At 42.1% G+C, this 144,179-nt stretch overlaps 2 protein-coding genes, 1 long non-coding RNA gene and 1 pseudogene across 3 annotated transcripts; 1 reads left to right on the top strand and 3 right to left on the bottom strand.

Moving 5' to 3' along the window:
* Window positions 1-15,970: 15,970 nt before the first annotated feature.
* FSTL1 (follistatin like 1) lies at window positions 15,971-68,541 on the bottom strand. Its single transcript, XM_090277096.1, has 11 exons — window positions 68,426-68,541; window positions 68,208-68,264; window positions 32,819-32,923; window positions 30,679-30,808; window positions 29,774-29,806; window positions 28,350-28,480; window positions 26,995-27,113; window positions 25,597-25,709; window positions 25,185-25,295; window positions 22,853-22,929; window positions 15,971-16,710 (listed from the first exon to the last, which is right to left on the bottom strand). The coding sequence occupies exons 1-11, from the start codon at window positions 68,426-68,428 to the stop codon at window positions 16,666-16,668; spliced, it is 924 nt and encodes a 307-aa protein (XP_090133222.1). The 5' UTR covers window positions 68,429-68,541; the 3' UTR covers window positions 15,971-16,665.
* A 79-nt stretch (window positions 68,542-68,620) lies between these two features.
* LOC150021611 (uncharacterized) lies at window positions 68,621-85,915 on the top strand. Its single transcript, XR_016509009.1, has 3 exons — window positions 68,621-68,723; window positions 84,595-85,590; window positions 85,878-85,915. It is a non-coding gene; the product is annotated as an uncharacterized LOC150021611 (long non-coding RNA).
* A 26,253-nt stretch (window positions 85,916-112,168) lies between these two features.
* Window positions 112,169-113,102, bottom strand: LOC150021612 (phosphoglycerate mutase 1-like). The gene has a single exon (XM_090265747.1). The coding sequence runs from the start codon at window positions 113,050-113,052 to the stop codon at window positions 112,288-112,290; it is 765 nt and encodes a 254-aa protein (XP_090121873.1). The 5' UTR covers window positions 113,053-113,102; the 3' UTR covers window positions 112,169-112,287.
* A 15,438-nt stretch (window positions 113,103-128,540) lies between these two features.
* LOC150021613 (high mobility group protein B2 pseudogene) lies at window positions 128,541-139,016 on the bottom strand (annotated as a pseudogene).
* Window positions 139,017-144,179: the final 5,163 nt, after the last annotated feature.

A 144,179-nucleotide genomic window follows, 5' to 3' on the forward strand; every position in this document is an offset into this window, starting at 1 on the left:
AGGTATGGCATGTTTTAAAAAATCTTGCAGCACACGGGTGTGCCACTGCACTGGTTGAAAATCGCAGATAACAGCAGCTTGAAGGCAACAGATCTCAGGCTCCAGAGATCTACTCAGGAGTTAATTCAAGGCCTGGTCCACCAGATTGCTTTTACTGGCTCTTTTCTTTTGATGCTGGGTTGCAGTGTGTGTGTGTGTCGTGGAGAGCAATAGGTCAAAGATGGTAATTCACTTATAGTCAGGAACAACATAAACAAATAAATTAAAGGAATAGGTGTGTATGTAGGTGAGAAAGAGAAAGGTATGTTCTAATAACAATATCTTACCTTTTTAGCATTATTGACAACCTAATACTATATGCTAGGTACTACAGTAAGTGCTTTAGACAGAGTGTCTTTCTACAGTTTTCAGAGTGTTTTCCCACAATATTAGCTTTTTGCTGAGTTTTTGCCTCAGCTTCTTAGGCCTTGGGAAACTAAAGACACATCTATAAATAATACAGTTTGAAACAAACAAAAGATTCAGATTCAGGTAGGACCATCTGTAGATACATCAGGCAGAAGTTGGCTTTTATATTACCAATTACATCATTAGTACTTTGTGTTTAATGATTTGTTGGCTAGAACCTTTGAATCTCTGAGTCTGAGACCCTTTCCTGTGATGCCAGAAAGAGTACAGCTATAGCAAGATCTCCTGGGTATAATTTGAGACGCTAGAATTAAGGACCTTTCATGAATAAGCTACATATTCTTATGAGAGAGATTGGGAAGGGGGGCAGTTTATTAAGTTATACACCCACCTGGTCCACTCCTCTGTCCCTCTAGAAAATGACTAAGCCATGTCATATAAAAAGAGTCCCAAGATCCTAAGGTATTTCATAACAACACAGGGCAGGTGTTGTTATCCTAATTATACGTAAGGAAACTATAACTTAAAAGAGATTTGCCCAATGTGAAATGACTTAGACATTGGGGAGATTTAGAACTAGAACTTGGATTTATACTTCTTCAGACTAAGATTTGCTTCTCTCATAACTATAATCCACTGCTTCTTGGTTATAACCACATTAGACAAATAGCAACAATTTGAGCAAGACTAGAACTGAAAAGGCTCTCCTTTATCTTGAGCCTTCAAAGTCAGACTGGACTATACCATTGCATTCTTTTTCTTTTTAAGCATGCAAACATACAAAGATATATTACATGGGATAATGATATCACGAATTGGAACAAAACATCCAGCAATAGGGTCAGATTTAAATGCATTCTATTTCCTTCATAATTTCTCTTCCATGTTTTCCAAGATATATTTTTTTCAATCACAGTTCACATTCAACACTATTCTGCACCAACTTCAGACGCACAAAGTGGCCGGGAAATTACGCAGTCTATAGAGTGGTCCTGAGACATCCCGAGCACCCGCCCGACCCCATAAATAGTTACCATGGCATTACTGGCCATGTTTTCCATGCTGCAATTCACATCTCTGTGACTATCCTGTAATTACCAATTTGCACTGCTTAATTCCTTCACCTTTTTCACCCAGCGCCCCCAAATCCTCCTTCTCCTTTGACAACTGTCAGTCTGTTCTGTTTCTATTTTGTTTGTTTATTTTGTTCTATAGATTCCACTTATATGTGAAATCATATACCATGCATTCTTGGGTCTCCACCTTGCTCACTGTAGATCTCAGGACTTCTCACCTCCATAATAACATGATCTCTTTATATGGGTTTTGTTCATTCTGTTTCTCTGGAGAACCCTAATATATCAGTTAACATTTACTAAGTGTTTTCAATTAGCTAGATCGATGTTTCTTTCTCCAATAAATAAATAAATAAGTAAAAAAAATTAGTAAATAAAATTTAGACATATTCTAAAAGCTTTTCCTGAATTAATTCATTTAATATTTATACTAACACTGAGATAGAAACTTAGGAAAGAGCATTCTGAGCCTAGCATGATACAGGGAAAGACAAAACACACACATTGCAAATCTCACTTTCCACGCCCATCTTTGGGCTCATTCTTAACCTTCCAATGATTTTGTAAACACTGAATTTCTTTTTCTTTTTTTTTTTTTTAACTTATTTTATATATTTTTCTTTTTTATTTTATTTTATTTTTTAAGTATATTTTATTGATTATATTGTTACAATAGTTTCAATTTTTTCCCCTTTGCTCCCCTCTACCCAGCACCACCCCTCCCCTAACAATCCCCCGCCCAAGTCCATGCCCATGGGTCATACGTACAAGTTCTCCTACCTCACCCTTTCATATATTCTTCTTCTTCTTTTTAAATAATTAATTAACTAATTAATTATTTTAACAATAAAAAATAACAATCCCTCCCTCTCAGACTTAAGACCTTTTATAATCTTATAAAGGACAATGGGCGAAGGTCTCGAGCTCTTCTAACTGCTTCAAGCTGGATATGGTCATTGTCCTATCTACCCTTGGGTCCAGAAATACCTAATAGGAGTGGGGTTGTGGAGGAGAGGGTGGCCTTCCCACATGGGGAAGGATCGTGCAGACTCCAGGTCGGTTGCCTGTCCCCGGACAACGCCATGCTTGACTTAACAGGCTGGCATCCTTGTTGTATTCTGGAGGCAACAGATTTGGCAACAGGGTTAAAAGACATCATTCAATCTATAACCACTAGATGACAAAAGACAAGTATTAATTTTTCAATGTCCCACATTAGGGAAAAGAAGGGCTTCTTTGGAGGAAGGTGTGCCAGGTACATCTCACCTGTCCAAAACCCTTTTGCCCATTATACTTAGTTTGGGCTGAGGGAAATATTTTAGGTTTCCCCCATCTCAGACCTCTGGGCTCTTTCTTTCCAAGCCATTAGTACAGAAAAGAGAAACCAATTTTAAAGTGAAACCCACAGACCACCCCATTCTTCACCAACCCAGCCACTTAGTTCAGCCAAACCATTGAGTCTCAGGAGGCAGAGATGCAGACAGGATTAAGTGAGGCCTATATGTACAGACAATCACTCAGGTAATGAGATCATAGGCTTATGCCCTTTGGAAACAGAAAACACATGTTAACTTATGTAACATAACCCACAAACAAGTCTCTAAATCTGTAGGACTGTCATATTGGAAGGACGTCCAGTTGCAAGGCATTTGACATTCTTGCCTGTAAATTAAACATCTTTGATAATACCACATAGTTTAATTTTCAAATAAAAAAAAACTTTAAATGAAGATAAACTTTAAAGATGGTTAGCTGCACTACTTTATAGTCTACCACTGAGCATTGTGATTTTCCTTGAATCACGATTTTTCTCCCTAAGATTACCCTCCTTGTCATTAAAAGGGCTGCATTAACTCCATTTTTAATTTACCCTGTTCATTTGCATAAATACAACAAGAGCAGCAAATGATCACTTATGATCTTTAGTTCTGCTTTGCTGGAACTTACGCAAGGAACATTTAGGGTGACCTTCAGTCTGCCCTTCAGGGCACAGAAGCAGAACCACATACCTGGCATTCAGCCTTGCCTGTAAACACCTGTCTTTTCCAAGTCCTTCTGGTTTTCCATTGTGCCTTAAGGTCCCTTCTAGCCATCTTTCAGGAAAACAACCTTCATTACTTCCCTGGAAAGATTGCCATGGACCACACAACCAACCAAGGTACCAGGCCTTTAATCTCGTGGGCTTTTATTACCTTTGAAAGTCAATCCCAGTTCCTCAGGGCTTTTTGGTAACAACCAGAACCCAAGCATGTCTCCTTTAGGCATGACATTCCAGTCAAAGTCTTAGTAAAAAAAAAATCTCCATTAACAACCGGTCTTATTAGTTTTATGCAAAGAAACTTATGTCATTACTTACTTGTTTAGAATGCCAAACTCTGGAGGGATCAGATAGGGAGAAAAATATACAGTGTGAAGGAAAATCCTTGTCCTTCTAATATTCACTAAACTTGCATTTCCATTCTATTTTCATTTTTTCCCCCACTAAAAATCTTTTTTTGTTTTTTTTTTCCATTACAGTTGTCCCACTTTTTCCCCCTCTTGCTTCCCTGCATTCTGCCCCTCTTCTCCCACATTCAGTCCCCACCCAATTGTCCATTTCCGTGGGTCATTCATACATGTTCGTTGACTAGACCCTTCCCCTTCTTACCTCCTTCTCTCCCTCCCATCTCCCCCTTGGTTACTGTTAGTTTATTCCTTGTTTACATACCTCTGGTTCAATTTTGCTCATTTGTTTGTGTTGTACATTAGTTTCCCATAATAGGTGATAGCATAAGGTATTTTTCTTTCGTTGCCTGGCTTATTTCGCTAAGCATAATTCTCTCTAGCTCCATCCATGTTGTTGCAAATGGTAGAAGTTCCTTCTTTCTTTCAGTACTTATTCATTGTCATTTTCCCCCTCTGTACTCGTGTTCCTCTCTGTCTCTCTCTGTTTCTTCATCTTCTTAAAGCAGACCCTTTAGCATCTCTTGCAATGCTGGTTTGGTGGGGATGTATTCTTTTAGCCTTCTTTTGTCTTGGAAACTCCTTATTTCACCTTCCATTTTGAATGAGTCTTGCTGGGTAGAGTATTCTTGGTTGTAGGCCTTTGTTTTTCATTGCTTGGAATATTTTTTGCCATTCCCTTCTGGCTTGTAGTGTTTCTGCTGAGAAATCTGATGATAGCCTTATTGGAGCTCCCTTGTATGTTATTAGTTGTTTCTCTCTTGCTGCTTTTAGGATTCTCTCTTTGGATGTTGCCATTTTAATTATGTGTCTTGAAGTGGGCCTGTTGGGTTCATCTTCATTGGGACCCTTTGTGCTTCCTGAACTTGCGTGACTCTTTCTCCCCTCATGTTAGGGAAGTTTTCTGTCATTAGTTTTTCAAACAGGTTTTCTAACCCTTGCTCTTCTTCTTCTTCTGGAATTCCTATGATACGGATATTATTACGTTTCATGTTGTCCTGCAGCTGTCTTAGAGCCTCTTCAGTCTTGTTCAGTCTTTTTTCATTTTGTTGCACTGTCTGGGAGTTTTCGTCTACATTGTCTTTCAGCTCGCTGGTCCGATCTTCTGCTTTCTCTAGCCTGCTTTTAATTCCTTCTACTGTGTTCTTCAATTCAGAGATTATATTCTTCATTTCCTCCTGGCTCTTATTGATAGCTTCTATGTCCTTTTTCATGCTGGTGCAATTCTCAGTAAGTTCCTTGTAGTTTTTCTGGAGTTCCTTATAGTTTCCGCTGAGCTCATTGAGCTTCTCCATAATCCATATTTTGAATTCCACATCTGATAGTTTGCTCCCCTCTATTTCATTTAGCACTCTTTCCAGGGATTCTACCTTTCCTTTCGATGGGAGGTTGCTCTCTGCCTCCCCATTTTTGTGACTCCTATTGTTTGTTGGTGCTTCTTAGAATGATCTGCACTTCCTGGATCTGCCCCTGGTGGCGTCAGATCATGTACCAGTCTGGCCCTAGTCAGCCTGTTGGAGACTTCCAGGGATCTACTGCCTTTGTCTGACTTCTTTAGTTGTTAATCTATTCAATCTGTGATTAGCCATCAGGCTTAAGGACCATGGGTGTGGCAACTTAATTCCTGTAGGCAGGGTAGGCAGGGCTTTTGCTTATCCTCAGGCTGATGCCACTCGGGGGGGAATGGTCTGCCTACAGTACTCGGGATGAGTCAGCACTGGGACCTGGTCAGCTGCTCCCCCAGTTCTCCCCTCAAAGCCACCACACCAAACTCTCCCCAAGCATCTCTAGTCCTCTCTGCCTTCCCTCTGCTTGAGCCCAGGGTAAGTGGGGGCCAAAATATTTTCGTATGTGATCCGCTTAAGAGCTCTTTTTCTCCAGCTATTTCTCTGGCTAGCAAGAAACCCTGTGGCTTTTTGCTTTTCATAGCTGGATACTATTTTACTTTCCACTCTGTTGCTGCAGGCTGGGAAGCTCAGCTGGGGGTTTAGACTCTGCCCTTCTCAGGGGGAACCCCCGGCTGCTGAGCTGTTTCTCAGTCCCTTCAGCTGCCACCTGTGTGAGCCCAGCCAGCCCTTCCACGTCTCCGCACTCCCTACGGGTCACGTTGTGATGTAGTGGCTTTTTCTGTCTCTCCGTGGTTATAAGACCTCTCTAACTAGTGTTCAGTTTGTTATTCCAGATGATTTCTCCAAAATTAAGTTGTAAATCCAGACTAGTTCTAGGAGGAGGTTAGTGTAGCTTCCACTTAATCTTCCGCCATCTTGTTTCTCCTGTGTATGATCTTTTTAATGTGTTGTTGGATCCAGTTTGCCAATATTTTGTTGAGAATTTTAGCATCTATGTTCATCAGTGGTATTGGCCTGTAGTTTTCTTTCCTTGTGTCTTGACCTGGTTTTAGAAGTAGGGAAGTACTGGCCTCATAGAAAGAGTTTGGGAGTCTTCCCTCTCTTGGATTTTTTTGAAAGGTTTGAGAAGGATTGGAGTTCTTTGATATAATTTCAATTTTCTTGAATTTGTTGAGGCTTGTTTTGTGTCCTGTCATGTGGTCTACCTTTGAAAATGTTCTATGTGCACTTGAAAAGAATGTATATTTTGCTTCTTTGGGGTGAAAAGTTCTATATATATCAACTAAATCCATTTGATCTAGAGTATTGCTCAATGCCTCAATATCCTTGTTGTTTTTTTGCTTTGAAGATCTGTCCATTGTTGACAACAGGGTGTTAAAGTCCCCTACTATCTGTGTGTTGCTGTCAATATTCCTTTTGTAGTCTTCCAAGATTTTCCTTATATATTTGGGTGCTCCTATGTTGTGTTCATATATGTTTACCAGGGTTATATCTTCTTGATTGATTGTTCACTTAAGTATTACGAAATATCCTTTTTTCTCTCTTTTCATGGGCTCTGCTGTGAAATCTATTTTGTCTGATATAAGTATTGCTACCCCAGTTTCTTTTTTTCATGTCCATTTGGTTGAAATACTTTTTCCCATCCCTTCACTTTCAATCAGTGTAGATGTTTTGTTTTGAGGTGGGTCTCTTATAGACAACATGTATGTTGGTCATGTTTTCATATCTGTTCTGCTACCTTATGTCTTTTGATTGGAGCACTTAATCCATTTACATTTAAGGTTATTATTGATAGGTACTTATTCACTGTGACTTTTTCCCTTTGTACCTATGTTCCCCGCCCCCCTCTCTCTTTCTTCTTCTTCTTCAAGCATTTCCTTTAGCATCTCTTGCAATGCTGGTTTGGTGGAGATGTATTCTTTTAGTCTTCCTTTGTCTAAGAACTCCTTATTTAACCTTCCATTTTGAATGAGAGCTTCGCTGGGTAGAGTAGTCTTGGTTGTAGGCCCTTGTTGTTCATTGCTTGAAATATTTTTTGGCATTCCCTTCTGGCTTGTAGTGTTTCAGTTGATTAATCAGCTGATAGTCTTATTGAAGCTCCCTTTGATGCTATTTGCTGTTTTTCTCTTGCTGCCTTTAGGATTCTCTCTTTGTCTTTGAATGCTGCCATTTTAATTATGATGTGCCTTGAAGTGAGCCTCCTTGAGTTCATCTTAGTTGGGACCCTCTGGGCTTCCTTATATTTGTGAGAATTTTTTCTCTCCTCATGTTCGGGAAGTTTTCTGTCATTATTTTCTCAATCAGATTTTCCATCCCTTGCTCCTCTTCTTCTCCTTCTGGTATCCCTATGATACAGATATTATTACATTTCATGCTGTCCTGCAGCTCTCTTAAGTCCTTTTCATTCTTTTTCAGGCCTTTTTCATTTTGTTGTATTGTCTGGGGACTTTTTTCTACATTGTCATCTAACTCACTGATGTGATCCTGTGCTTCATTTAGCCTGCTTTTGACTTCTTCTGCTGTGTTCTTCAGTTTAGAAATTGTATCCTTCATTTCTTCTTGGCTGTTATTGATAGTTTCTGGATCATGTTTCATGCTGGTGTAGATCTCAGTTAGTTCCTTGTAGCTTCCCTGGAGTTCTTTGTAGTTCCTCTGGAGTTCATTGTAGTTTTCTCTGAGTTTGTTTAGTTCATTGAGCTTCCTTATTACCATTGTTTTGAATTCCATGTCTGATAGTTTGCTTGCTTCTATTTTATCTATTCCTCCTTTTGGGAATTCCTCCTTTCCTTTCGATGGGGTGTTGTTTCTTCGTCTCCCCATTTTTTTCTCTTTCTGGAATCTCCCTGTTGAGTTCAGTTTGTGTCCCAGTCTGGATCTAAGCAGCTTAATCTCAACTATCAGTGCTCTTCTGCCAGGGTCTCTCTCTTTCGCTTTTTACTCTAGTCACTCTGTAATCCACAGTCAGGCAAGGCCGAGTACTCTCTTCAGGCAGGGCTACTGCTTCCTCTCCACCTGTTGTCACCGGGAGGGGAGTGATCCATCTAAAAGATTTCTCCCGCAGTACTCAAGGTTTCCAGTCCACCTCACATCCTTGCTGGACCATGGGACAAGTGTGTGTGTGAGCTCCCCTTAAGAATCTCGCTTGGCATCCAGCCATTCCTGCTGGGTCAGTGAAAATAAATGAACAAACGAACCAACAAACAAACCAATGTTGCTTTATGCTTCTTAGAGCCAGACCCCTCCTGGCTTACTCTCAGCTCTGCCAGCAGGCCCAGCCTGAGTTCCAGCCCCAAAACCTCTTGGGGAAATCTTCCAGGTGCTGTAAAATCTCTCTGCACACAGAGCCACCATCCGCGGGTGCCAACCCACTGGCATCTCTTCCGGGATTGGCCTACTTTGTGTATATTTTATTGACATGATACTTCAGTGACAGACAACTTGTTGGAGAGCTCAGGGCAGAGTCAGTTTTCTCTAAGCCAGATTTTTTGGTTTTTGGAAATGATGTTATCTAGTTACTGTGCTGATGCAAAGAAGAACCATAATAATGATTACAGAATTATTATATCTGTAAAAAGCCTTCTCTGGGCATTACTGGGAAAAGGCTATGGGTGTTCTGAAAATATCAAAAATGGTTAGATTAACTCTTGAGCTTTTCTGATTTGCCCAGTTGATTTCAGGGTCTTTATTATTCCTAAATCCCACCTTCCAAATATCTCCTATTAATGTGCTTTTTATACAGATTCTCCTTTGTTCCTTTTGGAAGTGGGGGCAGGGCGATGACTCTCCTGGTGGCTGGGTATTATAGAAATCAAGCTTAGGTTATGGGAGAGAGGAAAAAAGGCATGTAAGAGAAAAAAAGGTAGACAACTGCTAAGGAGCCAGAGATTTTAAATTGGCTCAAAACTAAAGTTTTTTGAATCACTGGAGTTAGGTGATAAAATACTTTCCATGGAGGTAAGACATATGTCTGTTTCTGAAACTTCCACATAGGACATCACAGGAAGAAGGCATGCCAGGAAATTTGTACAATTGTGCAGATTTGGCATGTGCATTCCTAAGGTAAGTTTTCAGCAGGCCAAACCTTTGAGGTGTGTGCTGGACTTTGCTGAGGGCTGCAAACTGGCTGTTGTGACTCCTGATGTATCATGTCTGGGAAGACCAAGTCAGACTGGGGATTGCATTTCAGGCAACAGCAGGGGCCTGACCTCACCTGCACTCACATATCTACTTAAAAGAAACTGAAGTGTGACCTGCATTCAGTTATTATAACTAAGTGGAAGAACTTATGACTTACTTTTTTGTGGTCAGCAATTACATAATAGAGAGCACTAACTGGGAATTAATGGTTAACATTGATATGATCTTTATTATTTTATTTTATTTTTCAATTATAGTTGACATTCAATATTATTTTATATTAGTTTCAGGTGTATGGCATAGTGGTTAGACAATTATATAATTTATAAAATAATCCCCCCTGGGAATTCTAGTACCCACTTGGCACCATACATAGTTATTACAATATTATTGATTATATTTTTATGCTATACTTGACACCCCCATGACTATTTTGTAACTACCAATTTGTACTTCCTAATCCTTTCACCTTTTCACACAGCCCCTCAACACTCCTCTCATCTGGCAACCCTCAGTTTGTTCTATCTATGAATCTGTTTCTGTTTTGTTCACTTACTTTGTTCTTTAAATTCCACATCTAGGTAAAATTATATGGTATTTGTTCTCTCTGTAACTTATTTCACTTACCATAATACCCTCTAGGTCCATCCATGTTCTTGCAAATGGTAAGATTTTATTTTTTTAATGACTGAGTAGTGTTCCATTGTGTAAATGCACCACATCTCCTTTATTCACTCATCCAGTGATGGACACTTGGGTTGCTTCCATTATCTTAGCTATTGTGAATAATGCTGCAATGAACATAGGAGTGGATGCGGTGATCTTTAAAATAAAGGGAAACATTGTGACAAAGTAGAATGAGTTTGAGAGAGACCCTGGTATGAATCCTGACTCTGCTCCTTGATAATTTTGTGGTTTTAGATAAGTTCCTTAAACTTTATGAACTCTATATTCCTTATATGTAAAATACCTTTTCACAGGGTCATAGAACTATTATAAACCAATAAACAAAAGGCCAGCAATGGAGAGAAAAATGAGCAAAGGGAATAAGAGAAAAGGATAAGGACCAGTAAATAATTCATGGAAAGATGCTTAACCTCACAAAAGGAATTTTAAAAAAAGCAACGAGTAATCATTTTTTCTCTATCAGAGGCCTATAAGTTTTAAGACACCATGCTTGCAAAAATGTAGTAGGGAAATAGACAAAGTTTATTTAATTTTGGTGTGAATGTAACTAGGTGCAACCTCTTTGAAGAACAATGAGTAACTAAGCAAATTTATAAATGTACACATTCTCTGAGAGGATCACTTTTTTCACTGTATTTTCTTTGTTACAGTTTATATATAAATATTTTTTTTGCCATGTACATATATTACTTTTTCAATAAGAAATAACTGTTAAGTAACTTTTAAAAATTAACTCCTGTTGACAGGAAGACTCTCTCATTCCAGCAGCAAAATGATGCTTTCTATGTTTTGTTATGAAATAGCCCTCAGCAGCAGTAGCCCAGGGTTTACTCTCTTCATGTCCCACACCCATCCAGACTTACTCCTGGGCTCTGAGGGGATCTTAGATCCATCTACTCATTCGTATTCTTTCCCTCTCCATCCTTCCCCTTATTTCAGAAATAATTAGAGAGGGACAGATGGAAACTTGACACAGGTGTTCCAAAACTAAAGCTACTTAATGTTATCTGTACTAATTTGCACGATTCTTAATATTACATTTTGATTATAGAAAACTTACCTTCTGAATCATGCTCATTTTCAGACTATTTTAATTTATTTTACTTCCTGAACACGTATATACTGTAATAACAGGAAAAGTGCTCCAAGACCGAGGCTTGGGAGAGGCCATCCTATATTTAAAACTGGCTATGGACAAGGTACCCTTCAAATTGGGTTTGAGCTTCCTTTCTGAGAATGAAAATTTGAATAATCAAACTGTGATTGAGACTGGTAATCTGTAACAATAACACAACCAGAGATAGCCTTTCAGTATTTGATTAGGAATGGAGTAATACCCCCAATCCAATCAAGGTGACCTGGCTATAATATTAGAGAAGCAAGACTTTTATACATATGACTAAAATTTAAAATGCATAAACCTCATTAACCATAACGAGCTTTTTTGGAAGATAGTATTATTGGGGGTGGGGAGTAAAGGATGCCTAAAGTAATCACTGGGACAGGGGAGTGGAAAACAAGTGTTGGTCATATGTTTCCAAGATGAAGCAGAACAGATGGTCTTAACCAGCCAACATTCAGTCCATGTGAAAATGCCTGTCTATGGTTAATATGTGTATATGAGGTAAAAGTCATTAAGGTTATCCAGACCCTGGTGTACTCCCTGTGCCACCTGCTCAGGTTTATTTGGCTTTTCACACAGGGTTACCTGCAGCCAGCCTTACCTGATGCCATTCGAGTCTCATAAGACCCATGGGGCCTTAGGAGTCATTTAGTTTAACCTATTCTCAACACATCCAGACTTCTTATCACTTCCCACAACAGACCCACCATCCATCATTCTTTTTAAAAATTATATATTATTGTTTTATGCTATTATAGTTGTCCCAGTTTTCTCCCCTTTTGGCCCCCCACCCACACTTCCTCAGGCAATCCCCACACTGTTGTCCATGTCCATGGGTCATGCATATATGTTCTTTGGCTACTCTATTCCCTATACTCTACTTTATTTTTCCATGACTATTCTGTAACTACCAATTTGTACTTCTTAATTCCTTCACATTTTCACCAATGCCCCCAAACCCCTCCCACTGGGCAACTGTCAAAACATTCTTTATGTCTATGACTCTTTCTGTTTTGTTTTTTATTTTGTTTTTTAGATCCAATTGTTGATAAATATGTATTTATTGCCATTTTATTGTTCATATTTTTTATCTTCTCCTTAATGAAGCCCTTTTCTCATTTCATATAATACTGGTTTGGTGGTGATGACGTCCTTTAGCTTCTTCTTGTCTGGGAAGCTCTTTATCTGTCCTTTGAATCTAAATAATAGCTTTGCTGGGTAGAGCAATCTTGGTTGCAAGTCGTTTTCATCACTTTGAATATTTCTTGCTAATCCCTTCTACCCTGCAAAGTTTCGAGAAATCAGCAGACAATCTTATGGGGGCTCCCTTGTAGGTAACTAACTGCTTTTCTCTTGCTGTTTTTAAGATTTTCTCTTGTCATTAATCTTTGTCATTTTAGTTATGATATGTTTTGGTGTGGGCCTCTTTGGGTTCATCTTGTTTGAGACTCTTGGACTTGTATGTCTATTTCCCTCATCAAGTTAAGGAAGTTTTCTGTCATTTTTTTCAAATAAGCTTCCAATTTCTTGCTCTCTTCTCCTTCCAGCAGTCCCATGATGGAAATGTTGGTATGCTTGAAGTTGTCCCAGAAGCTCCCTACACAATCCCCTTTTGTTTATTCTTTTTCCTTCTTGCTGTTCTGATCGGTTGTTTTTTGCTTTCTTATATTCCAAATTGCTGATTTGATTCTCAGCTTCATTCATTCTACTCTTGATTCCCTATATGTTTTTCTTTATTTCAATTAGTGTATTCTTTGTTTCTGATGGGACTTTTTAAATGCTGTTGAGATCCTCAGTTCCTTGAGTATCCTTATAACTAGTGTTTTGAACTCTGCACATAATAGATTCTTGTCTCGTTTGTTTAGTTCTTTTTCTGGAGTTTTGTTCTGTGAACCAAGGACAGCTACCACTAGTGCCAGGCCTGGGGCCACACAGCAAGAGGTATGGGGTATGCTGAGGCCAGATGCTGCTTGTTCGAGAGATTTTAAGAAAGTTTGAGTCATGAACCAAGACAGGGCATTTGTATGGCCACTGGAAACAGCTTGGGTGGGCCCCAAAGTTGGGTGGGGCAAACAGTGTGAGCCAGGTTGATGGAGGCTCAGATATTGTGCCCACCTGCCAGCTCTGGCTCTGTGGGAAGAGGGCTCAGAAAAGGAACAATAGCCTCTGCTAGTACTTCTGTCTGGGAGAAAGCTGCTCCACAGCTCTTTCCCTGATGGACAATTCACTTCCTCCCTATATGTCTCTGATGCCTTTCATTTTGCTATTTCCATGCTAGAGCTCAGAGAGCATGAGTCCAAATAAGTCTGTGTGCTGGCCCTTTAGAGGAACTGCCTCTTAAAGGTGGTTTCTGTCTTCCAGTCTCAATCCCCACAGGTTTTTACAACCAGAAGTTATGGAGACTTATCTTCCTGGCACTGAAACCCTGGGCTGGGGGGGACTGGAACCCCTCACTTCCAAGATATCCATCCTAATTTTTATCTGCCACTTGTGAGTGTGGGGCCAGCCCATTTCATGTCTCTGGCCCTACCAGTCTCAATGTGGTTTCTTTTTTAATTCCATAGTTGTAGGACTTCCATTCAGCTCAATTTCAGATGGTTCTGAATGATGGTTGTTTTGTAGTTTAGTTGTAATTTTGATGTGGTTGTGTGAGGAGGCAAGCTGTGTTTACTTATGCCACCATCCTGACCGAAAGTCCATCATTCTTTTAAATAAACGTTCTATTCCTGAGTAAATTTCTTCTCCCAGCTGCAGTTCCAAGGTTGTATTAGGAGAAACTCTACAGGCCTTTTTTAAGGCGTCTGAATCCCAAATCCACTTTTATAAGTTTACTGAGTGAGTGAGTGTGTGTGTGTGACTGATACAACTGTTACTTTAACTTTTTTATTTATCTATAGTATTCAAAAAAAAAACCAGGAGTTACAAAAACAAGTTAAATGCAGTATGGTAGCCTACTAAATACAAATACATTTCACAAACACACAGGCAACAGAAACTCATTCAAATTGCTTCTTAAAATTTGATTATTTAAAAATGTAGGTGTAAAAGAAAGACATTCAGACTGGTTCACATGGACTTATTAATAGGTGGGGGAGCCCTGCTTTCCAAAAACAGTGGAGTCCAGAGTCATGGCAAAGTGAGGTTTCCATGGGCACTGGATCTTAGCAGATGCTGTAATTAATGTTTATAAAACTGTATACATACAGAGAAAACCCAAGGAAGCTTGCAGACTAAGCCCTGTGCTTTTAGAGAGCTGGAGGAACTGAACCCATCTTAATCCTGTTTATTTGGTCCATGAAAGGCTCCACAAATTAGGCGATTTAGCAGCTTTCCATGAATGTGATTCTATGGTGCAGACAAGAGCTTCCCTATTTATAGGAGGAACACAGGTTTGCTCTGGGAATTTATTGTAGGGGAGGGTAAGTCTTGGATGGTGACCACTGTCCTAAATAACTGGTGAGGAGACACTAAGGTTTCTTGCTTTAAACAGACTGGTGCTCCTGCTCTCCCACCCAGTGTCCAAGGGCTAGCAAACTTGATCAAGGCATGCTGCTGGGGGTTCCCCAAGGCACTTGCATGGGGAGGTGCATTTCAAACTGCACAAGTGGGGTTCGAAGGGAGCTTTTAAGTGGGATGATAGATAAAAGCTCAGAATCCTAAATAAAGTGGAATGTTCTCCTTTCAATGAACACGGAAACTTGTTTAGAAGAAATTCCATTTTCATTACAACTTTCTCAGAATTGCCTGCGAAGTAGTCTACATATTTTCCTTCTGATGATCTATAATCTGCTTTCTGAAAATGAGATCTTAAGTCAAGTTTTTAAAATCTTTGTTATTCCAAATGTATCTTAAATATGGTATTGAGTGAAGTTAATAACTACACAGGCCAAAAGACCCAGGAAGGACTGACTTCTTGCCAATCACAATTTTAAGATTAAATTTCCACTTTTCCCCCCTCTTGAAATGTAAAAACCTCCTTTTTGTCCCATCTCTAACTGGAAAGCCATTTCCATTTCCAAGAAGGTTAAAGAGAAAATGCAAAAGTGAAGACAAGTGGAGTGGTTCTCTTTCCCACTCTTTTCCAGGGTAGGGTTTACCCGAGAGGACTCCGCATCACAGCACAACCTGAGGTCAAATTTGGTCATCTTGTTTTTGGCTGTCTGACTGTTCTTGTTCTAACAACAAGTATTCATTTAACCTAAGGAGAAAAGGAAAACTACAGGACCCTCTCTCCTATGGACCAATGATCAAAACCAGACTTTATGAAATTGCAAGGTTAATGCATTCCTGCCTGTTCACTGAGGAAGCTGAGGCCCAGAAATAGGGAGAGATAGGGCCAAAGTCACTCTCCAACTTAGTGGTGCATCAATGGCCATATTGATAGGCTGGGATATCTAAGCCACGCTTAGTGGCATTTGTCTCCATCCTTTGAAAATACTGATTTGAATGAACTTAGAATAACTGAAAACAGATTAGCTTTTGGATTCTGAAAGCTTTGTATGGAGATGCTTCTCTTCCCCTGGCTTCTGTCTGAGGCACCCACTGCTCCTGCGGCAGACTACTGACCCACTGGAAGCCAGGAGGGTGAACTCTGGGCTACAGCTAGTATGTGGCAGGGTTACTGTGGTCCCTGCACCTGGAAGAACCCCAAGTTCCCCCACCTCTGAAATGGTAGGACTCTGAAAAATAATTACAAAAGCTTAATTTCTAGTCAAGAAAATAAAATATTAAAAACAACAACAATAATATAATGATAATAATTGAAAAACAAAATCAACTTGCCAAAAAAAGTTTTACAGAAAAATAGCACCTTTGGTAAAAAGTATTCTTAAAATTTGGTTAGGTATCTAAGGGGCTGAAAGTACATAACTACCTGCATCATTTGGGTGCACCCTCTCAGAAACTCCACCAAGTCTGAGGGACACTGAGTAACTAGCAGGACAGCTTTTTACCTAGAGGCCCTGGCTGGGGCCATGAGGAGAAGCAAAAATGCTGGTCTCTGTTATGCTTGATTGGCAACAGAAAGGGCTGGCAGCAGAATGGCCCTTCACTGAGTTTCCCAAAGCCCTCCCCTAGGGACAGTCTGCTAAGTCCTCTCTGGCGCTGCTCACCCTCCTCCCTGCAGCGTGTTAGACTCAGAAGTGGTTCAGATCTGGGTCTGCTCCTCTCCCAACTCTGATGCAGTTTCCTTACTTGCCTCTAGCCCCTGAGCCCCATATACAGTTTCTCTCAAATCACTCCTAGAAATGAAGGCTATGGCCTTTCCCCTCCTCGCCAGCCACCCATTTCCTTTATTGCAAAACAAATAGACAAAATAAAACTTGTTGCTATACAAGCAAATACTGGTGCTTTGGCGATTGTAGCAGACTCTCGTGTATAATGGATTCAGCGCTGAAGTGGAGAAGGTGCCGGGCTCTGGACACTGTTCCCAGATGCCTCCTCACTAGATCTCTTTGGTGCTCACTCTCTTGGTCTTTTCAGCTGTTTCCTTTGAGAAGCAAGAGAAAATAACTGTTATGAAATATTTTAAAAAATCATTGGCACTTATCTAGTCCTCAAGACTTTATCTAGCATTGAAAGCTACATGCTTATGCTGAATTTTAGTTCTGTTTACTTGTTTGTCTCCTCTGTGGATGGCAAACAACTTGAGTGTAAAGATCATGTCTTAATCAGGACATGGTCGTTTATGGGCTGTCACTGATTAAGAGCCGACCCCATTGGAGTTCCTATGAAGCAGCCAGGTCAGACATTATTAGCCCCATTTTCAGGATGAAGAGAAGGATCCAAAACAGAAGTGCTGCAAGATGTCCTGAGTCCAAGTGCAGAGAAGTGTTAAGAACAACAGGCTTGGGAGGCACAACACCTGAGCTTCACTCGTGGCTGTGCTGCTTTCTGGGGGATCCTGGGCATATTATGAAACTTTCTGTGCCTCAGTGTCTTCAACTACAAAGTGAGGGTAATAAAGTACCATCTCTTACAACAGTTATACATTTCTCCAAAGAAGACATTCTTCCTACAGCCAATGAGCACATGAGGAGATACTCAACATCAATCATTAGGGAAATACAAATCAAAAACTACAATGAGGTGCCAGTACAATAGAATGGATAAAATAAAAAATAATGGACCACACTGCCAAGTTTGTGGAGAAAGTGAAACACTGTTGGCGAGGATAAAAAATGATACAGCTGTGCTGGAAAACAGCCTAGCATTTCTTCAAAAAGATTAAACAGAGTTACCATATAACCCAGCAATTCCACTCCTAAGTATATACCCAAGAGAACCGAAAACACAAAAGCTTGTACAGGAATGTTCACAACAGCATTATTCATCATAGGCCCAAAGTAGAAACCTAAATATCCATCAACTAATGAAGAGATATACAATATGTGGTATATCCATACCATGGAATGTTATTTAGACATAAAAAAGAATAAAGTATGTATGTTAACTGTAATTGAAAATTTTTTTAAATAAAGAAAAAAATGAAGCACTGATTCATGCTACAACAAGGATAAACCTTGAACACATTATGCTAAATAAAAAAAGGCAGACAAAAAATATATTGAATAATTCCACTTACATATGTCTAGAACAGGCAAATCGATAGTTAAAAAGTAGATTAGTGGGTGCCAGGGAAGAGCGAATATAGAGTGACTTCTAAAAGATATGAGTTTTCTTTTGGAGATGATGAAAATGTTCTGGTGGCTGACAATCTTGTGACTATATCAAAAACCACTGGACTGTATATTTTATTATTTTTCAATCTTCTTAAAAATTGTATTTTATTGATTATGCTGTTATAGTTGTCCCAATATTTCCCCCACTCTCCCCACAACCAGCACCCCCCCCCCACTCTCTCAGATAATACCCTCACCATTGCTCATGTCCATGGGTCATGACTGTAGTTCTTTGGCTACTCCATTTCCTATACTGTAGTTTACATCCCCATGGCTATTCTATAATTACCTGTTTGTACTTCTTAATCCCCTCACCTCATCACCCATTTCCCTACATCCCCCTCCTATCTGACAACCATCAAAATGCTCTCCATATAAAAGATTATGTCTCTGTTCTTGTTCTGTTTTTTAGATTCAATTGGTGACAGGTAAGTATTTATTGCCACTTTATTGTTCATAGCTTTGATCTTCTTTTCTTGAATAAAGTCCCTTTAACATTTCATAGACTAATGGGTTGGTGATGATGAACTCCTTTAGTTTTTTTTCTTTTCTGGGAAGCTCTTTATCTGCCCTTGCATTCTAAAAAATATCTTTGCTGAGTACAGCATTCTTGGTTGTAGGTCCCTACTTTTCATGACTAAATATTTCTCGCCAGTCCCTTCTAGCCTGCAAAGTTTCTATTGAGAAATCAGCTGACAGTCTTACGAAAACTCTGCTATAGGTAACTAACTGCTTTTCTCTTTCTGCTTTTAAGATTGTCTCTTTATCTTTAACCTTTGGCACTTTAATTATGATGTGTCTTGGAGTAGGCCTCTTTGCATCTTATTTAGAACTCTCTCTGCTTCCTAGATTTGCATGTCTGTTTCCTTCACCAAATTAGGGAAGTTTTCTTTCTTTCTTTTTTTTTAAAATAGATTTCCAATTTCTTGCTTTTTATTTTCTCCTGACATTTTGTAGTTCTTTTATAAGAACTACTATATGGTATTGTCCCTGGCTGGTTTGGCTCAGTGGATTGAGCGTCGGCCTGCGAGCTAAGTGTCGCTGGTTCGATCTTCCAGTCAGGGCACATCAGAGAAGGAAAACTCTGATTCCAAAAAACCTCCGCTGCCTTGCGGCATACCTCTTCAGGGGAAAGGCTAAGGGAGTAAACCCCGACAGAAAATCCGGAGCCGGAGTCCCTAAGGCAGTTTGACGTTGTAGTCAACACCAGCAACTCCTGCGGCGCACCTGAAGCCAAGCTGTATTGACTCCGTCTTTCCCTTGGACCCTTCAGCTGCGAAGAGAGGGGGGGGTCTGCTGCATGGGCAACAGCAGACCCTCCATATCACCCTGCCCAGGCTCTGTAGCTTCAGCTCCACTGGAGAGGACACTCCAGCGTCATCGCAAGATGTCGATTCAACACGGGAGGAGACAGATACCGTGTCACTCCCGAGTCGGACTGCACAACCATTCTCGGCGGTGCAGATGGACTCTTAAGAAGCTACACCATCGTCTCTCGAGACGGATGGCTGCCGACGACGAATTTTCTCCTTCGGGCACCCCTATTATGCAAATGTTGGACCACTTGAAATTGTCCCAGAGACTGCTTATACTATCTTCATTTTTAAAAATTTATTTATTTTCTTGTTATTTTAATTAGTAGTTTTTTGCTCCCTCGTGTTTCAAATTGCTGATTTGATTCTTGGCTTTATTCACTCTACTGTTCTTCTTCTGTGATTTGTTCTTTATTTCAATTAATGGATCTTTTATTTCTGACTGGATCGTTTTTATGCTGCTGAGGTCCTCACCAAGTTCCTTAAGCATCCTTATAACCAGTGTTTTGAACTCTGCATCTGATAGATTATCTCCATTTCGTTTAGCTCTTTTTCTTAAGTTTTTATCTGTTCTTTCATTTGGGCCATGTTTCTTTGTCTCCTCATTTTGGCAGCCCCTCCTCCCCCTGTGTTTGTTTCTATGTATTAGGTAGAGCTGCTGTGACTCCTTGTCTTGGTAGCATGACCCAAATGTAGTAGGTGTCCCATAGGATCCAGTGGCAGAGCCTCCCCTATCACCCAAGCTGGGTACTTGAAGTATGCCCTTCATGTGAGCTGAGTATATCCTCCTTTTGTAGTTGAGCCTTGATGCTGTTGGCAGGTCAATGGGAGGGATTTACCTAGGTCAGTCAATTGCAGGGATTGGCTCTGATCACTGAACACCAACCTCTGCCCTCCATGGAGAATCAGTTGTGCAGGGGTAGAGTAGTGTTGCTCCAACATGTCTGTAGCTGTCCACTGGGTACAGAGGCCCTGGGTTTTCTTTTCAGCCCATACCTGTGTTTTGCCCAGGGCCACCCTGCCTGAGCTGTAGAAGCAATCTGAGATGGCTGCTACTTGTGCTGGGCTTGGAGATTCTCAGGTGAAGCCAAGTTGTGAATCTTGGCTGGCTGCTTCTAGTGCCATGCCACTGAGCAAGAGGTAATGTGGCTGAGGGCTCACTGAGGCAAGCTGTTGCTTGTTTGAAAGGATTTAGGAAGTTGTGAAGCTTGAGCCAAGACCAGCCGTTCATATGGAAAAGCTATATCTGTAAGTTGAGTGGGATGAAGCCTCAGGGGATCTCCAGGGGCAGGGGCAACAAACAGTGTTAGCCAGGTTGATGGAGTCTCAGATATGGAAACAGCATGTTGGCTCTGTGGCTCTGCCCACCTTTCTGTCTGGGAGAAAGTAGTCCCCCAGCTCTGGCCTTGATGTCAGACACTTCAGTTTCTCCCTATACACCATTGGTGTCTTTCAGGCTGCTACCCCGGTGCTCGAGCTCAGAGTGTGTCAGTCTGAATAAGTCTGTGTGTGGGTTTCTTAAGAGAAACTGCTTGGGACTCCAGCAGTTTCTTCCACCGACTCAAACCCTGTTGGTTTTTGCAGCCAGAAGTTATGGGGACTTATCTTCCTGGCACTGGGTGCCTGGTGTGGGGCTGGGACTCCTCCCTCCCAAAATATCTCTCCCAAATTTTTATCCATCACACATGATGCGGGACCAGCCCATTCCACATCTCCGCCCCTCCTACCAATTTAGATGGATGTGGTTTCTTTAGTTCTGTAGTTGTCGGACTTTCATTCAACTCAATTTCTGCCAGCTCTGAGTGATGATGGTTCTATAATTTAGTTGTAATTTTGATGTGGTCATGAGAGAAGGCAAGTCATGTTTACCTATGCTATCATCTTGTCGAAAGTTTCCTGTTATTCTGAACTGTATATTTTGATGATGTGAATTTTATATGTGAATTATATCTCAATAAAAAAATTATATATGAAATAAAAACAATGACAGTGCCTGTCATCTAGCAGACACTGTTGGTGCCCCATCCGTCACCTCTTATCTTTAGTGTTTCATTCACTGAACTAGCTTCTTACTGCCAGCACCTGCCTCTCTTTCTCTGGTAGCTAGAGCCTGCCCTGCTCACCCATGTTGGAAGGCCAGAAATGCCAGGTAATTTATGTTTGTTGGCGGTAGCCCTCGCCAGGGGCTGACAGAATTCATGTAGGAATACCTTCAGGCGTGGTAACTGTGCTCAGAGTTCCACACAAGGACTACACTCCACTTGCCTGTACTGTTAACTCTCTTGGATACACACTCTATTCCTTCCTTCCCTTCCTGAGCTTACCTCCCAACTCCCCTTCTGGTATTTCCTGAAATTGCCTCCCAAATAAACTATTTGTACTTGAGTCCTTGCTTAGTATCTGCTCCTGAGGGAACTCACATAAACAGAGACACTTAAAAATGAAAGACAGGAGATTCTGCTTTGGTTAAAAAAAACTGACATGAGATTTTTATACTATTAGTGACAATAATGACAAAATGCAAAGAAAATAAATAAATATCAACAATTACTATTAATAATTCTTTATTTTCAAGTCAAATATTTCATCTCGATAGTTTAGCATTTCTTATAACTGTTATATTCCCTAAATACTTCTATGTCAGGGCACTGGCCAGTGTGGGTCAGACAGCTGGACTGTCGTCCTGTAAACTGAAAGGTCACAGATTTGATTCCCGATCAGGGGATGTATGAGAGGCAACCGATTGATGTTTCTATTTCACATAGATATTTCTCTCCCTCTCTTGCCCTCCCTCCTCTTTCTAAAATCAATAATAATTAAAAAAAAAAAACCACACAAAATAAAACAAACAAAAAAAACAACTTTTATGTCAGAGAGAAGGCTTGTGTTATTAGACCCAGACTACAGACTGGAGATCTATTGTGCACTATCCTTTGTTAAGACTATATGGTAAACTAGTGGAAAGACAGGCCTGGAAGTCCAGCATACCCATGTTTTCTCTCTCGTACTGTAGCAAAATATGTCAGTGGATCACTATTCTGCTAAGAACCTTTTCCCCTAAGAAGGCCTTCAACTTGACATAGAACCTTAAGAGAATTCTTATTATCTTCTCAAGTCTCCAGGAAGCAGAACCTTCAAGTTTTCTGTGTTTGTCAATACAGGTTGTTCCCTAGCCAGCTTAGCATTTAATGTAAACCCTTTCTTTTCTAGTCCAAATACATTAATTTCATGATCTTTGAGAGCCAACTATACACCAAGCCCTGTGCTTAATACAGGGATGCAATGATGAGCAAGCCATAGAGCTTTGCCGTCAGGAGTTCATGGTCTTTGAGTCTAGGCACTTGTTGTGACAGAAAACAGTAAACTGCTTTAGTCCATGCTCATTTGCAACCCATTTGCAAATCACCAAGTGACTGATTCTTACTTATAAAGCAATTCTGCTAGGACATGCAGGACCCTGCAAGGACCCCATCAGAGAACTGCATCATGGTTTGATATTATAGGTGTATCATTCAGGACCTATCGTACTAAACAGAACACATCTTTTTGGTCTCTAGGGACATTAGGCAATGTCTGAGTGGTGGAAGGGTCTGGTGGCGGCAAAGATACCTCAATCAGAAGGGAGGCTGCAACTCACCTGGTGCTTTTGGAGCTCCTGGACATATCTGGTCATCTCCTCCTCTGTCTGGGTCTGGGTCCCCTTCTGATTCTTCCCTGCAAGAAGAACCAAGGTTCAGAGCAGAGGTAGCTGAGGGAAGCCAGTTAGGGATCCCGTTGATATCTGCTTTCTAGGTTCTTAATTTCACCTCCCACTTAATTTGTGGAAGAAGAGGTGAATTACTCACATTTCTCTGCTACCTCCAAAGTAACACACTGAAAACAAAACAATCTACCCCCACTATTTTCTGGCCTCTGTTCCTAGTGTCTTCAACTGTTCTGCACATCCACTCTAGGAACTATGGAGAAAATCTGGATCCTGACTCAGGAGTTCTTCTGGGTCAGTGATTCCCTACCTGTCACAGGCCCCAATGGTTCAAAATACAATTGCTTAGACTGCACCTTCAGACTCTGATGTCATTGTTGTGAGGTGGAGCCTGAGCACAGGGTTCTATAAAGCGCTCAAGGTAGTTCAGATGTGCAGCCAGGGTTGATAACACCACACAGTGTTTACCAAAGTTGCATACACACACACACACACACACATACACACACACAAATCACAGAATACATCTTAAAAACACAGGTTTCCAAACTGCTCTTTTGCAGATTCTGATTCAGTAGGTTTGGGATGGAGACCAGGAATCTGGATTTTAACTAAGAATAGCACTTGTTAGGAAATACCATTCCATTATGGCTTCCTGACTTAAGCATCAAGCTGCCGCCCACAATGATTTCCCTTCGTTCTGGCTCCAGCTGGCTGCACATCTTGGTGCCCCCTGTTTTCTATGCCATTGGGATTTAGGATCTAACTTCCAAGTACTGACCTGAAAATGCCTTGGAATGCCGCTTCTACAATGTCCTCTCAGACCCATGGCCCACACACCAAAACATGCTAAGGCCCCTGGGGCACCACCACGGACAATGCTCTTTATACCTATGTAGGGCTCTGACCCTGGGCCTCCCAGAGAGGATAAACAGTCCAGTGTGACTGTGGAAATGAGCATTGTCCCCTGGGGGCAATCATTTGGATTGTGTCTGATGCATGTGATGGGACTCATTATCTAGATCATAAACCAGCTGTTCACCAACTGCCTGCATCTTAGAAATGGACAGCTACCTTTACTAAGCCAGACCAGGAGCGATTAGGCGTGGACAGCTATAACGGGGAGTTTTGGGAAAATGAGTACAGGATGCTTCCTGGTTGAAGCACGCTGGGTACTGTTTTAAGATGTTCTCTTTTGTCTTCAGTAGCTACTGTGTGCTTGGCCTGGCTACCTTGGCTTTGATTTGGCCTGCAGCAACTTCTAGGCATTTCTAGTCTCTAAACAGCCTCTTTCTGCTCTTTCATTTGCCTCTGGAGTTAGACTGGCCTCCTGCCCTTTCACACTGAGAAGAGACTTGGTCCTGGGAGTGGGACACAAGGGATCCCCCAGGTAGTACTGAGTTCCATTTGTATAATTGGTGTTGTCTGGGCTTTTTATCTAGAAAAACCTCTTCTTGGGTCTTGGACCTCCAGTTATTGGATTACCTGACCTTGAACATGGTTCTAGGACCAGCCTGCTTTTTCTTATCTCAGTTGGCTTTTTAAGATATATTTTAGGTTCACTCCACCAGGTGTAAATTTGGGGCTTGATTCCTTCCAACTGACCTTTCTTTCCAGAACGAATGTGACCTGGCTTCACCCTTCTCTGTCTTGCCTCCCTTCTGAATTGTGCTTGTTTTTTTCCTAGGGCTTGGTTTTAATCTTTGACATCATTGTAGCCCAGAGCCCTGAGGGGACCCTAGTGGTTCCAACATACACTTTGGCTTCTATACTGGCCTCCCAAATGCTCTCCAACATCTCTTTATCCCCAACGCACGCTGCCCATGTCTCAAATACCCCGACTTTCTGTTTTTTAAAGGAACAGCTAATTCTGTCAGTCCAAAGAAGGTCTACAAACATTTTTCCTTTTTTTGCTGAGACTGGGTGATGAAGAGAAGTTTTTCATCTTCTAAACACCTGAGTCTTTTACATATAGGATTTTCTAAGCTGTCATAAGGATTAAGTGAGTTAACATGTAAAGTGCTTAGAAGAGTGCCTGTCATATTGTTCTCACTAAGTGTGCGCTTTCATTATTATTGTTACTATCCCAATCTCATATCAACATTTGATCTTGCCCTGAGTCTTGAACTTCTTGCTGCCCAGGTTCCTTGCTCTCACCTACCACCTTACTCTTCTCCATCGTCCCCACCCTGACTTGTCTCATGGTGATTTCAAGAAAGATGCTCTCTCCCTGTTGCTCCTTCTTTCTGCCTGAGGCACAGCTCACCTTCACAGGTCATGGCCGTGCAGACCCAGTTTCCACAGGCACAGACGCAGCGGTTACAGTCCACCTCAGTCTCAGCTCCGTCCGCATACATTTCATCCTCCAGGGCACACTCTGTTGGGACCAGCATAAGGGCAACAGTTTAGGGGAAGGTGGAACAAAGCATCTTGACTACAGTCTGCGTACCTTACCCTTTTCCCAGACAAGACCTGGCTGTCCCTCACAGGCACCACATTTGAGCAAATGCTACCAACAACCACAGGTTTTAGGACCTGAACATCACCATGGAGATGATGGAGCCAACCTAGAGCCGGGGACGGGAATTTTCTTAGCAAGCTCTGGAGGGCTCCATCAGTTCTGGCCCTCTTAAAATGCTGCCACTCGCTAAAGCTCCCTGCTCTTTGGTTAAGCATACTCTTCTCTGGAGGGTTGAAGGACGGGTTGAGGCACTTGAGGAACTCTTGGAAGCTGAGTTTCCAGTCAGCGTTTTCATCAGACAGTTCAATGAGAGCATCGACACAGAGTCCTCTGAAACAAAACACAGGGGAAATGTGTCAGCCAGCCCTCAGCTTCACTCCTGAAGAAAGGAAATCAGCAGCAGGACCACATACACCTGGGGCCCCCAGAGGAGGCCAAGAAAGTGTCTGTTAATTGAGAAACTTTCTCTCTATACTGACCTCCCACAACCATCAACCATCCTGACTCCTGTAAGCATCCACCCTCCAGTTTGTTATACTGAATATCAGATCGCTCAAATGTTCCTCCTGAGGCAACAAAAGTTTCCTCAATGGCTTTGTTCAATTCTGATTGACAAATGTTTCACTACCTGCACACCTTCCAGCAGTAATTGCCTTTACCTATGGCATAAGTGTCAAGCCAACCAAACTAGGAAAATCAATACAGAAGAGAGGGAAATAGATGATATGAAAGGAATGTGTGATTTGAAAGAATGTAGAGTTCAAGTAAGCATCACCATTCTAGAAAGAGATCTTTCAGAAAAGTTTCATAGAATCCCAGCTCTGTCCCTCTTGTGTGGCCAGGATTTGAGCCCTGGTTCAATCACATACTACCCAAATGGCCTTGAGCTAGTTATTCAACCTTTCTGTGCTTGTTTTCTCATCTGTAAAGTATTGTCTAATTTTAGGTTATCAAAATATGAAGAATTTTCAGATATTATATGTAGGCCATAGACTATTATTAAGAAGAATTTCTCCAGAGTCTGGGCTTCATGCTTTGCACTTCTTTTGAATGAAGTGGTGCTTAAACTATTTTTAGTTTTTACCAGTGTACCAGAACCACACCAAAAGTTTCTTAGGGATTCATTTTTATTAATATTTACTCTGGAATAATACCAGAAATGGAAAGGGATATACAATTTATAACAATTAGGGTTCTTTATGTGAAATAGCACCAATTATCTTAAAAATCAGAACTAAAGCTATTTTAAACCTATGGTTAAATAATACATTAAAGTAATTCTTTCAGAAAATTAACCATTAAAACGTTACCCACATCACCCAGAAACAATTTTGCTCTGTTGCGATTTTGGTCATTTAAAAAAAAATTACATTCTTCTATTCCTTGCAAGTTCTAGCCAAAAACAATAACCATTTGATCAAATACCAGTGGTGCTCAATTTATTAGTTCACAATGTTCGTAATGTTCACAGAACAGACCAGGACAGAATTTCCATTTTGCTTTTTACTTCGTATTAACACTGGTGGCTCCTTTGCAGGTAGGAAGAGTTTCAAATTCCCTCTCATGTCCAGCCTTCCCCTCATGGGCCCTTCCCTGCCCCTCTCACCCCACTCACCTTAGCAGCTTGTTGTTCTCCTGGTCTGCATAGGTGGTGATGTTGATGGCGGTTTCATTCTGCTCCACAAATTTCAGGAATTCACTGGAGTCCAAGCGAGAGTCTCCATTATCAAAGTTCTAGAAACGGGATGAAGAGATCTTTCATGCACATTTTTTGTAGAACCTAGTTCCAGAATTCCCCCACTCAGCTTAACCCACCTCTGGTTCATCTTGTTCTTGACACGTTCCAACCAACCCTGCCTTGGCTTGGCCTTAGAGAGCTTTAGCACCAAAGGCGCAAACCCTTGGGCACCAGAGCCCCAAGATGAGAGAGTGCAAATGTCTGGGCAGAGGCCACTGAGGGCCTTTCAAACCCAGACCCTGCTCACAGGGCAGCCTGAGCATAGCCTCTGGTGCCTAAGAAGCCTAGGGGCATGAGAGACTCTGCAGACAGTTTTGATGGCACCCCTGGGGTCAGACCAGCCACTATACCACATTCTCAAACCCTGACGAACATCTAATAACAAAGCCAAGAGCCAGAACTTCTGCCACCAAGTCCAAGATGTGTATTTCTGACACTCTGCTTGGGAACAAGGACACAGGTGGCCCTCAGAGTTCACAGGAAGGATCATTTCTTACTGCTTGATTTTCAGCTTCCCTGGCCTGCTCAGTGCTGAACTTTCCCACTGGTACCCCTCACTAACCACACCACAGAGGAGTCAAAGGCAAAGGGCCAGCACCGAGAACCTGCAGGGAGAGGTGGCGCGAAGCCTCCAGGAGCCTGCCACTCAGAGTCCAGTGTGTGTGTGTGACATGGCCAAGGAAGGCTCTTTCTACCTAGGTCTTCCCTCCTCATTCTGCTGCGCTTTCACCTAAGGAAGAATGACGGAATCACCAGTTGAGGTGAGTCTGATTTTGGTCTTATCCACATTCCGATTAGGTTTGCTTTTCAACTAATTTTGCTACAAGGAATGCCAGCTGGGCTAGAGGGTGATTCAATGGTTCAGGAACAGTTTCTGTGAAATATCAGACCACTTATCAACAGGCAGCTGTTTGCCTGGTGGGAGGGAGTCTCCTTCTGAGGACTGCACACACACGTCTCAGATAATTGTCAAAAAGTAGATAGCGGAGGACATAAAAAGAGCTCCCCTGACAAGGAAAAGCTAAAGGAGTTCATCACCACCAACGTGTGTGTTGGATCCCAAAGACTACTGCTGGACTCCCACTGATCAAGCTGATCAGAAGGCAACTGTCACTGCTCCATGAAAGGATCCACAATGAGGAAACACTCAAGGACACTTGCAGGTTTATATTTCCTCGTGGTCTGGCCATGAAAGAGGGTTGACCAGTCTTTGGCCCCCAACTTCAGATTACCTTAAAGTACTTGTCCAGGATTTCACTGTAGTTGCTACCTTTGGAGAACCAGCCATCTGGAATGATCTCTGCTTCCAGCCACTGGATGATACGACGCCGGAGCTCATCGCGGTTGGACTGATAGCAAACAACTGCAGGAAAGGAGGGGAGGCCAGTTCAGTGGTGAGGACCTCAGTGTCACCCAGGACCCACTATGTGGAAGCGCTCTGCCTGGGGATCTGAGGGTGTCATCTCGTTGAATTCCCATAGCACTCAGGGAAACAGGATGATCACGCACATGTCAACCCAGGGCATGTACTGGAAAGTATCTGACCCAGGATTCAAGCTCATGTTTCTAAAAATATATAAAGATCAATAATATTGAAACAGAGAGACTGTGTTGCTTAGGTAAGGAAAAAGGGAAGAGCAGCAAAATAAAGGACATTTTCATTAACTTCAGGAAGCTGAGGGGGGAAAAATCAATCAACAGAACAGTTCTCTTGGCTCAGAGATAAACTGAAATAATAAATGAATAAAAGAGAACATTGCCATTCTTTATGCCACTGGATTTCTGATTCTCTCTGAATAGCTTTTCCTTCTCTCACCAACTGGGTCTATCAAAACTTTCTTCCACCTGAGATTTCACACTGCTGTGTTATTCTTCATTATGCACAACAGAGAACGAGGCCAAGCAAGGGCCATGTTGAAGTCAGACTCTGGAAAGCTGTGTAAGTCACATGGAAACAACAGGTGGGGCTGAGAGATGGTGGATGGGAGAGCAGAGAAGAGAAAGACTTGGCGAAAGGGAATTCCTATAAGACAATATATGTTAGGATGTGAAAAGGCACTGAGCCAGTGAATGAAAATCTGGACACCGGTTCCCATGCTGCCACTTTTTACCTGTGTGATTCAGGGAAATTCACTTGGCCTCTCTGAGATTCAGTTTCCTCATCTACCTCACAAAGTTACTATGAAGATTTAAGTAAAAATAGATGCTAAAGGAATCTGTAACTATAAATCATGATGAAATTTTACTTTTTATTCATAGAAAACCACAGAAGAAATCTCACTGGCATTTCAAATGATGTCCTTTCAAAAAGTTGTGCCTTCTGATTCTGCTTGTCCCGTGACATCAGCATGTCTTATAGAACATTGAAGGAAGGATTCAGTGGCTTTCTTGTCCTTGCAGTTCAATCAAAAAAGTCACTCAGCAAAAATGCAAAACACAGTCAACATTCTGACCCAAGCATATGCTTCAAATGGCCAACACAAAAAATGAAGTTTTGCAGCTTTCTGAGTGAAGTTGGAGAGCGACCAGCTGTGGGTCACTGAGGCTAACACGTAGAAGATCTTGTGATCTCCAGCAGGGACTGTGGGACATGAAATTTCCATCATGAAAAGAATTCCCTCCCTAAGATGCACACTGTAGGAAAACAGGCACTCACCAGGGCTGGCAGATGGACTTACAGATTTCTTCTCTGAAAGACAGAAGGAGAAGATACATAATACAAAGTAAAAAAAAAAAAAGAAAAGAAAATTGCGGCATATTACTAGGATTAAAACTGTCCCACGTTAAGGAGCCACCTGTAACCTTTTCCTCATTTTGCCTTAAGTCCTTGTCTCCTATTCTTCTTCCAAGACCCAAGTTTAAAGGGCTTTTCTCTCCTGCTTTGAGATTTTCATGCTACTGCAGTCTCTCCTGGTCTCACACCTCATCCTATTAGGTTGAGGGGAGAGGGAGATTCCTGAGACTTTGAGAAATCCTGTGGAATCACTATGGGCATGGAAATAGAGTGGAGACCAGCATGTGGGAAATGGCTTCTTATTTCTCCAGGGGAGTTCAAGGCTGAGAAAGGCTAGGCAGGGCAGTGGCTAGGCAGGGGGCTAAAGTCTAATGAGCAACAAGCATAGGACCCCTGCCCTTTTATCCTAATGGCAATGGTTGGAGTATAAAATACAGGAAATATACTACCAGGGCTGGGAAGTACCCAGACTTTAAAAGTATGAGAAAAGTGAAATGTACCTGATTTTTAAAAGCTATGGAATTCATTTAAACACTTCCTTACTATTACTGATTGCTGATATGGTCCCCCATCCACTATCTAGCTGCTGACAGAGCTGGAAGCCCCCGGAGGATCTGATGCAGGAAACACGGGGCAGAGGCCTGGGGCATCCAGGATGAACCAAGCAGGCGCACAAGTGCCAAGAGGATACGCCTCCAAGAACCTGGGTGGTCTCCACAGTTTTGGGTGCTGCGGTCGGGTGGAAAGGCCTCCCGGAACCCATGCCACACTCTGTCCCTGGCTCCCTGAGGCTGCAGTTGGGAAGTGGCAGTGAGAGCACTCCCTACCTTTGCAGTGTCCATCATAGTCAACCTGGATTTTGGATCCAGTGAGGCAGGCATCTCGATGCAGCTCACAGTGGTTGAGGTAGGTCTTGCCGTTGCTGCCACACACAGGCCTCTTGTGAGGTTTGCATTGCTGAAACAGACCGGCAAAGGATGTTCGTGCAGTCAAGGGTGCTGACACACATGGGCATGCACACACATGCACACAGAGCCATCTTGTGAGGATGCCCCACCAGCAGAGTTAGTTAGCTTCTATCCAACCAGGACAGAAGGAGCCTCAGCTCTGGCACCTGTGACCCTACCCCACTCAGTGTGGAAGACATCTTATCACCTTGCAGCCCCAGATGGCCCTGTGGGCTGATTCAGGTTCAGGGTCATCTTTTCTATTCAGTGACGATACAGACCCTCTCCACCCACCCCCATCAAATTAGCAGAAAGACCATTTTTGTTAGAAGTCAGGAATTCGGATTTTCATCACTTTGTCACTTGGGAGAAAGTCACTCAGTGTCTTTGGATGATCTAAGATCCCTTAACATTCCAACATTCTATGACACAAAACAGCCAGAGCTGAGAGCTGGAAATGTGGAGACTGACAAGCAGGTGAATGCCCCAATTCTTCAACTCTTCTGGGGCTGAACCATAAGAATCTTTGCTTTCTCGCTTTTTTTAGTATTTTGGGGCCATTTTGTTTTCCTCCTAATCTTACAATGCCTGTTGTGAGGCTGAGGGTCGGGGGTGGGGGGGCAGTGTGTGTGTGTCTGGGTCCATGTGAGGGACTACAGAAAGTCATTATGTACTGGGAAATGGACTAAAGTTCACTTGGCAACTCGTATCTACTTTGGCTATTTAAAGTGCCATGGACACACGCAGGCTCAGTTTCTTGACTTATGTGGTTTTTGAAAGGAGAGAGGTGGCAGCAAGTTCAGCTCAGACCTAATAAAGGCACTGAAGCAAGCAAGAGCAGATGCAGGGAAAGAAACCCAGGACACTGGAGCTGGGAGGCAGCTTAACCTTCCCAATTTATAGACAGGAATACCAAAGCCAGAAAGACAAACTGTACTTAACCCATACTTATTACCGAGTTCTACTATGTGTTGCCCTGGCTGGTTTAGCTCAGTGGATTGAGCGTCGGCCTGCGAGCTAAGTGTCGCTGGTTCGATCTTCCAGTCAGGGTACATCAGAGAAGGAAAACTCTGACTCCAAAAAACCTCCGCTGCCTTGCGGCATACCTCTTCAGGGGAAAGGCTAAGGGAGTAAACCCCGACAGAAAATCCGGAGCCGGAGTCCCTAAGGCGGTTTGACGTTGTAGTCAACACCGGCAACTCCTGCGGCGCACCTGAACCCAAGCTGTATCGACTCCGTCTTTCCCTTGGACCCTTCAGCTGCGAAGAGAGGGGGGGTCTGCTGCATGGGCAACAGCAGACCCTCCATATTACCCTGCCCAGGCTCTGTAGCTTCAGCGTCATCGCAAGATGTCGATTCAACACGGGAGGAGACAGATACCATGTCACTCCCGAGTCGGACTGCACAGCCATTCTCAGCGGTGCAGATAGACTCTGAAGAAGCTACACCATCGTCTCTCGAGACGGACGGCTGCCGACGACGACGACGACTATGTGTTGGGCACTGGGCAAAGCCAAATATGGTCTTTCTATGATATATGAATGAGTACAAAAGCAAGCTGCATATATACACGTCTATATATATTATGATACAATTTTTTGTATAAAATAGATGGAAATCCTATATATTTATAGTAGCAAAGGAAAAAAATGTGGAACAAATACATACCACACTGTTAACACTGGTTAACTCAGACTAATGGGATTTGAAAGTTATGTGGAAGATTATTAACATTGTTTGTACAAATATCTACACTTATTTGACTTACATGAAGCAATTATTAATTTTGTAATTTAAAAATCTTACAAAACTAAACTTTTCTTAAAAAAAGAAAAAACATCCCTGCATTCACATCTGATTTTTAATTCCTGGGATGAAAATTCTACTCTTTTCAGACAGACAAGGTGTGGTTTTATAGAGATGATGACATTGTTGGCACTGCTGTGCCAACTGTCAGCTTCAGCAAGGCAGCCACACTGGCCTTTGCCACTGCCCTCTGGCTGCTGCCCTCAGGACTTACCTCGATGCAGAGGCAAGTGGGCTCTCCCTTCTCTGTGACTGCACATTCTCGGCCGGCTCCACAAAACACATTGGCACAGATCTTGGATTTGCTCCTTAGTTCCTCCTAAAATACAAAATAATAAAGAAAACCATGTCACTGAAACAAGCCCATCATGGGACAGGCCAATGGTGGTGATTATCTTTCAGGTCCAGGGCTCATGGTGTTGAAGTGTCCTGGACAGACAGAAACTTCCCCAGCAGCCCGCACCAGCCTTTCCAGCACTGCTCCAGCCCAGGCAACCTCCAGATCCCTAGGATTGTTTTTTAAAGAGCAAGAGCTCCTTTCTTGCATGCTCCCTTTCTTCTAAGAATGTTTACGGGTAATGTAACATTACCCATTTTATGCCAACATTATGCTAAGGAATGGAGCTGCAAAGGCACACTCCTTTCCTCAAGGAGCTCCATAACTCTCTGAGGAAATGCAGATAGAGATCTTTAGAAAGCAGTATGGAAGTGCTAGGGAGCTGAAGAGAAGGAGGACGAGAGTCAAATGAGAAACTCTTGATATAGGAGGCCTTAACTGATCCCCAAAGGATGAGAAGAACAGACCAGGGAGGAGTGGAAACATTTAAGAGAAACAGGGATAACTGAAGGACCAAAATCTCATGAGTAGTGTTCAAGGCAATATCATCTCAAAAGGCAAAAGAAAGATGGCTAAGCCATGGAAGCGTGGTCTCATTTAGCCCCTGTCCACGTCTGCCTCTGGCTTCAAGATCAAGAGGGCCAAACCATCTGACAAGCAGTAGAGCTATCCTCAAACCACTTACAGTCAGGCATTCCTGTTCAGGCAATGCAGCAGAATTGGGAAGGCAGGGAATGGCTTTAATCTATGCCTCTGAAAATGTAGGTGTTTGTAGTCATTCATCTATCAGTGATACATTTGTCCTCTCACACTAATTGGTGGCTAAAAGCAGCCCCATGTCATTTGCCACCCAGGCCAGCAGAAGTGGTAGCTGAATGAAGGAGAATGTGATTCCTTCAGCCACTCCTGCTGACTGGCTGTGCAGGAAGTCACCACAGGCCTCTGGGCCCTGGACCCTCACCCACTGGGGTGGCAATGGCTGTGACAAAACCAATAAAGATGGCAGGAATTGTGATAGGGTCATGGGATTGGCCATAGTAAATGTGGAGATGAAACCTAAGATTCTGCCCATCTGGTCATGTCTACTATGTCATGTGGGGAACTCACACTCGTAAATTCACTTATAACAGTAAATTCTTATAGCTGGTAAAGGTTTTATGTATACAAGAATACATCAAAGCGAAAAACAGTAGATATTGAGAGCTGTGGGGCTGTGTCCAATACAGCTGATCTGCTGCCACCCGGAGGCTGTTTTGCAAACTCCAGGTTATTATTTTTCTTCTGAGCTGGCTTGAATGTCATACAAGGCCCCCATTGGTCTAGAAACTCTTGCCATGCTCACATTTCATTGGTTCATGTGCTATCGCTACATCCATTCTTTTTTGGATGTTGCTAAGGGAAATTCAGTAAAGCTGGCAGGCAGGGAAGAAAAGAGGAAGTAATTCCCAGAAGGCAGGGAGGACTAGAGAGCTGTTGTTTCCTAAAGCAGGAATGGAAATTAAAAGTGGGCATATTCTCCATGCAGAGCAGCCCTCTTGGAAGCTGTGCCGGGAGATAGAAAACAGATCTAAAGAGGAAGAAGAAAAGGCTATCACTGATTAATGTAAAAAAAATAAATTCTCAGATAAGATTGTCTTCGCCTTTCGCTTTCGGGGAAAAAACCCACTAACAGAGGGATACAGACCAATATATAACCCTCTGTGAGTATGTCACACAAGTTACAGGCACACACATGAAAGCATAAAATGCATGATTGGACATATGCCCACACTTAAAGACACACCACACACAGCTCCACAACCTTTAGCACTTATTAGATGCATGTCGTAACTAGTAACTTAAATTCTTTGAGTCTCAGTTTCCTCCTCTATAAAATAGGAATAAATACCAACCTTGCCCTGTGAAGATGAAATGAAATAATGTATTTGGAAGTGCATCATAAACTGTAAAACAAACTGCCAATGAAAAGTGTTATTAATGTTCGTGCTTAGAGTTTCCTGCAGGATAGCCTGTGGCATTTATGGAGCCTCTTTTTTATCTTATGTTGTTGATTTTAGTGAGTATTAAAAATAAAAGCTTTTAGTTGTAGGTTGAATTCAACCCGTCTTTTTTCAGAAATAGTTCTCAAAAATCCATGTAAAGGAACAGATACTCTTTATTTAAAATATAAAGATTAATGCTTGAAGAGTACAATTAAAATTTTTGAAGTGTTTTCATATGTGTGATTTCATCTTACTGTATGGGTCGCCCCAAAAGAACATGAATGTTATTAACCCCATTTTATAGACAAGAAAACTAAAGATGAGAAAGGTCAAGTAACTTTTCCAAGGTCTCAAAGCTCAAAATGAGGGGAGTTAGGTTTCAACCCAGATCCTCAGACAATAGATGATTAAACTCTCATTTATAAATATCTAGCACCTTAAGAGATTTTTTTATTATACATTTAAATTTTTTTCATTTATTGATTTGAGAGAAAGATTTGTTGCTCCAATTATTTATACATTTATTAGTTGATTCTTGTATGCACCCTGACTGGGGCATGAACACATAACCTTGGCATGTGGGGATGATGCTCTAACCAACTGGGATACTGGCCAGGTTCTATACCCTTTTTTAAAAAGTATATTTTATTGATTATGTTGTTACAGTAGTCCCAATTTTTTCCCCCTTTGCTCCCCTCTGCCCAGTAACCCCCTTCCCTCCTGCAATACCACCCCCCTTAGTTCATGTCCATGGGTCATGCATATAAGTTCTTTGGCTTCACCCTTTCCTATATTAATCTTAACTTCCCCCTGTCTATTTTTTACCAACCGATTATGCTTCTTAATCCCTGCACCATATCCCTATTTCTCCCCCTTCCCCCTCCCAGCCGATAACCCTCCAGATGATCCCCATACCTATGATTCTGTTCCTATTCTGGCTTGCTTAGTTGGATTTTGTTCTTATTTTTTAGATTCAGTTGTTGATAGTTGTGAATTTGTTGTCATTTTAGTGTTTACAGTTTTGATCTTCTTTTTCTTAAGTAAGTCCCTCTGACATTTCATATAATAGCTTGGTGATGATGAACTCCTTTAGCTTCACCTTGTCTGGGAAGCACTTAATCTGCCCTTCCATACCAGATGACAACTTTTCTGGAGAGAGTAATCTTGGTTGTAGGTTGCTTTTCATCACATTGAATACTGCTTGCCAGTCCCTTCCTGTCTGCAAAGTGTCCTCTGAGAAATCAGCTGATAGTCCTATAGGCACCCCCCTGTAGGCAGCTCTCTGCCTCTGTCTTGCTGCCCCCAGGACTCTGTCTTTATCTTTCACCTTTGGCATCTCAATCATGATGTGTCCTGGGTTGGTCCCGTTTGGGTCCAGCTCGCCCGGGACCCTCCGTGCTTCCTGGACTGTACATCCATCTCCTTCACAAAATTTGGAAAATTTTCCTAATTTTTTTCAATTCTTGCTTTCTCATTCTGCACTGGTTGACTGTTTTTTCTTCCTTATGTTCCAAATCATTGATTTGAACCCTGGTTTCTTTCCCTTCACCATTGGTTTTGAGAGGATTTTCCTTCGTTTCACTTAGCATAGCCTTCACTTCTTCCCACTTGCTGTACTCAAGCATATCTGTCAAGCCAGTGAGCATTTTTATCACCAATGTTTTGAATTCTGCGTCTGTTAGGTTGTCTATCTCCTCATCTGTGAGGTTGGCTATCTCCTTGTTGCTTAGTTCTCCCACTGAAACCTTGATCCGTTCCCCCTTTTGGGTCGTACTTCTCTGTCTCCTCATTCTGACAGGCTCCTGTGTTTGTTTGCCTCCGCATCCTAGGTACAGCTGTTGCTCCTGTTACATTGTATGGGGTGGAGCCTTAGGGATTGTCAGTACAGGGGCGACCTGTTTCACCACGTTGTGGCGCTGTATGTGGGGGAGGGGTCCGAGAGGGAACAATGCCGCCTGCCCAGTACTCGTCCCTTTTCCAGGCGCCTCTCCCACTTCCACACCGGACTAGCACCCCTCCAGCTGCTGCCCTGGCCTTTGTTCCCAGAGTGGGTAGGTCCGCGAATGTTCTAGGACCACGGGGCCCTTTAAACAAGCAGACTCTGCAGAGACCAGCAGTTTCCGCCTCCACCCCAACCCCCACTGGTCTGCACAGTCAGAAGCAATGAGGCTCGACCTTCCCTGGTGCTGGGACGGTGAGCTGCTAGGTCCGGTAAGAGCGGGGATCGCTCCCCAGGTGTCCCTCCTGACTTTTTAAAACGTGTGACTGCGCTTTCTGCCAGCCTGACGCTGCCGCCGCCGCTGCTGCCACCACCACACCGTGTCCTCTCAGCCCTGGCTCCACCCCTCCTACATGTCTGGATGAGCATTTGTTCTTCATATTCTCGTTTGCTGAACTTCCATGCAGTTTGATTTTCTGAAACTTCTGGCTGTTTCTAGTTTTGAGGTAGTTGTATTCCTTCTTAGCTGTGGAGGGAGATGCAGCATGTCTGTCTACGCCTCCATCTTGGCCGGAAGTCTTATACGTTATCTTATTTAAGCTCTACAACAATGCCATAAGTTTGACATCATAATAATCCCCATTTTACAGATAAGGGAATTGAGCCTTATATGTTTAATAACTAGCTAGCAAGTTGCAGAGCTAGAATCCTACCCAACCTAAAGAAAAAGGTTTTATATTTATTTTCATACCCAGATGATTTAGGTTAAGGAAATTATAATGAGGATGTGATTTGCACAATTAGTAAATGTCAGGAGAAGGTGCTTAACACTGCCTCAGAGAATTAGATCTGAATTCCCACATCCCACCTCTGCTCTTTAGTTGCCCTGACAATGAGCAAGCCACTATCTTTAAACCTCAGTTTCCTCATGTATACAGTGAGAACACTGATCCCTGTACAGACCATGTGAGGATTAAATGAGGTGTACCGCATGTAGGAGAGTGTCCACCACACAACTGAAAGTGGCCATGATTACAGTGCAAAATTGATTTTCGGACAGTTTTCCCACTGAGATGCTGTTACCACTTTGGGCTGCCATGCCCTCCCACCCATTTCCCTGACACTGGAATGACAAATTGAATGGAAAAAACAAAGGGCCTACCAACCCATTTATCGTGTTTGAAGGCCACAGAGAAATGCTAGTTACACAAGCACTCCTCTTTGCAGGTGGCACATCTGTCAGTAGGTGGCAATGTCTCTCTTTTGTCTCCCAGAGCCCAGCGCCGCAATGCAGAGCGCAGCCCTGGCTCCTGCAGCTCCTTCCAGCTCTTCCTCCCTGCAGGATGTGGCGGGGAGGTGGAGGATTTGGGGGTGGGGCGCCCCGCAGGCACAGGCAGCAGGAACCAAGAACTGGGGATTTGCCAGCTTGGGAAAGAATGTCTTACCTGAAGCCCTCATGATCCTTCCCAATCCTCCCCATTCACAGGCATGCTTTAATGCAGGAGTCAACAATGAAGAAAATTTTCTTCTAAGACATGGCTCCTTTGTGCATGCGCAGCCCTCCTCCAAGCACTATCTTTTCTGGCAGCAGGAGTGTCAGGAGCATTTCTGAACTTCCTGAGAAGTTCCTTAGGGTGGTAGGTGGTTTTACCCATCTGTTAAGTGACTGGTTTTGAATGGCAGAGAACACACTCATGGGTAGGGAGGGGTGTGGTGAGGAAGAGAGGTGAGGTGGGGCGGGAGGTATTGGGGGAGCAGGTCTCGCCAGCTGATCCGAGGGGTTTTCCGTGGATCTGATGAGCAGTGAGGACCTTGGGAAGTTTGGAATGGGGCCAGTGACATGATGAATGTGCTAACCTGGAACACTGTGTCTGGTCCCTTCCAACTTGGAATTTCCAACTCCAAGTGTAGGGCAGCCTAGACGGAGAGAGGCCGGAGGCAGGGAAACCTGCCAGATGTAGGGCAGAGATCTTGTGGGGGGTGACAATGGCCAAAGGCCCGATGCTAATATTAATTAGAGCACCTACAAGTGAGTGAGGCTCTTCACAGATATCCTGTCCTCACAACATCTGTGCAGGTTTCCGTATTTTTAGTCCCATGTAACAGATGGGGAGGATTTAAGATTCAGAAGGGCTCTGTGATGAACAGATGCCATATAACTAGTGGGAGCTGAGTCAGGATTGTAACACTAGTCAGCCTGACTCCAGAGCCTCGATCTTCTTTTATCAAGAACAGTCAAGGGAGTGAGCTTGAGAGAGGACACAGCTACAAGGGCTGCACAGGGAGAGGTCACAGGGCACAGTGCAGTTCTCACAAATGAAACAGAATTATTTGCTTTACCACCATAACAATTTTAGGAATTAGATCCCCAGTCAGTATGAGAACTTCATCTATGTACAGATAACCACATTGGCACATGAATATTCCCTAGGAGGGTGAGGTCACAGGTACACAAACACATCCGTTTGAATGTACCTGTGAGAGTGTGATTGAGGGAAGGGGGTGTGTTCTGGATGTGTAGACACCTTGATACATTCACAAAAATCAACAAAATGCTTGCTTCCAACGGAGAAACATCAGGTTTCTAGCTTGACCCAGCTACATCATCTCCCCAACTTGCTTTTATGTTGTTTTCATTGTGTGCTGCACGCCCTGCCCTGGGGTTCTGGTTTCAGGGTTCATTTTCACAATGCAGACTTCTCTTGGCAAAGACTGCCGGGAACATTGCTGACTTTTACCAGGAAAAAACGTCCTCTCTGAGCAACAGCCACTGCATAGTAATAAGTGATATTTACATTTGTACCACAATTTTGACTAGTCTACAGTTTTTACTATCATTTTTGATTCTCAAAACCTTTTAGGATAGGCAGGCCGGGATTATCTCTCAGGCCCTTCCAGATGTAACGTCTCTCGATGAAGAAGAAATCAAGACTCACAAATGGCTACATGCGACTGGTCCAAGACCTCATAGGGCCTGGCCTGGGGTCTCTGGACTTTAACCCAGCCCTCTCCACTAAACCACTTTGCCTCTTTACAAATCAAAACTAGAAAAGTGTTGTCTTGGATCCAAGGTCTAAAGAAACAGGAATTATTTTTGCAACTGATACAGCAAGTTATTTGCAAACCCACCACTAGAGGTGATAGTGTGTCTGAGTCTCTCGGCCGACCAGCATTAAGTCTGAACATAAAATATGCTTTGAATGTTCAAAAGAAGTCTTCTGAAGTAAAACCATTTCTGGAAGAACAAAGTGATTTGACAGGGGAGGAAGCTTATAAGCAAAGGCATAAAACTGCATCTTAATATATCATCACTAATGTGAACTGGGTTGGTTCTGTGCTTTCCATCCTTTTCCTCCTCCCAACTTTCATTTTGAAAAAAATAAAAACAGCCCCTACATATGCCAAGGTGGAATTTTGGCTCCAATTGCCACTATTCTGTGACAGAGCGCCTCTGTTGACGTGAAAAACGCTCTCCTTGCTTTGCCAGAATTAGTCATGGAAACTTCACAGAAACACCAGGGCCCCTCAGATTTGCACAGCATCATGGAGTTGGGGACAAAGGAACTCACAGAACTGGGAGAACAGGAGACCCTAGTGGGTGTAGGGTGGGATGCTGGCTACGCCTGGGCAGCCATTCTAGAATGGAACCTAGTACCGGGGGCCTGAGAAAGCCAAGGAGAAGGCAAAACCACTTCAGGACCTTGCAATCTACCTGGGGGCACCATGTGACCTTGCCCAAATTCTGATTCCTCTCTGAAAAGAACATGTGGGTGCATCTTACCTACTTCAGGGAAAGAGGAAGGAGTGGTGATTTCTAGCAGATGTCCTGATACGCTTGGCAGCAGGCAACACATTTGTAGGGACAGCGTCCCCCTATGGGCTCAAAACCAACCTCTCATTTCGAGTTTATGGACCAGAGCCAGATCCCAGTTTTTGGAGGGCCTGAAGCTTCTTAAAAAGTTTGAGGGGCCCTTTTTTAAAAAAAGAATATGCAACAATGACTGCAAGATTGGGCACAGGGCCCTGGATGTGGCCTTGTAAGTAAGAGGACTGGAACTGAAGCTTAATTAGCCCCACAGTAAATCTGACCATCTATCCTATATATTTTTCTTAAATAAGAAGGCTTTTTGCACCTTCAGTGTATTAGCCAGAGTTGTATGTAATATTTTACACACATATAGTTTATCTCAAGTAGACTAAGTGCTTGTACATTTTGGCTTCTCACAGAATCACCACACTGTCCTGCCTGAGGAAATGCTGAATGAACATTTTTGTACATGAACTATCATTTGGGATCCATTCAGATTAGTGGCAGTGGCAGTAGCCAGCGACAATGGCATTCAGGATGTTTGGGGAAAGGCATGGCTGGGCTTTAGGACATCAAAATAAGGGATGCATCACCCAAGAGGATCAGCTTTAAGATTCAAAAAAGTCTATTATGGACCTGTTGTTCAAGAATTATCCAGTTCTCCTTTGTGTTAATGTTCACATTCAGCCTCTACCACAGCTTATGGGATAACATGCTCCTGACACTTTTCACTCATGTGATAATGTATGTACTGTGTGCCTGAAAATTACTACTTTCAAATTTCAAATGGGACAAGGCTCTTAATTCTTAATCATTGCCTTTATTATTTCATGGATTCTGTCACATTCTCTAAGTGTCTGTCTTGTCAGACTGAGGGACCTAAGCTGCCATCTTCACAGGAAGCCCTTTCTTTCTCTGTAACACCTTTCCCTCCATAGATCAGGTCCCTCTTGAGGTGGCCCAGATACAGCACAGCAAACTGGATGCTCGCTTTCTCTATAATGCTAAGTTCAGTTTCCTGTGAGGGTCCTGTCTAGTCCCAGCAGAAGTACACAGCAGCATTTTGAAAGCATCTACAGAGTTAGAAATATGCTGGGCACTTTCACACAGGACTGAAAATAATCTCACAAGGTCAGTGAGGTGGGAGGAGTCATCCCTATTGGCAGCAAGAAGACTGTGATTCTGAATTATCAGCAGCACCAGAGGAGGATGTTTCTGCTCTCATCTCTTCAGGTCCTGGTCCACGGCGATGAGCTGGGGTGTCCCCCCAGGGAGGGCCATGCTGTCTCCTCAACTCAGGCTCATCCGGTGACTCCACTCAGACTGAAAAGCTCCCTAATATCTGTCTATAGTCCTCAGAGTTACCCCTCGGAGTGCCCAAGATATCTTTTTAGTCTTCCTAAAGAGTGCTTTTTGCAAGTCCCCTAGTTTCACAGTTTCACCCATTCGTTTCTTCAGAACACCGGGGTGGAAGCTTTTTAGCCAGACCCCTTCCGGCCCCAAATTAGCCTGTTAGGTTTGGGCATAGCATTCATTTTCCATTCTCCAACTGTCTGGCTAAGACTTGCCCACTTTAAAAGACAAAGGAGGGATATAAATAGTCCTCCAGTCTTCAGTAAGGGATGGGCAAGTAATTTGAACCCATCAGAAAACATATTTGCTGAATGCCTATAACAACAAAACAATAATAGTAACAGTCTGTGAGCAGCAGGGTGCAAGCTCTCCAGCAAAAACTCAGAGGGAGGGGCCTCTGCCTTCGGAAGAGTTTCTAACCTGGTCGGGGAGGTGACGCTAACACACAAATCAAAGCTGTTCTGGAGGAAATGGGACTCTGTGGCCGAAATGGGACTTGAGCTGAGCCCTGAAGAATGGTACGGCCTGGATGGAAACCCTGTAGGTTTTGAGCAGGAGGGTTTTGAGAATAGTTTGGCAGTGGTAAGTGGGAAGAAATGGGTGAGGAGGAATTAATGGAGGCACGAGGAAATCAGCTAGGAAGAGCCTGGGGTGATGAGTCTCATGTAAGGTGGTGGCAGGGACACAGAGAAAGGAAGGAATCCAAGAGAAATTTCTAAATAACAAAGAAATCTGACAACATACTGACAGAGGTAAGGAAGGAGAGAATCTGGAGACCAGCCAAGATCTTTGGCTCTGAGAGCCTGAAGGTTGCCGGTGTGTCTGTCAGAGATGGAGCCATGGGAAGGGTGGGGGTGGGGATGGGGACAGCAATGATGAGTCAGTTATGGGCATACATCTAAGGGGATGTAAAATATCCCGCTGACAGTTGAAAATAAAAAACTAGAGATGCACATCTGGACATCATTCGTGTAGGAGTGAGAAATGCGGCCAAGAGAAAAATGAGCTCAGGAGGAAAGGGTGGGAATAGAGGGTTGAGGGCGGCCGAGGAGAGGAAGAGACAGGATGTGCACAGAACAGAGCTGGAAGGAGAACAGGTTGCCACCAGCCCACATGGGGTCTTTGTGCAAATCAAGAAAGGTGCCTTCCTCTCTAGGCAGATGCAACACCTGGCCAGGTTACAGAGCTTGGCAAGCCCAATGCAGGTTGGAATTCAGGTCCCCTCCCCTTCTCATGCAGCAAACAGCCGTGTGAGGGCTTTGGAGCCAAAGCAGCCAAGAAAGGAGAGTAGGCACATTCAGAAAACTGGGAGCAAAACCAGGAAGTCTAGAGAGCTCCATGGATGATGAATGCCACTGTATGAGAAGTGATTTGGCAAACACTGGGATGAGTCTCCCCCTTCCCCACCAAAAAAGCCTTTAAACCTCTGCTACAACCTGAACCAGTAACCCAGAGGTGGAACAGACAGGCAGTGAGGCTGTCTGTAAAGAGAACTCATGCAGAAGTCCGGAGACAGGCTCTGATAAACAGCTGCCTCTGACAGTGTGACTTAGGGCAAGGTGCTTGACCTCACTGGTCCTCAGTTTCCCCACCCATAAAAAAGGAGGGTTGTAGATGATGCCAAAGTCCCTTAAACTGTTTCCTCTTAACTAGAAAGCACAGGAACATACTATTCAAATATTCCTCAATATCAAACTTTATTCTCCCAGAGACGTTAACCCAAATGCCCCAACTAAAGAGAATGTTTACATGTAGAGCCTCTTAAGGGTATTTCAGGGTTTATGCTGGATTTGGTTGGGGAATTAAACTCAGCTTTCATAGTCAAAGAATTTTCATGAGCAATTCCTTTTCACTCCCGCCTAGATCATGGCAGAGGAAATCAGGTGAGCAGTAATGGTACCCCAATCCAGTGGCCTTATTTCACTCACCAGTTAACTGACTGGAATCCTCTATTCCCCTAGAATGCCATTAATAACAATTTTATTCTATTTGTGTTTGCCTTGCAAGGAAAAAAAAGGAAAGAAGGGAGAGAATGGTTAAAGGAAATTCACAGGAGATTCACAATTCTTCATTCCTGCCAAGAACCTGTCACTGAAGTATGTCTGGGACTGCCAGGACTCACATTTACTCAGCATTCATGGTCTAATTATTTCCACATGTAGTTCAAGGAGAATGGCTGATTAAAAGTTAAAAAAAAAAAGAAAAAGAAACCCACACACCTAAATCCCAATACCCTTAACTAAAGAAAGGAGACAGCTCTAGGGCAGCTGTGGGAGTGTCCCCTGTAATGCTTGCCACATCTGGACCAACATTCCTGCACATTCTCAGCACCCAAGCAAGACAACCTTCCATCTTCCCAAACTTCCCAAGCCCGGAACAAGATAGAATTCACATTCATGGGCTTCTGAGTGGAATGTAAGATTTAGTCCCCTGCTTTGGTGGGAGGCAGGGGAGACATGGATATTGCCTAAAAGCTACGAGTTCTCTCCCACCTTTTGCCCCAGGGTCTATGAATTTCGGTAGCCCCTGGTTAGTTCCTGATACACACAGCTACCAGGAAAGAAATCTACTGTGGCAGAGAACTTGAGTACTTTCCCTGAATTCAGGAATATTCCCCCCACATCTGTGGCTCCTTTCTATTATTCCAGTTTGTACATGGCTCCCCCTAAAACTGAAGGCTAAGCTACTGTTCTCCAAGGATATTTACATGATCTGGCACCGATTCAAATGCCTGACACTGTCACCTGCTGGCATCTACTTAGCCACATTTAACAAGGTCTTTGGCATGTGATTCAGAGTCTTCTCTCCTGGGTAACTTCATTGTTAATGAGCCCTCCAGATCCTCGGCCTCCTTACCTCCAGTAACTCTCTGGTTATAAGGAGTTTCAGCTGTGCCTGTGGGTAGAGCATGTAGCTGCAGCACATTTAAGCCACGAGTGGACTAAAAGAAAAGATACAGAACTCCTGAGGTTCTACATTTTGAAAAGAGAACTCACTACTCTTTGAAAATGTCAGCACCATTAGGTATTGTTAGATGCTTCTTTGACCTTCAGATGGACAGAGAATGTCCTACAATGCCAGCTAAAAAGATGTCAACATCTGGAAAGTCTAGTTTATTGTCTGGATTGCACAAATTCTTCTTGTCCTTCCAGGCTCAAGTTACACCTCTCCAGCCTTGGTGACCTGTTCCTTTTGGTCGATATGAATTCCTTCTTCCTTCACTGAACTTCCACTTCACCTAAACTCATTCATCAGTTTTAAAACATTTTAATTGACTGTACAGATTTTGTCTTCCCAGCTCAACTATACATTCCAAGAGGACAAGGATTATGTTTTAGAGTTCTTTTGTAGGTCCCAGCATAGTAACCTCTGTTGAATGCATAAAAGGGTTACTGAATCACTCTACCCTTCTTCACCAGGCCATAAATATTCAGCCTGAAAATTCACTAATTAGAGATTGTCTTAGACCACAGAAAGACATTGGTGATGTGTATATGTGTGTGTGTGCATGTATGTTGGTGAAGTCCACAGGAGAGCAATGGGGGACTGAAATAGGTTCCAGTCACTTCTTTTGTGCACCAGCAATGTATAACCTAGCTGACGTGCTGAGGGAAGGAGGGTCTGGTGGAGGGAAATAGGCTAGGAGATGAGGTAAATTGGCAATGTGAGCTGCCTTGGAGGAAGGCAAAAGTGGGTGAGACTTCAGAGTGTGGGGTGGTAGCCTAAACAGGGAGAAGTGGAAATGAAGGGAAGCAAGTGAGAAGAGGCCAAGAGAAATTGTGAAAATGGGCTCACTATCCCAGGCAGCTGTTTTGTGTTAACTCTTCCAAGGACCCCACCCCTATGCTGTCCTATGAAGTGTAAGGAAGGCCAGTTAGTCTCCCCAGACCAGAAAAAGAAGCTTCTTGCCTTGGTCTACCCCTCCTTGCTCCCAGAATGTCCCCAGGTCTCCAACCACTCCCCTCTGGCTCATCCATGCAGAGGGCTGCCAGCCAAGGATGAGGCTTTAGATGTGCCCAAATGGTTTAATTCCCCTGGGGCTGGGCACCTTAAAAGGAACTGTGATGTCCAACCAAGAGCTAAGACAATTTGACATATGAAGGGGGTCAGGGTGGTGGGTGGGGATAGCAAGGAGGTCCGGGATGACTGGAACAAAATGGAAGAGCAATCCAGAGATCCGGCACAGCAGATTGGCATGAGTTTCCACCTTAAAAACCCAGACAGTGCCCTGGGAGTCTTTGGGGACACTGTGGCTGCAAAGCAGCTGTCAAGTTTCTAGTATCTTGGCAATTATTCTCTAGCTTGAGGAATGCAGAAGGGGTTAAAACCCAGCAAGAAACTCCAGGCTAAATGAAGTCTCCATATGTGTGTCTCGGTATGGTTCTAGGAGTAGCAGACAGATGTAATTAGAAGTTCTCAGACATTGTGTTGCCATGGCAACTGCTGGTCAGGAGAAAAGCGGGGAAAACCAGGAGTCCGAGGGATAGTCTTCCAAAGAAACGCCAGAGGCAGGTGGCGTTCATCACCCTCAGGCTCCACAGGCAGGGCACATACCTCCAGCTTCCCCTCTCCCTGGCTTAGGGACCCTCCACATCCCATCCCCTTCACCCCCCCCCGCCCCCATATACAGCCAGAAGAATTCCAAATGCAACTGAAGCGCTCCCTTTAGATGGCACCCAAAGGAAGGAATTAGGGAGGCGTCAGACTCTTGGAGGAGTTATGTGCAGGTGGTATTGTTCTCTGGGCCCAGGGGCTTTCTAGATCTGAGTCCGAGGATCAGTGAGGGAAGCTGCAAGCTTAATAATTTACATGTCACCATGGGACCCAGTTTCTCTCTGTGGAGGGTGCTGGATGGGGGTGTTGCAGGGCAAGCAGGGCCTTCTGAGCTTGAGCAGGAGAATATCTGAGCTGAGGGGGAAAACCATATATTTTATCAGCCAAAGTGGGACTTTTTTGAGAGTAAAGAAGGGCCTTTTGAACAGATACACTTGGACAACAGGCAAACTATGACACACGGTCACCTTAATTATCAGGCTGCCTAAGGGAAAATGATTACTTTTATTTTATAGTGTGGGAATTCTAATCTGGTGTCTATGAGCCCCCAGAAACCCAGCTATAGATTCTGCAGCTCGGTTTTCCTAGGGCAGGCATAACGCAGGAAAGATGAGAAACCCAATGAAAGTACTACTCTGGGCATGGACTGCCTCTTGCAGACTTAATCTCCATTGATCCCACTACCCCATGAGGATATGCATGGGGTTCTGCTGCTGGGATGATGGGAAACCTGAGCAGATGGGACCACTTTAGCTTCAAAATACTGGTCATTAAAAACCCTTCTGAATGTTTCTCGAAAGAGAGAATCGCTTATTTCATGCATTGTTGCTAAAGGGAGATGGTTCTCTCTTAGTTTAGGGCAATAATGTGGGCAATAGAATGGGATCATTCCCTGGGAGAGAGAGCTACTAAATCTCCCCCTGAAGAGGAGAGGCTTTTGGGAGTGCATTCTTACACATTCCTGAGCAACTGAACCAAAAACAATGGCTCAGTGACCCTGTGGCCACAAAACCCAGGGAAAGGTCACTCTCCCAGGGAATCAGCAGAAATGACTGCATTTTAGGCCTGATGTTGCTAGCCTAGAAATTATGAGCATGCGGTTCAGCCACAAGCTCAGTTACAAAATTGTAGGACGTTTAAAGGGTAAGGCCCACCCAGGGTGCATTCCTAGTATTTTCTCAGGAACTCTGGGAGTCACAGCCATTTGGTGGGAGTTCCTGCCAGTTACTTGGCGACCACAGCTGGTGGTGGCCCTCTTCTCTCAATTCTGGCTTAGGGTTTGGAGTCACTGGGGTCAACCTGACTTGTTTACCTGCACCTAAGCCCAGACAGGTCCTGGAAAGTGGGGCACAAATCTCTGAGCTTAATGTGGAGCGTCCCCAAGATTATGGGGTAGCAAAGAGGGGCTCCTTAAAATCTGCAATCATCAGTTAACACCACTGCTCTTTGCTGGGCACACATGTCAGGAAGTTCTGACACTGACTGCAGGTCCTCTGGACTTTAATGATTCCGTTTCGAGGAATGTTAACCTTTCCGGACAAATTAAGACCTCCATAAAACTAGTCCCTTTGAAAAAGGCAATATTCCAAACACAAATTAACTTACATTTTCTTATCATTGCCCAAAGTGGAACCGGACAAAACCTATTTCCAAGGAAGTAAGCAACATATGGGACAACGAAGCAATAAAACACCCAACATCACGCTGGATCACGGAGCGTGACGCACGGTACACGTTCCCAAGCTGCCAACCACGCAGGTGGGGTGAGGGGGCATAAGTACATGGAATTTTAAGTAACAGAACTCAATCTAATAAAAGATAACTCAAAACAATGTATGGCTAAATGCAATGTACGGTTAAGTCACAAGTGTCTAGAGCAGCGCTTTCCAAAAGAAATATAATATCGGTCTCGTAGATAATTTAAGATTTCCTAATAGTCACATTTTAAAAAGTAAAAAGAAACAGATACAATTATTTTAGCAATTTGTTTTATTTATGTGAATATAGCCCAAATATTACCATTTCAGCACAAATTCAATATTATTAATGAGGTATTTCACACTTTTTTTCCATAATAAGTCTTTGAAATCCGGCACGTATTTTACATTTACAGCATGTCTCAATGGGACTCACCACATTTCAAGAGCTCGACAGCCACTTGCGGCCAGTGGCTTTTCCTATCGCATAGCACAGCTCTGAACAGTAAGTCTGAGTGGTTCTGACAAATTACTAAGGGCTGAATTGAAGAGGAGAGTTAAGGTAGAAAGAGTAAAACTTTTACTTGGAATGCTTTAGAAGTGGTGTATATAACTGGAGTTAACAGATATTATCTGAACACATGGGTAAGGCAGAGTACTGGGCTGCATCTGGGACCAGGATACTGAAGTCATGAACACCCAGTCCTTTGAAAACGGGCAGATGTCATGTGCACTTAAGTCTAATTCTGGCTCTGCTTTCAGTGCCTGTGACATTGTAAGGAATGTCTCCTCTGATCTTCTGTGAGGAAGATAAAATGTTTCCCATCTCCTGTCATTAAGACTCTATATGGCTTCTCTCGTGAAACAATGATAAGGGGCCAACTAAACTACAAATATGGAGGCTTCTCTTAACTATTTAAATGCTTTTTTTTTTGCATAGAAGACCATGGACAAATTTGGCAATGAAGTGGCTATTTCTCGAAACGCTTTTTAAAAATTTTCTTGGCTCAACTGCTACACTCTGTTGCTGCCAGCTTTGAATAATATTACACACACACACACACACACTTTTAATGCCTTGAGATTACAGTCCATGAAAACACGCATTTTATTCTTCTTGAGACATTCCTGTCTTGCATTATTTCCTCTGAGCAGTAGGAAAGTCACAGCTGGGGGGAAGGAGCTGTAAAAACCTACTTGTGCTGGCCAATCAGGCCTTAGCTGACAGGAGGCCCTCCAATGAGAGACTGCCAGGTACTCTTCTCCACTGTAGCAAAACTCCCTATTTTTGTAGAGATGAAAATCCTGTGAGACCCTCAAGCTATACCAACAATGCACAAAGATCTCCTTTTCTGTTCATTTTGCTTTCCCCAAGGACTACATTAGAAATGCTACACAAAAACCTACTAGTTGTGAGTAACAGATTGCCTATTATTCAGGGTAAAAGCACTCTCAAGTATTATGTAGCAGTACAGTTCTCAGGGATCTGTTCTTCCTCATTTTTAACTGACGAAACACTGGAGAAATGCCACATATTTAGCTGGTTTAGGTTACCCTGACTCCACTAAAAAAGAAAAAAAGGGGGGGGCAACAGGCTAAGAAAGTCAACTGTAAGAGAGTTTAGAGAATAGGACCGCAGGCAAGCGGGGCATGGGCTCCCTGGAACCGCACCCACCACTGATCCCTGTGCCTTTGGTGGAACTTTCCCTAGAATAAGTCTTCTTTGAGATCTAGTCTGTTTTATCCATAATGGGGACACCACAGTTGCCATTCAAATGAAACAGGAGACAGAACAAGAGCAGAAAGGATCCCAAAAAGTAAAGGTCTTAGCAAATGGTAAGGTTAGAAGACAAAGTGACCAGAGGCTTTGGGGCAAGGAATCACCAACAACAGAATCTTATGCTTTATTTTATATTCCTTGGGATGTTAGCTTACTCTGGGAATGATGTCCAGTGAAATCAGAATTGCTGGTATTTACTATTCTGCTAGCCTCTGCTTAAATCTCAACTTCACCTGGAACTGAAGTAACCAGAATCCAGGTATCAGACTAAGCTAGTCCAGCACTGCTACCATGTCCAAGGATAAGCGAAGTGCTGCTGGGCAAGTGATATTAACTGTCTTCCCAGCTGCACAAATACTTGCAGAATCCAACACAGAGATGACTGGGGTACAAAGATTATAGGCAGGATATTATGAATCTTCTCATATTGCATAGGAAACATTTGGATTCATTAATTAATCCATCTGGCCAGTGAATTATTTCAACAAATATTTACCAAGCATCTGTTATATGCTAAGCTCATTTCTAGGTGATAGGCATTCACTGGTGACTGAGAAAGAGAACGGTCCTGTTGTGAAAGAGTATATATCATAAGGGAAGACAGTGAATGCATACAAATAATAAGATCACTTCATATTGTGGTGAACATTTAGAAGATATATTTGCCAGCGTATGTTTGACAGAGAAATCTGGGCAACAGGGCACCACTTCGATTGAGTGGTTAGGAAACCTCTCTTGAGCTTAGACCTGAAGGATGAAAGGAGCAATTCAGACAGAGAAAAAAAAAATGCAATGGTTCTGAAGCAGGGTGGAATTTATAATGTCCCTGGAACCAAAAACATGCGGCTGCAACACAGGGTCCAGCCAGGACAGCAGTGAGAAGTAAGCTGAGAAAAGCCGGCCCCAGGCTGGAGCATGCAGGGCTTTGTGGGCACGGATAAAAGGTTTGTATTTTATTCTCAAAGACACAGGGGCCACTGGAGGGTTTTACAGAGGAGAGTGAGGTGATTACAAACTACTCAGGTTGCTGGGTAGAAAAGTAGACAGAAAGAGGCAAGAAGGAGAAAGAGGGGGAGGAGCTAGGATGCTACTGCAACAGTCTAGGCACAGAATGGCGATGGCCTGGACAAGGGTAGTGGTGAAGGAGACCAAGAAAAGTCACTAAAGATGTGATATGTTCTGAGAGTAGAGCCAGCAGGACTTGCTGACGGACTGGGAGAGTGAATTAGCAACAAGAAGATTCCTGAGTACTTCAAACTGATAACCAAAAAATCCCAGCCAGTTCCAGGCAGTGTGTGGTCATAGCCATGCCAGTGGCCCAGTGTAGAGTCCCTTCCAGAAGGATCTACCCTTGGACTGGCCTTGGGGTCCAGATAAGTCCCATATCTTCTGGTTGAAACTGAATTAGTTCAGGTGAGTGAACTCGCTTACCTAAAGCCCACTAAGACCTGGCATCAGATGTAAATAGCCTCGGCTTATGAAAATCTGTCCAGAACTGACCTACGGTTCCAAACTGTCCCATGGAATTCTAATCTTGAAATATTTATGACATGTTTGGAAATGGTGTTCTGTGGTGGAATGTCTGGGAAACACTGCTTATAATACTTTCCTCCTAGAGAGGAAAATATTCATATAATGCACGTGAACATTGCCAGGCTCTAAAAGTCCTGAGACGAAAAATCCATTTAACCTAGCACATACATTAATGTCACTCATGCACAGTTTGATAAATATGGATCTAGGCTCTGGATATCTCTCCCTGTAGCTCTACTGTCCCCTGAAATTCAAGGGAAAACAAGAACAGCAACTACTACTTATTGAGCACTTACCTTGTGTAAGGTACTCTAGATCATTATCTCCTTTGCTACACACTGTATACAGGTGATGTTTTAACTTACAGCTTTTACCTGATTGTTTGCTCTTATGAGTTTTGATTACCAACTATATATTCACTTAGCAAAAGCAGACATATATCTTTTCTGATCATATATAGCAGCAGTGTTCACTCACACTATTTCCCCATGAAGCTGTAAGATAAAGACCAGAAATTCTTCACTTTACCACCTCATCTTCATTTATTTACCGCACGACAATTAACAGTGATAGTTTCCCATCCCTACCACTTCCTCCCTCCTCTTGCCCCAGTCCTCCTCATCATTCTTTTCCTTCTTTCTATTTATCCCATTCATTTCTAAACAAGAACCATTTTGGGATGGTTCACATGCGTTGAACACCCTGAGCTGAGAACCCTAATTTTTGTCTTTCCCACACACACACAAAAAAATGTCATGAACTTTCCAAATATGGCTATTGTCACAGCTAAACCCACAGACTGGTAACCTAGAGCCCATAATAACCTTCCACTATCTGGACACGTACACACACACACACACTTCATCACCTGGGCAGAAAGAAGGCCTTTTCCTGGAGTTAAACAACAGATCACTGGGGAATGAGGCGGTCTTTACGTTCCAGGACTGGAACATGAGTAATTTTGGTCACTAAATGACAATGCTATTTACACTGGGCAAGATAATGATAGCATTACCTACAAAAATAACCCAATCACCGACTGAAATATAGTCACTGGCAAGGAACCAGCTTGTTCACTAATCCACGTAGCAATTCACTGAAGCAACTTAAGCAGGAAATGAAGGGTCTTCTATTTGATCAAATGTGTAAAGGGAACTTAGAGGGTACATTCATTTAACTAAGCTGTAAAATGACCAACACAGTGGGGTTAGTAATCCTCAAGAGTTGATTATTCTTCTAGGATTTTATATCATCTTTATAATTTCTTTATTTTTGTCTATTTTTTAAAAGGGAGATTGCCTAAATAGGGTATGTAAAAAACACCCACAAAAATATAAGTTTTATAGTTTCTTATCATCATCCAGGTCATATTATACATGTCCTCCTATAGGGAATAAAGAAAAAACACGAAGATTCTTTTCCAGTTGTAACTCTCACAAATAAAGCTGTTAACTTGGTAATTGTCCTTTAAAGTTTAAATAATATGGCCCACAAACACCTTTGGAAATTTTATTAAGAAAAAATGTCTGCAATGAGTACTGAACTTATTATACCCAACATTTAGCAAAGACAGACTTGAATGTCTGGCTTCTACTCAAAACACTTCCCAGTCACTTTCTCCTTTCTTGTCTTGTCCCCGCCCCCAAAAAGGAAATGGAGAAACCCAAAAAAGAACTCACACCTAAAGAGGTGTCCTTGTGCTGGGGTTTTCTTTGATCACTAGTCAGCCCTTGGTGCCATGCAGAAAATGACGCAGACACCAATTAATGCATAAAGTGAAAGGCTTTCCCCTACAATAAGTAGCTAAAACAAGAAGTCTGCTTCTCTGTGTGTGGCTGTTGGCAAGGCCAAGGCCACACAGGATAAGGAAAGAAAGAAAAGAAAAATGCCAATGATAGAAAACTAGAGGAGACTGGGAGAACAAAGCACAGATGGACACATTCCTGAAAGATTTTTAGGACTCTACCGAGATGCCAGGTAAATTTCCTGCTTCTGATATAGACCTCAGCCTGGTCCCAATTAATTCTAGTATTGTAATAATAACATATAGTGAAGACCCAAGGATAAGGATACCCTTGGACATGCAAAGCTGAGTGTTCTGAGCATTTGTGAATTCTGCTTCCATTGCAAAGCAGATTTCTGTGAGCTGGGCTGTGCAACCAAGAACCACACCTGGGCCCTCCTGACAGGGACCCTAACAGTGAAGGGAACTCAAGTATGTCTGAGTCTGCTCAGTTCAACGGCTTTTAGCTGCTCTGACAGAATTATTACACATATAAAATTCACACTAAAGTTTAGATGAGCCTGACAACAGCCAGCAGAAATTTCTCTGAACTGTCTGTCTATGAGTTCTTCAATCATTTTATTTTTCTTTGTTGCAAATGTTATGCCACAAACTTGGGTCTTTCTCCGTAACTGAAAATAGGCTCAGTTAGCCTAATGCTAATAGAGAAGCTTGTGGGATGTGCTAACCATGGGATTTGGGAGGAAAAATATACCTCTGACTTTTAGAATGAGGTCAAGCACAATTTAGCATACTGGAATTATCTAGTGGGATTCAGGAACTGGACTGCAGTTAAGGTACCAAGCACGTAAGCAGGGCTAAATCACCTGCACTAACCTGTTTCCTTACTGAGTTCACCCGAGCAAGTCGCTTTATTTAACGGATGAGGTCAAGGCCAAAGAGCAGGGCTCTCAGCTGTAACAAAAGGCCTGAACTGATTGAGAGAGAAGGGCATGGGGACCAGGGCAGCAACTTCCTCAACGCCTGTTCAGGAAACCCGGGATCCTGGTCATGGGCCCGGGAGATGTTGAGAAGGAAACCAGGGTTCCAGAAATTAAGATTAAGGCTCATGCAACATTTTTTAAAGAAATATGAACATTTATAAAGGTCAGAAGAAAATTTTGTTTCTTTGTTTTGCATGTAAGTTCAATAAAAGCTGACGTTGCACACTTTGGAATTTTGGGTCATCTTCTTTTAAAAAAAAAATTCCTTGCTCAACCCAAGGGGACCCAGCATTCTTCATTTCTTGCCCAACATTGTGAGCAGCTGGTTTCTGGAGCAGAAAAGTCAAGCGATTCCTTTACTATAGAGCAAACTGCAGCTGAACTTCCTGGGCATGAGGACCGTTCAGTGCCACGTGCAGTACTGTTTACCTTACACTCAACACAGGCAGGAGGAAGGAAAGGACACCAAGATGCCTACTGCTCTTACTCTCTTTTCCTGCTCTAGCTTCTCTTTCAGATTGTTCCTCCTTGGGTGGCTGATGAAGACAAGAAGTAATCAAATGTCCTAACTCCGTTATGTAGAGTATTTTGATAATTCAACCTAAAATGTCTACCTCCTTTTTTTATGGATAGGATTTCAGAGCTGGGATTTAGAGCTCACCTACTTGAACCTTCATATTTTTCAGATGAAGGGTCCACTGGCTTGCCCAAGTGCACGCTCACCACGGAAGACACGAGGCTCTCCCCTGGGTGCCAGCGCCTGTCCTGGGTTACTCACGGCAACCCATCTCCAGCCAGTCTGTGGAGGCTTGTCTGAAGCCAGTTCACATCAGGAATGCCTGTTAACTCAGTCACAGCTTCAGGCAGCACTATTGGTATTTTCTCAACTCTGAACCTTTCCAGACAGTGGAATCCTGACAGTCTCATAAACTCACTCACCTGCTTCTTATATGTATGGTCATGCCAGTCCCCCTGGGACAGTTCAAAGCTAAGAAAACTGGGGAAACGAGTGAGGAGAGGACCCCAAGTGAGAGCTGCAGAACTGTGCAGATTGTGCTGAGAAGGCACAGTGCCAAGCAGACACTGTCTAGACGTTAACTGGCCTCCCCAGAGGGGTTGCAGGGAGGAGGGGGATCAAGCCTGGAAAGCCTGCTGGCTTTTTGTTCAGCTAATGCAAACACACGACACGACCTCTGACAGACTCCAGGCTGGGAGTTCACTAAGACATTTTTTCTTCGGGGCTGGAATTCGGCTGTGGGCTGAGGGAAGTTGTGCTAACCCAGCAATCAGAGGGAGGCTAGGAATGCTTTTCTTAATCCCTGGGGAATCATAGTTCCCAAATGAGACCGAGTTGGGCAACAGCTCAGAGTAGCATATTGGTGGGTGAAAAAAAAAAACTAACAGATTTCTTCAAATTTTCGTTTCTATCACCTTAATGAATTCATGAGGAAAATCTGCAAAAATTACAAAACTAGCTTTTGATGGAGGTCCATTAAGAAAATTTTATAAGACTGAATGATGTCAATTTATAAAATGTATGGATGGAGAAATGGCCACCAGAGTCTAAAAAGCATCATCTATCTGAAAGAAAAAGTTGGGTTTGGGAGCTTTGCACATCAGTTAGGAAAAAGGTGCCCCTTCCCCTGGGTGGGCACAGAGCCCCCACACCGATGCACATAGCCTGGTCAGCAGAGTGCAGGATGGAGTCCGCCTGTCACATTTGCCCTGAGAATCTAAGTCTTGGGTTTGTACACTGGCTTTACTGTGTACTAGATAGCTGATTTTAAGTAACTAACTGAAACCTTTGAGTCACTGTTTCTTCATTCACAAAATGAAGACTAGAAAAACTTCATTATCAGCCTTGGCCAGGTGGCTCAGTTGATTGGAATGTCGTTCTGTGCATCAAAACGCTGAGGGTTCGATTCCCAGTCAGGGGATACACCTAGGTTGCAGGTTCAATCCCCATTCACAGTCTGTACAGGAGGCAACGGATCAATGTTTCCCTCTCACATTGATCTCTTTCTCCCTCTCTCTCCTGACCCCTTTCTCCCTAAAAAGTCAATAAACATATCCTCAAGTGAGGATTTAAAAAAAATAACTTCATTATCAGGTTGTGAGAATTACATTAGATAAGGCTCTTTGCCTCTCCTTCAGCCTGTTGTCCAGCTAACTACCATTCACTTTCCAGGGCTCAGTTTGTGGGGCACCTCTCCCTCTTGGAGGACTTCCTGGTACCCCAGGGCTGGGTTAGGTTCTCAGCCCTGTCCCAGCACTTACCACACTGGATCAATATGAGCCTGTGCCCCTGCGTCCCTCCCCCACTGGACTGCAAGTGCCTTGGGAACAGGGTCTTTGTCTTAGTTGACAGCACTAACTCAGTGCCTGGCTGACAGAAAATAGGTTTGTGATACTTTTTACTTTGCTTTCTTGAGTTACTTTAAAACTTGACTTTGTCTCACATGGTGAAGCAAAATAATGCATCAAGCCTTTGTGTCATTTTCTCTCTGCAGAAAATGTGGACCTGGTGTCTGGGGGTGTTCTGACAGCTCCTAATGCAGTCCAAACATTCCAGGGTGACCTCTCTGTAACTGAGGAGAAGGAAGATGAGAAAGAAAACGAGAGACAAGAAGGAAGAGGGGAAACACGGACAGGAGAGCAAAGGGCCACATGTGGATCAACAGAGACCGGCTCTGGGGCCTGGGCATGGGTGGTCATGCGAGGCTGCAGGCAGGGCTGGCCTCCAGACTCATCAGTGCCCAGACTCAGGGTTTGTGTGCAAAGCACCCGAAGCGTTGCCGTGGTTCCCAAAGGGACAAATCCAGCCCATTCTAGGAATACTTCCTACCCTGTCTTTGAGAGGAGGTTATTTATTTTCAAACAATAAAAGCAAAAGGTTCGACTTCCGGCCAAGATGGAGGCTTAGACAGACACGCTAAGTCTCCCTCTACAACTAGAGAGGAATACAACTACTTCAAAACAAAGGATAACTAGAAATTCCAGAAAATAAAACTACACGGAAGCCCAACATATGAAGTTATAAACCAGCGGTGCCATTCGGGCAGGTAAGAGTTAAAGAGGGCAAAGCTGTTTGTGGAGCGGCGGCAGGGCGGCGAAACCGGCGGCAGTCAAGCCCCTGGCAGTGCGCGACCCCAGCGCTGGGGAGAGCGGCCACCGCATCGCCTTAAACAGTGAGGCCCAGGGGGGCGGGAGGACAGATCCCGGTCTCTTAGCTGAATAACTGTGTGAATCCATTTTGGACCCCCGCCCCCAAAGAAAGAAAGCACCACAGGGCTGCGAAATAGGTCGCAGACAGGCGCCGGTCGCTGACTTGTGACGCCAAACGGCGCCGGTCGCTGGGTCATTACGAGTACACAGGCACTGCCCCCGACAGCCGGCCCAAGAAAACAAAACGCATCTGTCAAAATGAGGCAGGCAACTATAGAAATCCCGGTGACACAGCTCACCAGGCAGCAGATAGAGAACCTGACAGATGAACAGATAAGAAACCTGTCAGAGGCTCAGTTCTGGGCCATTGTTATCAGGTGGCTTACAGAATTCACAAAAGAGCAGGAAAAAGATAAGAAAGAAGCGAAAAACTTTCATAACGAAAGGAACAAAACCGCATACGAGACAGATGGTGAGGAAAAAAAATCCAGAGTTCATTTCAACAAACTGGAATATGGAGAAGGAACAAGCAGTCAACCAATGCAGCGAGAGGAAATGGGAAGCAACAATGAAAGGATCAGAAACCTCTGGGACAGCTATAAAAGGCCCAACATAAGAATCATTGGTTTGCCAGAGAATGAGGAAGATGAACTAGAACTTGAAAAATTGAGTGAAAATATAATAAAGGAGAACTTCCCAGAATTGGGGAAGGGAATAGACTTGCAGGTCCAGGAAGCAAGGAGAGTTCCCAAGAGACTGGACCCAGGGAGAACCACTCCAAGACACATTATAATCAAAATGTCAAAAATTAAAGATAAAGAGAGAATCTTAAAAGCAGCAAGAGAGAAGAAAAGAATTATGTACAAAGGGGTCCCAATTAGACTATCAGCAGACTTCTCAAGGGAAACCCTACAGGCAAGAAGGGACTGGCAAGAAATATTCAAAGTAATGAAAATCCAAAACCTACAACCACGAATACTCTATCCAGCGAAATTGTCATTCAGAATAGAAGGACAGAGAAAGTGTTTCCAGGACAAAATAAAACTGAAAGAGTTCATTAGATCCAAACCACTGTTATATGAGATGTTAAAGGGACTGGTTTAAAAAACAGAAGCTAAGGAGATGAAACAAAGGCAAACTAAACAGGCAACGAGAGTGGAAAAGGAACTGTGGGTACAGGAAGCATATTGGGGGGAGGTCAACAGGGAGGGGGAATGGGGAAAGGGAGGGAGATGATATAGGAATTGGGGATCAAGGTAGGAGGGAATGGAATAGACGGAGAGAGGTTGGGAGGAACTGTATGCACAACTAATGGACATAATCTAAAAGGGGGGGACAACTGGAGGGAGGGGGGCCACCGGGTGGAGGGGAGCAGAGGGAAGGGAAATTGGCACAAATGTAATATTTTAATCAATAAAACACATTAAATCTGGAAAAAAAAAAAAAAAGAGCAAAAGGTTCTATTCTTCTGCCTGATTGCATTTTTCCAAACTCCAGATTTAGAATTTGTGGTCCAGTAACATGTATTATGGGTAGTACAGCAAGAATATATGAAAATGAGCATGCCACAAAAAGTCCAAGATATCTGGGGGCCACCTCCATATTTTAAGGAGGAACATAAGAAAGAAAAACTGAACGTAGAAGAATTCCAGGAGTTTGATTGCCTCTCTTCTTTGCCTTTTCTCACTCTGCTTCCCTTTCCAGCTCTCTCCCTCGCTGTCTCTGGCTTTAGGAAGAACCCATGCTGACTTGCAGAGCCCACGGTCTGTGCACAGGAGGTGCTCAGTGAGTATTTAATTCTTCTGGAGGAATGATAGGGCTCTGGCTTCACAGAGGAAACACTATCTAGCAGTCTGAAGGCAAGATTGGCTCAGTAGAAGCAAGGGTTCTGATATGAATTCTGGGTGTCAAAGCATCCTCTGAAATAAATATCCTAGTTGCACTTTTAAAAGAAGGTGGTCCTTAATCTCTGGAGAGAGTAAAAGAGGCAAGGGGAATTCTGCAAGCCATGAGCACAGCCATGCACACACACACATGCACGCACACACACCGATGGCTTTTGGAGCTCTTCCGATAAATAGGAATGCTACAAGAATGATAATAATAGGTAACACTTACTGAACTCTATGTGCCAAACCAATTTTCTAATTGCTTTACTTGTAATAAATAGCCTGTGTGATTCTCACAAGTAACCCATGGAGGAAACATTCTGTAGTAAGCCTATTGTATAGATGAGGAAATCGGCGCAGAGAGGTTAATTAACTTCCCCAAGGTCACAGGGCAATAGGATTTAAACTTGGGTAATCCCGATTCAAGGCCTGAGTGCCAAACCATTATGCTCTCCTTTCTCTCAAGGGTATTTCATAAACAATAAGAACCTGAGCCAGCACACAGGTTAGACATATGCAGACACTGCCAAGTAGATGCTAATGTGCAAATTGTGAATTTTCTTGTTAGAATCTTGACAGTCAAAAAGCACTGTCGAAAAACCCCCCAAAACAGTCACTTCATCTCTTGCAGATGTTTAGTGTTGAGTGTGTGCCATGAGTAGAGGAAACCTTTTCCATTATTCCCATTTTACAGATTAGGAAAGGTGAGCTCAGGAGTGTTAAGTAACTTGCACAAGTTTTCAGTCAAATGACACCAGAATTCAAACCCTCTCCACTACCCCAATGCCCTTGCTCTTACCTGAAGCTGCAGAGACATCAGGTGGCTTTAAAAAGGTAAGATCAGCAAGGCCTCCGAGCCAAGGACTCTTTCATTATTTTATAATGTCCTTCTTAAAAAGGAGAAGGTTCTGTAGCGGGGTCTGTGTCAGAGATAAGAGTTGGAAACACAGCTTTGAGAACGAGAAGAGAATGCAGAAAGGAGCTCAGTGGAAGGCTGCAGTGACATGAAAACGGGCAATCAGAGAGGAGCACCAGCGCTCCAGGAATGGAAACAACTTCAGGTGACATTCCACACAAAAAACTGCCACCTACTGGACAGACTGGCCAAATGGTCAAGGTGCACAGGCAGAAATGGCCCCAGCAGCTCCAGCAGAGCCTCTCAGATTCTGAGAATGCATCCATCCCACTGTCGTATTCCAGGAGTTTCTGAGCCAGCAGCAGGAGGTGAGGAAGGGGGTGGTAATTTCTGCAAAAGCCATGGATTTGACCCCTAACGGCCAGGTCCATTCAAGCTGAACAGTAGCTATGGTGGTAGCAGCTCCCTCAGAACTGGGACCTATATGGTGTGCCTTTTAGTGACACACTAAGCTTCATAGCAGCATTTGTGAAAGTGACTAGAATTCATGCCACCACTTTCGTAGGAGATTAATAAATTATACTCATTTACTACGGTTGGAGGATGGAAGGAGAGACTATGGGGAAAAAGACAAATTTTGCCTCAGACACAAGATTTTAAATCTTGAACACAATAAAAAGCCAAGACAATGAGGCATTTCCTTACATCAGTTCAAGCCAATATCCCATGACACACACATACATAAATCTGGGCCTGTGACATGTCATGGCTTTTGCCGTGTGTCACATGACTTGTTTTGGCAACAGCTTAGTTGGTCACAATAGTATCCAGGATTATTTAGGGGACATTTTAAGGTCATAAATTCAGACTTAATCCTGCAAATAGTTTATAGGTGATGACTTCCAAATGAGCATATAAAAAGTCTGTGAAGAGATTACAAGGAAATCCTCCAACCACAGCAGAAAATGCAGATTTATAGAATATATTTTGTACTACAGCTTCCCAAAGAGCTGTCTATGAGCAGGTTATTGCCAGACGGCTGCAGGTGCAGAAGCTGTTACCTAGGACAGCAGCAGCTCCCAGAGCCTTAGCAAAAGCGACTGTTACTGCCTCAGAACACCCAAGAAAGTTCTCATTGTCGTGTTTTGGCTGATGGCTGACATGAGAGGGTTTACCTTACTTTAAGGTGTTCGAACTCGATTAAAGAGCTTAGAAGCTTGCCCTGGCTAGTGTGGCTCAATTGGTTGGAGCGTTGTCCCGTAGACCAAGGGTTGCTGGTTTGATTCCTGGGCAGGGAACACACCTAACTTGCGGGTTCGATCCTCAGTTGGGGTGCATATGTGAAGGCAACCAATCGATGTTTCTCTCTCGCATTGATGTCTCTCTGTCTCTGTCTGTCTGTCTCTCTGTCTCTCTCTCCCTCCTCTCTCTCTGAAAGCAATGAAACAATGTCCTCAGGTGAGGAAAAAATCATAAAAAAGAAAAAGAACTTAGAAAATTGGGCCAAGAACAAAGTGCTGTTTTCTTAACATTTTCATCTATTTGCTCCCCTAGTCCTATCATGTAGTCCCAAACTCTGCCCTTTAAGCATATTAATTTAGACTAAAGATATACCAATACTTGTCAAATTAGATTGACTTTTCTAGCAGGAATGGTAAATATCTCTGTACAGATGTAGATGTGAACAAAAACCGACCCCATCTCTGTGTTCCAAATTTCATTTCATTTGTAAGTTTCATGCAGTGACCTTGACCAACCTATCTTTAGTAAGCAAATTAAGCTTTGTAGTTGATGAATTGTCTGTGTACCTTAAAATGTAGCCATTAATACTTTCTTGTCAATAACAGCCAGAATGGCATGACATCCAAGATAAATATCAAACTGATAATAGTATCAATTATAATCATCTATCACAAGACCACTAGGAGGCAGGACCCCTGGCTACTGCCTTCTTTGTCCCTTTGTCTTGTCAATAATTAGTACACACGTTATACTATGAAATAAGTACTGTAACAAAAAATCTGTTCGCAGAGTATAATCTGTAGACTACCAGGTCATCTTTTCCACTCTGACCCAACCTTCTCATAAGTAAATTACCTATCATAAATTCTAGCATATTCTATGGTGTTGCCTGCTTTGTTTCTTCATCTGGGGATACTTTCTTCTTACAGTGGTCATTACAACTTTACCCCATTGTCAATCTTTTATCTCACATACAGACCGATTGCTTGCTAGTGGCTACACAACATTGCTGAAAGGATTTTCAAACCTTCTTCAGGCTCATAAGGAAAGAATTCTATGATTGATTGACAATGTCAGTCAGGGGTAAGGGTGAGGGTAGTAGTGATATGCAGGTCATGTTTGCGCTCTCTCTGTAAGTCATTTATCTCAGTGTTGAGAGGAACTTATTCTGATAAGACTCCAGTGTCTAGCAGGCACATCACATACATCTGCCGATTGATTTTAATAATTTCTCTGAAAGGAGGGATAAAGGGCTGGTTTATCGGTAGGTGGTGGAATTATGGGTAATTTTATTTTTTGTGCTAGTTTTTTGTATATTCTCTTAGCTTTTTATGAGCATATTTTATTTTCCTATTTTATTAGAAAATAACACACTAACTTTTTATTGAAATACAATAGCATACGATGTTAGGAGGGAAATTGCTCTTGAAAAAGGAGAGGGGTCATAAGAATCTACGTGATAGATTTCAAGACTTTTTAAATACTTCTCTATAAATTTTTACATAGTTGTGACTATAAGGCATTGGTGTAAGGAGTATTCTGCTTTTTAAATGAAATCATAATCATTTGCCAGAGCCTTAAAATTATTTTGTAAACTTAACTTTTAGTGGCACATATTGCTGTTAACTTTTTGCTCTTCTATTAGGGAGTATGTAATAGGCTTAAGTTCTTAGCTATCATAGATAATGTAACAGGCAACTTATGAGAGCTCCTTTAAAAGTGATAGTGAACAGGATGAAGTGGTCAAATGGAATTATTTGAGTTTCTTTCTTTGATTTAGTTTCTCAGTGTAAATTATATTGACTTTTGGAACATCCACGTGCAAAGCAATAAAGTCAGCTCCCCCAAAGCTGATCCGAAGTTTGCTAAAATAGATTCATATCAATAGACTGTATTTAACTATATTTGCTATATGTCTTGTAGCTAACAAGAAAAACAATTTTGTACTGCAAGCACTGTTAACTACGTATAAAAATGCTTACAATAACATCCAAATTGCAAGTCTTGTTAATGATAGGGCTAATTTACTTTTTCATTAATTATTTAAGGTTTATAATTGGCAAAACATGAATTAAACAAATGTTACTAGGGCCAGACATAAAGAAACTGGACTAGTTAAACCATAAAGATCTTTGAGTGATAAAATGTAGCCTTAATCATACGTACACCTCAGTTTTTTCACTGTAACTATTTCCATACACCCTGAGTTCTTAGCCTCCTTTCTGACTCCCTCAGTCTTGGTTGGGTGGTAGCTATATGGGTGCAACCATATGTAAAAGTTCATTAAGCTATACATTAATAATCTGTGCACTGTACTAATGTAAAAGAACTGTAAAAATCAAGAGAAGCCTTATGCTAGTGTAAAAACAAAGCAATAATAATAATTGCAAAGATACTTTGTTCACCATCTAGTTATAATAATATATATTGTAGCTGCCAGTTGAAAGTGCCTGGCCCACCATTAGAATGTAAACAACCTGAGGGCAGAGGTCATGTCTTATACTTCACCCATGGCTCTGCGCTGTGTATATGTAGGGTGTGCTCAACCTGCAGAGGGAATACTGACTGATGGGGACTGTGAAGGGAAGGCCCGGGCTTCAATGACTCACCCCTGGAGAAAGGGCCCTGTGTCAAAGTCACAAGTATCAGAAGACAGCACTCTAGAGAGAAATACGCATTTGATCTGCAGGACATTAATGACCTGGCTTACAAAATGAACCTATCTAAGTATGAGTATTTTTTTCAATCCTATAATATCTGGTGTCATTAAGCTAATACTATTTGTGGTTGTTAGAACTTTTATGGACAGGTCTCCAGTTATTTGAAGAGGAGTAGGAAAAAGCCATGGTGACTTTACCAATTTCCCATGTGTGACACTGATATTTACAGCTCATCCTTCACCGTTACCATTCTCCTGGAAACACATCTCTCTCTGCCTCACTGAGTTTGTTTCCTTCTTCAGGACATACATGCACTGTAGCCCATGCCTCCTGATCTTCACCTCGCAGCTCCTCCCCAACTAACTCCTCTAAGCCCTGGAACTGCCTCCTGCTTTCTGTCACCCAATCCAGAGACTTCCATGGGAACTGTAACGTGTGCGCCTTCTAAACACATTTTCAATGGCCAGCATGCATTTTCAATTTGCAGGGTGCTTGTCCATCTGTTTTGGCTATTCAGCAGTCCCTGCTATGTTTTAACATCCCAATTTTCAACAGTGGTCTTTAAAATTACAGCAAGTAGCTTATTTGCTGAAGGATAAACAGATTATTTTAGCAGTTAATGTACAAGATGGATATTTATATGCTAGTTTTGCTGCAGTTCTATGAAGTCAGAGGATGTGGGTCAGACTCTAGACCTGCCTGAATCCACTATTAGAATAATTCTAAAGTATACAGATCACATATCAGTCAATAAAACTCCTCAGGGTTGATTAATTGTATGTTGATAATGGTATAAATGAGGTTAAGAAATCTGGCTCCAGAGGGACAATGTCCTAATAATTTTGTCTGTCTGTATACCGTTATTGCTCTTGTTATTATCTTAAGTGATGCACTCACAGTTCATGGATCAAGCATTCCTTTACTGGAATGAGTGTTCTGATTTGTGAATATATTATGATGAATTTATAGACCTGGAATGCTAGGAATCAGAGTGCCAGCAGAGACAACTGCCAAGGAAGAGTGCATAGGCCCTTGCCAACACCAGCTTTCAAAAGCAGGCAGTAGGGCCACAGGGTCCCCTCCAGCCTGCCACGTTGGAGTGGACTTGGATGCACCTACTGAGACTCAAGGGCACCTGCACTGATGCCTGGGTTCTCAGCCTTTTCCAGCCTCAGTCAACTGCAGTAATTCTCAGTGGGAGGGGGATGGGTGTAGGAGAGCAAGCAGGCCTACAAAGCCCCCTCCCAAAAGAATCTAGAAAAGGAGCAGCTGTGCAATTAGTTGAAGCACTCCCCCTACTGCCGCCACCCCTATTCTTCACCCATATCGGATGGTAATATATGCTCATCAAGAGATGTGCCACACCCCTAACACCTCTTTCAAGCAGAATGGTGATGATGGAGGCTGCCTGAAGGAATACATTTTTGATAGAGAATGAAGACAAAGAGAACACAAGAACGGAAGTTACCAAAAAAGCAATCTAGAGGTGCCAAGGTAAGTAAGAGACCATGGAAAATATTAAAAATATAACACTTTCATTAATGAGATTTGTTACTGGATTCTTGAATCTAACCAAAGAGGGTTTACAGACTGACATTAATAATGACAGCCACCTTTTCCCAAGCTTAGGACACCTCTGATTCTGGAGTCTACTATTCCAAATGCTTGGCTTCTTCAAATAGCAACGTGATTCGTCAGGTAATCACATTTTAAAAATACGCTGTATTGAGTATTTGTGCTTGTATTCAATCAAAAGGCATCAAGAAAACTGAGTTGAACAATTTGAGCCCTAAACTTTACTAAAGTGGACTGTAAATATTATTATTAGGCTTTGCTTGTTATATGTTATAACTATCAAAGAAAAGAATCTCTACTGCGAGCACCATTAACTGCACGATTAAATGCTGAAGATAATATTCAAATTACTAAAGTTAATTTATCTTTTTACTGATAATAAAAGGTATGTTATTAAGACACGGATTTAAAAACTGCTAAATGTTACTAAGGCCAGACACCAAGACATTGGATTGGTTAAAAGATAATCCTAGATCATACCTGCTCATCCCTCACATAACCTGAGTTCACAGCCTCCTTTGTGCACCACCTTCCTCAGTTTTCCTACCTCAGCACTTCTTGATTTTACCTTCCTCCCCATGGATTTTGCCTGGGAATTCTGTGACAGTACACTCTCCACTCTTCCACCTGAAGCAGGAAATTGTTGCCAGGAGAACTTCCTATGAGAACTAAGCTTTTCCCAACAATGCACTGAGGGAAGGGAGTGTAGTACAGGCTGCCTAGAGTAGATCCTGGAGGTTGGGCCACACAGCCTTGTGGAAAGAGAACCCACAGCCTCCTCACACCTCATGTTAGCATTCCAGTTCACAGAGGGATTTCACACACTAGCTGGCAATCCTAAACCTGCTGTAAAACCATTCAAGGATCCACCTCATCCATCAAAGGGCTGCAGCTGCCTTTTGAGGGCCTCAGCGAGGGTGTTCCTTTGCCAGGATTAAATCACCAGTGAAAAGGGATCTTCCCTCAAATTCAAACCCCAGAAAACAATGCATTAGAAGCTGATTTGGAGTTCAAGATGGGTTCCTAAGCTGGAGAGAGTGAAGGGAGCTAGGTTCAGATCCTTCTTCAGAACTAACTAGCTGTGTGACCTTGGGCAGGTTACCTAATTTCTCTTTGTGAAATGGGAATTACAAAATGGACCTTGCAAGGCTGGAGAAGCTGTATAAGAAATGATGCATGCAGCCCAGTGTCTGCCATACAAGAAGTACACAGCAGTTATGGGTCCAAATCCCACCCCTACCACTTAACAGATTAGAGCACCAGATAAATTATGCAACCTCTATGACTCGGTTTCCTCATCATTAAAACGGAGTTTTATTACAACACAAAGCATATATCCAATAAATATTAGCTACTTTTAAAATTTCATTGTAAAAACTGCCTGTGTTTCCAGCCCAACCAACACTGTAATGGTCAATTAAATGAGTTCATATAGTGTGTGTGTGTGTGTGTGTGTGTTTAATCATGAAGACCTTGTATGCTTTTATGATTTTTTCTGGGCAGAGTCTAGTGGCAGTGCTAAGGGTGGGGCTAAAATGTAATATGAAGAAAAAAATTCAAAGAGGGAGAATAACCACCCACCAGGGAGCTATTTCTTTTGTAATGTACATTCCATTTCTTCTCCCTCATGCTTTTTAATTCCTTCCACATTTCCTGCCATAATTATCAAATGTTTGGTTTCTGACCTCACTTTTCTGGAGACTAGAGCCCAGGGAATTTAGAATTGTTTATTTTCTGTCCATAAAGCTTTGAGTTAATGGAAGGGCTTGTAAGTGAAGGGTCTGTTGGTTTGTTTGTAGTATCTCAGGAAGGTCAATGGAGTTGAAAAAAAAAATTACCAGAAAAGTGCTGAAATACTTCGGAAAAGCCGAGCCCTCCTTGGGCTGAGCAACGGATGGCTCACACTTGCGCAACACTAGTTTAAGAGAAGATCTGAGATTTTAAAAGGCCGTTATATGGTCCTGACAATAGCACAAAATCCGAAGGCACTTTACAATGGGGGAAAAAATCAGGTAATTATCATCTTTATAAAGGAAAAAAAATTACTCCGCGCTAAAAGAAGAATCCCTTGGGATTTTGTGGCGGCGGGGGTGGGGTGTTGTTTTTTTTATTATTAACTACCCCTACCCCTCCCCGCGAGGAGACAAACTCGGAAGGAAAAGTCCCCAACTCTCCTCAATTTCCTTTCAAGGCGGCCTTCTGAACTCGGCTGCCGCTCTCGTCGCCGCCTCGGTCCCAAACGGCCCATCTCGTCCTGCCCCCCGCCCCCAACTCTCCCTCCATATTAGCCGCGGCGGGGCTCCCGCTCACTCCTCAAACTTCTTTTCCTGGTTTTGAGGTTTAAGTTTCGGAAGCAGCATTCCTGCTCCGAGCGCCCCCCATCCCCACGTTCGGAAACTCCCAGTCGCGCCCGGGAGAGCATCCCCAGGACGCGCCACCGCCCGCCCCACGCGCAGACCCCGGTGGCCCGGGAGCCCGGGTTCGGACCTCCTCAGCGGCTCCCTACCTCCGCGCAGACCCAGGCGACCGCCACCAGAGCGAGCGCGAGCCAGCGTGTCCACATCTGCGGAAGAGACAAGAGCGAGACTGAAGGCGCCGGGCCCCGCGCCGACCCCGGGAACTTCCTGGGGTCCTGCAGGCTCGCCCCCTCCGCCCAGCCACCCTCGGCTGCCCCGCGAGGCCCGGCCACCGCGCTCTGCTCGGTGCCGAGCACCCGGCTCTCACCATGGTCCCGTCCGGGTCTCCGGAGGGCGCGGAGCGGGGTAGCTGCAGCAAGCTCTAAGGTGGGAGCTCTGCGCTCGCTAGTCTCGAAGGAAATCCGACCTGGCCTGGCCACCCCTTCAGACCCCTCCTTCCCGGACTGCCAGCCCCCCAGCTCCTCCCCGTTCTCCTCCCACTTCTGCGGCAGCGGCCCCCGCGGCTGCCGGCTCCGCTCCCTCCGCCCGCCCCTGGCTCCCGGGAGCCCGCGTGCGTCCTGGCGCCGCCCGAACTCCGCTCCTTGCCCGGCCCCCAGGACGTGGAGGTAGAAGCAGAGATGGGGTGTCCCAGGGGACACTGCAACAAAAGCGGAGAGTGTGTGTGTATGCGCGCGCGCGCGGCGGGGGCCGGGGGAGCCGAAACCGCACCCCGGGGAGGGGCCGTGGCTCGATGCAGCTCGGGCGGGCTGCGGCGGTGCCCAGGTTGGGGGGTGCTGCTGGGGTACCCCGGCCCGATGTGGGGCGGGAACATGGAGCAAAAGGCGCCCTGCCGCCTTGGGAGTCCCAGCCGCCCCCCACGGGTGATAGAGAGCCGGAGATGTCCAGGGACACCCACAGCCCTGGGGTCGATGCAGCCAGGACTCGGGGAAGTGGGCGCAGGGCCCGAAAGAGCGGCCAGCGTGGGGAAGGCTGCTTTGGGGTTCAACTGTGGATTTCCTGGGGGAGAGGTGGCGACAGCCCTGACCTGGGGAAAGATCCTGACTGGAGCGTTTGCTAGCAGCCTCACCGCGTCCGTCGTTTCCTCCCGTCCAGGGATTGTAATCTCTTGTCTTCCGCCCAGCCTTCACTTGCTCCTATTCCTGTCATCCCAGCTGCCCGCCACGTTCGTGCTTTCCGTCTCCCCCAGCTTCTTCCCAGTGGCTTTCAAATGTGCGCTGCCTTCTTCGTATTGGTTCCCCAAACTTCCAGCGTGGCCTCTATCTTACCTTGCCTCCCGTGTCCCTGGTGCTGAGAAAAAAAATCCACTTGGCACTTTAGAGTTGCCATGGCCAAGGCTGAGCCCCACTGCCTACCAGCTGCCGGGCCTGCTGCTCTGCGTCTTTATGAGGAGCGCCTTGAAAACGGTTCTCCACTTTCCGGACTTGGGTTGTCACCATATCCTGGCAGCTTTTGCCTTAACATCTGCTGGTGCCCCTTCACTGTCATTCCCATTTCCACTTCCCCAGGCCAGACCTTCATCTGTCTTCACTTGAAGAATTCTGGAAACCACCTCTAGTTGCCGTTCACCTCCAGGCTCTCTACTCTCCACTGCAACTCATTGACATTTTCTTTCTTTCTACCTTTAAACACTGTCTTTCTCTTGTGCTTCCCTGGCTCGGAAACTTTCAGCACTCTTCTTCCCACATGAAATCCAAACTCTCCCCCTTCCTTGTAAGTCTTCCATTACTGGGGCCACCCATCCATCTAACTTGACTTCAGCTGCTTAATGTACTCCCTATGGTCAGATCAGGCCAATTTTCTCATTGTCCACTGAACCTGTTCACATTCAGTCTATTGCCTAAGCTTGTGGTTTTAGGGACTTCAAATAACACACATATTCCCCATACGTGTTCACAAGCCATAGAACTAGCCACCAGATTCAGGCTGCTGGAGAACAAAATGTCAGCTTTGTTCCTGGTAGAAACCAGAATAATGGCCATGGCTTTAGATTTGCAGGGACAATGAATGGGTCTGCTTGTACTTCACCCAGAATAAAATAAAATAAAACATGTTGAATGAATCCCTTAGTACCTGACTCTCACACGCAGAGTTGGAAAATCTGCTTGTAACATTGGGGAGGTAGAGCCGCCGCCCAGGGCTGATAGAGAGTTGGAGGTGCAGAAGAACCCTTTTTGTAAAAATCTACTTGTGTAAAATCGCAGTTTTACAGTTTCTGGAAAAGCAGAACACACATGCTCCCTAGGGCAGACTTGCTGCCCAAACTTGAGGGGTCAGAGTGACACATACTTTCCAGCTCACCAGTCGGATAACTCTCTCCTTCTTCCTTGATAATGAAAATAAGAGAGGTGAGAATAGTTGACTCTCACCCCCCAGTTTCTGTCCCAGTCTGTGTGCCAGGACTCAAGCGAACTATGATGCACAAGTTTTGCTTCTGCTTACACTTTTCATCCCTTACACATGCATTGCACCCCCCGCCCCCCGAATCTGGCATGATCTTTTCTCTCTTTCTCCTTCTGTCTATTCATATTCTGTCTTTTTTTGGGTGGGGGGACTCAAGTAAAGTTTTATTGCTTCTCTAGCAATAACTTGCTTCTCTAGACAATAACTTGACATAGTAGAAAGCACATGAGGTTTAAGGTCAAACAAATCTGGCTTTTAATCCTGTCACCACCATTTACTTAGCTAGCTGGATGACCTTCATCAAATTATTTAAGCTCTCTGAAACTGAGTTTCTGCATCTGATAATTAGCAGAGCTAATGCCTTTCAGTGCACTGTGAAATTTAAATATGGAATACCATAGAAAATATCTGGAGGGTAGTAGACATCTAGCCATTACTGTTTCATTGATCTGCTTTGCAAATGAATTGTAGTTGGCACTATGTGTCATTCAACATGTCTAATTTATTTGTCGAGCTCTGCCGCAGTAGGTGGGGTGTCTAGCTCCTCCATGACTGGTAGGTCTGGGATGGCGTTAAGAGCAGTGTTGTTACGGTATTCCTTGTTGCGTACAGCTCGAGGTAGTGCTCGGTCCACCGCCGCATTTGCTGTTCCTGGTCAGTGATGACCTCACCTGTCTTGGACTTAAGGGGGGCGATCTTGGAGGGGATTGGGCCTGTTGCCTTCTTGATACCCTCATACATTCCTCGTGCGTTGCCTATATCGGCGGCTTCCTGGATGCTTCTGCACAGGTTTAGCAAATAGGTGTTGGCACAGTGACAGGCGGTCTTCTGGACTTTGTTCCTGGCAGCCCGTAGAGCTTGAAGTGTACTGGGAGTGGGCGTGGCCTTGTAAGCCAGTAGGGCCTTCCTCTTAGCCTCGATCACGGGTTCCATTTCTTCCCAGTGAGCCTCGTACCAGTCAGCGTTCTTCCGCTCTTTCTTCCCGTAAGCAATAATGGCGGAGTTGTATATGGCGTCGCGGAGACATGGCCAATTGGATTCGATAATGTCATCTGCCGCCGTTCCCTCGCCGAGTGCATCTCCCATCCTGTTGATGAATTGCTGGGTCTTAACTGGGTTGCTGGCACAACTGGTGTTGATGCGTGGGCGACCCTTCATCTTGGAGTGGTGCAACCTCTTCGGCATTATGCGCACCTTGCTTACCACGAGGGCATGGTCCGTGTCGCAGTCTGCACTGTGGTAGCTGCGGGTGAGGAGGGTGCTGCCAATATCCGTTCTTCTGGTGATGACGAGGTCAAGCTGGTGCCAGTGGCGGGAGCGGGGGTGCCTCCATGACACCTGGTGGATCTCTTAACGCCATCCCAGACCTACCAGTCATGGAGGAGCTAGACACCCCACCTACTGGGGCAGAGCTCGGCAAAGCCATCGACCGCCTCGCTTGCGGGAAAGCACCAGGAAGCGACGGAATCCCTCCAGAAATCCTAAAGAGCGGGAAACCAGTCCTGCTACAGCCACTCCACCATCTACTCTGTCTCTGCTGGAAGGAGGGTTACATCCCCCAGGATATGAGAGACGCCAACATTATCACCGTGTACAAGAACAAAGGAGACCACAGCGACTGCAACAACTACAGGGGCATCTCTCTCCTCAGCGTCGTCGGCAAAGTATTTGCCCGGGTCGCCCTTGCCCGCCTGCAGACCCTTGCTTCCCGCGTCTACCCAGAGTCCCAGTGTGGCTTCAGAGCTGGCCGTTCAACAGTGGACATGATCTTCTCCCTACGCCAGCTGCAGGAGAAGTGTCACGAGCAGCATAAACCACTCTACCTCACCTTTATCGACCTCACGAAGGCGTTTGATCTGGTCAGTCGAAGCGGACTCTTCAGCTTGCTACGGAAGATTGGCTGCTTGCTGTGGTCATGTCCTTTCACGACAACATGCACAACACGGTGTCCTACAACGGCGCAACCTCTGAGGCCTTCCCAGTCAGCAGCGGAGTAAAGCAGGGCTGCGTCCTCGCGCCTACGCTGTTCGGAATCTTCTTCTCCATGCTCCTCCAATACGCCTTTAAGGACTGCAGCGAGGCTGTCTTCATTCACACCAGATCCGATGGCAAGCTCTACAACCTGGCCCGTCTACAAGCCAAGACCAAGGTCAAAGAGGTGCTCATCCGTGAGATGCTCTTCGCCGACGACGCAGCCTTGACATCACACTCCGAAGAGGGACTCCAGCAGCTAGTCACTTGCCTTTCCCACGCATGCAAGGACTTCGGACTAGCCATCAGCCTGACGAAGACGAATGTTATGGCTCAAGGCACGGGGACTCCCCCATGCATCACCATCGACGGGTACACCCTGGAGGTTGTCAACGACTTCACTTACCTCGGGTCCACCATCTCGAGCTCTCTGTCAGTCGACTTGGAGGTCAACCGGAGAATCGCCAGGGCAGCCACAGTTATGGCCAGACTGAACCGGCGAGCGTGGAACAATTCCAGCCTCACTGAGAAAACCAGACTGCGCATCTACCAAGCCTGCATACTCAGCACTCTCCTCTATGGCAGCGAGACGTGGACCACCTACGCAAGGCACGAAAGGAAACTCAACAGCTTCCACATGAGGTGCCTGCGACGCGTCCTGCATGTCGCCTGGCAGGATAAGGTCCCCAACACCGAGGTGCTGAAGCGAGCCAACATGAGCAGTTTGCATGCAGTTCTTAGTGAGAGACGCCTCAGGTGGCTCGGCCATGTCAAAAGAATGGATGCAGGCCGTATTCCCAAAGACCTCCTCTACCGCGAGCTAGCAGAAGGCCAGAGGATGACAGGGCGCCCAAAACCGCGGTTCAAAGACATCTGCAAAAAGGACATGACACAATGCTCCATCAATCTCAACACATGGGAAGTTCAAGCAGACGACCGCCTAGCCTGGAGGCTCGCGGTCAGGCAAGGTACGTCACGCGCAGAGGCTGCGCGCAACGAGGAGGCGGCCCAGAAAAGATCGAGGCGGAAGCAGCGTCAACAGCAGCAACAACAGCCATCTGCCTTCACCTGTAACAAGTGCGGCAGGGATTGTCACTCCCGAGTCGGACTGCACAGCCATTCTCGGCGTTGCAGATAGACTCTCAAGAAGCTACGCCATCGTCTCTTGAGACGGACGGCTGCCGACGACGACGACGACAACGAATTTATTTATCACAACACACTGAAAGGTATTTTTTTATTGTTTCCATTTTTTAGATAAGGAAACTGAAACTCAGAAAAATTTGGATACTTTTCCAGGGTTAACAGTTGGTTATTAAGCCTTACAACTTGGCATTTTATTGCATACCGTTATAGTATAACCTTTAACACTGTTCACATAGTTGTTGTTCTTGATTCTCCAGCTAGATTTTAAGTTGCTTAGGGCATAAACAATGTTTTTCATATCTTAATTCTCTTTACATGTGGGGCACAATTGATAGACTCGACCATATCAAAATTAAAGATTCCTACTCAATCAAGTGCACCATAAAAAGTAAAAAAGAAAAGATAGATTAGAAGGAGAGACTCAGTATCTAAAACTAAAAAGAACTCATAACCGCAACTCTTGCAAATCAATTTAAAAAAGACAGAAAACCCAATAGAATAATGGTCAAAAGCCAGCAAGTAGAGAAAAGATGGTTAAAGCCACTGGTATTATTTAAACTACACAACAACCCCACTATATCAGTATTATTTTACTATTTCTATTTTACAGATAAGGAAACTGAAACAGAGATTTTTAGTAATTCATCCAAGATAACACAATAAATAGTAAATATTATCTTTGACCCATCACAGTGGCAAAACTAGACAACTGGACAATGCCAAATGTTAGTATGTAAGTAGTGCAGTCTTTCTGGTATAGTGTAGTGATTAAGAGCATTAGTTTGGGAGCCGAAGCCTTGGTTCAAATGTGCCTTGGTAGTAAATCTTGGCTTTACTACTTACCATGTAACCTTGGCAAGTTAGTTTTCTTGTTTGTAAAATAGGGATAATAATAGTACTGACTCCATAGCATTATTGGGCAGATTAAATGTGTCAATATGTGTAAGTTACTTAGAACAGTGTCTGGTACATAAGCTTATAATTAATGTGTGCTAGCAAGGAAATAATTCAATAGAAGGACTTTGCAAGCACTGATGATAATTCTGTGCTAGAGTATGGCTAACCATACAATAAAAAAACACAAACAAACAACACAAACAACAATAACAACAAAACAAATTGTATGAGGGAGTTGACAGTTATATCAGTAAGGTCTTTTTTGGTTGCAGGTGATAGAGAAGTTAATTTAAATAAGTGACTTGTGCATTTAAATGGAATTTATTGGCCCATATAGCTGAAAGAGCCATGGGTAGACTGGTTTCAGGAAAGACTCCATCCAGAAGCTCAAATAAGGTCACCAAGTTTCCAATTTCTTGCCATCTCTTGTCTTTATCTTCAGCAATATCCTTTCATCCCTGAGTCCCATGTGGTGGTGCCTGGGAGTTCCTGTCTCCGCTCTCTGCGTAGTAAACTGGCTGAAGTGGTGGCCTCATCATGCCCTTGGTAAGGGAGAGAGCCTCTTTCTGGAGCTACTACTAAAGTTCTAGAATTCTTTTTTTTTTTTTTTAAGCCTAAATTGAGTTTCTTGATATCCCCATGTCCCCATACCAGTCACTGGGAGAAAAAGGAGTGTGGCACATGAGTGGAGGGTAGGATGGGGGTTGAGGACTCACTCAAAGAAATTCAGGTTAATGGCAGGCAGGAAAAGCAGGGAATGAAGGCTGAGACTAGCCAAACAATGTCCGCTGCAGCAACAAGTCACCAACTACACTGTGAAATCAGTGCTCTCCAAAGTGGGGTGCAGGGTCCCCAGAGGGTATGGGAAAATAACATCTATATATTTACTATTTCCAACCTAAAAAGAGGACTTGACTTTGCAAATATATAGACAGACTATGGTGTCTATATTTGGTCCATATGTCAGACAGGCACCATTGCCACATGCCACGAGGAGAGAGTGGGCGCTCTCCCACACAGAGGGACTGACAGCAGCTTGTTCTCCTTTAACGCATTGTGATATACTAAAGGGTGCCCATATAAGTGGATTTCATATAACACTGTCTAGTTTTAACTAACTAGATAAAAAAAACATTTTGATTATGAGACCAAAAAATGAGGTTAAAGATTTCTTCCTATTAATAAGAAAAGGACAGAGCTGACATGTGTCTTCCTTTCATAAAGAGCTCATTGCCACATTAGCAAGATAAAAACAATGACTCAATCAGATCTGACAATAAGTCAGTCAAAACATTCAAAGGTAACAAAAAAGCTATTTGAAATGTGGATTCCCATTCATATTAGTGATATCCTTATATCCCAAGTATGCCTTAAAATATCAGTTAAAAATATTAAGTATTAGCAAGAATTTTAGAAAGCAAGTGTGCATAACATAAACACAAATACCTACCTTTTTTTAAAGATAGAAACTTTTTATTTTTTTTAAAGATTTTATTTATTTATTTTTAGAGAGAGGGGTTAGGGAGGGAGGAAGAAAGGGAGAGAAACAATGATCAGTTGCCTCTCTTAAGTGAGGCGCCCCAGCTGGGAACTGAACCTGCACCCGCAACACAGGCATGTGCCATGACCAGGAATAGAATCAACAGCATTTTGCTTTGGGGAATGATGCCCAATCAACTGAGCCAAACCAGTGAGGGCTCTTTTTTTATAATTTTGATGATGCTTGAAGATGTATGGTATGCAATTCAGTACTTTAGAAATTTTCGCTCAATTTAAATTAAATATTGAGAGACTTTTGATTAGATTTCTTATTTAATGGCAAAAGACATACCTTTAGAGGAAACAATTGTCTTCCTGCTCTAATCAGGAACAGTAGAAGCAGTACCTGGAGAACAATATGATGACAAGCTACAGTACCATCTTTGGTTAGCATATGCCATTGAAATTAGCAAACACATACCTAAAGATTAGCAGGAAAAACAAGTATTAGAGCCAACTACACCATGCTGTTTAGCTATAAAGGGAATGAAAATACAGGTGTTTCAAGTGTTTCAGAACTTACTATATTGGCTGGATTCTGTTTCAATAATGACATAAAGAAGTACTATGTCTGGGAGCAACTAAGGAAAGCTATACTGGAAAAGATACATTCTTAATAATAAATTACTTCTTTAAAGAAATATTTTCTGGAAAACTAGTGTAGGTGGAGCCACAGAGAAATGGCTGCTTTGAGTGGAGCAGAAGGAAGGTTCAGGGTAAGGTCCCACAGCCACCCTCACACGTGGACGCCTGGGCTGCTCCGTTCACAGATTAGCTACTGCAGAAAAGGCACTGAGGCCAGAGCTGCACAGCATGTTGTAGAAAGTTACTGATGTGGTTAATTTTATAAGTTAATGTAAAGCAGAGTATTTGTAATACTTTGTAATGGTATGGGAAGTGACTGTGTTTCTACCACATTGAGGCTCACAGGTGATCTTAGAAGCCCTTAATGTCGAACTCGGAAATACAAATATTTTTTTTACATAAAGACAGCTGTTCCAAATTTGTTATCTTTTTTTATGAGATAACAAGTAGAATGCTACCTATTAGTTTTAAAAAATCCACACACATCTACCAGTTCAAGGAAAATTTGAGATGCAAATAATGAGTGAGAAAGTGATTGCTTTTAAAAACATGTGCTATGGAGAAAATATTTTGAAACTGGATATTTGGAAATGTTCATCATTAGGTGATTTTGTTCTCCCAAGTAACAGAGGTGTGGCACCCATAAAAACTCTCATATATATACATTTTTAATACTCAAAAAAATCTTCTAACCTGTTTAAAAGTCTTCCAAGCAAGAGTCCCAGTAATTTATTTACTCATTAGTGGGAAATATAAAAATGCAAAAACTTTCAATTAATTTGAAGAACAAACCATTTCTAGAGCAGATGGAAAATTACTAGCCCAATTTTGACCAAAACTTTTGCATGATTGGTTCATAGGTCTGAAGAATGAGCATTATCATTTTGTGAGTCAGTGATACACGTTTTTCCATCCAGATCTATGTATATTTGGAGTGTATTAGTCTGTTAGGGCTGCCATAACAGAATACCATAGACTGGGTGGCTTACACACCAGCAAGTTATTTTCTCACAATTTTGGAAGCTGGAAGTCCAAGATGAAGGTGCTGGCAGGGTTAGTTTCTGGTGAGGCCCCTGTCCTTGGCTTTCAGAAGGCCACCTCCTCTCTGTTGTCCTCACCTGGCCTTTCTCTTTGTGTGTGTGCATCTCTGGTATCGCTTTCTCTTATTATAGGAACACAAGTTCAATCAAATTAAGATTTCATCCTTCTGACCTTATTTGACCTTATTTAATCCTTAAAAGCCCTATTTCCAAATACAGCCACATGGGGAATTAGGGCTTCAACATGAATTTTGTGGAAACACAATTCAGTCTATAACAGTGAGTTATCTTTTATACTTCTGATGGTCATAAAATCAAATATCAAAATAAACTGGATTTAGAATCAGATCTACAAACTTACCTCTCACAAAATGTTGAGCAAATATTTTCTAAATGAAATACAACATCACTTTCATTAAACTTACTATTTTTCCAGTGAGAACAAATGGTTTTTGATCATTAACAAATAAAATGAAATATTTTTAAAATATTTCTTATTCTACCTTTAACTCATCTCGTTACTTTATATTTTGTATATTATAATGTACTTAATATATTAGCCCATTGTTATTGGTGGAGGTATGTCACCATAAAATTTGAAGCCCACCACTACAGAAGTAAATCACACACTTAGGCCAAAAGATACTTCTAGCATTGAGTACAATATTTATTATTGTTAATAATATTTATTGTGACATTAATCACATTTATTGTGACATTTTGTTTAATTATAGAGAGCACCTGTGACAAGATAATTTGTCAGCAACTTGGGATAAATAAAGTATTTATTCAATATTCATGTGTTTGACTTAAAAAGAGCAACACATAATTTAACTGTATGCCTATTTGGCCCTGTCTAACGATGCTAACTCCACACAACCTCCTTGATTAATTTCTGAAAATTCTGTGAAGTAGTAGTATAAATTTTCATGTTATATTCACAGAACTATGATTTATGATACTCTACTTATCACAAGCTTGGTAGTTCTATTCATTTGTATAAATGAAGGAATTTTATGTCATGGAATTTTCATGATATTCAATATACATCTATTCCTTTTGCAGCCAGCATGCTTTGACTCCATTTCTGGTGACCATAGCCACTTTCCCTCTAGAATACCATACCTCTCTCACTCATCATCTGTGCATTCTGCTCACTCTAGAAGAAAGGCAATGATCTAGCATAAGACAATTGGTACAGTTCGTTTCGCTGGCCACATTTTAGGAGTAGGCATCTGACAGAAGTCAGGCAGATAGGACCAATGAGGTCCTATTCCAAGATTTTTGTTCTACCCATTAGGGAAACCACCTCTCTCTTTCACTGGCCCAGGTACAAGATAATGTGAATCAGAAGGTACATGGGGCACCTCCTAAAATCTAGAGGTAGAACCCAATAATATTGTCAGAGCCTCAAACTGAGCTGAAACGGTTTAGCCCCAGTCTTTTTAGCTTTGCCATCTGCTTGTTTTTGCTCAAGCCTCCTAGGTTGGGTTTTTGGTCACAATTGAAAAACATCCCACTGATCATCAGGTCGTAAATATAATTTCAGAGTGTTTAAAACAGTAAAATAGTTAGCATAAGTAAATGCAACAGTTCCTTAAGCCTAAACTGGAAGCAGAGATTGGAGTGGTGCAGCCATAAGCCAAGGACACCAGAGAATGCTGGCAGCCACCAGAGCTGGAAGAAGCAAGGAACAGACCCTTCCCCCCAGCCTCCAGAGGGAGCAGAGCCCTGTCAACAGTTTGATTTCAGTCTTCTGGCCTCCAGAACTGGGAGAGAAGAAATTTCTGGTGCTGTAAACCACCAAGATTATGATAATTTTTTACAACAGCCCCAGAAAACAAATACAGGACTCGATGCTGTAATCTTTCTTTCTCTCTCTCTCTCTCTCTCTCTCTCTGTCATCAGACTCTAAGCTTATTCTGCAGTTTTAGTTTCTCCATATGGCTGAGAAGATGGCTGTCCAAGTCCCCAAACTGCATCCAGCCAACTTTGGAACCCTGGCAAGAAGAGGGCATTTATTTTCCTAAGGCGTAATCAGGTGAAGAGCAGGGTTCTCTGAAAATATTCCATACAAACCTGGATTGGTGGAAGAGAGAGCAGATAATATCATGTTTAAGATGCTTTGTATTACAATGGCAAGTTAATAGTTGTGCTGCTTCCCCAGGCAAAAGCCTTTAAGAACACAGCCAGGGGAGGTGGAGGCCCGTGCCCTACTGAGAACTCTTGCCCTGACTAAAGATGGCAGCTGAAAATGGGGGAACTGGCAAAAGTGTCACGTTATAAGAGGGGCTAGATATGAGGTCACATAGGAAGTTCCAGGCCAAGCATTTTAAATAAGGGTGGGCTGAGAGAGAATGAGGAAGGAGCCATGAAGTAGGGGGGTTCTGCCACGCGTCCTGGCGTAGTAAGGAAGCAGTCACGCGGTCTGTAGTTGAGGGAGCAGCCATGCGGGAAGAAAGAGTATAAGGAGAGAGCTGATGGAGCTGTGCAGGGACCTGCCTAACCAAACACGGATTCATAGGACATGCTTGGAGCTGAGCTGACCTGTGACTGGGAGTGCAGACTTCTGCTTCTCTGAAGGACATACAGAGAAGCCACTCCCTTGGGATATGTGCCTCCCTGGATGCCACCACAGTACAATGTAACATGGCACATGCTTCCCTGAACTACTATGTGGAGGCTGAGGATAATGTCCCTTGGATTCTGAAGGAGAGAGAGCTTGCGAGAGGATGGCGACTCTGAAACCCACAAGTGTACTTTCATAGGGGATGGAGGACTGTTTGTGTGGCCGGCTTAAGAACAGATAAGGATATGGAGAACTTCTCAGAAAGTTTTTGGCTTATAGCTTGGTGGGGAGTAAGGAAAGTGCTGGTTCTCATGGGAGAATAGGGCCCTGAGCAGGAATGCTTCCAGCAGCCCCTGAGGTTGGAATCCTGTAAATAAAAACCTGTTTCCTTCAACACTAATTGTTGGGTTGTGTATCAAGGTGACACGTGGATGAACCCCAGCTTGCTCAGTCACAAAAGTGCATATAATCAACCCAGCAAAGGGTTCTGATGAGTCCTGTTTGTATCATTGCCTGGCCACCCCTTGGACAAAGCATATTGTAAAGGCGGAGATCCAGTGGTTGGTTCTGTTTGGGTTTGATACCATGCTTACAACAGGCAGCACACTGATATCTTCACAAACCACATGGCATGAAGGAGGAAGTTTTTCCAAAAACGGGCAGACCAAAACAACAAATATACACTGCCAGGGCCAGATTCCTGGGTACTTTCCCACTTTGACACACCATGAGGACATACAGGGATGTGAGGAGAAGAACTACAGACTTGTCCTGGGGACATGTGACACAGCACATTCCCTCCTCTAATTCAGTTGTAGGAGTTCACAACTGTCTTTGAAATTTATGTGGATATTGGAAAGGATATGTGTTTGATCAAAATGATGGGCCCAGGTTCCAGTCTGAGTGGGACTGGTCTAGGCTGAATGAGTGGTGTCAGTGGCATCAGATTATTGGTAGGTTGGGGCTACCCTGACAAGACCCCTGGGGACAGAGGTTTTCATGGCCAGAGCCAGGGGAAGAGAGCTTTACTTCATTCTGTGGCCATTTCATCTTCCTCTCTCCCCCATCTCCCATTTTAGTCTCCCTCCCTCCAATACACTCCCTTTGTCTTCATTCTCTCTTCTTCTCTCCAAACTACCACCCTGGGGAGAAAAAGCAGGATGCTAATGTACCATCTGTGAGCTTTGTACAAAACAGGTGATAACTTTTTTCCCCACTGAAAAGAAAATGCCTTCCCCTGCCTAGTTTTGGTGGAACACTCTGTTATCAGCATAATCACTGACATTTATCATAAAACCACTCTGTTGGAGATTCTCCCAGGGCCTGGGCTACTCCCTGGGAGTAAATCATGCACTTTTGAGCAATGATAGGGCTTCTTTCAGACTCCCAGGTATTATTTTTAATGCACCAGCAAAACTTAAAAATGGAAGTGAATAAATGGAGCTGGTTAAAGGAACTGACCTCCTCATGAAGGTCATGCAGTAGAAGAACTTGGCTCATTAAGAATGTGTGAACGTGTCAGAAAATGCTCATTTTTACTGGCTTTTCATGATAAATAGAAATGCTGCCATTAACCTGCTGAATATCACTCAGAGTAAGCCTACCAGTGGTGCCACCTGGAAGCCCCCTCCAGCTGGGTCTGCCCCTTGATGTCTCCTCTTTGCCCTCATTAAATTTTTAGTCGCTACGGCACCTTCCAAAGAAAGCCGACTATTTCAAGTTATGGCTTTAAATAGCTATAATGGATGTATGAGGAATGGAGTTGTAATATCTCTGCAAGGAAGAAACTTACAGTTTCATTTTTTAATGTGAGGAAATGGGGTACTCCATTATGAATTTTCACTCATATAGACCTGATTGGCTCTGTGTTGGGGGTCTCCAAGACCACTCCCAGGTTCCACAATTTGCTAGGAGGACTCACAGGCCTGGGCACATAGTTGACAGTGATTTATTATTGTGAAAGGATACGACACAAGATCAGCAAAGGAAAGGGCGTGTGAGGCAACGACCAGAGAAAACCAGGTGCAACCTAACTCTTCCAGACACAAATTGGGGCATGTGTGAAATGCTGTCCACCAGGGAAGCTCAATGTCTAGGGTTTTTGCTGGGGGCTGGTTATGTGGGCACTCTCTGCCTAGTACGTGCCAGAATTTCAGACTCTTAGAAGGAAAGCAAGTGCTCAGCATAAGCAATGCTATTTGCACATTTTAGTGCAGTGAGCCACTCCCATCACTTCTGGAAATGGTGAGAACTCTCTTGGAATCCAGCTTTCCTCATGCCAGCTATGAACTCACCTTGCCTCAGAGCGTTCTAAGGATTGCAATCTCAGGCCTGCTGTGTTAACACTTTCATCTCCACAATTTACCAATGGTCGTGGCATTTCCCACATTAAGGAAAACTTGACGTTAAAACAGAACTTACTAAATATAAATTAGGAGATACAACATGAAGTTTCAAATGTCTGTCATGCCCTCAGCTTTCTTTCAAATGGTACTTATATGTCATTTGTTTAACCTGCTGTCCTGGCTGTTAATGATGGAACAAGAGATTTCTCCTTGAGTCAAAAACTAAGAAGTGGTTGAACATGATTGAAACCAGTAGTCACAGAGTCTGACCAATAAGGGGAGCTCCATAATGGGGGGAGAGGTGTCAAACTGATCTAATCCACTGCCTTTGGAAGAATAAATGCTAGGTGGAGAAAGGGAAAGTAGGTGACTGAAGCTCAGACTGAGTGAGAACAATGTTGAGTTATTGTTCCAGGTCTCTGTGAAGCCTGGTATGCTCCTCAATCTTGGAAGTCTATGGTCAAGATACAGATGATATCCTGGCGGGGTAGCTCAGTTGATTAGAGCATCATCCCAATATGCCAAGGTTGTGGTTTCGATTCCCATCAGGGCACATACAAGAATTAACCAATGAATGCATAAATAAGTGGAACAACAAGTCAATGTTTCTCTCTCCCTTCCTTTCTTCCTCTCTACTAAAATCAATTTTTAAAAAAATGGAGATGATGCCCCCTAGCTCATGTTGTATATCCTTGCAATGAGCACATTTCTTTCACTGACAGAGGTGTGTGTTTTCCAAGTAGCCTGAAAAAGACCAGCTAAAATGAGAATAGTTGGAAGATATCTTAGGAGACTTGAGAGAATATAGTTCAGGTCAATAACAGGAAGCAGCACCTTCCACTGCAAAATGGAAGTTTCAGAACACATTTCACTACCTAAAAAAAATAAGTAGACTTAGAAAAAGCTTTAAAAATTATCTGCATGGTTGAGTCATAAGAACTTACTGGGAAAAATTCAATTTGTAAGAATAATTTCCTCTCTATGAGACGCATGCCAGGAAAGAGAGTAATGATCTCCTATGACGCAAATCTGGTCCCAGGCAGGAGGGACACAAGAGGGCGTGGAGCAAGAGTTTCCCTTGATGAGGCTGTCAGCAGGGGCTGCGGTGTCGGTAATGGCCTCTGAGGAGGAACTGAACCCCAGAATCCTCAAACAGGACTTGAGCAGTGAGCTGAAGCATCCCAAAAGGCCCAGTGGGGGGCAATATTCAAACCCTGCATCCCAAGCAGGCTCAGAGGCAGGAGTATAGTGTATTTATCAACTTGGCTGTGAATCAAATAGATTACAGAAGTCAGGATTTGGGGAATCTGCAAGAAGTGTACTCCATGGGCACCACTTAGACCAGGATGTCCTTGTGAAGGCCCCCCAGAACATGCAGTTAGTGTGGGAGGACACTTTATCTGCCATCTGGCTAAGCACCTCAGAGACTCCCATCAACATGTTGGTTGAGGCAGGACTGTGAAAGGTGATTTGATTTCAGCCTCATCACCTTTATCTGGCGTATGACCTTCTAGTTGAACTTGAAGTATTTGGGGCTGCTCAGGGATCGTGCGACAAGGCACAGGAATACTGACTCTGTGATGATTGTTCCCTAGTGAGCTTCCTGAAGTAAAAGTGGTAAGGGTTGTTTGAAGACTAGTATTTGGGCCATTTCCATTCTTTGTTATTTATAATAGGCTCAAGTTTTCTTTCTCTTTGGCAGGAGGGGGGCAAATGAATATCTTCCTTCAGTGTTCAGGGCTTGGCTATGCTTTGAACAAAGGGTTCTGAAGTATCAGAGTCCTGGAAGGTAGCTGCTTGGGCCAGTTACCTAAACTCTTTGCTCTTTTGTTTCTTCTCTGAATGTAAATAATGACAATATCACACAGGGTTTTTATGAGGATGAGATTGGATAATGTGTGTAAAAGACCTAGCATAGCGCCCAGCACAGAGTGAGCACTCAATTACTACTAGCTATTTATTTAACTATTTTTCTTTTTCACAGGTACTGTACTGAACCCCGCATATTATTACTTTATTCCTGAAGCCTTCAATGTCAGAATTCCATCACTGGAAGTGGTCAAGAGGAGAACATTTTATAGACATTTAGCAAGGGTAGATTTACTGTCAAATGTAGTAGACCTTTGGATTTCAGTTTCATGGTTTCTGCTATGCTTAGACAACCTCAAGGGTCCATGGCATGCTATGTTTTGTTTCTATATATTTCATCTTAATCTAAAAGGGATAAAAAGTAGTCAGGATTTGGGATAATCATTTTGAGTACCCATCCAGCCATGTCCTTCTCTGAGGACTCTCACTCTCCCCACCCAACCCAGCAGAGAGATGGGCCCCAAAGCTGGTGTTGCATTTTGTGGCCCTTCACCACAGCTGATTGGACACTTGACCTAGCAAGAGCCAATTTGGGTTTGAGTCAACTCAGTTTTCTCTCCTGGATTCTTCTTGTTTTCAGGACATGTGAGAAGAGGAAATTGGGGGTAGTATTCCATGATAGCTACAATTTATTTTTATTTTCAAGTGGTTCAGGAAAAAAAGTATATGTAATACAGAGAGAGAGTGAAAGCCAACATCACAGAGTCATAACAATTGACAAATCTAACTAAAGGCTTTATAACTCTTCACTGTACTATTCTTCCCATTTTTATTTGGTTTAAATTTTTAAAGTTAGAAAAAGATTTTAATGAAAAATAAAAATTCTCTTTAAAAGGGTTAAATGAAAGAATACTCCTTGAGTTAGAAATTAGCTCCAGAGTCTCTGGCTATCTCTCCTAGGCTTTGAACTGAGACATGGCATGTTAATCTTGGGTGGAGGAAGCAAGCACACACAGAATAGAAAGCGGTACTTCAAGGAGGTGCAGAAACATGCAGTGGGGAGAGAGCCTGACATCCTTGGACATGGAGAATGTGGACTGTATTCCTGATCACCTGGTTCTGGCTCCAGAGTCCTGCTTCTGGGACAAGGCTTGGGTCCTCCTGAGACAGGGTATGTATGAAACATCTGTAATCCATAAAAGCTACGGGAACTATTAACAAGGAAATAAGACCACCCCACTCGGGATTTATGGCTTAAAACTGGCAGGGACCAGATCGATCCAATATGGTAACTAACTTCACCCAACAGTAATCCCTAGCCTCATTATATGCTAATTGTAATGCATCAGCATGCTAAATGGCACTCCCCATAACCCCCATGATCAGAAACAGAAAGCCCACATAAGGACACAAAATGGCCAGTGGAGCTCCTCTGAGAAATCTCTACCTTTTCCCCAGGAAGATCCTGAATATTCCTCCCCTTTAATGAATACTCTACTCCCTGATGAAATGAACTTCAATAAAAGAAGCAAATCCTGCTAAGGGAGGTTTCTCTCTGTCTCACTGCTACACTAATAAACTCACTTTCCCTTTGAACTCTACGCTGGTTCAAATTTGAATTCTTTCTTGCACAAATCCAAGAACCTACAGTGGGCTGAGAACCCTCAGCTCCCTAGACTCTCAGAATGTCTGCATCATTCTTTCTGCCTCCGAGGTTCATGACATACCCTGGTATCCTTCCAGTAAATTATTTTTAGAAAAACTTTGCTTATGATAGCTTGAGTAGTTCTGGTCATTATAAACAAGTCTGCTCTGATTAAGCCCCCTGGGGGCCTGTGGTAACAGGTGCACTGAGGCATGTAGGAGACTCTTTCTCTGAGTTGTTGAGTGGAATGCATGGCCTTGCAGACTGCTAGTATCTGCATCTCAATGGAGTGTGTAGAACAGGGAATACAAGTATTAACTGGAAGTATAACTTTCCATTATATGTTACAGCTTGGGGAGGGGTGTGAATCATATGTGTAGTGGGAACATATCCCTTAGGACACAAACTCAGGAGTGGGGCATGGGTTAGGGAAGTAATATTTTTTTCCTTTTCTATCCTGAGTTTAAGTCCTGTTTGCAGCCTCGTTCTACTTGGTAGAAGAGTCTGAGTTTGCTCACTGGCTTCAGTATTTTTCTCATTTTCCCCTGAGGGTGTATGTTGGGAAGGATGGGCTATAACCCTGGATCATCACGATTGATCCTCCCCACCCTCACTGTGGGGTATCTCCTGGCTCTCCAGCTCTTGGGGCCCAGACCAGCTGTTTGGGTACACAGGGACTCTCTGAGGCAGCTTGTGATCTCTCAGCCTACACCCTCCCAAGGGCCAGACCACTCAACTGCTCCCGCCCTACAGATATGGGCTCAGGTCTCCCCAGCAGATTCTGAGTGTTCTGTTTACTTTTCTCCCTAGCTTGTGGAAGGGCACAGGGTCTTTCTTGTCATCTAGACAATGTCTCTCTCTTCCCTCTTGTGCAACCATGGAATGGAGGACTGGATCATAGACCCCCTAGAATTTTTCTCAGTATCATTTGTAGCACATTCTTTTAAAATGTAGTATTTTAGTTTTAGTAGAGTACCTGCACAGAAAATGGCATATTTTGTTGTTTTCTTTAATTACAAAATAACTAGATCTAAAAGAGGCTTTCTTTGTTGCTCTTTTAGAAACATGGGATTTGCAATTTAGTATATAATCTGGCATAATTTTATGCCTTGATTCATTCTGGGTATTAGCTTTTGATATCAAAAAACCAAGCTTTTGGATCACAAAATCCCTTTTTCTTGCAAAGCCTGTTTTAAAACCCAAATGTTAAAAACTGACTCTTGTTATTTGCATTTTGTTGTAACAAACCTACCCCAAGGCAATGGCAACTTCAAGTCTAGGTCAAGTGGAGAATGGTCAAGGGATATAAATAAGAAAATGCGGGGATAGGCAGGGGGAAAACACATCAGATTATATTATCCACTCTATATGCCAATGCAATATTCATGAATCTGGGGATTTGAATAGATTCCAGAGTTTCCTTTGCCAAAGTCAATGTTTTTCTCTATTGAAAGGTACAGATTTTTCCTTGCCCAAGATTCTATTATATGGGAATATCTCATGGACCTGAAACTTGAGTTGGATGGGGCAACCTCAATAATAGAAACACAGGTAAAGTTAGTAGGCAGCAAGTGAAATCTGTAAGTCACTAAAACATGTTCCTTAGAAGCCACACACCAAAGAGTTCATCCACAGGTAAGCCCCTTACATAAAGTCAATTTATTTTTATTTATATATTCAAACTCAGTTATCAGGTTTCTAAGGTTGAATGGGGTAGGTGACAGAAGGATCATAGTGTATATTGTGAACAGCAAGAAAAACTGTTGATAGCATTAGATAGCAATGGAGGAGTCAGGAGAACAGCGAAAAACAAGTGTAAACATTTAAAACATTAAGGCTGTCTAGGGTCTTCAGTGTAAAGATAGCATATCTTAAATTTCTCACTTGTTCCTATAACCAGTACTGTAACTGATTAATGTCTTAGAGCATAGTGGATATTCAGAGAAATCTAATCCACATGTAATATATGGCACTGATAATTTAACAATATGACATAATAATAAGTGTGACATGACTGCATGCCTTAGTCTTTTAGAGACATTAGGTTTTGATAACAAAAAGCCAAGTTTTTATATTCAGAACTCTTTTTTTTTTTTTTTTTTTGCAAAGACAGTTATGGGCTAAATTGTGCCTCCCAAAGCTCATTGTTGAAGCCCTAACCTTCAGTACCCCACAATGTTCTTGTATTTGGAGATAGGGCCTATGAAGGGGTATTTGAGTTAAAAGAGGATATACAGGAGGGCCTTAACACCAATTGGACTGGTGTTCTTACAAGAAGAGATTAGAATGCACAGAGAGACATAGGGAAAAGACCAAGTAAGGACACAGTGAAAAGAGGGCCATCTGAAGCCAAGGAGAGAGGCTGCAGAAGAAACCAAACCTGCTGGTACCTTGATCTCACACTTCCAGTCTCTGGACTGTGAGAAAATAATTTTCTGTTGTGTAAGCCACCCAGTCTCTGCTAGCATTAGGGCAGCCCTAACAAACTAATATTAAAACTATTTTGAAACTCAAACTAAGAACAACTTCTTTGTTATTGTCATTCTACTGAAAAAAAAAAAAAAACTTACCTAAGGCTTTGTAATGTAGTCTCAGGCAGCCAAGGGGTTTTCCAAGGTTTCCAGAAGACATAGAATGGACTACAGTGCTTTCCCCTCTGGGCACGCAGCATGGGACAGCATAAAGAACATAAGGCTTCAGCGGTCCATAATCTCCTTCACTTCTCTGAGCCTCAGTTTGATCATTTATAAAACGCAGATGAGTTGTGGAAATTATGAGATGACATTCAGGTTGCATATGTCAAATGCTTAGCACAGGCCTGGCACGTAATAGGTAGGTCACAAATATAGTTTTAGTGTTACTCCTATTCATCTAACTATGACCTTAAGCCATCAATAACAGTAAATTGTTTTGTTTTCTTTGTTGAATAAGGAGGGTAAGTATGCTATTTTTTAGAATAGATTTTTAGCCTTGTGTGAAAAGATTCAGATATCTTGGTGGTTAAGGAGATGATCATTAGCTATTTGGAATACTGAACTATCCAGAACTATTCTTCAAAGACTGTCAATAGTTGAGATTTTGGTGTAAACATTTTGTGTTCTTTGAAGTGTTTTCAATTTCTAGTCTCCTTGTTTGGTTCTCTACTCCAAGGACCCCCATTCTCTCATACACGCAGCATGGTTTCTCAGAACCCCTCAGAATTTTTTAAAAATGTATTTTATTCTTTTCTGATTTTCTAAAATGTCTATAATGACTGTGTATCTATTTTAAACCAAGAAAAAAAATCATAAAATTTGCCAAGAGGTTAGGTAAGAGAAGTACACGATGAATTCAGTTGTTTTGTCATTGCTGACCTTAATGGAAGGTGTTTAAAAGATGCCAGAGGGCAAGGGTGGAGGAGTGACTGGAAAGTGAGGAAGGAAAGATACATGTGGATGCAAGTGTGAAAATGGAGCTGGATTTGGGGAAGGTTTTTTTCAGATGGAAGAATATTTGGATGCGTTTGTAGGTGGAGAGTAAGTAGCACTGGGAGAGGGAGAGGTGATTTAAAGAAGATAGACAACAGAGTAAGGCCTGGAGGAGGCAGGAGGGATGGGGGTTGAGGCCCACACAGTGAGCAGGTTAGTCTGGCACAGGCTAACAGGAGGGAGGAAAGTTAGGGCCAGGATAGATAAGGTTAGAGGAGGAGGGAAGAGAAGTTGAGGGCTTCCTGTCTGAGAGCCCATTTTCTTCGTGTAAATGGTCTCAGTTGCTGAGACTGAGGGGGACAGGCTGGAGAAAGGGCTTATGGAGAGTGTGCAGAGTTGTCAACACAAAGGATGAGAAAGGACATTTAATAGGGACAAGTGAAATCATTGCTGGTCAGAGCTGAGATCCTGGTCAGGGTTGAAAGAAAGTCGGGTTATACAGACAAATGTGTTACTAAAGCTGAGGAGTAATGGAGTAACACATGTATTTCAGGAAAAATTTTAAGTGCTGGTATACCAGATGGTGCAGGTAAACTTGGCTAAATTTCAGGGTGATTGGAGATGGGATAGGGAGCAGGGTCCTCTTGAAGGGAGATCATCTAGACCTTTATAATAAGGGAGATAATTATCAAGCCACATTTCTCCTTGGCCAGCTAGCTCCCTGTGACAATTGAGGATGCTATAGAGAGACTGGACACCTGGAAGAGATTCTTGGGACTATCTTGTTTTCTGTTTCTATCAGTGTCACTCCAGAAAAGGTTCTTCACCGTGTTGATGACAACTGCTTCTGGTTTTTGTACTTGTAAACCAACCTTATAGCATCCCCTTGGAGATACCAGCCCCAGCCACCTGGCTCCCTCTCTTCAGAGATCTGAGCTCCAGTTTGGTGGGTCGCTTCTCTGAGCTCCCAGAGACACTGACACTGACAGGCAGCCTCCAAGTCTGGGTCCCCGCTCAGCAGGACTTCTTCTTGAGCTTCTAGATGCTGACAACCGAATCACTTCCCTTTTCCTCTGTTACCTCAGTGTTCCCCCTTTACCTTTCAGTCCCCAATATTTGTTTAACCAGCTTCTTCAATTAAATTCTTTTTTTCAAAAAATAACCAGTGTTTTTGTTGTCTTGATTAAATCACTACTATAGAGTCGCCTTATTAGTTTGCTAGGGTTGCCCTAACAACCCAAATTGGGGTGACTTCAACAATAAGAATTTGTTTCATAGTTCTACAGGAGGCGAGAAGTCTGAAATCAGTGTGGACAGAGTTGGTTCCTTCTGAGGGCCATTAGGGAAAGTGTAGATGGCCATCTTTTTCTTATGTCTCTTTACACTGTCTTCCCTCTATGTTTATCTGTCTCCAAATATCTCCTTTTTATAAGGACACCTGTCATATTGGTGTAGAGCCCACCCTAATTACCTTATTTAACTTGATAACCTATGTAAATATCTCTTCAAATAAGGTTACAGTTTGAGGCACTGTGGGTTAGGACTTCAATGTATGAATATGGCAGGGGTAGGGAAAGACACAATTCCTTCTCTACCAGTCACCTCTGCATAATAAACAGCAATTAGATAAAAGTGTGTGTTTAAGTTTTAGTTACCCTACTTCTAGTTTTATGTCCTTGGGCAAGTAGCTTCATCTCTCAAAACTTCAATTTTATATTCTATGCAATGTATGTAATAATTCTTACTTCAAAGATTAATTAGATACTAAAAAGAAATTCCCATTCTCCTCTCTTTCTTTTATTTTTCTTTGCATTTTCTAGGAAAAGGTAAATGTGTTGCTCTTCTTCCACTTCTCACTCTATTATTCTTACCCCATTTAGATGAATATATGGAGTTTGGTTGCTCACAACTGCTTCTGAGACTTGACTGACAAGGACTGTACTGAACACTGGAAATTCACCCTCCACTAACAACTCTCTGCAAACATTCCTTCTTACCCAAATGGCATCACTAAGGCTTACTCCCAGCCTTCCTTTGCTCTGTAACTCATTCCTCTGCTTCCTCTGGCATGGTCTGGGCGTGCCTCTGTTAGAGACCCCACTTTCCCAAACAAGCCTTGGCCAAGTTTCTCACTGCCAGCCACACCCTTGCCTCTCAGGGGAGAGCACTTTTCCACACAAGACTTTGTTTAAAAATCCTTGTTCCTGGAAGCTAACAAGCTGTGAGTTGCTTAAAAAGTAATGGTTACCTATGAACAGCACAGCTAAATATAGTCATGCAAAATGCAGTATTTTGAAACAGAAGAGTGTTGTTTAAACAAGAATTTAAATGGTTTTCTTCCATGTAGGAATATAATTAGAGACCTCAGTGAAGCCTGTATTATATAATATTTTGAAAGAAATGGAATTTTTAGAGTGACGTGATGGTTAATTTTATGTACCTCCTTGACTGGGTCACCGGGTGCCCAGATATTTGGTCAAACATTATTCTTGATATTTTTTTGAGGGTGTTCCTGGCATCTAGTGAGTTTAGGAATGCTGCTAAACATTCTCCAATGTACAGGACAGCTTCCACAAAGAATTGTCCAGTCCAAAATGTCAATAATGCCACACATGCTCTAGAGACTTTGACTTAGTGACCTCTTTCCTGACTATGGCATTGGCCACCTTCCCTTACACCAGCCCAGAACAACCTCCTGAGCTCTACCTTACCCAATCAACAGCTTAGCAGGTGTCTTTGCCTGGTTTCTCAAAGGCTCCTCACACTCAACATCTCTAAAACTCATCTTCATTCTCAACATTTAACAAACATAAATAAACACTTAGTTTGTGATGGGCACTATACTGGTGATGAAAATATAGGCTTTAAGAAGATTGAGTCTCTGCCATCTTAAAAATTCTGATTTGGTGGAGGGTCTAAGCAGCCAAACAGGCAATTATAATATTGAGTGGAAAGTGGTCACTATCCAACGGAAGACAGGTTTTAGAATTTGTGACCAGAAATACACCATAGGAACTTAATTCTTATTTGTATCAATTAGCCTATGGTAAAATTGGTTTTGTTATATGTCCTTTCACTTAAAGCTGAAGTTCCCAAAAACCTATTGGTGAAATTAAGTGAAGACTTACTGTACATGTTCACTGTACATGTGTTAACATGTCATCACACTGTAGTTTCAGCCCCAGACTGAACTTCCTCCAAGGCTAGTAGCAAGTGCTCTGAGGGAATACAGCTGTAGAGCTAGGCAGTGCGGCTCATTTCCATGAAAAAATATTATCCTACCAAAGGAGGAGAAGGAATTTATAAATAATTGATATTAATTAGAGGTCAGCAACAACCTAGCTCATCCTATTAGCCATAAGAGCATAAATGGGTAGTGCCAGCCTAAAGGTACAGTGGCACAGTAAACACTCCTCCACACCACCTGTCAAAATTTTTTCTCTAGTTAGCCAAGCCCATGTTCTCACTGGCTCCTTAAGAGATCCCAGCTCAAATCCCATTTACTATATAAAAAGAAAAATAAAGTACTTAGGAATAAACTTAACTAAGGAGGTAAAAGACCTGTACTTGGGAAACTGCAGAACACTGAGGAAAGAAATTAAGGAAGACACAAATAAATGGAAGCACATACCATGTTCATGGATGGAAAGAAACAGTATCAGTAAAATATCCATACTATTCAAAGCAATTTATAAGTTCAATACAATTCCTATTAAAATATCAGTTGAGTGGTTCACAGATATAGAACAAATACTTCAAAAATTTATATGGAACCAAAAGAGACCCCAAATAGCCTCAGGAATCTTGAAAAAGAGAAACAAAGTAGGAGGAACCACAATACCTGATATCAAACTATACTACATGGCCGTGGTAATCAAAACAGTCTGGTACTGGCACAACAACAGACATATAGATCAATGTAACAGAATAGAGAGCCCAGAAATAAACCCAGATCTATATGGTCAACTAATATTTGACAAAGGGGGAAGGAGCATAAAATAGAGTGCAAATAGCCTCTTCAACAAACGGTCTTAGGAGAACTGGACAGGGACATGCAAAAAATGAAACTAGATCACCAACTTACACCATACACCAGAATAAACTTAAGATGGATAAAAGACTTAAATGTAACCCATGACACCATAAAAATCATAGAGGAAAACACAGGCAGTAAAATTCCAGATATTCCACATTGCAATATTTTCACCAATATATTTCCTAGGGCAAGGGGTATAAAGGAAAGAATAAACAAATAGGACTACAACAAAATAAAGAGTTTCTGCTCAACAAAAGAAAACATCAGCAAGATGAAAATGGAACCAACCATATGGGAATACATATTTGCCAATGATACCTCAGACAAAGGTTTGATCTCCAAAATATACAAATGACTTATATGACTCGACACCAAGAACACAGACAATCCAATTAAAAAATGGGCAGAAGACCTGAACAAACAAGGAGAACATGCAGAGAGCCCATATGCATATGAAAGAATGCCCAACATCACTAGCCATCAGAGAGATGCAAATAATAACCACAATGAGATACCACCTCTCACTGGTCAGAATGGCCATCATAAACAAATCAACAAACAAGTGCTGGTGAGGATGCGGAGAGAAGAGAAACATAGTGCACTGTTGGTGGGAATGCAGCCTGGTGCAACCACTATGGAAAATAGTATGAAATTTCCTCAAAAAACAAAAATGGAACTGTCTTTTGACCCAGTGATTCCATTGCTAAGATTATACTTGAAGAATCCTGAAACACCAATTCAGAAGAACCTATGTACCCCTATGTTCATAGCAGTGCTATTTACAATAGCCAAGTGCTGGAAAGAGCCTAAGTGCCCAAAACAGCCTAAGTGCCCATCTGTAGATGAGTGGATCAAAAAACTGTGGTACATTTACACAATGGAGTTCTATGTAGCAGAAAGAAAGAAGGAACTCCTAGCTTTTGTGACAGCATGGATGGAACTGGAGAATATTATACTAAGTGAAATAAGCCAGGAAGCAAAAGACAAATACCATATGATCTCACCTAATACAGGATAGTAATGAACAACACAAAAAAATGAACAAAATAAAGCCAGAGGCACATAAACAAGGAAGAGACTGACAGTGACCAGGGGAAGTAGGGTGTAGGAAAAGCAGGGAAAGAAGGAGAAAGGTCTAGTCAAGGAACTAGTATGAATGACCCATGAACATGGACAACAGGGTGGGGACTGAATGTGGGATGGAAGGTGGTCAGGGTAGAGGGGAGCAATGAGGGAAAAATGGGACAACTGTAGTAGAAAAACAACAACAATAATAATAAAGATCCCAGTTCAGTGCTCTGAGACACACCCTGGAACCGCCTTCCTTCCCTGTTGCACCTTTTCTCCCTCACACCTAACTAGGTCTGCTCCATTCCTCAGGATCCTTCCATCACTCATCACATGGGACTCCTAACAGAAGTCCATCAAGTTTCAGAGCAAGAGGGAGCTCACAGAACATACTATTCAACTTCTTCATTTTACAGTTGAGGAAACACAATTTATAGTGGAGAGCTGATGGAGGAAGCTGTTATCTGCTACATAGGCTGAGTAACAGAGAAAGCCTGGCTACAGCAGAGAGACCATGAAGCACAGATATGCTCAGGAAGGCACAGGGGTCAGAGACTGTGAAAGAGCATTCCCAGGTTGCCTGGTTTTGCCTTTTCTTGAAGTCCAGCTGCATTCCTACCTTAACACTCCATCAGTCTTCCCTGGATCCTAATTACAATTTCTCTTTTCTGCTTATGGTAGCTAAAGTCAGTTTCCAATATATATATGGCTGTTACTTCACACACATTATCAATCAGAATTCAGATGTGTAAATTCATGATGTTGGAGGAAATCTCTATGAATACCCTGGACCTCCAGAAAGACAAACAAGTGGGTCCTAGAACAAATTAAGCATGAAACATTTCCTGAGGCAAAAGTGACAAAACTGAAGCTATCCTACTTTGGGCACACCGTGAGAAACAGGGGTCTTTGGAAAAGACCAAAATGCTGGGAAAAATAGAAGGCAGCAGGAAAAGAGGAAGAGAAAATATGAGATGATCGACTCCATAAATGAAGCCATAGGCATGAATCTACAGGAGCTAAGCAGGACAGTTGAGGACAGGCCATGTGGGCATCACTCATTCATAGGGTCTCCAGAAGTTAGAGTTGACTCAATGATATACAACACACACAGAAGCTGTAATAAATAGAAAGGGTGACTCTCCAGTGAAACTAAGTATTGTATTAGTTTCTTAGGGCTGCTGTAAAAAATCTCCACAAACTTGGTGGCTTAAGGCTGTCTGCCTCCAATGCCCCGGCTCAGTGGAAACTCCCTGTCCAGCAGAGGTTTTGGGATCACAGATGAGAGAACAGATTTACCCAGGACACTGTCTTTTCTCTGGAGGGAGGAAAGGGGGCAAATCTCTCTAGTGAAGAACATTAAATGTCGTCTCCTAGACCCTTTTATTGAGGAGGGGATTTAGGAGACACAAGGTCAAGATTCACAAGTCATCAATTAGCTTTCAGATGCTTAGGTTACAGTTGACAGTTACTGATTACAGATATCAATGTAAAAAACACAGTGACCACTCTGTGTCAGGGTCTGTTCAACATCCTGGCATCACACTGACAGCAGGTGCAAGGCTTTACAGATTTTTAGCTGCACACTGTTTATAGTTAACTAAGAGATAAGAAAAGCAGAGCAAGCTCTAAAGCATAATATGCATTCTTGAAATCCAATTCCCATGGGAACCTTCTGGGTGGCCTTTGAGTCATGTCTGCTGCTAACATTCCCAATGTTCCAGTCGAGTCTGACAAGGCTCCCAGGAGCCTGGCTTGCAGTTTGGGCTACAATTCTCAAAACCTATACTGGCTTAAAACAACAGAAATTTATTTTCTCACTGTTCTGGAGGCCAGAAGTCCAAAATCAGTATCCTTGGGCCGATATCAGGTGTTGGCAGGGCCATGCTCTTTCCAGGGGTCTGGGAGAAAATCTGTTATTGCCTCTTCCCTCCTTTAGTGGCTGCTATCATTCTTTGATTTGTGGTCACTGCAACCTTTGCTTTTCGAGTCATGCTGGCTTCTCATCCCTGTCTGTGCACCAATCTCCCAACTCTTAAAAGGACCCTTGTGATTATATTTAAGGTCTGGCTAGTTAATACAGGATAATAGCCCATCTCAAGATATTTAATGTAATCATGTCTGCAAAGACCCCCCTTACCATATAAGGTAACATTCACAGATTCCAGGGATTAGGATGTGAATATCTTTCAGGGGACCATGCCTCAGCCTACCACATTTGAGATATTTAAAAAACAAAAAACCTCTTTAAAAGGATGTTAGCTGGCAATGGAATAATAGAGAAAGGTAGAGTCAATGAGTGTTTTCAGCACTGGGATGAAGAAAAAACATCTAGACTCAAGAACACAAGATCTGGCCCTCAGGGTTGGCATATCCCTTGTTCTGGATGCTAGCTGAGTGATCATAAACAATTTTTTGATCATTTCACTGCTTATGTAGATTAACCTACAGTGACAGAAAAAGCTGATCTGTATACCAAAGTATTTGGTTCATTGATCATTATATTTCTCATTATAAATGTAAAAATCATAATTCTGTTTTATTGTTTATAAGTTTATGTGAGTTTGGGTAACACATCAAGCTCTGAAATGAAGTCTGTCAATTTTGCAAGCTCAGATATGTAATTTGCTAGCACAGTAATAGTAAATCTATTCATGAAAGGGCAGTCAAAATGAGTTATAATCTTGTGGTCCTAATTCCAACTTTTAAGGAAAAAGTGTAATTAGTCAAACTTGAGTCAATTTCCTACCATGGAGCAATCAATTGTGGTCAGGGAATGAGTCCCCTTTAAATCCTCTCGTTTTATATTCCTTTGGTAGGGATAGGTCAGTGTCCTCAAAAGTTGAAGAATATGGTGAACATAGGATGTAATGGTCCAGTGCAGTCTGTGCTGTACCATAATTCCCAGAAGGCATTCTAGTATTTCCAAATGTCCCCTGTGACATCTACTAAGCCTTCATAATTATGTGCTTGTGCATATTTTCAGGATTCACAGTAAAACTAGTTTCTCCTTCCTCCAATGTATGCTTCTTGCTTCTAAGAAATTAATCTCTATGAAATACCTTTGATTTATAATCTATCATGACTATTAACTCATATACACTCTCTGTGTTCTAGCCTTTCCTATGTGTCTCCTGTATTTTATCACTTTATATATTTTTAAAACAACTCACTCTATAATTAAATACATTAATTTAAAAAATAAACTTTCTACCATAAATAAAAAACTGATATCACTTTCCTTAAATAGAAGATACTCATTCTACTAAATGTATCAGGATGTTAGAATGTGGTTTCCAACCATGGTTTTGACTGACATTCCAAACACAGTACACAAAATATAATATACATATTACCAAAGCTAGTGTAAGATGGACTGCTCACACGTAAGTTTACAAAGAAAATTGTGGAGAACAGTTTCTGGTGTTTGCACCTCTTAGCCAGATCAGTGATATTTACAGTAAGTCAGCATGTAGAAGGAGAGGATTTGTGGATGATCTCTTAGGAGAAATCTGGTGATATGCCAGAGACCCAAGGGAGGGTGCTGCCTTCTCCTCAGACCTAGTTTAACTAGCTTCTGTGGGACTACACAGAGAGCTAAGGAAGGTGTTTCCTGAAGTTAGGGAATATGAAGCAATGGCAACTGACTTCCGCCTAAGGAGGGGTGGAAATGGGCTGCATATCCAGAGTTCTGGGGACAGGGGAGGTGTGATTATTTCTTGTGGACCAGACTTGGGCCACTTGGGGGAAAGGGAACTGGAGTCTTGTCTGAGCATCTTGGGTCTCTCAAACTGAGTGGCCTGGAGGAACTCAGCAAGAAGCCACCATGGAATGCTATCTTCTTAAGGGCTCTGAGAGGAGTCATTGGTGACCTTTCAGACTAAAAATGCTTGAGTTAAGTGCCTTGCCACAGGGAGTGATAGAAATCTTCATAAAAGTACCCAAGCAAGATGGCGGCATAGGTAAACACAGCTCACCTCCTTGTACAACCACATCAAAATTACAACTAGAGACTTCCAGCCAAGACAGAGGCCTAGATAGATACACTGGGTCTCCCTCCATAGCTAAGAAGAAATACAGCTACCTCAAAACTAGAGACAACCAGAAGTTCCAGAAAATTGAACTACATGGAAGTCCAACAAACAAAGATATAAAGAAGAAATACTCATCCAGACAGGTAGGAAAAGCAGAGAGGATGCGGTGTGGTGGTGGCAGCAATGGCAGAAAGCACAGTCACATGTTTTAATAAGTTGAGAGGGACACCAGGGGAGTTCTCCCAGCAACAGACCAGACCACACAGCTCACGGTTACAGCGCCAGGCAAAATAAAGCACCATTGTTTCTGACTGTGCAAACCAGTGGGGATTGGACTGGAGGCAGAAACTGCCAGTCTCTCAGCAGAGTCCACTTGTTTAAAGGGCCCACACAATCTTAGAACATCCGCAAACCCACCCACTCTGGGAACGACAGCCAGAGCAACAACTAGAGAGGCGTCAGTCCCATACGGAAGTGGGAGAAGTGCCCAGAAAAAGGGCAAGTGCTGAGCACACACACAGTGCCACAACATGGTGAAACAGGTCGCACTATACTGACAAATACCTAAGGCTCTGCCCCTTACAATGTAATGAGTGTGACAGCTCGACCTAAGACACAGAGGCAAACAAACACAGGAGCCTTTCAAGATGAGGAGACAGAGAAGTATGGCCCAAAAGAGGGAACAGACCAAGGTTCCAGTGGGAGAACTAAGTGACAAAGAGATAACCAACCTCACAAATGAGGAGATAGCCAACCTAACAGATGCAGAGTTTAAAACACTGGTGATAAAGATGCTCACAGACTTGACAAATTTGCTTAAGTATGGCAAACGCATAAGGGAAGACGTGAAGGCTATGATAAATGAAACGAAGGAAAATCCACACAAAACCAATGGTGAAGGGAAGAAAACTGGGGTTCAAATCAATGATTTGGAACATAAAGAAGGAAAAAAAAAAAAACCAGGAAACCAGTACAGAATGAGGAAACAAGAATTGAAAAAAATGAGGAGAGGCTTAGGCACCTCTGGGACAACTTTAAACGTGCTAACATCTGAATCACAGGAGTGACATAAGGGGAGAGGAAGAGCAAGAAATCAAAAGCATATGTGAAAAAACAGTGAAGGAAAACTTCCCAAATTTGGCAAAGGAAATAGACATAAAAGTCCAGGAAGCACAGAGAGTCCCAAAGAAGCTAGACCCAAAGAGGACCACAACAAGACACATCATAATTAAAATGCTAAAGGTTTCCTGGCTGCTGTGGCTCAGTGGATTGAGCATCGGCCTGGGAGCCAAGTGCCACTGGTTCAATTCCCAATCAGGGCACATGACTAGGTTGTATGTCAGGTCCGCAGTTGGGGGTGCAAGTGAGAGGCAACCACACAGTGATGTTTCTCTCCCTCTCTTTCTCCTTTCCCCTCTTTCTAAAAATAAATAAATAAACAAACAAATAAATAAATTTAAAAAATAAAAAATAAAATAAAATGTCAAAGGTTCAAGATAAAGAGAGAATCTTAAAAGCAGCAAGAGAAAAGAACAGAGTTACCTACAAAGGGGTGCCTATAAGACTATCAGCCAATTTCTCAGAAAAAAAAAATGCAGGCAAGAAGGGACTGGCAAGAAATAGTCAATGTGATGAAAAGCAAAGACCTACAACCAAGATTACTCTATCCAGCAAAGCTATCATTTAGAATGGAGGGACAGAGAAAGTGCTTCCCAGACAAGAAAAAAAATAAAGGAGTTCATCACCACCAAACCGTTATTATATGAAATGTAAAAGGGACTTATTTAACAAAAAGAAGATCAAAACAATGAATAATAAAATCATAAAAATGCATATCTATCAACAATTGAATCTAAAAAACTAACTAAGCTAACAAGAACAGAAACAGAATCATGTATGTGGAGAATGTTTTGATGGTTGCCAGATGGGAGGGGGTGTGGGGGAGTGGGTGAAGAGGTGAGGGGTTTAAGAAATACAAATAAGTAGTTAGAGAATAGCCAGGATGATGTAAGGTACAGTGTAGAAGATGGAGTACCCAAAGAACTTATAAGTGTGACCCATGGACCTGAACAATGCTGTGGGGATTGCCTGAGGGAGTTGGGGGAGGCAAAAGGGGAAAAACTGGGTCAAATTACATAACATAATTGATAAAATATAATTTTTTTAAAAAAGAAAGAAAGTGCTCAGGCAAGAAGGAGTCAAGTTTGATCTACTTGGCCCACAGGATTCTCAGACAACAGCCAAAAAATACTGTCATTAGACATTTACTTCTCCCTCTGACCTTTCCTTTTCTAACTCTGGAAAGAAGTAAAACAGCAATGAACGAGTGACTGAGAAAGTAAGTGGAAAGAGCAGAAGCCAACCACACTCCTTTTCTGGGAGGCAGGCAACCTGCAAGGATAGGCCTTGCCTAAGGGAAGGCGAGGATATTGAAGGGTTGACTAGTATCTAGTACTTGACATTCAAATTATCAAACTACAACTGTGTAGAAGGCACTGACATATCAAATGTTGATTGCTTGATTGAGTGATTAAAAGAAAATCTGAAGTCAAATTTAAAAACCCCGAATTCTAGACTTCCAGTCAAGATGGAAGCATAGGTAAATGCAGTACTTGTGTTCTCCCCCAATTACATCAAAATCACACCTAAACTACAGAACAACCATCATGTAGAACAACCTGAAATTGAGCTGAATAGAAGTCCTACAACTACAGAATTAGAGAAGAAACCACATCAAGACTGATAGGGGAGGTGGACACACAGAACAAGCTCATCCCATACTCACATGAGACAGATAAGAATTGGGAGACATATCTGAGCTGTGGAGGTTGCCCCTGAGGAGTGAATGGTCCCAGCCCCACACCAGGCCCCCCAGTCCATGGTTCCAGTGCCAGGAAGAGAAGTTCCCCAAAACTTCTGGCTGTAAAAACCAGAGGGATTGAGGCTGTGGAAGACAGGCTTCTAGAGTCCCGGTCAGTTCTTCTTAAAAGGCCCACATGCAGACATACTTGGACTCACTTCTTCTGAGTGCTAGCATGGGGTTAGCAGCTTGAAAGGCACCAAAGACATACAGGGGAAAACTCAATTGTTTGGCATCAGGACTAGAACTGGGGTGGGCAGCTTTCTCCCAGACAAAATTGTTGACAGAAGCCATTGTTCCTTTCATGAGCCTTCCTCCCACAGAGCCAGCAGGCAGGTACCATATCTGACACTATCCACCTGGCTTACACTGTTTACCTCTCCCTGGTTATTTCCTGATGCCCCACCCCACTCAACTTTCTGGCCCATCCAAGCTGTTTCCAGTGGCTTTTCCATATGAATGGCTTGTCTTGGCACATGCTTCAGATTTTTCTAAATTCTCTCAAGCAGCATCTGATCTCAGGAAGTACCTCTTGCTAAGTTGCCCCAGGCCAGTCACTAGCAGCTACTGGCCTTGGTTCACAGCTTGGCCTGGCCTAGGCACCTCTAAGTCCAGCAAAAGTAGCAGCCATCTGCAAATTGCTTTGTAGCTAATGCTGGGTGGCCTGAGGCAGAACACAAGCAGTGGCTGACCTTGGTGTATGCATCTCCAAAGAAGCCTCAGAGTCAGTGCACCAAGTGGATAGCTTCAGACCACATGAAAGCACCACCACCCAACCACCTTAACAAGCAACGCACTCAAGGGAGCTCCCCTAAGACTGTCAGCTGATTTCGCAACAGAAACGTTGCAGTCTAGAAGGGATTGGCAAGAAATATTCAAAGTGGTGAAAAGCAAGGGCCTACAACCAAGATTATTCTACCCAGCAAAGCTATCATTTAGAATAGAAGGGCAGATAAAGTGCTTCCCAGACAAGCTAAAGCTAAAGGAGTTGATCACCACCAAACCAGTACCATATGAAATGTTAAAGGGTCTTTTTGGAGAAGAAAGAGGAGAAGGAGAAGAAGAAGAAAAAATGTGAACAATAAGTGGCAATAAATATGTATCTGTCAACAATAGAATCTAAAACAGAAAATAAATGAACAAACAGAACAGAAACAGAATCGTAGATTACATGGAACATTTTGATGATTTCCAGATTTGAAGGATTTGGGGGGATGGGTGAAAAAGGTGAAGGATCTTAAAGTACAAATTTGTTGTTACAGAATAGTCATGGGGATGTAAAGTACAGCACAGGGAATATAGTCAATAATAGCCTAATAATTACGCGCTGTCAGATGGGTATGAGATTTATCAGGATGATCACTTATTAAGTTATGTAATGTCTAATCACTGGGGTGTACACCTGAATCTAATATAATAATGTATGTCAACTGTAATTGAAAAATTTTTAAAAATGATTTAAAAAAACCCTAGGTTCTAGACCTAATGCAGCAATAATTTGCTGTGTGACTCTGAGCAAGTCACTTCCTTCTCTGGGCCTTACAGATACTGATAATTAAATCAGAGCAATAAGAACTGAAAGGGTGCAAGAGCTGTTGGTGTCTTTTAACTAATTATCTTTCAATTATAGTGGACATACAAAATTATATTGGTTTCAGGTGTATAACATAGTGATTAGACATTTATGTACCTTATGAAATGGTCACCCGGGTAAGTCTAGTATCCATCTGACACCATACAGAGTTATTATAATATTATTGACTGTGTTCTCCCTGCTGTACTTTACACCCCTATGACTATTTTTATAACTGCCAATTTGTATTTCTTAATACCTCCACTTAAAAAAAAATCTCATCCTTTAGCCCCCTCCTATCTGACAACCATCAATTTGTTCTGTTTCTTTGGTTTGTTCATTTATTTTGCTTTTTAGATGTCATATGTAAGTGAAATTATATGTTATCTGTCTCTGCCTTGACTTATTTCACTTAACATAATACCCTCTAGTTCCACCCATGTTTTAAAAAATGGAAGGATTTCATTATTTTTTTAAGGCTGTACCATGTATTCCTTATCCAGTTGTCTATCAGTTGCTTCCGTATCTTGGCTATTGTGAATAAGACTGCAATGAATATAGGGGTGCCTATATCTTTTCAAATTAGTGTTTGAGTTTCTTTGGATAAATTCCAAAAGTGGAATTGCTGGGTCATATGGTAGTTTTATTTTTAATTTTTTGAAGAATCTCCATACTGTTTTTCACAGTGACTGCACCAAATCCACATTCCCACCAACAGCGCATGAGAGTTCCCTTTTCTCCACATCCTCGCCAGAGCTTGTTTGTTCATTTACTGATAATAGCCATTCTGACAGGAGTAAGGTGATATCTCATTGTGGTTTTAATTTGCACTTCTTTGGTGATTAGTGAGGTTGAGTATCTTTTCATACATGTATTAGCCATATGTATGTCCTCTTTGGAGAACGGTCTATTCAGGTCCTCTATCCATTTTTAAATCAGATTATTTGTTTTTTTGGTGTTGAGTTATATGAGTTTCTTATATAGTTTGAATATTAATCCCTTATCAGATATATCACTGGACACATTTCTGATTGCTAAAATTTCCTGGTAGACTGCCTCATTATTATATATTGACCCTCTCTGTCTCTGGTAAGTTGCTTTGCTCTAACATCTACTCTTTTTGTTATTAATATAGTCATTCCTGTTTTGCTTTGATTAATGTTTGCATGACATATCTTTTTTTATACCTTTACTTTCAACCTGCCTCATATTTGAAGTGAGTCTCTTATAGACAGCATATATCATTGAGTCATGTTTTTCAATCTAATTTACCAATATTTTTTATTGTTGTATTTTGATCATTGACCTTTAATGTAATTATCAATATATTAAGGCTTAAGTTTTCCATTTAACTTTAATGTTTTGTTAATGAAAATAAGCATTATTATATCAAGTAATAAATAAATACAAAGATAAAAACAGTTTTAGTCATTTTTTCCAAATGTTTTGATCAACTTATAGTAAACAAAGAACTAAACTTTATGTAGTCTTTTTTTCACTTTATAACTTATTTTTTTAATTATATATAATTGATTATGTTTTTATAGTTGTCCTGATTCTTCCTCCTTTGCCCATCCCCCAGGAACCCTCACTCCCTCAGGTTATACCCACATGATTGCTCATATCCAAGTATCATACTTATAAGTTCTTTGGCCATCCCATTTCCTGTACTGTATTTTACATCCCCATGGTTATTCTGTAACTACTTGTTTGTGCTTCTTAAACTCCTCACCTCTTCGTCTGTTCCCCCACACCCCTCTCCCATCTGGCAACCATCGAAACGCTCTCCATATACATGATTCTGTCTCTGGTCTTCTTGTTTGCTTAGTTGTTTTTTTTTTAGATTCAATTGTTGATAGATATGTATTTTTATGATTTTATTATTCATAGTTTTGATCTTCTTTTTGTTAAATAAGTCCCTTTTACATTTTATATAATAATGGTTTGGTGGTGATGAACTCCTTCATTTTTTTTCTTGTCTGGGAAGCTCTTTATCTGTCCTTCCATTCTAAATGATTGCTTTGCTGGGTAGAGCAATCTTGGCTGTAGGTCTCCACTTTTTATGACTTCAAATATTTCTTGCCAGTCCCTTCTAGCCTGCAAAGTTTCTATTGAGAAATCAGCTGAAAGTCTTATGGGAACACTCCTGTAGGTAACTAACTTCTTTTCTCTTGCTGCTTTTAAGATTCTCTCTTTATCTTTAGCCTTTGGCATTTTAATTATGATGTGTCTTGGAGTGGGACTCTTTGTATCCATCTTATTCAGGACTCCCTGTGCTTCCTGGACTTACACATTTGTTTCTTTCACCAAATTAGGAAGGTTTTTTTCATTATTTTTTTCAAATAGACTTTCAATTTCTTGCTCTTTCTCTTCTCCTTCTGGACCTCTATGATGCAAATGTTGTACCTCTTGAAGTTGTCCCAGAGGTTGCTTATACTATCCCCTTTTTTTGGATTCACTGTTCTTCTTGTTCTGATTGGTTGGTTTTTGTTTTTTGTTTCCCTTATGTTTCAAATCATTGATTTGATTCTTGGCTTAATCCACTCTACTGTTGTTTCCCTGTAAATTGTTCTTTATTTCAATTAGTGAATCCTTCATTTCTGACTGGATCTTTTTTTATGCTGTTGGGGTCCTCACTAAGTTCCTTGAGCATCCTTATAACCACTGTTTTGAATTCTGCATCTGATAGACTGCTTATCTCCATTTTGTTTCATTCTTCTTCTGTAGTTTTGATCTGTTCTTTTATTTGGGACATGTTTCTTTGTCTCCTCATGTTGGTAGCCTCACTATGTTTGTTTCTATGTATTAGGTAAAGCTGCTACAACTCCCTGTCTTGGTAGCTTGGTCTAATGTAGTAGGTGTCCTGCAGGGTCCAGTGGCACAGCCTCCCCTATCACCCAAGATAGATGGGTATTCAAGATGCACCATTCATGTTTGCTGGGTACACCCTTCTCTTATAGTTCAGCCTTGACTGCTGTTAGTATGTCAATGGGAGGGATTTACCCATGCCCATCAGCTATAATGATTGACTGTGACCACTTTCTACCACCCTCCGCCCTCCATGGAAGATCAGCTGTGCAGGGAGGTGATGTTGCTCCGATATGGTCTATAGCTATCCACAGGATGTGCTCACCCTGGAGTTTTCTGTGTGGTGTAAACCAAGGTCAGCCCCCACTTGTGTTTTGCCCAGGGTCACCCTGCCTGAGCTATAAATCAATCTGAGATAGCTGCTACTTGTGCTGAGCTTGGAGATTCCCAGGTGAAGCTAGGCTGTGAATAGAGGCTGGCTGTTGCTAGTGCCCAACCAGGGGTTCACTGAGGCCAGCTATTGCTTGTTTGATAGGATTTAGGAAGTTGTGAAGCATTAACCAAGACCATACATTCACATGGAAAAGCAGCTTGGGTGGGCCCATAAGTTCAGTGGGGCGGAGTCTCTGGGTAACTCCAAGTCAGACAGTATATCCAGGTTGATAAAATTTCAGATAGGGCACCAGCTTCCCAGCTCTGTGGCTCTGTGTGAGAAGGGCTTAGAAAAGGGAGAATGGCCTCTGCTTGCCTTGATGCCAGACACTTCAGTTTCTCTCCACATTCTGGTGCCTTTCAAGCTGCTACCCCAGTGCTGGAGTTCAGAGGGAGTAAGTCTGAGTAGGTGAGACTTTGTGTGTGTGTGTTTTTAAGAGGAACTGCTTGGGGCTCCAGCAGTTTCTTCCATGCCTCAATCCCTGCTGTTTTTTGCAGCCAGAAGATGTAAAGACTTATCTTCCTGGCACTGAAAGCTGGGCTGGGAGGCCTGGTGTGGGGCTGGGACTGCTTGCTCCTGAGATATCCCTCCCAAATTTTTATTCACCATATGTGGGTGGGGGGCCAGTCCATTCCATATCTCCGCCCCTCCTACCAGTCTGGATGAACGTAGTTTCTTTCATTCTGTAGTTGTCAGACTTTCATTCAACTCGATTTCTGCCAGTTATGAGTGATGGTGGTTCTATATATTAGTTGTAATTTTGATGTGGTTCTGTGAAGAGGTGAGCAATGTCTACCTACACTGCCATCTTGACAGGAAATTGTGTATATACAGTCTTAGAATAAAAATTATTTGGTTGGTTGATGTTTTTTCTTTATTTATATAACATGTGCTTTTTAAAATTGACTTCAAAACACAATAGTCATGAAAATACTTAAACAATAAAGAAGTTACACTATGCAGGATCTATAATGTACAACAAACAGGAATTGGCTAGTAAATAAAATGAGCCATCAGTATTCATTAAAAACAAAGTCCTTAGAGTTGTGTTGGTTTATGAAAAGGAACAAGGAACAATCTGGGTTACATAAATGTATTCAACAGAGAAGATTACAGTGAGACATGGTATCTCGGAGGCATACTTTGCTATAAGTTAGATTACTTATAACTGCTTCTTTTTAATTAACACTTAAAAAATGAATAGTTCCTAACTACTTAAAATGCAAACTTTAATCAGCTGCAGAATCTTTTCTGTAGTTGAAAAACAGGAAAGAAGAAAGGAGAGAAAAAACAAGCTGTTACCATTTTAAAGACATGTTTCATCTAAACAGAGATGCGTTGTAACTTCTCATCATGTTAAAAAAAAAAAAAGGAAAATTTTTCAAAGCTAACAGGTGGCTAGAATCTGGCATTCTGTTCCATTTCAGCCAAGTACTCTCTAACTCGTGCTCTAGCATGAATGATGCCTCAGTGCAGGTGGGTCTAATCACTTTCTCCAACACTTCTATGGTCAGTGTATTTGTTTTGAGGCACCTGGTTGTTCCTAGTTCCTTGGGTGTGGCCTAGTGATGACCCAGAGTCACTCAGCACCTGGCAGTTCTGAGGACATTGCTATGGATGTAAAAGGTGAGCGGAGTCCTAGTTAGGCTGTTCAGTTTGTTGGAGCATCGTCCCACACACCAAAAGGTTACAGGTTCAATCTCCAGTCAGGGCACATACCTAAATTGAGGGTTTGATCCTGGTTGGGGCACATTAGGAGAGGCAACCAATCAATGTTTCTCTCTCACATTGATGTTTCTCTCCCTTCCTCCCTCTCTAAAATCAATAAATATATTATTGGGTGAGGATTTTTTAAAAAGGTGAGTGGACATCTGTAATCCTGTGAGCAGTTAAGCTTAGTTTGTAGACTTGCCTCTCCTCCTTCCTATCAGTGGCAGGTGGTGCCTGGGTGCAGACCCATCAATATGGCAATGGCAAAGTTTGGTCAATGGACAGGTGACTGTGGTGGCTTAGTGGTTGCTTAGTCCTGATATTTGTGTGCTAGATTGCATACTTATCTGTGCCCTCCCCAAACTCCTAAACACTTATTATTTCCATTTTATATTTTGTTTTCTGTTTTAATTTCTCTGTTCTTTTTTAGAATTCCATTTTCACTTATTTGTGATGTTGTTGAATGTATATCTTTGCATAGCTATTTTAGTAGTTGCTATAAGTAATACATTATATATACTTGTCAGTCTTTTGATGTTACTTTTCCAGTTTGAGAGATGTTGGAGAAGAATTATTTCCCTTCATATTCCTTTACCTTCCCCCTTTATAATACAATTGTCTTAAATATTTTACATTTAGAATTACATCAGACAGTGTTATCATCTTTTCTTTAATTGTCAAATATACTTTTGAAAAAGCAAGAGGACAAGAAAATTCTATTGTACTTACCCATGTATTTTTGCTTACTATGCTTTTTTTAAATTGTTTTCTTTTTGCTGAGAGAGCTACATTTAGCATTCTTTCAGTGTTGGGTCTAATGGGGACAAAATCTCTCAGTTTTCCTTCACCTGAGAATGTCTTGATTTCCTTGTCATTCCTGAAGGGTATTTTTGCTAGGTATAGGATTTTAGATCAAAAGTTTCTTCTTTCATCACTTGAAAAATATTGTGCCACTTCCTTTTGGCATTCATGATTTCTGATGAGAGATCTGCTGTCATACAAGTTGTTTCTCCACTATAGTCAAGATTTTGTTTTGTTTTGTTTTGTTTTTGCCACTTTCAAGAATTTTTCTTTGTCTTTAGTTTTCAGAAGGTGAATTATAACATGTCTTGATATGAGTTTCTTTGAGTTTATCTTGTTTGGGGTTTGCTAAGCTTCTTGAATTTGGAAGTATATATCTCTTGCCAAATTTGAGGAGCTTCCAGTAATTTTTAACCCCACCCTCTTTCTCTTCTTCTGGGACTCCGATGATTCAAATGTTAGATCTTCTGTTATGATCCCAAACATCTGAGTTGCTATTCATTTTTTTTCAGTCTATTTTCCTTTGTTGTTCAGATTAGGTGATTTCTGTCATTAATTTAACTGCTTCTTTCTGCTGTCCTCTCCAATATGCTGTTGAGCCCATTGATTGAGATTTTAATTTTGGTATTTCAGTTCTAAACTTTGCATCTGATTCTTCTTTATGCCATCTATTTCTTTGCTGAGACTTTCTACTTTTCATTTGTTTCAAATATGTTTGTAATTGCTCACTGAAGCATTTTAATCATGGTTGCTTTAAAATCTTTGTCAGATAGTTTTAATATCTCTGTTATGTCAGTGTTGGCATCTATTGATTGTCTTTTTTTCACTCAGCTTGAGATATTCCTGATTCTTGTATGATGAGTAATTTTTGATTGATACTTGATCATTTAGTGCCCAAGGTATGAAGACTTTCATTACCATGGGGACAGGATTTGGAGTTCTGATTCTCCATGTGGTCTCCATAGGCCCACAGGGGAGGTGACCTGGTTTCCACACTATGATGGTATAATTCCTGACTCTTCTGATACCATCCAAGCAGAGAAGTTGAGTGATGTCTCATTACTGTTGAGTGAAGATGGAAGTCCAGACTCTCCACATGGTTTTTATTGACATTGTTATACCACACCAGCAGAAGTGTTGGGGTGTCTCATTACAGCCTCCCAAGGATAGAAGTCTAAGCCCCCCACTAGTACTTTGCTGGTGTGGAGAGCTTGAAGCATAGTTTTCCTTTATGTAACTGGTGTAGAGTTGGTTTTGTCTAAAAGTTTCTGTCTTACTACAATATCTATTTTCTAGTCCTTTGGCTAGAGAGAGTAGGCTTTTGTTGAGGGTTTCTTTTGTCTGCATCTGTTGGCATTTGTGAGTTGTATGTTCTTCATCTCCAGGTCTGGGATCTATGAGGCAAAAAAAGAAAAAAGAAAAAAACCCAAGGAATTTACCACCATGCTTTCCTAGGTCCTGAAGTCCTGTCTTCTCTCCACTTTTCAGAGTCTTCTTACATTCATCATATATTTTATACCCAGGGTTTTCAGTTGTGCTTAGTGGAAGCAATAAGGAAAAAGTATGTCTTATCCATCTTCCTGGAAGCAGAAATAACTGTATATATTTTATGTCTTAATAAAAACTTGGTGATTTTATTCTGGAACATTATTTCCTCCCTTCCTACTACTACCCTTTACACAAATACAAAAGAATAAATGTACCAAATTAGTAATATATATTCAATTAATTAGTTAATAATATAAATGTATTTAATCAAAATGTGAGCTGATTTATAAAAACAAATTAAGTAAATAAAATAAACATATAATTTAAGACATATGTTTATTTACCTATATAGACATTTTTATACACATAAGTACATGAAAGTTAACAGATTTAAATACACACACACACACATACTGGTACCACAAATTAGTGAACTGTGGGTATCCTCCAGAGGCCCTCAGAGTTGCAACCTTGGGGCTAAAAACTGATAGTTACCCTTGACACAAAACCCTGGGCAGACTCAAGAGTAATGCATTCCATAGTCTACATACAGGCAGTGAATCAGGGCACTTTGGCTTGTGGCTTCTCAGTACATATATTCTTATTCATCTGTCCTCTAGGACAGATACAGCAGGATAGTCAGACAGATAGATATACTGTAACAAAATATGCTGATAGAAAAGTGACTGAAATAGTCTGAATATAAGAAAATGACTATATAGAAAATTAGTTAGGAGGCATGATGTGTAATAAAACTAGCAATTATTGATTACCCACAATATATTGGATACTTTTTTTTTTTTATTGCACATGACTCCTTTGTTATACTGGTCTGGAAAATATTTAGTAGTTATGCTCAAAATGCGTGCTGCACCCAAGGGGCAGGGCCAAGCAACTGGAACACGATTCAGAAATCAGATAGTGAAAGACACACATGGACATGATCAGGAGACATTTCACTGCCATGAAACAGTAAGGCAGGGGAGGAATTCTAAAACACACAGCAGGATGAACTCCTACCCTGTACACGTCAGGGAGCTTATCCCACCTTGATGTGAGGAATGGCTTACTTTGTGATGATCACATGTGTGAATATTTCAACCGCCACTAAAAGCCCCAGAAGGGTTTTTGTATTCTATATATATATATCAGAGAAGGAAAACTCTGATTCCAAAAAACCTCCGCTGCTTTGCGGCATACCTCTTCAGGGGAAAGGCTAAGGGAGTAAACCCCGACAGAAAATCCGGAGCCGGAGTACCTAAGGCGGTTTGGCATTGTAGTCAACACCGGCAACTCCTGCGGCGCACCTGAAGCCAAGCTGTATTGACTCCGTCTTTCCTTTGGGCCCTTCAGCTGCGAAGAGAGGGGGGGTCTGCTGCATGGGCAACAGCAGACCCTCCATATCACGCTGCCCAGGCTCTGTAGCTTCAGCTTCACTGGAGAGGACACTCCAGCGTCATCGCAAGATGTCGATTCAACACGGGAGGAGACAGATACCGTGTCACTCCCGAGTCGGACTGCACAGCCATTCTCGGCGGTGCAGATAGACTCTTAAGAAGCTACACCATCGTCTCTCGAGACGGACGGCTGCCGACGACGACTCTTGGGAACACAGAAAGGCTCTCTTGCCTCTCCTCATTGGTCACGCCTTAGCATAGCTCCTCCCTATCCCTCTACTCAAGCAGGTCCTTAGTAATTAAAAAGAGAAAAAAAGAAAGCACTAGTGAAAAACCAGAGTTACTACTTCTGGACCCTTGATTAAGTGTTCTCTCGGCTTGGACTGAGGATCCATGCCCCAGAGGTGCCATTCTGACTAGATTGCATGAAGGGAGTGGGTGCGAGAGACAAAATGGCTAAAATGAAATTAGGAGCCACTGGTCCCCATCTGCAGCTACAACTTAGAATGCCTACAGTTGTGGTCAGTGTGACATGTGCACAGGAGAGATGCAGAGGAATGGGATGGGCAGGGAGGGTGCCCTTGGGAAAGTAGTCTGCATGTTCACTTTCATTTCTTGACCTTGCCCTGGGCAGCCACAGCCTCCATGGCTTTACGGACGGTCTCTTCATCCGCCAGAAACTGCATGGGCTTGATGGGCTTCAAGTTCTTGTCCAATTCATAGACAATGGGAATACCAGTCGGCAGGTTCAGCTCTGTGATAGCCTCTTCAGAGAGACCCTCCAGATGTTTGACAATGCCCCAAAGGCTGTTGCCATGGGCTGCAATCAATACCCGTTTCCCCTCCTTGATCTGGAGAACTATTTCTTCATTCCAAAAGGGCAGAGCTCTGGCAATAGTGTCCTTCAGACTCTCACAGGAGGGTAGCTGATCTTCAGTGAGGTCTACATACCTGCGATCCTTACTGATGTTGCTGTAGAAGGGATGGTCAGGCTCCATTGGTGGTGGTGGGACATCATAGGGACGCCTCCAGATCTTTACCTGGGCCTCGCCATGCTTGGCAGCTGTTTCTGCTTTATTAAGGGCAGTCAGACCCCCATAGTGCCGCTCATTGAGACACCAAGTCCTCACTACAGGCAGCCACATTTGGTCGATGGCATTCAGCACTGTCCAGAGAGTCCGAACTGCTCTCTTCTGTACAGAGGTGAAGCAGATGTCAAACTCATAGCCGGCATCTCGCAGCGCCTGCCCGCCACATTTCGCCTCTTCGTGCCCCGCCGGGCTCAGGTGGGCATCGTACCAGCCGCTGAAGCGGTTCTCCAGGTTCCACGCGCTCTCGCCGTGCCGGATCAGCACCAGCTTGTAGGCGGCCATGGCGGCAGCTCCGAGTGCGATGCAGACTAGGGCTTGCCAAGATTTCGGAGTGGCAGGCCTGTTCCGGTCCCCGGCCGCGCCTTATATTGCATACTTTTAAACATTATCTCGGGAGAAACAAGATGGCGGAGGAGTAAGTGGAAGCTACACTAACTTCCTCCTAGAACTAGTCTGGATTTACAATGTAATTTTGGAGAAATCATCTGGAATAACGAACCGAACACCAGCTGGAGAGAAGTCTTATAACCACGGAGAGACAGAAAAGGCCGCTACATCACAACGTGACCGGTAGGGAGTGCGGAGACGTGGAAGGGCTGGCTGGGCTCCCACGGGTGGCAGCTGAAGGGGCTGAGAAACAGCTCAGCAGCCGGGGATTCCCCCTGAGAAGGGCAGGGTCTAAACCCCCAGCTGGGCTTCCCAGCCTACAGCGACAGAGTGGAAAGTAAAATAGTATCAGCTGTGAAAAGCGAAAAGCCACAGGCTTTCTTGCTAGCCGGAGAGAAACAGCAGGAGAAAAAGAGCTCTTAAGTGGATCACATACGAAAATATTTTGGCCACCACTTACCCTGGGCTCAAGCAGAGGGAAGGCAGAGAGGACTGGAGACACTTGGGGAGAATTTGGCACAGTGGCTTTGAGGGGAGAACTGGAGGAGCAGCTGACTGGGTCCCAGTGCTGACTCATCCCCAGTACTGCGGGTAGACCATTCCCCTCCAAGTGGCGTCAGCCTGAGGGGAAGCAAAAGCCCTGCCTACAGGAATTAAGCTGCCACACCCACAGTCCTTAAGCCTGACAGCTAATCACAGATTGAATAGATTAACAATCAAAGAAGACAGACAACAGCAGTAGATCCCTGGAAGTCTCCAACAGGCTGCCTAGGGCCAGACTGGTACATGATCTGACGCCACCAGAGGCAGATCCAGGAAGTGCAGATCATTCCAAGAAGCACCAACAAACAATAGGAGTCAAAAAAATGGGGAGACAGAGAAACAACCTCCCATCAAAAGGAAAGGTAGAATCCCCAGAAAGAGTGCTAAATGAAATAGAGGGGAGCGAACTATCAGATATGGAATTCAAAACATGGATTATGGAGAAGCTGAATGAGCTCAGCGGAAACTTCAAAGAACTCCAGAAAAACTACAAGGAACTCACAGAAAATTACGTGAGCATGAAAAAGGACATAGAAGCTATCAATAAGAGCCAGGAGGAAATGAAAAATACGATCTCTGAATTGAAGAACACAGTAGAAGGAATTAAAAGCAGGCTAGAGGAAGCAGAAGATCGGATCAGCGAGCTGGAGGACAACCTACACAAAAACTCCCAGACAATGCAACAAAATGAAAAAAGACTGAACAAGACTGAAGAGGTTCTAAGACAGCTGCAGGACAACATGAAACGTAATAATATCCGTATCATAGGAATTCCAGAAGGAGAAGAAGAAGAGCAAGGGATAGAAAACCTCTTTGAAAAACTAATGACAGAAAACTTTCCTAACATGACGAGAGAAAGAGTCACGCAAGTCCAGGAAGCACAGAGGGTCCCAATGAAGATGAACCCCAACAGGCCCACTTCAAGACACATCATAATTAAAATGCCAACATTCAAAGACAAAGAGAGAATCCTAAAAGCAGCAAGAGAGAAACAACTAATAACATACAAGGGAGCTCCAATAAGGCTATCATCAGATTTCTCAGCAGAAACACTACAAGCCAGAAGGGAATGGCAAAAAATATTCCAAGCAATGAAAAACAAAGGCCTACAACCAAGAATACTCTACCCAGCAAGGCTTTCATTCAAAATGGAAGGTGAAATAAGGAGTTTCCAAGACAAAAGAAGGCTAAAAGAATACATCTCCACCAAACCAGCATTGCAAGAGATGCTAAAGGGTCTGCTTTAAGAAGATGAAGAAACAGAGAGACAGAGAGGAACACGAGTACAAAGGGGGAAAATGACAATGAATAAGTACTGAAAGAAAGAAGGAACTTCTACCATTTGCAACAACATGATTGGAACTAGAGAGAATTATGCTTAGCGAAATAAGCCAGGCAACAAAAGAAAATTACCTTATGCTGTCACCTGTTACAGGAAACTAATGAACAACACAAACAAATGAGCAAAATTGAACCAGAGGTATGTAAACAAGGAATAAACTAACAGTAACAAAGGGGGAGATGGGAGGGAGAGAAGGGGTAAGAAGGGGAAGGGTCTAGTCAAAGAACATGTATGAATGACCCATGGACATGGACAACTGGGTGGGGACTGACTGTGGGGGGGGGCAGGGTGCAGGGAAGCAAGAGGGGGAAAAAAAGTGAGACAACTGTAGTGGAAAAACAAACAAACAGAAAATTTTTTAGTGGGGGGGGAATAAAAATATAAAGAATAGAAATGCAAGTTCAGTGAATATTAGAAGGACAAGGATTTTCCTTCCGATAAGACAGTCCTACAGATTTAGAGACTTGTATGTGGGTTATGTTACATAAATTAACATGTGTTTTCTGTTTTCAAAGGGCATAAGCCTACAATCTCATTACCTGAGTGATTATCTGTATGCATAGGCCTCACTTAATCCTGTCTGCATTGCTGCCTCCTGAGACTCAATGGTTTGGCTGAACTAAGTGGCTGGGTTGGTGAAGAACGGGGTGGTCTGTGGGCTTCACTTTAAAACTGGTTTCTCTTTTCTATCCTAATGGCTTGGACAGAAAAAGCCCAGAGGCCTGAGATGGGGGAAACCTAAAATATTTCCCTCAGTCCAAAATAAGTATAATGGGCAAAAGGGTTTTGGACAGGTGAGATGTACCTGGCACACCTTCCTCCAAAGAAGCCCTTCTTTTCCCTAATGTGGGACATTGAAAAATTAATACCTGTCTTTTGTCATCTAGTGGTTACGGATTAAATGATGTCCTTTAACCCTGTTGCCCCCAGAATACAACAAGGATGCCAGCCTGTCAAACCAAGCATGCCGTTGTCCAGAGACAGCCAACCAACCTGGAGTCTGCACGATCCTTCCCCTTGTGGGAAGGCCACCCTCCCCTCCACATCCCCACTCTTATTAGGGATTTCTTGACCCACGGGTAGGTAGGACGACGACCATGTCCAGCTTGAAGCAGCTAGAGGAGCCCGAGACCTTCATCCATTGTCCTTTATAAGATTGTAAAGGGTCTTAAGTCTGAGAGGGAGGAATTGCTATTTTTTATTGTTAAAATATTTAACTAATTAATTAATTAATTTTAAAAAAAAGAAGAAGAAGAATATATGAAAGGGTGAGGCGGGAGAGCTTGTATGTACGACCCATGGGCATGGACTTGGAGAGGGGATTGTTGGGGAAGGGGGGTGCTGGGCGGAGGGGAGCAAAGGGGAAAAAAATTGGAACTATTGTAACAATATAATCAATAAAATATACTTAAAAAAAAAAAAAAAAAGAAATAAACATTATCTCATTTAATTCTTGATGGCTTGTACTGTTCCTCCCTCTTAACAAATATGTAAACTGAAACCTATAGAGGTTAAATAACTTGCCTAATCTAATAATTACAGAGCCCAAATTCAAACCCCAGTTTTTCATATTTGAAAATCCGCTTTGCTACCTATCTCTCAGGAAGAAGGTGGGACTTGGGGGAAAGCAGCGTTAGAGATGCTTGGTAAGTCCTTGAGGTGGCCACGGAGGATTGACAGATGTGGCTGGACAACACTGCCTTTCTCAGTCTCTCCTGTTGTCACGCTTGTGCTGTGCATTGTCCTAGAGTCTGCAGCCTTCTCCTCCCAGGATGAACTTTTATTTCACGGTAAAAGTCTGGGCTGGGTTCTTCTTTCCTCTGAAACCTGAAGGGAGTTGGCCACGTCTCTTCCTGCATGTATATGACTAAGAGAGATGGGAGGGGGCCTACAGCACAGAAATCCATTGCCAAGAACATCTCGGGGTGGAGAGACCTTTGAAACATTTTTTCCACTCTGCATCAGACAGGGTAAAATTGATTATCAGTTAATTGGTTTCAGCTGTTCTTAACATATTGCATAGAAAACTTTGATGTACTTTCCTAAATTCAATATTCCTTATGGTTAACAGATTGAAAGCTAAAAAGATCCTTGAAGCAACACCAGAAATCAGTGCTTTAGATCACACTGAGTTCTTTGCTATTGTTCACCCATTTGGAATGATCCGGGAATATTAACTACTTTGGATTGGGGATGAGAAAAGAAACAATTCTAAGTCCAGTAAGAGATTTTTCAGTAGATAGCTTCCTAGAAAACAAGATATCTAGATCATAGTTCCAGATTTACCTGTGCACCCAGGTGATTTTGATAAACCTCTTCACCTCTCTGGACTGCACTCAGGCTTCTAATCCAGAAAATAAGGAGAATGAGCTCAAAAGTTGCTTCCATCTTTCAAAATTCTCTCATTTATTTTCATTATTCTGATGCTTCAGTGCAATTCTGAAGAAACAACAATAAATTGTTCTCTGCTCAAGAAATGGGCATAATAGCAATGTTATATTGTGTCTTGGAACTCAGTGAGGGAGAGGTTTGAAAGAACATATAGGTTAAGTCTTAATCAATATGCATTTTAGTCTGTAAAAGTCAGAGGACAAATGAAGGAAGGGCTGGGGAAATTGCTGACTGTTTCACTGTGTGTTTTTGGCCAGGATGCATCAGCCCCCGTCCTTCAAGCCTCCATCTATGAAATGCAAATAAGGGCACCTACCCGTTAATGCAAAAATATGTGGTCAGAAAGTAAGCTGCAGCCCTGTCCAGGTGACTCAGTTGGTTGGAGTATCATCCTGTACACCAAAAGTTTGCAGGTTCAAGTCCCAGTTGGGGAACGTATGGGAAGCAACTGATCAATCTCTCTCTCTCTCTCTCTCTCTTTTCCTCTCTCTAAAAAAAAAAAAAAAAATCAATAAAAACATATCCTCAGATGAGAACTAAAAATAAAATAGGTTGCATATATTGTGTATCAGACACTAAGGGCCATAGAGTGGGTGCAGCTACAGTAACTGCTCTTTTCCAATCCCACTTCCTGATCTTCCTACATTCGCTTAAATTGTTCATTCTCCAACTTTCTCTTTGCCTCTGTTTCTTCTACCTTTCTACCTCTCTCTTGCTGAGGCACCTTCACCAGGTCTTCTGTTTACTAATGCTCATGGATGACTTTGCGGCCCCTAGAGCAGTAAAAAGCTTAGGGGGACCTGAGAAGGAACCTTGTAAAGCCCTGCTTGCCACCACTTGGCTTTATAGGGTCCCCAGCTTTTGTTGCTCCCTTATCACCAAACCTCAAGTTAACATTTAATTGACTAAGTTGTAGGCCTAACCTGAAGACCTGGAGAAGTCCTGACCCATCTCCAGCAACCCCAGGGCTGCCAAGATAAAGGTAGACATACTTAGGCTTTAGAAGAGAGAGACATGAGGCACCTCCACTGAATGCCTTTCCCATCTCTAAAGCCAAGGATTTCCCTATGCTTCCATGAATTGGTTAATGCTAGAAACAGCTCAGCCTATTGGACCCATAGCTGATGCTGCTACATCATGGTCCAGGACCCTGTAGGATCACAAGGCTTTCACAATGAGGGCAAGGCCAAAGCTGGCACTAGCAAATGCTAGAGCCTCACTGCAGGTGGTGACATTAAAGAGCGGTTGACTTTGGCTGAAGTGGTTCTCCATGACTTAATACCCCTCATAGATGAAGTAGGTTTGGGTTAACAATACACAGCTATGATATTGATGGCAAGATTAGCTACTGGAATTTGCAGGCTGCTTGTAAAACTCCATGAGGGTTATTGTATCAATGTGGATCCTTCTTTCCCAGAACCGAGTCATGCACTGGGAATCTGAAGTGTGGGAGTAAGTTCAGTCTTGCTCATTGACTCACTAATTTGGGGATGCCAGCCTCACTAGATTGGGAAAAAAATGAATAGCATTCTTTTCCCCTGGAAATGTCAAGTGTCTACCTGAGAGGGGAATGAAGGCTTGTAGGCAGCAAGGTCTTCCCAGCCCCATCTGGTGGCTCTTTACCACAGTCTGGGTTGGAGTGGCCTGAACATGCTCTTCTTCATGGAATATTCTATCTCTCTGAGCACCCTAGGAGAGCAGAACAAAATTGAGCCTGCTGAGTGAGCCCACCAGCTCAGTGAGTCCACAGTGTTTCATACTTGTGTGCTCACCACTCCCTCAAAAACCAGTTCTCTCATGATTTTATTTAGAATGCTTTGCTGAATCTTTCCCTGCTTGGGAGTTACACAGTATTTTGGGCATAATTTCTCTTAAGAGTTTACTGATGGTTGGAAATGTGAGGAGTCCATGGAATAGAAATGAGAAAGAAAAGATGGAAGTGCTTTGTAAACTCTAAAGCTCTGTAAACAGCCAGTGCTGTTTATTATTGTTGGTGGTGTATAAAGCCTCATGGACCCTCCCCCCATAGTTCCTATTTTCTGTGTGCTTAGTCAGGGAATGGTGCCCTGTCATCAGGTGATTTATATGCCCATATTCCTCAGGGAGAAGCCCAATCCCCTCCTAGCTTGGCCAGCTTGGCAAAGAGCCCAGACTCATCTTGTTAGGTCCTGACTCTGCTCTTCCTCCCCAAAGTCACAGCAACACTCGTACTCATGGATCTCAGGCATTTCCTCTAATTTCTCAACTCTAATTCACCTTGAGTTACAAATGGATGATGAAAGATCACATAATTTTCTTCATTTTGATTATAAAAAGGGAACATGAGGGAGCTTTAATTCTCGCAGTCACTCTGTGCTCCTGACATGTTGTTCTGACTCTGGTATGGGAGAGAAGGGTGTGGTTGGAATTGTGCCCCGGGTCCCCCCAGGCTTTCAGCACAGCCTCTGTTTCTCCTCTGGATTCCTCTCTCAGCCCTTCTAAAGGCTTCTCTTTCTTTGGCATCCTTCTAGTCTGAACTCATATAAACTATTAATGAGCCAGGCAGTGCTTTCCAATTTTTATAAATCAAATGATAGAGGGTTATAAGAAGAAAACAAGCCATGATTATGAAAGGTGCCATGAGCATCAAGTTCTACACTGTTACTTTTGAATTGGCCTTTATTAAAAAATGATTATAATTATTCTGGGGTCAGGACTGCTAAAAATATTAGGAGTTGACCCAGAAATTCAATGCTTTTATTATGCCCATTTTCCCTAACTATTTGTTGTCAGCCAGAAAATAATCTGCTTTTTCCATAAGCAATAAACTTAATTTTCAGCTGCTGCATCTTGAAAACCTAAGATTCTCAGAACATTGTTAGTTATCTTAAGAAAAAAAAATATTTTATTTTAATCAGTAAAGTTTCCTTTATCAGTAATTAGGTCAGCTGGGGTAAACCTGCATTTTCCTCTTCTTCTTTAATGATGATGAAATTATGAGAACTATCGTAGCTCATAATCATGCATTTAGATATTGTGCTATCAAAAAACACCAGTAAGGGAAAAACAATGAAATGAAACAGATAAATAGGAGAAAACTCTATCCCCTTCTTCCCCTCCCCCATCTTTTTGGCTATTTGAACATAAACAGTGTCACTAACATCCCACAGAGTTTAAATTCTACTTGCTAGGATGACTATTATAAACTCCTCCCTAAGTGAGGATTTTGTGTTCTGAAGTCATTGTATTCTTAGGCTTTGGTCCAAAGTGACTTCATTTTCTGTCTGCTGGGATTTAAGAGAAACTGCTAATGTAAGGACAGCCATTTCATGAGCCCAAGATGTCTTTTTTTCTGACTCATGCTAACTAGGACTGAATTGTGTGTTAAAGTACCCCTCAAGTTTCTCTAAGATTTCAGTTAAGTTTTACAGAATTCTACTAGGCTCAACCACAGAATTAATTAAAATGTACATTACAGATCTGATAAACTTCACCAAAAAAAAGTTGGCATTGGGAAGGCACAGGAACAGTTACTAAAACTCTAAAAATAAATTCTTAGAGAACAGTTCTCAATCTTATATTAAAAACATCAAAATTAATTTCAGCTGCTTCAACAAGCTGGCATGTGAGTCAGTCCAGAATTTTTTTGTTTTGTTCTTAATTGGTTTGAATAGAATGGCAAAAACAATTCTAGGGCTTCAAAATGGAACTGAAGAGTTTACTAATCATAAGCGTGTCCATTAAGAGTGATGCAGCCATCTTAGCTGCTAATAACATCAAACCTTCCAGTATTTGGCACCACTGTGAACCAGAAAGTCAACACTTCTGGGAAAGCCTGTTCTAGAAGAGAATTGGCACTTAAAAGTTCTCTCTCGGGTCAGTACCTCCAGCCTTCAGGATAAAAAAAAAAAGTTATAGAAATCACCTTAAAAGATAATCCAAGATATACAAAAAAGATGTTTGTAAAAGTGTGTTTATTGCAACATTATTTATCATAGTGAGAAATTGGAAATAGCCAAATAGCCAAAAAGCCAAAAAGAGAATTGGTTAAACAAATTATGATACATTAAAACAATGAGCCCTGGCTGCTGTGGCTCAGAGGATTGAACATCGGCCTGCAAACCAAGTGTCACTGGTTCGATTCCCCATCAGGGCACATGACTAGGTTGCACGCCAGGTCCCCAGTTGGGGGTGCGTGTGTGACAAATACACATTGATGTCTCTCTCCCTCTCTTTCTCCTTTCCCCTCTCTCTAAAAACATATAAGTAAAATAAAATAAATTAACCTTGTTAAAAATAAATATATAAAAAATGAGATACTCTGCAATCATAAAATAATGTTATTGCAGTATGCTAAAGTTCATAAGAAAATTTTATAATATATTAAACTAAATATCATATATATTAAGAGAAAAAGCCATTTAAAAAATAGTAGACTCCACAAATTAATCATAACTATCTCTGGGGCAGTCCCAAAAGTCTGCACTTTTCCTCTCTGCCTTTTCTATATGTTCTTTTAATCAAAGAAAAGAGAGATAAATGCCATAAAAAGACATTTCATTTGCAAAAGCTGCTGAGAGATGGTACATATTTTAATATCTTATTTTTAAGCTATAACTCTCAAATTACTTGGCTTTTTAGAGATACATCTACTGCTTATGTTTCTCATCAGTTTTTTTTAAAATATCTGTCACTTTTTATCATATTTGGAATTTTTCTGCTCTCTATGTGGTGCTTTGGGGAAATTAAATTTGAGTGTGCCAAAGTCATTAGAAATGGCCTTAATTCTGTTTCTGTGAAGCCTCTTTAAAAGTTAATAGGCTGCTAAATTGGTCAAGATTCCACCAGGCTTGAAATAAAACAGTTCTTTATTACTGCAAATACCTCTGTAGACAAACTCCACCCCCAAAAGAACACACAAACCCCGGAAACTGAAAAGAAGACATATATGCTAAGGCAGGGTCCTCCTGCATTCAGGGCACAGATTAAACTATTTCACTAAGGATGGAGAATTGAGGTTTTAACCAGTAGGACTGTGCACTGGGGAAAGATCAGCCCTTAGGTCAATACATTCTTGTGTGGGAGGATCCCTGTTCACCTCAATTTCACAACACAAATGAGAATTGATCTTGATTAAATGAAAAAGTCCATTAAACCCTATTATCTAAGATAGGAAACTAAAGCGTTATTATATTAGCTGCTCCTGATTTGAGACACATATGTTGAAGAACTATAAAATCTCAGTCTCCCTCTCTCCCCACCCCCCTTCTCTCTGTCTCTCTGTCTCTCTCTGTCTCTCTCTGTCTCTCTGTCTCTCTCTGTCTCTCTCTCTCTCTCTCTCTCTCTCTCTCACACACACACACACACACACACCCAGAAATGCAATAGTGGAAAGATAGAGACATTTTAAGATTGTGACTCATTATAGCAATAGTTGGACTTCTCAGTGCTCCCTCCTGTCACAGATCTCTGCCCTGCCCGTAACGTGGACCTTCTTTTCTCTCTGGTTCTCATTTCTTACCACTACTCCATCCCCTGCACAAAGCTGACACCTGAAGGATAATAGAGAAGCATTTCTCTATGCTTCTGGTCTCAGGTTGCTCAGGTTGCACGCTCTAGGGAAGGAGACGGCAGAAACTCTAGGCCACCAGAGGTGTGGCTGTTGGCTGAGGGTGGCAAGATGCAGAAGGATGAAAGTGCTTGGTGTCTATGCTGTGGGGATAAGGAGATCCATGTTAGAGGAGAAGAGCAGTGAGGAAGAGTAGAGAGAGACCCGAGGGAAAGGGTTAATAACATGAGCAAGATCAGGGCACACGCATGGCATAGGCAGGGAAGAGAGTGAGGAAGGGGTGGTCTGGCAGTAGAGAACTGCAGGAAGGGTAGGAGGGGAGTCTGGTTGGCAAAGCAGTTTCTTTCAATGCAGGTCTGCAGATTATAGTTTTAGTTCTGTGCATCTGAAAATATCTTTATTTTCTCCAGCACTCAAACTGTGGTTTAGCTGGATATAACAGTCTAAGTTGAGAGTTTTGTTCATTTAGCATTTTGAAGACTGCTTTCTTCATCATTTGTACCATTTAATGTTGCTGCTGAGAAGTCTGATAGTGTTCTTCATACACACACACACACACGCACACTTTCTTTTTTGTGTTTTCTTTCAGGCACATTTAAGATTTCTTTTTATTCTTTCTGTTTTAAGTCTCATTACAAGGTTCCACATGGGGATTTATTTTTATTTATCCTTTTGTTATCAATGGTAAGCTTTTGATCTGAGGACTTATGTCTTTCTTTTGCTCTGGAGAATTATGAGCCATTATTTTTATGTTAAGCAATGGCCATTCCTTCTCTGTCATTCCTTTCATTCTCTTTTTTTTTCTGGGACTCATGTTATGTGTATTTAACCACCCTTTATCGCTGCTGAATTTGGGGTGAACTCCTCAGTTTGATCTTCCCTTTACTGAGTCGAGAGTTCATTTCATTTATTAAGTATTTTTAAAATTTCAAAGGCTACTTTTTCATTTTCAAGAGTTCTATTTGGTTATTTTGCATATCCATTTGTTCTTGCCTCATTTATGCCTGTTGTTGTTTCACAATTGCTAGTTCTTTTTATAGTTGTTCTCTTATTTATCTGGTCATTCTTCCTTGTTTTAAACAATTTGTTACACTGCTCATGAAAATTATTTTATTTCTGGAGTGAATTTATGTTCTGATCTCATATTTTATTGACTGTATTTTTTAGGATTAGATTCCATGGATTTTGGATTTTTTATTTGCAAGCTTATTTTGAATTGAGTTGTTTTTGTTGTTTATTTTTAGTCGGCTTTTTTTGCCTCTCTTTTCCTGTGTCTATTTTTTAAATCCATTGGTTTTGTGGTTGTCTCTTTGCATGTTCCCTGGAATTCCTTTTAGAACCAGATGCTATAAAGGCAATTTAGGGCCTTTGTCATGGTGATGTCAGGGATCTCTCAGGGCCAGTCACAAGGCCAACATGTGGCTTGGTTCTTGTCTTGATGCATCTGTCTCCTCTCACCTCCTTAGGTACACAGCTTTCCTAAGTCATAGCTCAGGCAGTTTTTGGCTAAGGCAGTCACCCTTATCTCAAGTGGAGTAGGCTGTGGAGCAGCCACCACCACCTGATTCTGAATCTAGAGACCAACAGATCTATGGCTTCAGCTCCGCTCACTCTTTGGTATTCTGTTGGTTTTTCTTGTTCACAGAGATAGCAATCTTTATTTTGCCCTTGAACTCTGCAATGTCATTTTGTTTTCTTTTTTTATAGTTTATTTTTGCCATATGTTTAGGGGAAGAACAGAAATGCCAAAGTGTGAACTTCTTACCCCATCCAATTAGAAGTCCAGCAGCTATTTTAAAATCCACTTTTCCATTAGTTAGTACACACATTGTGGGTTGTATGTTTTTTTGTGACAGAAAAGTGACCATTAATTAGTACACATATCATGGGTTGCACATTTATGGACTAAAAGGGAATTTTGTATTTAGCAAAGTTAGAATGACTTGCTTGTTATGAAAATAATAGGGCATGATTTTCCCTGTCAAGGATCAAATGATTCTCACTAGATCAGGAACTGTATTTGAACTAATTAGCAAATTCTACAGGCTCCCAACATCTTAAATAAAAAAAAAAAAAAAAAGCTAAGTGTATTCTCTAACAATTTTTTTAAAAGATGGATAATCATAAAATTTTAGAATTCAAAAAATATTAAAGATCATATATCTTGTTGACCCCTCATTTCAGGACCTGAAAACAAAGACAGAGAAATATAGGTATTGCTCAAGTTTGCATGATATACTGGTAGTAAAGCCAGAGTCTGAGTAATTGGGCTCTCCTAGGTTTGTATTTCTCCAACCAACTTGTCTGTAGTATATATTGGAAGTGATAGAACTGGGATGCTGATAAATGGTTTCTACTGCAGTGCTTAATTATTTACGATGTGGAGGCATTTCATAGAACAAATTACATTCAGGTTTCTTAAGGTCTCAGTTTCAATCTACTGTCTGTTTTTAAAAATATATTTTATTGATTATGCTATTACAGTTGTCCCAATTTTTCTCCCTTGGCCCCCTCCACCTGGTATCACCTTCCCTCCAGATATCACCCTTTAGTTTCTTTCCATGTGTCATGCATATAAGTTCTCTGGCTACTCCATTACCTATACTGTTCTAAAAATATCTATTTTGTAACTACCAATTTGTGCTTCTTAATCCCTGCCCCTTTCTCCCATTCTTCCAGCTATCATCCTCTCAACCAATAACCCTCCAAGTGATCTCCATATCTGTGATTCTGTTCCTGTTCTGCTTGTTTGCTTAGTTTGTTATTTGAATTAAATTATTGATCACTATGAATTTATTGCCACTTTAATTGTTCATCATTTTGTTCTTATTTTTCTTAGATAATTCCCTTGAACATTTCACACAAGAAACAGACTTTGGCAGATTCAGCAGAAAAGTAACTTATTACAAGGGTTTTGTGTAGCTTACAGAACTGTGTTGAGAAGTCTAGAATCAGGTCTGAGGATTAGCTTCCAGAAATAGGGCTTCAAACTTTGTAACTAGCCTTCTAAGAAAACCACTCCTGCTGCAAGCACCTAACATTAGATGCTATAGTGAACTAGACGCTTACAGGAACTTGGCTTTCTGAAACTACAGTTGCCACCAGCATCAATGCCATTTCTGTGCAGAATATACCATACTGTGAGTGATACCCTCTAAAATTGTGCAGTCTCCAGTCATGGGAGCTCAGTTGTAGCCCCTGCTAGTTCTGAAAACCAGTGTCTTCTCCCACCATTCTTGGCAGCAAAATGGATTCTGTGCAAAACTTCCTTCTTCAAGCAGGAACTGCTGTGCTTGGATATGTCTAACTGATGTACTCTAAATCACATTAACAAGCTAACTGCAAATCAGGACCTGGGAAGCAGGCTGTCTATCTTCTGTTTTGTAGAAACAGGGCTCTGAATGTGGAAACTTCTCCAAATATACCACCAATGTTCAGGTATCAGGCAACTAGAAAGTTTGCCACTGTTTTCTACATTTAATAAATTAAAATTGGCAAATGAACAAAGGAGTCATCATGCCCATAGGGTTGCATATGGGGCAAGACCATCCATTATGCTAGATATTCTCCACTTACTTTTCTAAATGCACTTTCACTGTCTTCACCCTGCACCATGACCCTGAAAGCTGACCTATAGGCACTGCATCGACCAGCTTTTTAGTGCTCTGACTCCAGTTGGGTTTGATCACTGGGAGGAGCTAGCAGGGATGGGAAGGTAGTAGAAGGACAAGGTTTGGGCATTCAGTCCCTCAATTCCCTCCTGGCTAGGTTGCAGGTTGTTTCTCTCCTGAAGGCCCCTGTTGGGTGGCCTCTCTTACAGAGGAGGTGCATCTGGCTACCACTCCTTTCTCTTGTCCCTTTAGGACTGGGGGTTATCATATGTCTAGCTTTGGGAACTTACCCAACACTTGTGGCTTCCTTTACCCCTCTCCACACCTTGTAAACAGATTCTTTAAAAATAAATAAGTATGTGTATTTCATTGTTTATGCTATTACAGTTGTCCCAATTTTTCCTATTTGCCCCCTCACCCAGCCCCCACTACTCCCTCAGGCAATCCCCACACTGTTGTTCATGTTCATGGGTCATGAATATATATTCTTTGTCTACTCTACTCCTTATGCTGTACTTTACATTCCCGTGACTATTCTGTAACTACTAATTTGTATTTCTTAATCCCTTAATCTTTTTTGCCCACTCCCCTGAAACTATTTCCACCTGACAATCATCAAAATGTTCTCTGTATCTATAATTCTGTTTCTGTTCAGCTTGTTTATTTTGTTTTTTAGAGTCAACTCCTGATAAATAATATTTATTGCCTTTTATGTTCATATTCTTTATCTTTTTAAAGAAGATCCATTAACATTTTGTATAACACTGGTTTCGTGATGATGAACTCCTTTAGCTTTTTCTTGTCTGGGAAGCTCTTTATCCTTTGATTCTAAATGATAACTTCACTAGGTAGAGTAATCTTGGTTTTAAGCCCTTGCTTTTCGTCACTTTGAATATTTCTTGCCAATCTCTTCTAGCCTACAAAGTTTCTGTTGAGAAATCATCTGACAGTATGGTAGCTCCCTTGTAGGTAACTAACTGCTTTTCTCTTGCTGCTTTTAAGATTCTCTCTACCTTTAATATACATAATTTTATTACAGATTAAAAAAAGAAAAAAAACAAATGCAACATTCTAAAAAACCCAAAATTTACTATTGATACTAACTGCTGAGTTTGCTGTGCTACCATACACAAGTCAAGAAATTAAAGAAACCATTAAATATTTAGAAACATTTAACATCCAAAGCCTTAAAATCTAACTGTATGTAGTAGCCCCTCGAAAAGCTACAACCTGCATTTTGAGAAAAGTATTTTCTCTACAGTCCCTGGCTGGTTTGGCTCAGTGGATTGAGCATTGGCCTGCGAGCTAAATGTCGCTGGTTCGATCTTCCAGTCAGGGTACATCAGAGAAGGAAAACTCTGACTCCAAAAAACCTCCGCTGCCTTGCGGCATACCTCTTTAGGGGAAGGCTAGGGGAGTAAACCCCGACAGAAAATCCGGAGCCGGAGTCGTTAAGGCAGTTTGACGTTGTAGTCAACACCGGCAACTCCTGCAGCGCACCTGAAGCCAAGCTGTATTGACTCCGTCTTTCCCTTGGACCCTTCAGCTGCGAAGAGAGGGGGGGTCTGCTGCATGGGCAACAGCAGACCCTCCATATCACCCCGCCCAGGCTCTGTAGCTTCAGCTTCACTGGAGAGGACACTCCAGCGTCATCGCAAGATGTCGATTCAACATGGGAGGAGACAGATACCGTGTCACTCCCGAGTCGGACTGCACAGCCATTCTCGGCGGTGCAGATAGACTCTTAAGAAGCTACACCATCGTCTCTCGAGACGGACGGCTGCCGACGACGACGATTTTCTCTACAAAGATTCTTACCAGCTATATAAAAATCTGTACAGTTATTATACTGAAGCTTATATTGAGCTGCACTTGAATTCACATTCTTAGCAAAACATATACCTGAGCACACACACATACTCCACACACATCATTACAGGATAGCTTTTTATTTTTCATCTTCATCCTCTTCCTCATCCTCATCCTGTTCCTCTTCTTCCTCCTCCTCATCTTCTGGTTTGTTCTTCTTCTTTGAGCCTGTTGGCCTGCCAGGACCCTTCTTTCCCACTTCACTTTTGCCTTTGGTACGGTATGCAGCAATATCCTTTTCATACTTCTCCTTTAGCTTAGCTGCTTTCTGTTCATATGGTTGCTTATCTTTGGCTAACTGTTCATACCACATTTCACCCAATTTTTTTGCAGTATCCTCAATGGATAAACCAGGGTGTTCACTTTTGATCTTTGGGCGATGTTCAGAGCAAAACAAGAAGAAGGCAGATGGAGGCCTTTTAGGGGCATTGGGATCTTTTTTCTTTCCTTTCTTATCACCTTTGGGAGGAACATAATTTTTCATCTCCCTGTCATAGCGAGCTTTGTCACTCTTTGCCATATCTTCGAATTTTGACTTTTCCTTTGCAGACATGGTCTTCCATCTCTCCAAATATTTCTTAGAGAATTCGGAAAAGTTCATGAAAGAGTCTGGGTGTTTGTTCTTGTGCTCTTCCCGGCACATCTGCATGAAGAAGGCATACAAGGACATCTTGCCTCTCGGCTTGTTGGGGTCTCCTTTAGCCATGGTGACAGATGGTGTTGAGATGCTTTCCTTGCTGGGCTCCAGCATGAACTGATTTTTCGCTTACCCAATCCTCAGGCTGTTGTTTTGCAGACTTCATGCCATGGCCACTTGACGAGCCAAATCGATTCTCTCTATCTTTAACATTTGGCATTTTAATTATGATGTGCCTTGGCGTGCACCTCTTTGGGTTCATCTTCTTTGGGACTCTGTGCTTCCTGAGCTTGTGTGTCTATATCCTTCAGCAAGTTAGGGAAGTTGTCTTTCATTATTTTTTCACATAGGTTTCCAATTTCTTGCTCTTTCTCTTCTTCTGGCACCCCTATGATGTGAGTGTTGATATGCTTGAAGTTGTCCCAGAGGTTTCTTATACTATCTTCATTTTTTTAAATTCTTCTTTCTTCTTGTTATTCTGATTAGTTGTCTTTTTTTGCTTCCTTATGTTCAAATAATTGATTTGGTTCTTACTTCATCCATTCCCTGTAAATTTTTCTTTATTTCAATTAGTATATTCTTAGTTTCTGACTGGATCTTTTTTATGCTGTTGAGACCCTCACTAAGTTCCTTGAGCATCCTGATAACCAGTGTTCTGAACTCTACATATGAGAGGTTGGCTCATTTTTTGGATTCTTTTTTCTTATCATTATTCTGATTGGTTGTTTTTGGCTTCCTTATGTTCCAAATCATTGATTTGATTCTTGGCTTAATTCATTCTACTGTTGTTTCCCTGTAAATTGTTCTTTATTTCAGTTAGTGTATCCTTAATTTCTGATTGACTCTTTTTTATGTTTTGCGGTCCTCACTAAGTTCCTTGATTAGCCTTATGACCAGTGTTTTAAACTCTGCATCTGATAGATTGCTTGTCTCCTTTTTGTTTAGGTGTTTTTCTGGAGTTTTGTTCTGTTCTTTCATTTGGGCAATGTTTCTTGGTCTCCTCACATTTGCAGCCTCCTTATGTTGCTTCTATGTATTAGATAGAGATATTACATTTCTCAGGCTTGGTAGAGTGGCCTAATATAGTAGGTGTTCTGTAAATGCCAGTGACAAAGCCTCCCCTATTACCTAAGCTGGGTACTTGAGGTGTGCCCACTCAATGGGCTGAGTACACCCTCTTGTTGTAGTTGAGCCTTGATTGCTATTGGCATGTCCAAGGTCAGTCATCACCTGTGTTTTATCTGGGGTCACACAGCATAAGCTACAAAGTTATCTGCAGATGGCTACTATTTTGTGGGTTTTGGAGTTCCCTAGGTGAGGCCAAGTTGTGAATGAAGGCCAGCTGCTGCTAGTGTCAGGCCTGGGGCAACTTAGAAAGGTGTTCGAGATGTGCTCAAACCACATGCTACTTGTTTGAGAGAATTTAGAAAAATCTGATGCATGGGCCAAGACAAGACGTTTGTATGGAAAAGCCACTGGAAACAGCTTGAGTGGGCCCAAAAGTTGAGTGGGGCAGGGTTTCAGGGAATCACCGGGGTGGGGCAAGCAGTGTGAGCCAGGTTGACTGAGTCTCAGATATTTGCCAGCCTGCTGACTTTGTGGCTCTGCAAGGGGAGAACTCTGAAAAGGAACAATAACCTTTGATAGCATTTCTGTCTGGGAGAAAGCCACCCCCCAGCTTTCACCCTTATGCCAGAAAATTCATTTCCTCCCTGTATGTATTTGATGACTTTCAATCTGCTGTCCCCATGCTAGAGCTCAGAAGGAGTAAGTCTGAGTAAGTCTGTACCCAGGCCCTTTAAGAGGAACTGCCTGAGACTTGAGATGCCTCTGTCTTCCACAACCTCAATCCCCACTCATATTTACAGCCAACAGTTATGGACACTTCTCTTCCTGGCACTGGAACCATGGGCTAGGGGGCTTGGTGTGGGTCTGGGACCCCTTGATCCTGAGATATTTCTCCCAATTTTTATCTGCCACACATGAGTGTGGAACCAGCCCATTCTGTGTATCTGCCTCTCCTACCAGTCTCAACATGGTTTCAATGTAGTTGTAGGACTTCCATTCAGTTCGATTTTGAAGTTTCTGAATGATGATTGTTCCACAGTTTAGTTGTAATTTTGATGTAGTTTTGTAAGGAAGTGAGCCATGTTTTCCTGCACCTCCATCTTTACTGAAAATCTCATCAACAGCTTCTTCTAAACTCTCTTCTGCCAGGATCCTGAACACTACCTCTATGTCCACTGTGACACATGTCTGCATCTTACTCTCTCATCTCACTAATCAAAGTGCTATATTTCCTTTTGTTGTATTCTCACACACAAATTATCAATTAATTGAGTTAGATGAAAATAATATTTTAAAATATGACAGTAGGAGAAATCTGTCCATTAGGGTTTCAAAATCTACTTTCTACATGTATAGCCAAGTTCTTTCCAGTCCTGCCAATGCATCATTCAAAGCTCTAAAAAATCATGAATGTGCAGCCCATTTCAGAACAGGAGGGAGACTTGGTCGTATATATATATTTAAAAATGTGTATTCGCTGATTGAGGAAAACCACAGGTAGATGTTAAGGAAATGGAATCACAGAAATAGTACCTAGTGATGCATACTGCTCCCAGCTTTCCCATAGTCCAATTCACATACCTCCTTCTCCAACAGTACACATCTGAGAAGACTAAAATTAGAACTCAGAATGAATTTTTTTAACAGAGAGAAAAATTATATGTGTCTGAATTCTCATAAAACTCTACAAAAGGCTTCCTTGATTAAATAGTTGTTGTCCCCAGTTGCTTTTGACTGATGGATAATTTCTTCTCATATTCTAACAGATGTCAGCTAGTTCTGTCACCTATAACATAAAATCCTGTGCATATAACACCTTTACTAATATACGATAATGAATCAATTGAAACTTCCACTGTACTCTGTTTTAAAGAAATAAAACATCCTAAGAAAAGAAGGTCATACAAAAGTAACATATTTTAAAAAATCCACTGGCAGTATATGTTCAACCCACTCTGCTATGTCTGGAAATTGTGTATGTCATCACAGATCTTTAAAATGATGAAAGTGGGAACTGGATAATCCTCAGTTTAAAAAATGTTTTATTCTGTTTAATATACTCATAATATTCTTTTTATAATATTCTCTATATATTACTAAATGCCTTTTATATGCCTAGCTCTCCTCCAAGATTTATAGGGAATTGAGAAATATAATTTTCAGTGCTTTCTCTAAAGGAGCTTCCAATATAATGGAAATGATAATAAAAACTATTGAAATATTAAATGTTTTTTGTATGAAATTCAATGAAGAGAAGTTCAGAGAAATCTGGTATGCTACTCTATGACACATATTTTAGTGTTTCTAATTGCTCAGCCAGCTTAGACCAGTCAATCTTGGTGGGTGACCCAGTTGGTAACTATGACCATATCCCTCATCTCAAGCCTTCTCTCAATATGACTTGAAATTGTGTTCCATTTTTAGTGTCCACATACATAACTACTTCTAAACTACTTTACAATAATGATTCAAACACTAGATTTCTTACATCCTGCACTTATGCAATACGTATTTGAATCTATAAATAAAACTTTATACTCATCCCTATTCAATTATTCTATTTTTTTGAGGCCCAACATTCCAATTCATTAAAATAATTTAGACCTTGTTTTGATTATTTTATTTATTTGCTTTCCATCCTAACTTTGGTACCTGAAATTTTATATATATATCTTAATTTTAAAGAATTTGTGCATTGTGAAGTTTATGAAACCTTGTTGTTTATGTCACCTCATTTTAGCATCAATTTTTTACAGGTTGGGCCACTGGAGCTCAGAGCAGCAAGGGAGCCTACTAGCAAGTGCAGAGCCAGAGCCAGAGCCAGAATATGTATCTTTAGACTCTTGCCTTGGTGCCCTTTCTTTTCTTTAAAACACATTTTTAAAAAGGAGTCTTTCCATTTATTCTTAATTTTACAAGTAATATGTTAAGTAACATTAACATTGCATAAAAACAAATATAGATTAAATGAACACTTCCCTTGGCTCTTCCTTTAACCCCATGTCCCCCTTCAGAGGTATTCACCCAACTTGGCTTGAAATGTATTCTTTAAGACCTTTTCCCAACCACTTCTTCCCTCCTTAAAACAGTTTATTTTGGGGGTTTTATACTGTACTTGTTTTTCTGAAAAAAAATTTTTTTTTACTTCATAATGTATTTTAGATAACATTCCATGTCAGCATTTATATATATTACTTGGGTTTTTACCTGATGCACAGTATTCTGTTGTAGGGATGTGTATAACTAATTAATTTTCTCTTGTTGATAGAAATGAAGATTGTTGACTTCTGGTAAATATGGCAGGCAGCATAGGCAGACATGACTTGCCTCTTCACACAACCACAACCAAATTACAATTAAAATGTAGAACAACTATCACTCAGAACCATCAGAAATCAAATTGAATGGAAGTATGCCAACTGTGGAATTAAAGAAACCATATCCACCCAGACTGGTAGGAAAGGTGTAGATGCAGAATGAGCTGGTCCCACACACATATGCGGTAGATAAAACTTCAGGAGGGATGTTTCGGGAGCAAGGAGCCCCCAGCCTCAAACCAGGGCCCCCAGCCCAGGGTCCCAGGGCCAGGAAGATAAGTCCCCACAACTTCTGACTGCAAAAACCAGTGGGGATTGAGTCAATGGAAGAAACTTCTGGAAGTCCAAGCAGTTCCTCTTAAAGAACCTACACATGATTTCATCTACTTAGACTCACTCTCTCTGAACTCCAGCAGCGGAGTAGCAAATTGAAAGGCACCAGTGGCATACAGGGAGAAACTGAAGGGTCTGGCATCAAGGCAAGCAGAGTCTATTGTCCCTTTTCTAAACCCTCCCCCAACAGAGCCTGCAAGCTGGTGCCATATCTGAGACTCCATGAACCTGGCTAACACTCTTTGAAACACCTTTCAGATCTCCAGAGACTCTACCTCACCCAATTTACTGGTCTACACAAGCTGCTTTTCTGTATCAGTAGCTGGTCTAGGCCCTGCAATAGCAGCAGCCAGCCTAGATTCACAGCTTTGCTTCACCTGGGAACCTCCAAGCCCAGCACAAGTGGCAGCCATCTCAGGTTGCTTCATAGCTCAAGCAGGGTGCCCCAGGCAAAACACAAGTGGAGGCTGACCTTGGCCTGCACCACCCAGGAAATCCCAGGGCCTGCACACCCAGTGGACAGCTACAGACCATGTCAGAGCACCACCACCCTGCCCCTGCATAGTTGATCCTCCATGGAGGACAGAGGTTGGTGGTCAGTGGTCACAGCCAGTCCTTGCAGCTGACTGGCCTGGGTAAACCCCTCCCATTGACCTGCTAAAAGCAACCAAGGGTCAACTATAGGAGGAGGGTATACCAAGCCCACACAAAGGACTCACCTCAAGTACACAGATTGGGTGAAAGAGGAGGCTGTGCCACTGGACCCTACAGGACACTGACTACATTAGGCCATACTACCAAAACAGGGAGTCAAAGCAGCTCTACATAATACATAGAAACAAACACAGGGAGGCTGCCAAAATAAGGAGAAACATGGCCCAAATGAAAGAACAGATCAAAATTTCAGAAAAAGAGCTAAACAAAATGGAGATAAGCAATCTATCAGATGCAGAGTTCAAAACACTGGTTAAAAAGATTCTCAAGGAACTTAGTGAGGACCTCAATAGCATAAAAAAAGAATCAATCAGAAATTAAGGATACACTAACTGAAATAAAGAACAATTTACAGGGAAACAACAGTAGAGTGGATTAAGCCAAGAATCAAATCAATGATTTGAAACATAAGGAAGCCAAAAACAACCAATCAGAATAATGATAAGAAAAAAAAGAATCCAAAAAATGAGGATAGTGTGAGAAGCCTTTGGGATAACTTTAAGCATACCAACATTCACATCATAGGAGTGCCAGAAGGAGAAGATAAAGAGCAAGAAATTGGAAATCTATTTTTAAAAATAATGAAAAAAAATAACTTCCCTAATTTGGTGAAGGGAGTAGATGTGCAAGCCCAGGAAGCACAGAAAGTCCCAAACAAGATAGATGCAAAGAGTCCCACTCCAAGACACAACATAATTAAAATGCCAAAGGCTAAAGATAAAGAGAGAATCTTAAATGCAGCAAGAGAAAAAAAGTTAGTTACCTACAGACGAGTTCCCATAAGACTGTCAGCTGATTTCTCAAAAGAAACTTTGCATCCTAGAAGAGACTGGCTAGAAATATTCAAAGTCATGAAAAGCAAGGATCGACAGTCAAGATTATTCTATCCAGCAAAACTATCATTTGGAATGGAAGAGCTACCCAGACAAGAAAAAAAGTAAAGGAGTTCATCACCACCAAACCATTATTATATGAAATGTTAAAGGGATTTACTGAAGTAAAAGGAGATCAAAACTGTGAACAATAAAATGGCAAAAAATACAAATCTATCAATAATTGAATCTGAAGCAAACAAGAAGAACAGAGATAGAATCATGGATAGGAAAAGCGTTTGATGGTTGCCAGATGAGAGGGGTGGTGGGGGAATGGGGAAACACATGCAGGGATTAATAAGTAGAAATTGGTAGGTACAGAACAGACAGAGGGGTGTTAAGAACAGTATAGGAAATGGAGTAGCCAAAGAAGTTAAATGCATGACCCCTGGACATGAACTGAATTTGCCTGAGGGAGCCGGGGTTTGTGGGTGGAGGGGGCCAAAGAGGAAAAAATCAGGACAACTGTAATAGCATAATAAATAAAATATAATTTAAAAAATAAATGAAGATTATTTTCAGTTTATTACTTTCAAAATACTGTAATATCTTGTATGTGACTCTTCGGATACATGTTCAAGAATTTCTAGGCTGGATATCTGGAAGTAAAATTGCTACTTGAAAGATACATGCTTTCAAAATCTTGATAACAAATATGAAAACTGTCCACAGAAAAGGCCTACTCATGTATATTCCTGAGAATGTGTACAAGGGTAGCATTGTCCCACATTTTTAGTAATATCGATTTATACTAATTGCTTTAGTTTTTACTAATCTGAATTATTACTGTGTTTCAGCATCTTACATTTCTCCTATGAATTGCTTATTCTTATTCTTTTCATAATAGTCTCTCCTCTACCCTTTATATTGTCTTCATATGAACCTCCCTCAAAAAGTACTGAGTAAGACAAGAACATGGATAGAGGTATAAACAGACTCAGAGGCCTTTCTCTATGGTGGACCTGAATCTATTAACAGACGTTTGAGGGCAATTTTCTGGCCAGCAATGGGTCCCTCTAACCAGTTTACCAACTGTGAGATGTCCCTCCATCTTGTCCAAATGAATTTTATGAGCATCTTTGCAAAATATCATGCTAAAAAAAAATTTATTGTACCTAGCATTCTTATAATCTATCTATCTTTTATCTCTATCAAAAAATAATATGAGCCCTGACCAGTGTAGCTCAGTTAGATGGGCATTGTCCTGCAAAGTGAAAGGTCACTGGTTCAATTCCTGGTCATGGCACCATGCCTGAGTTGTAGGTTCGGTACTGGTCAGGGCATGTATGAGAGGCAAACAATTAATGTTTCTCTCTCACATTGATGTTTCTCTCCGTCTCTTCCTCCCTCCCTTCCCTGCTCTCTAAAAATAAATAAATAAAATCTTTAAATAATATTAATATGAAATTGGTTTAGCCCATTTTAATGGTTAGTTCAGTAACGTTTATGTAATATGCATCCTAGAATATTGCAGAAAGTAATACTAAGCTTGCTCACTCTATAAATTCTATAATTCTTTTTTTTTCCTTTTAGAAAAATCTATATTTTTGTCTGACTTAGATTTCTGACACCTGTTCTATTTTCAATTTCCCCGAGATGAGAGGCAGTGGTTCTGAGACTTATAATCTTTTGTTCAGTCTGCAAAGCCTGTATACCAGGTTCTCTCTGACTCGATCCTCATTTAGGTTGGGCTTCAATTTATTCTCTGTGATATCTGTTGTTATACCTTTCTTGGTTCAAAGATCATGTTCCTTGCTGAGGAAGAAAGAAGCAATTGAGTAGCTTCGCTTTTTCTCTGTTATCATTTAACAAAATCTTCTCTAAGCAGTCAGCTTATCCTTTCCTTCATCTTCTTGCTTCAGACTGTGTGTGTGTTTTAAAGCCCTTTCTGTGGTCTTTGTAGTTGAGCATTCTTCTACTTATACTAGATCTTTGCATTCTGTCACTTTCTTACAGGGTTTATGTAGTGTTTTTATTCACCCTGGTTTCTGTCCTTGCCCTCATCTTTAGGATGTGTCATTTCAAAATATAGACTCATCAGAGAATGCCATATTGGGTCCTATCAGCTTCTGTAGGTAATTGTTACGGCACAAAGTTTAATTTCTCAGTTTCACAATTAAAAAAAAAAAAACCAAAAAACAACTCAATGTGTTCCTTTTTATTGCCCTGGGGTTATGTTTATGTGAACTTGTTGAAGTTTATTTTTCTAAAGCCTCAATTACATGTTTTTTCTTTTCTCCTATTACAGATTGTAGGCTGACAGGATCCCCTTCTTTCATCTTTAGGAAGGCAAGGGATGCATTTTATTTCATATGTTTGTTGAAAGATTTCCATCATGTAAACATCGGCAACAAATCCTCCTTGATGGTCAGAACTGAGTCTAGTGTAGCAGTTTCCTTCATTCCTTCATGTATTTTTTGAAAGATGAAATTCTTAGGAGGGCAAGTTAAGACTGTATCAAATTCTTCCCTGGCTGGGTGGCTCAGTTAGCTGGAGCATCATCCTGTACATCAAAAGTTTGCAGGTTCGATTCCGAGTCAGGGCACATACCTGGGTTGCAGGTTCGGTCCCTGGTTGGGACTTTTTCAGGAGGCAACTGATCATTGTTCCTCTTTCACATTGATGTTTTGCTCTCTCTCTCTAAAATCAATAAACATTATCAGATGAGTGTAAAAAAAAAGAATGTATTAAATTTATTAAATTCTAACGTTGTTGTAGAGATTTTGAATAGATACCTAAGTAGTTGAAGTAACACATCAGTATCTTGTGTCTGTGACATTTTAATCATTTGATTTAGAAAAGCATCCTTTGGCTCTTTCATTTAGCCTGGCAGTCTTAGCGTGCTCCAACAAATAACAGTACTCTCTCACTCTCATTTAATCCTCTCCGTATGCTGCATGCTGCACTTTTGGGTTTATATATTTGCAGTTTTGACACATGGTGGTACTATATATCCATTTTTATCAGATTTGTTTATATTGAAAAAGATATACCATTTCATTGCTTAAACTAATTCCATTTCCCCAAGCCTCGGGAACATAGAGGAAACTGTATTTATTTGTGTAGTGGATGCTGTGATGTACCACTGTTCCCCTTCAGGAATAAGGAAATTATTTTTCCAGCAACTGGGAGTGGCACTCAAGCTGGTCTCTTTGGGGACTGCCTCTGCTGAAGGGAACAGCCTCATCTCCAAGGCCATGCCCTATCCAGAGTGGCCTTTGTTACAGTGACTGATAGATGTGGGGATCCAGGGCCTTGTCCCAGTTCAGGACAGCTCTGAAGTGTCATCTCAGAACTCCTCAGCAGGGCCGGCTGGGGCATTCCGTTGACACAGTGTTGGAGCTCCAATACTCCCTCCTTCTGCCCATTTCTGCTTCTTCCCCACCCCTCAACATAAACACAGGTGTTAATCCCAAGAGCACCCTCTAAAAAACTTCCTGCAAGCTATTCTCCACCTCAGGGTCTATTTCCTGAGAAACCCAACCTGGCAATGTGCTTGTCTTCAAGTTTCAGTTACATGGTATTATTTTGTACATTGAAATATGAATAATTGATCCTTAAATATTATTCTCAGTACTGGTTCTCTGGTGTTTTCTCAGAATTTCTGGGTTTCTCTTTCTAACACTGTAAATCTTTCTATGCTATTCATGTTAGCATCCATTTATGTGATTTAGAAGTTTCTTCTGAGCCTTTTTCTCTTTTCCCTCCAAACTTGATGTGAAGCTGCTTGACTAGTAACCTTTGTCACTAAAAAATTTTTAAAAATCTTCCTAACATGCAAGAAAAATATTGACACCATCTTGTGAGGCACCTTTTCCATTCTAGTAATCTTAACTGCTAAAGGCACAGCTTTCAACTGGAAGAGCAGAGATAATGCTGATGTAATCAGTCTTCTACCTGTTATCCTCCCTAACCAGCAGCTCAAGGGCCTGTTTCTGAGTATCTCCGCTGAGGGGATTCAGTGTGGACCCTGCCTCACAAGGGAGGACTCAGTGGGCTCCTATCCTCTGAGTTCTCAGGGACCAGTGAGCCCTGGGTGTCAGCTTGGGCCCTATGAGAAGGACGATGAGACAGAGTCAAGAGTTCAAGAGTCAAGATAAAGGGAGAGGAAGCAAGCTAAGGCAGATCTGACACCTGTACTAGGAAAATTGAGAAGCAGAATTGGGCAAGGAGTGCCTCAGACTGAGCTACAGATCTAGAAGAGTCTTGGCCAAACCAATGGGGAGATTGGGAGCAAAGAATGCTGTTAAAGGTGTCCTGCAATGAGCAGGAATGGCCAGGCTGCCTGGGAAGAGCACGGCCTGGGCTTGATCCTAATGGTGCTGCGGCTGGAGGCTGTCAGGGACCTGCACTCCTTGCAGCTGAATGCCAGGTTTGTTCCTGCTGAGCTCTATGGCTGCCACAGTTCTCCCTGTACCATTAGGGTCTCTTCTGTTATTCAGGGAGCAGCCCCTCCAGGACTCCAGTGAGCCCTTCTTCCTGAGGGGACACTTAGGAGAGGGAGGTTAGTGGGACAAACTGCAGCCCCCCATCACTTACAATGCTGTCCACAGCGGGGTTCTCATTGGCAGGGGGCAGTGAGTGATCCAGGCCCAGCTCTTCATCCTATCATGTGCTGTTTTGAACCATTGTCCATATCACTTGTTGACATTTGGGTCCTCAAGGAAGCAGATGCTGAAATACAGATGGGACTGCAAGGTGTTTATGGGGGGTGAGAGGTGGGGACAACTGAAGCCTGAGAAAGAAAAAGGGAAAGAAACAGGACAGGGTAGGAGAAGCCTTTTGACCATAATGCAGACCTGATATCTATGAAAAGAAAGGGGGAAGAAAGCAGAACTGGGAAGCAAGAGCGTCAGGCTGCAATGCAGACCTGACAGTCTCAGCCAGCCCTGGGGGAGCTCTGCAGCAAGGATGGTCTGTTGGCCAAGCCCCGCATTCAGTAGAAATGGCCAGGCCCTGGCCCAGTCGAGCTCAGCTCTTGACTGGACATTACCTGGGAAGAGCATGACCTTAGCACCGAAGCTGCACGCTGTCAGCTGCTGGGTCATTGCTGCTGAGAAGCAAGCTCTCTCCTGAAGCAAGGTCTGAGCAGCACACCTCCATGGCCCCACACTTAGCTTAAGCATGCCAACTCAGGTTCCATGGCACTGGGGAACCGACTTTCAGCCCCTCTCATGGTGCAGTCACTTGCCCTGGCTTAACCATCGTTTTACAAGGTGACATACATCAGGGGGCCTAGAACTCCTGTTTGAGGTGAAGGGAAGAAGGCCTTGTCTTTAAAATAAAGCAGGTCACTTTATGGGAAACAATCTCTCTAAAAGAGAACACGTGCTCTTCAGCGCCCAGTGAAGTGGGGAATTGCTGTTGTTTTTGTGTTCCTGGATCTCCCTCCACGGGGAAAGCACCGTGGGTTCCCTGGTTCCACTAGGCACCTTTTGCCACTTTTCAACCTCTTAAGAGTTATTTTGCATTATCTCCATATCCTCAGAATATTTTTTATTTGTTTCCAATATAACTTACTTAAGACTATTTATGGACTATTTGAGACTATTTTTTTCAATCAGAGAGACTGAAAGAAAATACCTCTGCTGCTGACATGAATGTCAGGTAGATGCGGACATAGCTGAAGACAGTTACCCATTTCCCAGTAAGTGGCAGGAAATTAGGCACGAGCGACTTAATCGAGAGGGTAAGCCTCGGGCAGGCTGGAGGGAGTTAGCCTGTCCTTGGTTAGTCCCGGGGGCCTCATTTCTCATGAGTGGACTGTAGGCTGGGTGGGGTTAAAGATGTTATTGTCTGAGTAGAGGAACCTAGGCAAGAGCTCATTTATTCTAAGATCCAAATGAACGGGAGATTTAAAACTGGGAAAACAAGCCACATTAATAACTTGACTAGTGGTATTCTGTGTGTTTATTTTGCCATTTGTTATTCCCCAGTCTGTAGTTCAGCCTTGTCTGATCAATCCTGCCTCATAGATGCTGTGCTACAGCTTTCAGGGGACGGATCATTTGTCTGAGCTTTGATCAGAGCCTTGGAAAAGGAGGTGCTCAGTATAAAAGGGGAGACCCCAAAGACAAGGTGGCTGTCATCACGATGGTCTCTTCTATCAATCTTGAGGATGGCACATTTCCCACAGGGCTCTTCTCCAGACTTTAGCATTCTCTCTCCCAAGATAGTGACCACCTGTACACACACAACAGATATTTGGTTAGCAACTCAAGAAAAACAAAACAAAACAAAAAAACAATACCCCCTCTTCAAGTCCTACAACATCTTCCTCAGAGAGTATACTTTCTCTGTCCTAAACCCTTTCTTATAAATAAATAATTTTATTAGTAGTAGTGGCTAAAACTTAAATAATGATTACTCTCCAGGGAGGTTCTGAGGATCTTATAATTACACATTAACCCATTTGCTCTTCGTAACATAAACTCTATGAGGCAGGTGCTGTTATTTCACCCATTTTGTAAATGATGAAACTGAAAAATAAAGAAGTGCAGTGACTTTTCCAGGGTATAGAATAAAGCAGCCTTGTTCCAAGTCCACTGACAAACTCCTAGAATACACTGGCCATTGAAAGATTAATCAAATCCCCCAGTAGTGCCTTGAGAAATTTTATAGGAAGACTCAAAAATAAGTTGTTGGTAAAATTTCAGGCAAAGGAGGGTCCTGCGCTGGGTGGGATCTCCTACTTGTATCTCTCAGTGGGAACCAATATTGCCATACGCCTGGCTTCTTCAGTAGGGCTGCTGATTCTGGGGTCTCTGCGAAGGCTCTTTTAAGTGTGAAGGTTGGCCTCCCTTTAAAGTGTTACCCTCAGCTTCCCCTTTCTAAGCAGCCTTGACCTAAAGGAGTTTAAATCCCCAGTGGCATTCTACAATAATTTATTTCTTCACACCTATTTTCCAGGACTATTCAGTGAGCCTCTTGGTCTAGGGATCTGTGAGAAGCCTCTTAAATTCACTTTGGTCTTTTCTAAATTGTTATGTTCTACCCTCAGAAAACAAGCAAAGCAATAAATGCTTAGTAACAAATTAATGCTAAAAGCACACAAATTCATTTTAGAAAGATTTTTCTAATGGAAAGTTTTCCCAGTTAACCTTCCACCTCCCATTACCTAGAAAATGAAATTAACAAGAATGTACAATTCCCTGAGCAAGCTGGTCAAGCCATATTTCAATGTATAGCAAAGTTAATATTTATGGTCATTAATCTAATTTTTCTCTAGAGAAACTATTCATTTGATTAATGGTTTTCCTTGTACTCTCCCATTTACCTTGTAACTTGCTCCAATATAGTTTTTTTTCCTATTTGAGAATGATTTAAAAATTCTTCCCTGAATATAAGAAAATGTTCATGGAATTGGCCCCTTGGATAGCTATCACAGAGGAGCTACTCATGAGACAAGGCAAAGCACATCATTTTTCTCATTGTCTAAAGGAGAGCAGTTAGACACCTACGAGGTTCTGGTTTGTGTTCCAGCACTGGGTGGGCAATACTGATTGGCCATACTATTGTATAATGTGATGTATGTTATCAGCTATTATATTTAACTTAATACTGTGTCCCTTTACCAAGTTTGTGGATTTAATGTATGTAATATTCTTCAAAGCCTGTGGAGCATCTCTTAGGACCATGATTCTCAAATCATTGTGCATGACCACCTACATTAGCTCACCTTAGGGGTAGTGTTAAAATGCAAATGCCTAGGCTCCTGACAGAACTACTAAATGAGAATATTCTGCACCTGGCCCAGGCATATGCATTTTTATATTCTAATTACCACACTCATTTACTCCTACAACACAGTCGTCAATAAACCTGGGTATAGCCATTCCACTGGGGGCAGGCACAGTAATCCTTGGGTTCCAGCCTAAAAGTAAAGTTTCTCTTCCCCACCTCCTACCACAAGGCACCCCCTTAAGAGTGCATTGAAGTTTAAGAACCACAGGCTACCAAAGTAAATGGTGTAAGTTAATAATCAACTAAGGGTAGAATTTTTTTGTGAATATTCACAATCTATTCTAAAATTTATATAGAAAGGCAAAGGAATTAGAATAGTCTAAACAATTCTGTGAAAGAACAAGGTTGGAAGATTCATACTACCTGGTTTCAATCAAAATTGTATGGTATTAGCAAAAAAAAAAAAAGAAAGTACACACTACAGACTCCAGAAATAGACTCACACAAATATGGTCAAGTGGGTTTTGACAAAAGTCAAATGCAATTTAATGGAGAAACTACATTCTTTTCAATACAAAATGCAGGAACAGTTGGATGTTTATATGCATCAAAGTGAACCTCAAACTATCCTCCCAACCTTATGCAAAAATTAACTCAGAATGGGTCATGAACCTAAATATAAGAAGCAAAGTTATAGAACTTTTAGAAGAAAACATAGGAGAAAATCTTTGTGAGCTTAAGTTAGGGAAAGTGTTCTTAGAATAGCAAAGCATGATTTCTAAAAGAAAAAAATGATAAATAAGTTTAAAATTTTTATTTTGCACAGACATTATTAACAGAATGAAAGATAAGTTATAAACTGGGTGAAAATATTTGCACATCACATATCTGACAAAGGACTTTTACTTCAACAGTAAAAAAAGAACCGCTATTAAAAATAGGCAAAGATTTGAATAGATATTTCATCAAAGAAGATAATACATGGATGGAAAAAAGTTCAGTATTATGACTTATTAGGAAAATGCAGATTAATACCACAAGGAGATAACAGCGCACACCTATTACAATGTCTAAAACAAAACAAATTGACAATT

This window comes from Furipterus horrens, unplaced genomic scaffold (assembly GCF_987537825.1).
Source record: "Furipterus horrens unplaced genomic scaffold, mFurHor1.1.pri manual_scaffold_1, whole genome shotgun sequence".
NCBI classification, from domain to species: domain Eukaryota; kingdom Metazoa; phylum Chordata; class Mammalia; order Chiroptera; family Furipteridae; genus Furipterus; species Furipterus horrens.

Coding starts and splice junctions, on each gene's coding strand:
- FSTL1 (XM_090277096.1), bottom strand. Junction 32,924..68,207: donor TCGCCTGGGTCTGCGCGGAG/GTAGGGAGCCGC, acceptor TTTGTATTTTAG/GAGGAACTAAGGAGCAAATC. Junction 25,710..26,994: donor GAGAACAACAAGCTGCTAAG/GTGAGTGGGGTG, acceptor GTTTTGTTTCAG/AGGACTCTGTGTCGATGCTC.
- LOC150021612 (XM_090265747.1), bottom strand. CDS start 113,052: ATGGCCGCCTACAAGCTGGTGCTGATCCGGCACGGCGAGAGCGCGTGG.